Here is a 144,179-nt window from a genome sequence, read left to right as displayed (position 1 = left end):
GTCTTTTCATAGCATTTCTGGACATTTGTTTTACAAGACAAGGAGGTGAGGCAGTAGCAAATGACAGATCCATGAAGACAGATGAACCTCATTGCATCTCAACCCCATCTCGGGATGGGACTGGGATTTGGTTCACCTCTGAAAGAATCTCCAACTTACTGGCATAATGACAACACTGGTGAAATCTGACTTTAGTCCATGTTTCCTTTATCACAGGCCACTTCCTCTCTCTTTCCTCTTTTTCCTGCTCTCCTTCCCACTCCTGTGCCAGCATGCTAGAGGACCACCCATCCCCTGACTGGGCATTCTGTCCATCCTAGGCCAGCGATGTTCTCTCTCTCTCTCTCTCTCTCTCTCTCTCTCTCTCTCTCTCTCTCTCTCTCTCTCTCTCACACACACACACACACACACACACACACACACACACACACACCATTCCCATCATCCATGCCTTCTCCACCCCCTGTAGTTGGCTCTTGCTTTGGAACCATTGGCTGATATGACAAAATAAGAGTCTGTATGTGTGACCATGGGGTCAGATGTTGCTGTCGTGACTCTGGTCAGAGGTATGAGTCTAGCAGCAGCCCAGTGGGAGAGGTTCCTATCATTCCAACAAAAAAGAGGGCAGGTGTTGGGACACGCCACCTGCTCCTACGCAGGCTTCCCCTCTGGATCTTATCTGCTTCCTGAATGCCTTCATAGCTTTTCTTGGCAGTACAGGGCAATTCCCCTTATTCCAAAAAATCCTGCTTCTCAGGAACATGTCATGGAATGAACACATATAATTCATTGCAGAAAAGTCAGCTGGTGCTTCTCACGTGGAGCACAGTAAGTGTCCGGACCCCAAAGCAGATGTGGCCTGTCCTCTTGATACCCTGGCATGTCCAGGAAGCGAGGCCTAAGATAACGGCAGCCCTGAACTCTTCAGTGACATTTCCTGGAAATTCTGGAGATGAAGAGAAAACAAGAAACCGACTCTATGTTGCAGCACTTGGTCAGATGTCACTCTTCAGAATGGAACTAAATGTTAGGTTTGGAGTCCAGGTCTCTGGGTCTGTGTAAAAGTTCCAGTGTATGCACCAAGGATTGCAATCAGGCTACCTTGATTGGACAATGACAAGAGTCCTCAAAACAGGATTTTCCAAGACCCAATTCAAATGCTCCCCACAAGCAAATGTGACACCTGCACCTCCACCATGACCCCCTCCATCTGCAAGTCCCCTGAGCTTTGGATCTCCCTCTGCCTGCTGCCACTGTCATTCACTACTTCTTTAATTCCACCATCCAGATGATAAGCTCTGTAAGGGCATAAAACTTTGCACAGGGCTGTGTCACGTAGGTTGTTCTTGAGTGCTTATTCTCCTCGCTGCAGGTAGTACTGCCAGCTGTCTCCAGAATTGCCCTCAGCCACAGAGATCTACCTTCCTGAATGCCACACCCTCTTCCCAGGGCATCTGCATCCAATGAGTGGCCAATGAGGGAACATAAGTCTTGGGCCCCTGGCCCCAACCTGGAGCAGTTCTGATGGGCCACCCAACTTCAGAACCCCCCACAGGGTCAGCTGAGCTGTCATGCCTGCACGGCAGCCCAACGGCTTCTTCTGCCCGCTCCTGCTCCCACCCCTCATCCTTTCCAATTGTTAAACCCAAGCGCACTCTCTGATAAGTTTCCTGCCTGCTAAAATCCTTCTCAGAGTCCACTTCCCAGGGAACCCAATCTGCAGCAGACAAAGAGGAGCTGCTCAATAAATGCTGCTTGGCATAGTTGCACAGCCAATTGCTCAGTGATAACTCCAATCAGAGGATGGCCTCATGGAGACTAGTTAGTTGACCACACAAATAGGAGCAGTGGCCTTGCCAGAAAATAAATGCCACGTGGCACCAGACCCTACTTGGCAGGCGACTTTGAATTACTGAGAGAAGCTGGAGCCATGGAACACATGGGAAAAGCCAAAAATGCTTCCAGAGTTAAACCTCAGGCAGCTCCAGCAGGAGGGCTGTTTATTAGTGAATGATGAGAAGGACCATAGAACACTTATTCTGTGCAGAATTAGACCATTATCAAATCACTCTCAATCTGTAATTTCTTCTTTTCTTACCAAAAGCAAATCCCTCCCATTCTGGAACTAGCCACAACTCTGAGACAGACAGAGACCAGATGAGGGAGAAAGCATCCTTTCCTGGGTTGCAGCTCCAGCCACAGCTTTTCAAAAATTAAGCACTAGTGGGAAGGACTCTTCCTTAGGAATGAAATAGATGATGAAGGTGCTGTCCCCCAGCCGCAGTCTAGAACCACTGCATATAGAGACTGGGACTTTTCTACATATGCTATAAAGCCCTGGAGATCAGGATGAGATTTTCGTTAAATTGCAGACTTGTAGGATATAAAACATCAGTGGATGAGGAAGAACTGGGGCACCAAAAGATCTGGTGGGGATCAAGATAGCCACAGCTGCTTTCCACGTCCAAGGGGCCATGGACAGGTAGCAGCTGCCTGGAGAAGGAGCCTGAGACCCAGTGTGTCTTCCATGACCAGTCAGCTATGACTTTGCTGGCACCCAAATAGGGAACTGTGGCACATTCATCTTAGGCTCAAGTGCCAACGGTTCCTCGGTGAATAAGAATCAACTTTAACATCAGAGCCCTATTGTATATTACAGATGGTTTATTGTATAAGTACCTAATGTTATACATAGTTAATAGTTTAATAAACCATGCCTTTAATAAACCATCTTATTCCATATTCTCAATTGTTTTATTATCTTTGAAAAGTCTGGAGAAAAACATTTCTCTTCAGATAGTACTATTCAACAAATACAAGCCTAGACATAGTGAACCCCATTGGTCACTGTGGTAATGACCCTGTTGGTCAGAGTGGGCAGAATGGGTCAGTAGCACCCCTTATGGAGGTGCCTTTGGAAGACCTGTTCTTGATTCTGTTTGGCTGAGGTTATAGAACCACAGATCTTGGAACTGAATGGGACCTTGGAAACCATCATGTCCACCCAGCTTCAGATATCCACCAATGGAGTTCTGTCTCCTCATGACTGTCCCTGGCTGCCCACACGTCCAGACCAATTTCTTCTGGATGCAATACCTTCTAACAGTCACTATCTAGCTATTATACTGCTTTGCCTTATAAACATGCACATGGAACTGCATGGAACATCTGAAAAGAAAGTAAGTAGGGTCCACATACATTGGTCCACACCCATAGAATGTACACCACCAAGAGTGAACCCTAATGTAAACTGTGGGCTTTGGGTGATAATCACGTGTCAATGTAAAGTTATTGATTGTAATAAATGTACCACTGTGGGGCCGGATGTTGGTAGTGAGGGGACACTACCCTCACTACAACATCACCGGATGTTGCACGTGTGGGGACAGGACGTAGAGGGGAACTCTCTGTACTTTCTGCCCAGTTTCATTATGAACCTAGAACTACTCTAAAAATGAAGTTTATTACATAAATAGGTAAATGAATAAATAAATAAATATATACATAAAAAATACATAAATAAATCAGGGCCCTCTCTGTACATGCTGAGCTCAGTATTTGTGTGCAGTTGTAAAGGAAGTGCTCCCTGGCATAACCTCTATGCTCAGCGGGTTGGGTCCTTTGACTCCTTTCCCTTCTCACTTAGACAAAATAAAACCAATGACTGCTATGTATGGGGAGGAGGTATTTGAGCTTTAAGTTGCGGGGATTAAGGTCTAGAAAAGAAAGAAGGTTTAAAAAGAGGATCATTTAATTATCGTCAATGCCCTCATCTTTATAACTGCAGCTATCTTGGGAGCACTTGTCCCTGTATCCCCTTCTTGGGGACCCATTTCAGTTCTGTTATTGAAGCCCTGCCTTCTACCATGGCCAAGCTTTGAGATCATTTTGTCCCATCGTTTCCCTTTGTTGTTGGTCTCATTTGATTCATGCATGGACAGAAATAACCCAAGATGACTTATTATTGAAAGAAAAGGAGATAAGTCACGAGAAGGAAAAGAATTTCTTTTGTCTTTGCAGCTTAGGAAATGCAACTCTCTAGATAAATTTTTTTTAAATGAACTCTTGAATTTTCTTCCAATGCAAAAATAAAATTTCCCTTGAAAACCAAATGTATCATTCATGTGTCCCAAACCACAATTTTTAGTTTTTTTTTTTAATAAAAAAGGCTGATTTGGGATGGGGGCAGAAATGATCAATTTCAGTCCACTCCCTTGCTCTGTGAGGGTTAATTAAACAAGGATGAAAAGTAAGATAATCTTTCTAATGCCCTTCCCCTGACTCTTCCCACTGCCCACAGAGGTTTCATACAAAGTCATTCCAGGTATTGTAGTTTCTGGCCCTAATCCAATATTTTTGTGAAAGGTAGGTATTCGGAGCACTGCAGTGTCCACAGGGCTTCATCATCCATGTATGCATGCGCATGTGTGTATTTGCTATTTGTGTGTATGTGCTTGTGTTTGTGTTCATAATTGCTTTTATCCTGATTCTCTAACAGTGTCACAGTTTTAGAGAGTATCTGAGAAACACTTCCCTCTCTTTTTGGCCCTGGTCATAAGTCCACAGTGCCTTCTTCTTTTCCTGAACTTGATTGCACCCGTAAATTCAGAACCTAATAACATAAGCCTCAGCTGCTTATTAAAGGTTTCAAGCATTATTATTTAGTCTGTCAACCAGACTGCAAGCTACCAGAGAGCAAGCTTGAGTTTCCTATTGCTGCTGTTTCCTCCCAAAATGCCTAGACTAACCATCGATGCTCTGTTGACATATGGTGATGGACAAATTGGCACAGGCCCAGTGAATTAAGTCCCTCGAGGGCCATAGTCAGAGAGCATCCACGCAGCCCTGCATGGATGTTGGGTTACACACCAGCGCTGCATAGGTTGAGGGTCAGCCTGGACATTAGAGAAGAGTTTTGCCGCCATCTCATACCCAAAGCATCTGCTCCTTCTGTCCTCTGAAATTGAGTCAGGTAAATGGTGACAAAGACGAATCTTAGAGGGCAAGTATTGAACCTTCAGTCAATAGTTCATCTTCAAGCCCTTTTCCCCATCAGGGGTGCCCCTGTGCCCACTAGACACCCAGAGGCCTCATGTAACCTCAACTTCAATAACCATCACTTACCTTCAGACTACTTGTGAAATTCACCTGCCTGAGTACTGAAGCCTTTTATTTTGCTTTCCAGAAGTTCTTGGTATTATGGGGACAATATGGCCCTGTGTGGGGGAGGTGAAATTGTCCAGCAGAACGTGTTTATTTTAGAGGGTCAGCAGACCCAAGCTGGAAGCCCAAATCTTTCATGTATAAGCCCTAGGTGACTAAATACCAGTATTCTCCACCTGTAATAAAGGTAAAAATGTTTCTATCACCAGAACTTTTGTAAGAATTAAAATTATTAATGATCGCTAACATTTGTTAAGTATTTACTATATACAGGTGACGCTGCTTACATGCATTACATTTGGACCCCAGAACAACCATGTAAGGTAAGTGCTGTTATTATGATCCCATTTGGGAGATGAGAAACTTAAGTAAGACTTAGATGAGACTTGAAAAGTAAAGTTACTTGCCAAGGTAGACATCCATTAAGTGGCAGGGCTACAAATAGCAACAGAAGTCTTTTCAAGGGTTGTGGTTCTGGTCTTCCCATCTCTAATTGGAGACTTTTCAAGGACAGAGATACACCTTCTACTTGTTTTATATCCAACCATACATCCTTTAAAAACACCAAAATATGCTTCATAAAGGGATGAAGTATTGTTTTCTGTTTGTTTGTTTGTTTTTAACCAGAGGTCATAAACTCTTTAGGAAAATAATAAGAATGAGAATATAGAAAATCTGAGATTACCATGTTTCCCAGAAAATAAGACCTAGCCAGACAATTAGCTCTATTCCATCTTTTGGAGCAAAAATTAATATAAGACCTGGACTTATAGTAAAATAAGACCGGGTCTGATATTAATTTTTGCTCCAAAAGATGCATTAGAGTTCATTGTCCAGCTAGGTCTTATTTTCAGGAAAACATGGTATTTATATACAACTACTAGAAACCAGAAGAATAGACCAATTATTTTTCAAAGTCCTTTCCAGACTTGTGACACTGGATACTAAAAATAGCTTAAGATTCGAGCTGTTGACCTTGTTCATATCTAAAATTTCTTGTGAGCTATCTGTTCAGTAGTTGCTGACCATCTTGCGCTCACTATATTGCTACACTCTGCCCCTTAATTTCGATGGAAAGATGAATGAGCCCGTGATGAGTGAAAAAACTTTTATCAGCTGGGAGAATTTTTTCATTAATAATGCTCCCAGGACTTGACTAGCTGGTTCTCACCTGTTCTTACCAAGGTCCTGACTGTACTGTGAGAGCCTTGTGATTAGGAACTCGTTGAGAACCTGCTTGGGAGGAAAGAGGGTGCAAAGTCAGGTGAGGAGAGAGCCTTCTCATCCCAATGTAAGGCCAAGAACTCTTCTCCCAAGTCAAGGATGGGATATTTTCAAAAACTCTGAGAAGTGAAGTTTTGCCTAAGGTATATCCAGTCTTTACCTCTATGCCTTTGGGTGAAAATATTCCATTTCCAGGTTGGATCCTGCAACCTACTGCAAATTGACTTCACGTAACAGCTGGACTCCGAAAGCTGTGCATGCAAACCAAGGGCCAGCTATTTTGAAACCTGCTAAAGTGAAAACCTCTCTAGATGGAGCACATACACTTTGGTTCTCCCTGTCTCTACTCAGTCTGCCTAGTGAATTGTATTACCTTCCTGACTCTTATGGGCATTTGTGCAGATGAGTGAGAGCACAGCATGGAAACCTGAGCTTTAAGTGGTGTCCCAAATAGGGAGAAAAAGCAGAGCGACCACTCTGTCTCCTAAACCCAAGACAGAAAAGCAGCAGCTTCTGAGCTAGAAGGAGAAAATGTGATCCCAGAACCCAGTGGTTATCAAGAAAACGGCTGGTGAAGTTTGATAGGAGAAGGTTCCAGAGTCCTCTGGAAGTTATGGGGAAGTATAGTGACATGAAGGACTACATGTGGAAAAAATTTAGCAATCCACAGATGGAATATAATGGAATAGGAGCTCAAGGGGAAGCAGAGTTGCTTAACAAAGAGAAGTCATGGACATGTCCGCAAGTTAGGAAGAACTTGGTAGAGTAAAAGATCTTCAGGGTGACCTATTGTCCTGTTTTGCCTAGAGCTGAGAAATTTCCTGGGATGTGGCACTTTCACTGCTAAAACTGGTAAAGTCCCAGGCAAACAAGGAGGAGTTGGTCATCCTACAAAATGCAGAGGGTAAGGATGGAGTGAGATAATAATGGGATCCTGGAAGAGGCTAACCTGGAAAAGGAGGGTGGCCATTTTCTAGACGCCAATTTTATTGCATTGAAAAGCATATTAGTGCACAGTAACATTTGGGTTTATGTAGTATAGAGACACATTCTCAGTTGCGCTGTTAGCTTGTGCAGGGATGAAGTCTAGGTCGCTTCCTGCTACTCCTTATGTCATACTCTTGGTTAGTTCACTCCAGCTATCTAGAGCCTTCTGGTCACTGACCTTCCAGCTCTCTGCACCCCCGTCAAGGTCAAGCTTTCACTCTGTTAATCCTCAGCCCCTAACAAAGAAACCTCCTTAAAGCCAAAGCCCTAGGCCAGGCCTCTGCTTTGAATCAAAATATTCTCCCAAAAGCTGCCTGGGGAGGAAGTGCTCAGAACCACAGCATGTACACGGGCTTTCTGCAATGTCCCCCAACCTTTTCTCGCTCCCATCTGGCCACATCCTTGAGGAGCTCACATCCTCAAATACCTCTTTGACGCTTCGTCTTACCCAGCCTCCCCATCTTGGGTCCACTTCTTTTAACAGTTTCAAAGGAGCAGGGTTTAGGCACACAATATCTTTTTAGTACATCTTAAAGTTTAGAAAATTCTCCAAAGCTGCAAACTTCTCCCCTTTATGTCTATCAGGAGTTAGAAGCAGAGTGTCTTGAAAAAACAGAACCAGAAGATAGCTGTTTGCTCTGATGTTACTAGCCATGTGACTCCAGGTAAGCAATTTAAGATCTCTAAGCCTCCTTTCCCTCATCTATGGGTATATGATACCTACCTCTCAGTATCAGCCTAATTAAATTAGAAGGGATAAAGAAAAACAGTTTGTAAATTCTTAGACACACTACAAATAAGCTAGCAGCAGCAGAAGTCATGAGTTAAAAAGACATACTACAAAGCCAGCAATAAATATTTGTTAGATGAATGAATAAATGAATGGGTGAATATGGAATTGCTAAATTTAGTCAAACCTATGAAGAACCTAAAAACCAGTCAGTGCCAGCCAACCCAGGCATAAAATCAAGGGTGAGCAGTCCAATTTCATTGAGGTGGAAGTTGGAAGTACATTGGAGGCATGAAGACAAACAAGCTGGCAGGACACCAAGTACAAAGCACTAGCCACAGACAAGGCTTCCCAGTTGAAGGAACTACCCTTGCTGGGAGAAGGCTCGTAATTACAAGGCCAAGCGCAGGATAAACCTCATAATAAACTGTCCTAGAATCACCTACACAGAGGCTGTTAGAGTCAGAAGAGGTGCAAACGAGAATGTAAACGAGTAAAGCAGACAGGTATAGGACAATAGGTGTTCTGGCTCCTGTTGAACTGGAGAACACATGTCCTTTTAAATGAAGGCATTTAAAAATCAGTTAAAAACAAAACCTTTGCCAGCCAAAAAGAAAAAACCACAAAAACAAAAAACAAAACCCACAGATGAAGAACCCAGCTCAGAGAGTAGAAGAGCTTGCCAGTCTGTGACAGTACCATTATTGGATTCTAGATCTTCTGACTGCAAGCACTACACCAAGACTTTGGGAGAAAGGAGGGTCTGTTCCAATACAGGTCTTCTGCTTATGGTCTGAAGCTCATCACTTTCATCACCATCTTTGTCCTGATGCCAATTCAGAGAAAAAAGTGGAACGTGCAAGGAGACAGCATGAGGAGGTAACACCCAATAGGTAAGGATTATCTATTGTTACAATGTGTTAGTTTGCTAGCACTGCCATAATCAAGTCCCCTAGACTGGGTAACCTAAACAACAGCAATTTATTTCCTCACAATCCTGGAGAAAAGCTCAAGGGGGGTCAGCAGGGTTAGTTTCTCCTGCGGCCTTTCTCCTTGGCTTGTTTGTACCTTCACATGGTTTTGCTTTGTGTGTGTCGGTGTCCTGGTTGGCTCTTCTCACAAGGACCCCAGTCATGTTGAATAAGGCTCACCCTCATTAGACCTCATGTAACCTCAATTGACTCTTTAAAACCCTATTTTCAGATAATCACATTGTGAGGTACTGGGGGTTAGGGCTTCAACATATCAATCTCAGGAGGACATAATTCAGCCCATAACACTAGCTCTTGGTAAAAAAATCAACAATCCTGCAACATATTGATGAGATTTGTCCTTTGTGACACTGTATATACTAGAAATAACTGAAAGGCCTTATGGGAACAAAACAAGAGGGCCTAGTCATGTGAGTTTGCAGCAAACCTCAGATAATGAGCCTCCCCACTCCCGAACATACCTTCATTCTTTCATTTAAGAACTACTTCTTTGGATTGAACCTACTATATTCTAGGTACTCTGCCAGGTGCTGCGGTCACAGTGGTGAGCAAAGCCGACCCGGCCTGGGCTCTCAGGTAACTCAGACTCCATTGAAAGCATTATTTCTTCTGGTTCCACCCTTTACTACTTATGTGACTTAGACCAGGTTGCCTAATCTCAACGAGGCTCTGTTTTCATATCTGTGAGCTGGAGAAAGTGATATCCATAATTAGAAAAAATAGCATGACACACATAAAGGGTCTATCACAATACGTGAAACTCATGAATCATCAATAAATATAAATCTTCTCCCTTAAGTCTTATTACCTAAGATTCCACATAAAATAATACATACTACCATGTTTCCCCGAAAATAAGACCTAACTGGACAATCAGGTCTAATGCGCCTTTCGGAGCAAACATATAATATAATATAATATAATATAATATAATATAATATAATATAATATAATATAATACTGGGCCTTATATTAATTTTTGCTCCCAAAGACGCATTAGAGTTGATTGTCCAGCTAGGTCTTATTTTCAGGGAAACATGGTAAATAATTAAACTTCAAACTTGAAATGGAACATCTTTACTTGCCTAAATTTGATACTTCCCATTCCAGATCAGGACAAAAACAGGACCATAACTTATTAGTGGAGACAATGAATATGTTATCAACAGAAATACACATTCCAAGATAATTCAGGTCTTGTTTCCCAGGGTCCAGCTTATTCCTTCCTGTTTTAATGCAGTGGGTCGAGGAAGGACTGGCGCCATCTTGGGCCATAAGTCACTTCTAAACAGTTCCTGGAGGGCACAGACCTTCAGAGGAGTACCTTCCACGCAGCTAAAGAATTTCCTGCCAAAACGGATAAGAATTTCCTGTTTTGCTTTTCATTACTACTTTAAATAATCATATTCAGAGTCTTGGAGGATCGTAAGCAGCACAGGCAGAGAGGGTGTGCCACCATCTTTTCTAGATTAATTCAGGACGATTGAGGCAGCTTTACAAATGGCAAGTTGAGATCTGGACAAAATGCACAAAATGACCATTCAGAAATGAGAGAGGACAACTGACACATGGGGCCTCTCCTTGGTCAGGCACTAGACTTTGTCCATGCCTATGCCCATGACTCCAGGCCAGGCAAGGGTGTCCTCCCTGTAACTCAGTCTGATTCTCACCTGAGAGTTCAGGAAAGAGCCCTCATAAGCCCTCAAGGTTACCATGTTTTCCTCCTGAGAAAGCACCAGTTGCCCTTAGAAGCATGAGCCTCAGGGGCAGCTCCAGACAACTCACAAACAAATCACCCCTGCCCTTGTGGGGCATCTGCATATACTCAGAGAACACAGGCTGGACAACTCAACAATCCTCTCTGTGGGTGCTGGGGACACTGGCTTGAAATCTCACACTCAGGAGGACTGCTTTAGCCCAATTGCACTCCACAACCATTCTCCTGCTTTCCACACATTCCCTCACCCAGAGACAAGAGCAGAGACTCCCTCCTTTCTGTAGAACTGAGCACACTGCCCACCTCCCTCACTCCAGACCAGCTTGCCATCCTAACTCGTTCTTTCTGTAGATGCCATCCCTTGCTTTGAGTCATCTGAACTCAAACTTCCTGCTTATTTTTATTCCTCCCTCTTCCTCCTCATACACCATCAATCATCACCAAATGTAAGCCATTTGACTAGGGTACCAAGACCTGTGCTAGGTCCTTTCACATGTAGTCTCACTTGCATTTGTCCTATTTTCCCTGCTGCTCCCATCTCAGAATAAAGCCTCAGGGCCTTAAGGCCTCATCGCCTCCAGCCCCAGGGTAACAGTGGCCTCCTGGCCTCCCCCATTCCCATGCTATTCTCATCACCCCTTCTCTAGAGCTGCTAATACCATCCACACACTGCTTAATAAGACACAAACCTGCTCAGAAATTTCAGGGTCTATCAAATAAGACACAAGCCCCCTCTCCTGGCACTCAAAGCCCTGGAGGATCTGTTCTCGTATTTCTCTTATTATTCCTCATTATGTTCACCACACTTCAGCCAAACGAGGCAGTTCCTCATTGTTAGACATTCCCTGTCCTTTGCCACACCCTTGCTTCTGCTCCTGCCACGCCTTCTAGATCCAGCTCTCTTGAATCTCTGCCTTTCAGGAGTGCAACCTCCTCCATGAAGTCTTCCCATAAAGTTCACTTGGGCCAGGTGCTCCTGGCCCCACTGCCCCACGTAGCTCTGTACTGTTTTGTCACAATGTAAGCACCGTATGGTGGTAGGACTGTTGTCAAATGTTTCTGGTCTCCTCTCCTCTGACCATATGGTGGAACACTTTGTTACTAGCTTTGGCTAACAAAATGTTAAGTGACATGTGTTGCTTTTTGGCCAGAAGCTTTAAAAGCCAGAGTCTACCTTGACACATTTTCCTCCGCAGGAAACACATTTCGAGGTGGAGCCTCCATCATCCTGAGTCCCTGCTGACCTGTCATGAACATACAGTGTGAGTGAGAAATAAAACTTTGCTTCTTCAGTCACTGAACTGTGGGGGTTGCTCTTTATTACAGCAAAGTCTAGCTTATTCTGACCTTAGGACCTAAGAGACCATCTAGTCTAACCCCCTGCTTTACAGATGAGGAAACAAAGGCTTAGGGAAGTGAAATGACTTGCCCAAGTTCCCATCATTAGCAGTGTCTCAAGTCTAGAACCAAGATCCCCTAACGTCCAGTCCAATATTTCTTCCATGATACCATCCTGTAGGGTCCTTGAACAAGGACCTAACAAGAGGAGTCTGAGATCTCAGCCCCTGCCTTCTACGACTTAGTTGTGTGATACTGGGTAAGTTACTCCTGCTTACTTTGCTGCTTCTAGAGTGAGACTATGGAACAAACATCTTCTCTAGGCTTTCTTTCTCTGTACCCTCTGTGTACGTTATCTTCCTCACAGTGTTTGTTATGGTACCTTGCACAGAGAGGGCACTAAAGATGTATTGATCATCAACTACAAGGGTTATAGGCATATTCTATCCACACAGCCTTCTCCAGGTGGGCAAAAGTCATACTAAGTGCAGGGACCTGCTCTAGAATCACCCTACCTATGGCCCAGTTCCTCATATGGTTGCCCAACAGGTATAAGTTTCTGTTTGACTCTCATTTACCAGGCCCTGCCTTTAGCTGTTACTCATTGAACTTACATTCACAGTCCTGAACTGACTCCCCAAAAGTTCCTGGCCTTTGGCAATCGAGTGTACCTCTACCATGAAAGGTGTCAGCTTGTTTGTTTGGTGTATGTTTGTTTCTTTTGTTTTTTCTTATCACACCCCAATTCTTGAGTATTCTAAGAGCTGTCAGCCTTTTAACCAGGTCATTGGGTTTCTATCCAGGACATGCTCTAATTCCTTTTTCTTCTTTCCTTAGGCTGCCTCTGCATGAATAGAACCAATTCTTTGCAAGTAAGACAGCTTATCAAAGTTTTAAAATGTGGCAGACCATGTATTACTCCTGGACACAGTGTCAAAAGTTAAGGCTGCCCCCTCAGCCGTTAGCTACATGCCTGGTATCCATAAGGGGGTGACAAAGTGCAGAGCAAGAAGGATCTTGAAATCTGGGTGACCTTGTCCTCATACTGGTGTCAGAGAGGGCAGGCCATGACCTGGGGCAGCGCCTTTCAGAGCAAATATTTTGCCACAGACACTAGTTCACAAAAACACTGACAGTTGTGAACTTCCCCTTTCTACTTCGGGCCAGTTCTCTGAGGAACATTCGAGCAAATGACTGAGGAGCAGCCAGAGGCAGGGGTGTCTGCAGCCACCGAGAGCCTTCCATTAAGCACCTCTTTCACCTAACCCTGAACAAGTTAACTAACCAGATGAAAAATGGAAAGGAACCTAGAATGTCTAGTCCAACCTGTCCATGAGAAACATAACACGAGTCACAGATATATTTTAAATACTCTAATAGCCATATTAGTAAAAAGAAACAGGTAGTGAAATTAATTTTACCAGTTTATTTTATTTAACCCAATATACCCAAAATATGATCATTTCAACATGTAATCAAATCGTTATTATTAATGAGAAAGTTTACGACCTATTTTTTGATGTGTCTTCGAAATCCAGTGTGTATTTTATATTTACAGTACATCCCAACGTGGACTAGTCACATTGCAAGTGCTCAATAGCCACTTGAGACTAGTGGCTTCTGTACTGGGAGCACAGATCTAGTTAAGCCTCTTATTGCTACAGATGAGGAAACCGAGGCCCTGGGATGAGAAGTGAATTATATCAAGATCCCAGGTTCAGAAGTAGGATTAAAGCCCAGGTGCTTTGCAACACTCTTTTAGTTGTACCACAAAATAAAAAGAGAGAGAGAGAGGGAGAGAGAGAGAGAGAACAAAACTACCACTCAGCAAGCAAATAAAGTATTGATTTATACAAACTTAAGACAAAAGGCTAAGGGTACATTAGCAGGGTTACCTGTGACTTTCAAGTTCAAGCCAGCTGGGCATTGTAGTGTTTGAATGATGTGGTTACTTGTGAGGTAGTTACAGTTAAAGCCAAGCAAAGGCAGCTGCCCTGCTAAACAGACAGACGTTCCTTCCAGGAGAAAGGAGTCCTGGAGGGCTGCCACTTATACAGCTGGCAGCACCCACACTAGTGGTCACTGGGTTCCTTAGCTTTGCTTCTGACCTGCAGCAAGCTGCTGAACAAAATAGTGAGGATAAAGAGAAAAGAGCATGAGTTCTGGAATCAAGGGGATCTGGATTCTGTTCCCCGACCTCTCTGAGCCTCTGCTCTCTCCTCTGTAAAGTGGGGCAGATGCTCATGAGGCTGTGACACTTTCCACCGATGGCTGCTGGAACAGTCCAACAGCCTTGCTAGGAAGTACTTGGTGCATAGTCAGGATTCAGTAAACTTTGGCTTTCCTTCCCTGATGTTCCCGAGGCTGGTTTATCACAGCAAATCGGTACCATCCTCCTACCTGCTTTTTGAGAAAGGGGTCCTCTGGCTTGAGGGCCACTCTTGGCCAGGGCCATTTAGTTAACTTTAGAGTATTGCTGACTGGAGCTGCCTCCATGTTTTGAGGAATGTCTGTGGAGCAGCCTTCTAGGCCCACCCATGACTTGCATGGAACATCATCCTCATGGCAACACTGCTGGGTGGGGCTAGGAAGAAAACCAAGTTGGGAGGCCTCCGCGCTTGGTCTCGCCATGACATTTGGCGCCAGTCTCAGAGAGCACAAACCCTGGGAGCAGCAGTTTAGGAGGAGAGTGCCTCAGTGAGGGGATAAATTTAGTGCCCGGCTTGGGTATGGAAATGCCTCTCTCCCTGTGGTATTTTTAATTCTAACATCAAGTAAAAATAGAATTTCCTGTTGATCTGATAAGAAATTCCTGTTTTTCCAGGGAGCAGGGCAGCCTATGTTGGAGGTATGGACAGCGGGAGTTACCAACCACTTCCGAGATGGATGATTAAAGAGAGGAGGGGCTGAGTGGGCCTCAGTTCACATTCACTTATTTTTAAAGTGTAAAGACAGCTCATACCCAGAAAATTCACAGTGCATGATGAACAATTTCCTACATACATTGAGGACCTTGGCTGGCTTTGGAAAAGCTCCTTCTGCTGCTTCCCTGGAACCTGGATATGTTTACTCACCAGTCTAGTCTAGACTTCTCAGGCTGCGCTGTTGCTCCTCACACATGAAACATAGCATATAAGGGCAGCACCTTGAAGCGGGTGTACAGGTGCCAGGCCCCAACCTTCACCCCAAATCCCTAGTCACCCCAACTTGTGTTCTCCTTCTAGGGTAGCCCCAGAGCCTGTGGCTCAGCAGTGCCAGCTGTGTTCGCTTCTGCATGAACAGTTTAATGAGTGCATCTCTAGTGGACATTTGAGGCTTTGGGGCCTCCTAGTCTCCACTTCCTCTTCCTTCTTTTCACAACTCTCTCATTTCCATTTGGAGAATCACCTCTTCCCCTCAATGTGCAAGCCTGATGAAATTGTCAATCAAGGATTCTTGTCCTACCCTAGTCAAGGGGCTCATTGATCAAACCCTCTCCTGGAATTTGGAACCTTGACTGGAGTGATACAAAGGCAGAAAAATGACCATCCCTTGTTCACCCAAGCAGACAGTCTCTGCCCTGGGGACCCACAGACCTTCTCTGGTCCCTGTCCTTTGGAGCCTGATTATTCGTTTTCCCAGTTTTATGGGCTACCCAGTAGCCTTCTGAAGATCTGCATTTTCTAGTACTTGCGAGTCACACAATGTGACAAAAACAAATGGATACAGATGGTGAGTCAGAAATGTCACCTTGCGTGTCTTCTGACAAGGAAATAATAATCATAGCACTAAGTGTGCTCCATGACTACTCGAGAAGCACCCCCAATAAGGCAGCTCCTTCAGTCTTTTAACAGCTCTGTGGGGAAGGAAAGCAGTGATCATAGCACATTTTAGAAATGAGGATGCTGAGATTCAGAGACATACCCAGCTATTGCATGGCCTGGAAGCAGCAGAGCCATTACTCAAACATCAGCCGGCCTTCTGACTCCAACCTCAGATGTTCTCCAGCAGACCACACCACCTTTCCCAGGCCTCCTGAGCTGACCTGGAGTTGTTTCTCCAGGACGGGGTTTATCCCATCTGTAGCCTCTTCTGCCGACTGATGCCCATGTCCTGACTCACCAGTAACTGAAATGGGGAATCTCACCTCTGAAACATATTTCACAAAGTCTGGCTTGCTACAGCATTCAAGCAGAGGACACATAAAGACACATCTTCAAAGACATCTTTAACATGTCATCGGAACTCTATGCACCTATTCCTATTGACTAGTCAAAATAGCCCAATGTCCATTAATGAACAAATGGATAAAAAATTTTGGTATATCCATACACTGGAATATTATTCAGCCATTAGAATGAATGAAATACAGATGCATACTACAATGTGGATGAATCTTGAAAACATGCTAAGTGAAAGAAGTCAGACGAGAAAGGTCACATATTGTATGATTCTCTTCATGCGCAATATCCAGAAAAGATAAATCCATAGAGTCAGAAGACAGATTGGTGGTTACCAGTGGCTGGAGGAAGGGAGATGGAGAGAAACTGCTTACTGGGTACAGGGTTTTACTTGGGAGTGATGGAAACGTTTTGGTAACCAGATAGAGGTGGTGTTTGCACAACATTGTAAATGTATAAAATGCCATTGGATCATCCACTTAAAAATGGTTAATTTGATGTTAGTGAATTTCACCTCAATAAATTATATGAAAACTTTAAGTTGATAAGTAATAATAAAACTAATTCAAACAAAAATGTCATTAGGACCCACCCCTTTCTTTTTATTCCTATCAGTCTCCCTGACTCTTTTCCCTCCCTCATTTAAGCATTCACACTTGCCTGTCACCACTGGGTTCCCTTCCCACCATTTTTAATCAGGATGCTTGTTCTCTCAACAATGCCCAACGACACCCTAGTGACTGTACATGAAGGCTCAGTCGGTGTTCAAAATCTTCCAGTCTTTCCATCTAAACTGCCAAGCATCCCCTCTGCTTTACCTGTGCTCTTCCTGACCCCGTCTCTCCTGATCTCACAGGAGAGATGATCTTCATGAACTCTTATCCTCTATAAAGGAGGAGGATGGTGACAATGATGAGAATGGTGGCGGTGGTGGTGTTGTTACTCACCCATTGCTTCTAACTACTACTACTAAAACCTTACATGCCCCAGCTCTTCTGGGTGTTTTATGTTGGGGTGGGGATGCTTCCCATTAGAAATGAGACCGTTTTCCTGAGCTCCCTGTTTATGGGTGGGCTCTGGCATTACCTCTGCTTTGGTGACTGTTTCACCCCCTTTCCTTCTCTATTAGACCTGGTGAGGCCTTCTCTCACCCTGCATTTCTACCACGATAACTTCTACTCCCCTTTGTTTTACATTTCCCCTAACCTCTCCCCTAGTTGATATGTAGGATTTATGTGGTTGTGGTATTTGTATGACCCACTGAGGCTGGACAATGGCATTGGAGCCAAGATATCAGGACAATCGCCATCCATCAAGAACCTTCCCATGGGGTGGTGCTGCATGTTAACAGGTCAAAAGGTCTTAGAAAGAAGATAAAATGAGCTTTCCTGAGAACAAACAGGAGATCTCATTGGCAGGCTGGCTTCCTCTGTCTACTGCTGGATGGAGAGTGTGGCTTAATTAGAGAGACAGTAGGAAGAAGTGAATGGGAGAGAGCTGTCAAATGTTGTCATGGGGGTACAAGGTTATTTGTCGGGGGTTTTGGCTGGTTAGTTGGTTGATTGGTTGTTTTCTACTGATTTATATACCTTTGTCAAACATACACCTTTGAGCAAGGCTGTATGCTGCCCGGCTCATGGCCAACAGGCATCATGGAATCAGTGAGAGCTAAGATTCTGGAGCCAAATTGCAGAGACAGTGGCCACCAGAACAAGAAAGGGTGTTCTGGTAACACTTTCCATAGACTATTTATTTTTAACTTTTACAATAATTATAGCTACAGAGAGAGAGATAGATAGATAGCTATCTGCACATTAGAAATGAAGAAACTGAGGCTCAGAAATGTTTGCCAAACTGCCAAAGCCACATAGCTAGTAAATGTGGGTATGGACTGATTTCCAAAGCCCCTGCTTTCTCCTCCACTCCAACGTCAGTTTCTCTTCTCTTCTCATTTCTTATCCATTCCTTGGGGCTCTTCTCTCTAAGAATTAGCTGACCTTTGATTAGCTCCTCGACATTTGGGAGTCCCTTTTTGGGACTCTTTCAGTACATACCAAGCTCTGTTACTCACTTGAATAATGATGTCATAGTCTTCTAATACATTCTAATCTAACCTCCTCTTCTGACATAGTATTATTTGTTTCAAGCTTGCATGTCTTACTTCCTCAATAAAAGCATAGATGCCTTGAGATAGGACAACTGCTCTGCTCCCCCTTCTCTAGCTCTACCTATCAAAACTCTGAACAAGCAGGAAGTGACCACTGCCTCCTGGTATTGCTCCCATCCAGGGCCAGACCCTACAGAAACTCCCCAAGGATCACACGAGCAAATGAAGAAAGAAATATATTGTGTCAACCCACTTCATTACCTCTAGTTCTTTTAGCCCTTAAACAGCAATCTATAATTTCTTCTTGGAGAAGTGAGAGTTAATATTATTCTTCCCAGGGTTTTGGCTCTCAGAGTTTCAGAGTGACAGTCACTGCTATTGAAAGTCACTCAAGGGACATGCTGACTCTGCTCTTTTTTTGGGGGGGGGATTTAAACATGACAATTTATTGGGTGACAGTGAAGTTACAGAGATTATAGCAGGTATAACTGAAAATAAACAATAGGAGCATAGTAGAAGTAATGCACTGAAAACACCTCTATTTATACCTAAGCCAATCTCCTTGCGAAATTTTAGCACAAAAATACAGACGCATACATTCCATTCGCCAGCACAGTGACTCTGCTCTTAAAAGTAATACAGGTTCACAATTCCTTATCCTAAACTGTTGGAACTAGGTGTGTTTCGGAATTTAGATTATTTAGATTTTAGAAAGGTAATGAAGTAAACGTACATGCCCTGCTTTCCTAGTTGGACCATCAGCTTTAATGCATCTTTTGGAGCAAAACTTAATATAAGATCTGGTATTACATTACATTACATTATAAGACTCGGTCTTATTTTATGAAATATATTATATTTTATAATATATTAATATTATTAATTTTTGCTCCAAAAGACACATTAGAGCTGATGGTCCGGCTAGGTCTTATTTTTGGGGAAACAGTATATCATGTAACAACCCCAGCATGGCCCAGAGCGACACCTCATTAGTATTTCTAAATACAGCTGTATGACACGTCAGGACAGGTTATGTTTCCAAATGGGTTTTGACACCAACCATACAATTTTCAGAGATTTTTTTTACTTCAAAATTGTAGATAACACACCATGGACCCATAATAGATAATAATTACTGACTGCTGATTACATGCCAGGCTCTCTGCTAAATCCCCTAACAGCATAATTGGGGTAGGTTCTCATTTTACTTTCATTTCACAGAAGAAAAAAAGGAGGCTTAAAGAGGCTAATAAGTTGCCCAAGATCACACAGAGAGTGAACGTTGGAGTAAGATTCCATGGGTATTTATAGGCATCATCCTCCTCCACCATCTCTGTGGTCCCTCTAGGGACATCTAAGATGGTGAACTTAGGAGAAGCAAGTAACTCCCATGGGACCTCTGGGCTACAGGACTGAGCAGATTTCCCTTTGGGTGAAGAGAGGTGGAGCCCCAGGTCTTATAAGCAAGAGACAAGAGAAAATCAGACACCTTCCATAGTTAATTGAATGACAATTTCAATCAAGGATGAACCTCAGCCTTGACAATGAATAAGACAAGTGTGACAGGGCATCACCTGGTCTGGAGGGTCCACATAATAAATGGTTAGGAGCAGGAGCTCTGAGCTCTGAGTTCTGAGCTCGAACCCTGTAACTAGCTGGAGGCCACGGGCAAACTTCTTTCTTTGCTAAGCTTCAATTCCCTCTTCTGTAACATAAGGTTTCAAGATGATTCTTCACAAGACTATTTTGAAGATTAAATGAAACAATTCATATAAACTCAGTGCCTAACACAGAGTGGGCCCTCCATATTAGCTTTAAATAAAAGCATGTGACGGAAGAAAACTGGATAGTAAACTGGGATAACCAAAGAGGAAAGGAATCGGCAGTCTGATCCTTCAGTTTTCAAGCACCCAGTCTAAATCCTTTTGCTGCTAAAACTCCCCTCATTTCACAGTTTTCACTGCTCAGCCATAGATGGTTTGAGGAGATAAGAGCAATGCCATGGGGGCTGAAGTCAAGCATGTCCAGAGCAGGCCACGGGGAGACAGTGTGGCCTCTTCACGCTGGCTCAGGGTGGAAGATAGGATGGAAGAGTGTCATCCAGCCACAACAAAGGCCTTGAACTTGATCTGCAGTTTCTGAACGGCTCAAAGACAAATGGATGGGCCAGCACCCATGTCAGTTTGTTCTACCCAAATGCCCTGGGAAATGGCCTCAGTTGCCCATGATTTTTCTCCTGTACCCCTAAAAATATCTGATATAATAGCTAGTTCTTATAGGTAAAAGGTTTATCATTCCCCAACAAAACACATGGTATTAGAAATAGCCATCTAGGACAAAAAATAAATAAATCAATTGTAACTACGTATGTGAAGTGATGGATGTTAACTAGACATGTGGTAATCATTTCTCAATATATATGTTGAATCATTATCTTGTGCCCTTAAAATTAATGTAATGTTATATGTCAATTATATCTCAATAAAAAATTTTAAATGGTTAGTTATACAAACATTATAAAAAGAAAAAAAGCAAGCTTTTAAATTTGATCGGGAAAAATAAAATAATCCCAATTTAGGGAGGGGGAAATCACAAGTAGAATAAGTGAGGCACTGACCTTTAGCTTGAACACAAATGGAATTACACACACACACACACACACACACACACACACACACACACAAGAAATGGCCATCTGGAGGATCATGAGCAGCAGCCATCCAACTGTCCATCTGAGACAGCCGAGACTGGCCTGAGGGGATGCCAACAGGACCATACTACTTCTCTTGGGTCTTACATGGCCAACACTGGCGTCTCCTCAAGCCTGGGCCAAATTCTACATGATGTTCAAGGAGATTCTGTGGCTATAAAGCCTTCCTCTGCTCCATAAACCCAGCCAGGCACAGGCACCAACCAAAGGGCATCAGACAACCAAAGTTTCATTGAAGACAAGGTGTTTGACTTTTACCAGGAGATTCACCATTTACCATTGTATCCCCAGGGATGAACAGCATGTGACAAACAACAGGTGCTTAATAAATGCTTGTTGCGAGAACAAATGAAAAGGATGAGCGTCTTTTGGACATTACAGTATTGAGCTCAGCTTTACCTGAGGGGGTGTCCCTGCCTCATCCTACCCCATCCTGGCTGTAGGCTCCTTCTGACCAGCACTGGAGCTCATCTAAGCACAACACCCAGGCCTGAGGCAAGACAGAAAAGAGACCCGGAGCCAGAGGAGACACCTCAACGGGTTGGTCTGACATTTCAGTCAGCGGTGGCCTGTCAAACCCCTATTTAAAGCTCACAATGTCTGCTCTTGTTCCACAGACAAGCCTGCTATTAGGAGCTTTCCAGACTCAAATTCGGCGGCTCTGAAAAGCAGTAATTAAATCAGCAGACCATGATGTCTGCTTTCTGTTCTTTTCACACCTGTCTGCCAACAGCAGGATTACTAAGTAAAAGAAGCTCTTGGCTGTGCCCAGACTGGTAAGCACCCTACAAAAATATCCAGAATGCCTGAAGCGGGCAAGGAAGGAGGTAGTGGTCAGTCATGTGCCGGCCGGCGTACATAACAATTCATTGACATTTCTTGGGGGGGCTGCTCTGAGGCCTAGGGGAGTTGTGAGAGGGGCTGGAATGAAAGAAGCTCACGTTCAGAGTCAGAAATAGGCTTTGATTTCAGCCAGGAGTAACTGTTCACTTCATGAGTAATTATTGGGGTCCTCTATGCGTCAGGGGCTATGCTAGCGCCTCTGTCTCTCAGTGCTCTCCTTAAGTGTGTACGAGTTTGAGCAAGTTCCCCAGGTTGAGGAAAGCGCAGTGTGCTCAAAGGGACATTCTGGAAATACTTGCAAATTGAGGAGGGGCAGAGGTGGGTGACAGCCCAGATTAAAGCTAGGGCTATGACAGTCTCCGCTGCTGAGTTCCCCTCTTGTCCATACACAGTTCAGCAACCCACCCTGGACAGCGTCCTGGGTTTGGGGCAACAGGCTCATGGGGATAGAAAGGAGATATCTCTAGGCTCCCAAGGAATTGTCAGAATACAGGTCAGCGTGTCACTGTCCTCTCCCAAGACCCCCTATGGTCTTCCATAAACACACACAGCCTGGCATTCCTGGCAATCCCAGCTGATTGTCCAGGAAAAAGAAAAAATAACCACGGAGCCCCCACTGAGCCCTGCCACATTCCAGGTCCTATAAACACTTGACGATTAAAAATAGCTGGAGCCCTTGAAGGGACACCTTACTCACCAGAGCCGGAATGTGGGGCCATGGGCCTGAGACAGCAAGAGCAGCAGCTCGCAGGGAAAGCACAGCTGCAGCTGGCTCCTGCAGGGGCCTGGACGCCTCTGCTCTGAGGGGTTTTGCTAAAGAAAGCCAAAAGTAGAAGTGCCCTGGAGTCAGGAAGGTCCTGGAAGAAAATGCTACAAGAGTCCTGTTTCTTACTTAGAAAGAAACCTGACTGAAGTCTGTGTGTTTTCCCTTGTGGCTGAAAAGCTTAATGAAATAAAAAGCAGAAAATGCTATTGTTAGCACCAAGTGGGGAAGATACTGCACTTTCCTCTCCAGTGGCTCAAGATTCTAAATGCCGGGCCCATTCTTGTCTTTTCAGCACCCCAAGGAAAGGTCTGGGGGTGTGGAGTGTGGAGCTGCCCCTGGAGAGGGGCTGAGGTTCCAAGGACAGTTTCCACCCTAGGGAGGAGGCTGTGGTCCAAGTCTGCACCCCACTACTGGTATGTGTGTGTGCATGTGTGTACATGTAAGATAGAGAGAGAGAGTATGAATGAATTATGGAGGGAGATGGGGGAACACACAGACATAGGAAGGCAGCCATGGAAGCAGGCAAAAAAAGGTGTAAGCCATGAAGAAGTTTACAGCTAAATGTTCCCTGAGCAGGGAGGACACGCTGTAACCTCTCTGAGCACAAGATGCCATCAGAGTCCTACTTGGGGACGGTCTATTGTGCTCACAGAGCAGCTTTCCCTAAACATTGGGGCCAACATTAGGTGCACTGGTGGAAGTATTGCTGATTCTAGCTCTGTGAATATGCCCAAGTTGTGTCCACGCTCCTCATCTGGTCATCCAGGCTCCCCTTTCAGAGGCTGTGTCCCCAGTGGGTAGAATACATGGGCCTGGGAAGCAAGGAGCAGAGGCCATACTTAACCATCACTCTTAGGTGCCTTCTTGGGAAATTGTTCCCTCCCATGCCTGCAGCTCTGGGCTCTGATGGTTTACGTCCTAGGTATCTAAAGGGGAGCTTGTACCAGAGATCATGGAAAGAGTTCCACTGAACCATAAACTGTAACTGCCACCCAAACACTTCGGGTTTCTTGTGCCAAGAGGCCAGAAATCTAGAAGTGGACTCCACCTGGGCAGAGATAACTGAGCTTGATAGCAGGAAGTGAGGGGAGGGGTGGCTGCTGTCGCTCAGTGGGGACAGGGAGCAGTAAGGACACCAAGTAATTCACTTGGGTGTTTCTAGGTACTCTGTTTCCCAATCCCAACAGTAAATAAAAAATAAAGCAGTCATGGGCTTAGAAGAGCCTCGAAGAGGTTCAAACGTCTCAGGGACGAGGGTCACTGAGACCAGTGCAAGGGCTAAAGATGAGACAACTAGATTGGATAGTGCAGGAGGGATGTGAGGGTTAGATGTGGTCCTGAGACCAGCTGCAGGAGCAGGCTGAGGTGTGTCTCGTTTCTTCTGATAAGCTTCCCCAGGAAACGTGACCACCTGAATTCTGGAGGAGCTGCTTCCAGGACTTCTCCTAAGAAGTGTGGATCTGAGTGGCACAAAAGATGGACCGTTGTAGTTGCTGTGCTGAGCAGCCAGATGACCCTTTAGGACTGCAGAACGTATTCCCTCAGCTTCTGGAAGTGCTGCCAGCTGACCACCCCCTTCAGTACTGCCAGGTAGAAGGGAGTCACCTCAGCCAGTCACACCCTCTTCCAAGGACAACCTGCCTCCAGTGACTGATTGACAGGGGGGTATAAAATACATGTACCCTTACCACAACACAAAACCACTCTGAAGGTCCACCCCAGCTTCCAGGCTCCCCACAGGGTTCACTGAGGTTTTTGTTGCCATTGTACCACACCCCAACTTTTCCATCACTCCAACCCGGCATCCTCTTTCCCTTCCTCCCACAGATATTGATCCCAACAGCACTCCCTAATATACCTGGTGCACTGCACGCTGAGCTCGCCTCTGTCTGGCATACTGGCATAGGGCAAGACCCCGAGATGTGTTCTGTCAAATACATACGCCCTTTGAAGTTTGTGTGCTGTGCATGCATCACTCACTAAAAAATTAAATAATATTATTAGGGCAAGTTAAAAGTGTCTCTTCTCGACCAACCCCCCACACCTTCACACACACACACAAACTTCACGCAGAAGCCCTGGAGTCACCTCCAGGAAGCCCTCCAGAGTTCTGAAAGCCATTAAGTTCGATCATCCCTGAAGGCAGAAAGGAGTCCTGGGAAGGGCACTGGTTTCGCATTAGAAGGCCCGAGCTGGAGCTGCACTTCTGCCCCTTCACCTGGATGAGCTTAGCAAGTCAGCTCCCTCCCCTTCACCACCTCCCTCATCTGTAAGACAGCTGCTACCTCAACTGCCCCACCTCCTCCCTGAGTTGTGGACATCAAATGAGATCTTCAAATAGTATATTTGGAAGTGCACTGTAAACCTCAAAGGGCTATGCAAAAATAAGGGTGCATCATTTAGTGTGGCCATTGAATTGAGTTCACTGTGTTCACGGCTAATTCTAGAAACTCATCCCCCTGGTATTGGATCAACAAGACATCAATCAGTAGGACCCACCCTAAAGACATCCACTGTCTTTTTCATCTGGTTCATTTTGAGACTCAAATAAAATAAGGAATGTGAGAATGCTTTGAAAACCATACCTATTTCCATAGGTGTGATACACTGGGTGTGTGCATGGGGCTGGAACCAAAAGAGAAGAGCCAGAGTTCTAGTATTATTCACCACTTACTAACGTCATGACCATGGACAAATTGCTTAACTTTTTGTCTGTTAAATGGGAATGGGAACCCAGGATTTGCTTTCCTTACAGAGTTGGGGGTGTTTGGTTTGGTCTAGCATTTGTAGGTAGATAAATAGAGGCTAAGAGACTTGTGAAGTTCTGACCTTTTATAAGTGGAGAAGTTAGATTGAACCCAGGGCCTTGACTCCCAAGCTCAGATCTTCCCACGCTGTGTCAAGTAGCACCTAGGAATAAAAATAACAACAGTAATGATGGTTACTAACAGTAATCACCATTGCCTTTCAAATAGCTTGGGCCACTTGGCACTTCTGTGTTCATTAGAGATGTCCCTTTGGGTTGAGGAGACATAGCTTGGTGAGGATAGCAAGGTCTCTATTTCAGACCCCATCACCACCTTCCCCCTCCGCCAGGCACCCTTGGGCAGTGCACAACCTGCACAGCTCCATGTTGGCAGCCCCCACAGTTATCATCTTAAGGTTTGAGTGTTTTTCTGCAGGAGGGTGGTTAGGTATTCAACATTTGACCAAGTCCCAGGCTGGCTCCTCATAACAATGAAATCAGTGAACCAGACTGTAGACTTTGGCCAAGAAAGAGAGATGCCAATCTGACAGACAGACAGACAGACATGCGCAGCACCTTCTATCTCTGCCTTTCCTAGGAGAGATGAGGGAAGGAAGTGTGGCCTAGAAGCAAAGGGAAGAGAGAGTACCAGAAGGAGATGAGCATGTGGTCAGGATTTCAGTCAGGCAAGTTCTCAGCTTATAGAGAGGACAGGATTGTTATTGCCTTTAGAAAGGGGACACAGAGACAAGGGAGTTTCCAATGGTCCCAGTGTTCCCAAGGAGCCTTCTCCATTGCTGTTCCAACCCTCCACAACCAGGAGGCCTGGCTGCCCAGGTGGCGGCCATGACTCCCATGACTGAAGTGGAAAGAAGAGTTGAGGCTCAAGGTGAGAGTGAGGTCGTGGGCTTGCATCTTAATTTCCCAGCACACTAGCACAGTTTCCTCCCTTGCCCCTTCTCTCTCTATTTACCGCACACCCCTTTATTCTGGATGTGCACAAATGGCAAAGCTGTTTTTTTCTCACCTTGCCTTCGTGGAGACATGACCGAAGACCTGGTATACAAAGTTCCAGCTGATGCAATAACTCAAGTCGTGAGAGTCATGTAGTAGCTAGAATGTGCCTCAGCCTGCACACCACTTTGTGTGTGTTTCTAGGTCAGATGACTTTCTGGATCAGCGAGGTCAATGGGTTATCTGATAAGAGCACAGTGTCAAGTCAACTGACCTAATTCAAGTTCTGACTCAGCGGCTCACCCACCCAATTCGTGACTTGAGTGAATTAGCTAACCTTTCTGGGGCTATTTCCTTATCTGGAAAACAGGATTAATGCCCACGTCATGTTTTCACTGTGAATTAAAGCGTGAATGAAAAACAAAATGTGTGTGAATTATGAAAGACTACTGTGAGGTGGGATAGTGTGAAGGTGAAGAACACGGTATTTGGGAATAAAGAGCCCTGCATGTGGGTCCTAGTTCAACCATTCACTAAGCCAGGGCCTTGGACAGGTATTCAAACATTTTATTTATATATATATATATATATATATATATATATATATATATAGAGAGAGAGAGAGAGAGAGAGAGAGAGAGAGAGAGAGAGAGAACTACTTTTTTAGAGCAGTCTTAAGTTCACAGCAATTTCAGAAGATATTACAGAGACTTCCATATCCCCCATCTCTCCATCGCCACGACCTCCCCCATCACCAACATCCTGTACGAGATTGGTACACTTGTAATGACCGCTGAACCTACATTCTCACCCAAAGTCATTTATCACCCAAAGTCTATAGTTTACATTAGGGTCCACTCTTGGTGGAGTACATTCTGTGGGTGTTCACAAATGTATAATGGTATGTATCCAAAATTATGGTATCACAAAGAGTGATTTCACTGCCCTAAAGACCCCCCATGCTCCACCTTTCCATCCCTCCCTCCTCCTTAACCCCTGGAAAACACTGATCTTTTTACTGTCTCCATAGTTTTGCCTTTTCCAGAATGTCACATAGTTGGAATCACACAGCGTGTAGCCTTTTCAGATTAGCCTCTTTTACTTAATAATATGCATTTTAGTTTCCTGCATGTCTTTTAATGGCTTGATAATGCATTTCCTTTTAGTACTAAATAATATTCCATTGTCTGGATGTACCAGTTTTCTTATCCATTCACCTGCTGAAGGGCTTCTTGGTTGCTTCCAAGTTTGGGCAATTATCAATACAGCTGCTCTCAATATCCACATGCAGGTCTTTGCATGGATATGTTTTCGATTCTGTGAATAAATACCAAAGAGCACGGCTCCTAGATCACATGGCCATTGTATTGTAGTTCTTCTGACCCTCATCTTCTTTGCAGGTAAGTGGAGACAACCTAATCCCACTGATTGTGACGTTTCACTGAGCTAATGCACATCAAGCACTCAGCTCCATGTCTAGCACACAGGCAGTGGTAGGTGTGCTTTCATCCTACTCAAGTGTTAATGACAACACTGATGTGAGAGATGTGAGTCCATGTGCTGGCTGAGGGAGGTGACACAGAGGTATATCCTGGTTATGGACCATTTGCCCACAGTCCTAGAAGGCACAAGGCAACAAGAGCTTTGGAAGGCTACCAGGACACCTCTGCCTCCATCAAGAGAAATGTGGTGGTCCCCCAAGTAGCCTAAGCTGTAGGAGAGGAGGTAGACATAAACACACAATCTCACAGTGAAGTTTATCCCACGTTGAGCAAGCCAGGGTCTTGGGGGATCACGTGCCCTTCGACAGTTGCTGTCCTCCACTCTGTGTTCCACTTCCCGTGCAAGCCTGCTCCTCAGGCAGCTTTTTTCAAGCCCCTTCCTCCACTTGACTCATTTTAAGCTGAGCCCTGCCCATAACCAGAAGCTCAGAGGTAACAATAAAAAATAAATATAAAAACAAGGCTTTTTTCTCTTTTAACCTACTTCCTGTGAACTGACTTCATTGTTCCCAGAATTACCAGGTCATCGAGAAGCTTTGCCAGCTCAGAGGTTTTTTGTTTGTTTATTTTTCTGTTTGCTTGGAATCAAGGCCTACTTAGGCTCTAGACCCAAGTAAAGAGTGAGCCAGTGTTCTTTCTTTGGAACCGACTTCTTGAGCATGTCTTTCGAGAGACTGAGTGTAGGGATGAGACTGAAGGACAAAATGAGGTGCCCTGCATGGCATGTGGTTTTCAGAAGGCAATGCATTCTTTTCTACAGAAGACGTGTTCTCTGAACTTCCAGCTCTAGGCCATGTGAGCTGGAAACAATAATGGTGGTTGGGTTTTGTTTGTATCCCACACTTCCTTCTCTAGGCTGCGATGTCATTATTAAGTTGTCTGAGTCAGAATCAGACCTGAATCTTCCGGAAGCCTTTTCTTGCTCAGTCACTGCCGGTAGTTCCTTAGTTTGGCTTCTGTCGAATGGGGTCATCATGTCATCTGTGTGCCCTTCACCTCTGCTCCCATCCCTTTCCTCATGGACAAAAGCTTGGGGATAAGTGAGAACACCACTGCCCTTTCCTTCTGGAAGCAAACTCCTTTGGAAAGTTGGTGTTTCTGCCAATGAAGCTCATAAAGCTTGTGTGTGGAGGAGGCTGCCCGCTGAGAGCCTGGCGTCGGTACCACTCTAGTGACATTACTTGACCGTCCTTCAGCACGTCACCTCTAAAGTGAGGATGTTGGACTTTTGACCTCTTTGAACTCTCTTTGAACTTTTTAAATACTTTTCCACGTGACCTTAGCACTATCCAGTACAAGTATCTGTGATGATGGAAATGTTCACTAAAGCCAGGCTGCCCAATAAAAGCAGCGAGTAGCCCCACGTGGCCATCGAGCCCTTGGAATGTGCCTAGTGCAGACTAGCAACATTTTCTGTTTTATTTCATTTTAATTAATTTATATTTAAGTAGCCAGAAAAGGCTCGTGGCAACCATATCAGACAACACAGGCCTAGGGAGCAGGATTCGGTCTCTTTAAAACTGTATGTTTTGTTGATTCTACTTGAAAATGCTATCATACATCTGTCCACTTCTCATTTCCATAGTGTCCACCCTTAGGCTAAACCATCTCCATCTTCTCCTCCCTGGTTTCCCTTCTCCCACGTTCACCCACTATGTCCTGTTTTCCACAACTCAGAGTGACCTTAAAGCATAAAACTGACCAAGTCACTCTTCTTCTCGAAACCCTTCAATAATGTCCTCATGGCCATAAAATGAAAACCTTTCATGAGGCCAGCAAGTGCCTGCACATGCTGAACCCTGCTTCCTCAGGCCTCAACCTGCTCCCACATCCCCCTTGAACCCCAACACTTTAGGCTCTTGAAAGCCACCAAATCCTTTTACAGCTCAGTTCCTTTGCATAAACTTTCCATTTGTTCTAGAGCTGTTCTTTCAAATACAATAGCCACTGGCCACATGTGGCTTTTAAATACATACATTTAAATTAATTGAAATGAAAATTAAAAGTTGAGTTCCTCAGTCACACTAGACACATTTCAAATGCTCAGTAGTCACGTGTGGCTTGTGGCTACCATATTAGACAGATATGAAATATTTTGATCAACACAGAAAGTTCCTTTGGGCAGTACAGCTCTGGAACATTCTTCCCCACACTCAAGCTTGGCTAATTCCTACCCATCCTTCAAGTCTTAGCTTAACTATCACATTCCCGCAGAGGCCATTTCTAATCCTCCAGTCTAAATTGAGAGACCTTGCTTTCTTTCTCATAGAGCCTGGAAATTTTCTTCTTAGTTCTTAAAACTGTTTGCAAAGTTATAGTTATGTGTGTGGTAGTCTAATGTATGTGTCATCTATTAAAGTCTAGGAGAGTGTCAGTTTTGTTTACCAATCAATCCCTGGCCCCTATCTCAGTGCCTGGCACTTAGTAGGAGCTCATACATGTGGGGCAAATAAATGAAATAATGAAACCTCATTTACTGGCCTTAGAAAGCACTAGGTAAAGAGCAAGAGCTCAGGAACCATACGCTCCTGGAATGAAATCCTGACTTCCACACTTATTTTAGCCAGTTTCATCTTTCCGAGCCCCTATCTCCCCACATGTAAGAGGGTGTGCGATTGTGGAGCTCAGAGCATGGTGGTAAGCAGTGAATGAGATTGTTAAAGCCAGTAGCCCACAGTCATGCTGCATGTATGTGCATTTCTTTCCCTTTATTACTTCCTCATATTTTTCCATCCTTGTCTGTGGTCCTCTCCCCTCACACTGCATCTCTGGCTTTACCCTCTGAATCTCTTATCCCTCAGTCCCAGCCCCCACCTATTTGCCTTTAGTTCCCTTTAAGCTGCCACGACTGAAGGATCAGATCACAAATTTCCCCAATATAAACATCCCACCTTTTTTGGGCTCCTCCTCACTGCTTACCCCAACTCCGGACGTTCAATTGGCCTGACTCACCTAACACCACACCCCTAAACTCATAAAGGCACGCTCTAATCTTAGAAATGCACTCAGAATAGCAGGTGTGCACAGTACGTGGCCTAGAATAGTCCCAGTCTTTCTTGGACATTCTCAATCAATTCACATGTATGGACCACCTATATCAGTATTCCCTTCAGTGCTTATCTAAAATGCAGATTCCTGGGTCCCCACCTGACCCATTTAATTTCTGTGAAGGGGCACTGGAAACTGCATTTTCAATAACCAGCCCAAGTGATTCTATTGCTATAGCTCAAGCCTTCTCAGTATATAATATTTAGCCCCACTGACGCCTAGAAGTGTTCTTATGATAAGTCACTCACTGGTCCTCCCTTACATTTGTATAAAATTTCATTTTTACATCAAAAGATTACTTACCAATATCAATACCAATTACAATACCAATGAATTACTATTATTTGGGACTCATAAACTCACATTTAAAATTCACTGAGGCTTAGGTGGACCCCCAACTCACTGTTCTTCCAGGAAGGAAGGCATCCTTGCAATACGAACCATCCCATGGACTTCCGTGGGGCATGTAGCCACAGGAGTCACTGTAAGTCCCCACAGACATTCAGAAGGACTCACTGTGATCAGTGGATCATCATTGTTATTATGATTTTAAATTGGTCATGATTTTAAATTGCTGCCCATTTTGGTCTTTAATGAAAGCATATGGTTGGTCCATCATTGTCAATGATCTTATTATGGGTGCACCCTTAGAGCATATGGGGGTGGAGACAAGCATCAACTTAGATAGGTCTATATGTTCCCAGTAACTAGACCTTAAGACATATGGCTTGCTATCCAAACATGAATAATCTTAAAGCTAATACTTTAGCTTTATATATAAAAATCCCTCCAAAATTTGTCCTGGAATGATATTTTATTGTTGTAATCAGGTTCGTTTTCTATGTGATGGTACAAAGGGTGGGGTTGGTGGGCTGCAGGAAGATTCATTTAACCATCCCTGCTATTACTCTTCCATTTTATCACCGCAGGAAGAAAAACCAAATCTTCCCTTTGCACACAGGTCCTCTTCCCTCTGTGAGAACTGCCAAGTTATCAGCTACCTGTCTCGCCCCCTTGCAGACTTTTTCTCCACTTACCACTTTCCCCGTTGCCCACCCTGGAAAGGCTCAGCACCGCAGTCCTGTGTTGGGGTTTTTGTGGCCCTCCGAAATAGCACTTCAGAAGCATCCCCACCCCCTATTTTCTTTCTCCTCTTCCTAGGGGCCCCTTGATTCTTCAGCACCTTACACAGGAAATCACAGAGCAACGCAGCAGCCTGGAGCCAGCTGCAGATCTTCCAGGAAAAGTTCCCCTAGATTCAAGAATGGTTCCCACATGTTGTCTCCCTATCCTGTATCAGGCACCATACTGGGCTCTGATACAAAGGATCTTAAACAATTACCAGGCCACAAGCCTGCAAGGTCGGGCTAATGTCTGTGTGTTTTGTGCAGATGAAGTATCTGGGGTGGGAGCTGAGCCTCCCAACAGGGACCCCTCCCTCAGGATCCCTCCAGGGAGGTCAGCACCTAGACAGCCCCTCCTGATCCTTTCTTCCTGTTTTTATTCCACCATATCCCATTTATGTTAACTTACACAAAAAATAGCAAGTTTCTCCTGGTTTGCAAATGGAGAACATATTTAATTTTTTAAAAATATGGAGGATTGTTTACCGATAGTGAAACGCATAGTTCTTAAGTGCACCATTCAGTGAGTTTGGATAGACACTTAACCCACACCCCATTCAACCAACAGAATGTTACCAGTGCCCCGGAAAGACCTTCCTGTACTTTCCTAGTCAGTCCCCACCCTCCAGAGGAAACCACTGAGAAACACGTTTAGTTTTTAAGATCTTCCAGTTTGTTCAAGCAGCTACAAGTGCAGAAGGAACACTGGAGAGAAAGCGGAGAAGCAGGAGTTGGATAAAGTAAAAGAAGCACAAATATTGTCACTGTTCTAGCTGCAGCCTGTGGGAATAGATGGTCCATTCTCCCTTCAATTGATTCAAGGACCATGACGTTTGCTGCTGCCTTCCCTTTGCTTCCAAAGGAAACAACTTCTGAGAGAGGGTCCCAGGAAGCTGCAGCCTTGTCCCTGGTGGCTGCTCTCACCGAGACTGGGACCTATTCAGCCCCCCACCCTTGGGCCTTATTCCCAGCTGAGCTCCCACTCTCCTCCACAGCCCTTAACCACTGTTCTGACATCCTTTCCTCATGCTGCAGCTTTAGGGGCCCAACTGGATCCTGTGGGTACAGTTGAATCAAGTTAACAAAGCAAACACACAGGGACAGCTGAGAGGCCCAGATGAAGAAACTGGGCAAGGGGTCCTCACCCTAATAACTGTGACTGCACCCAGGCCCCCTTCTATATTCCTGCTGAGAGTCAGATGACATCCTGTTCAGCATGTCTGGAAAAACAACCCTTGTTATGTTCATTGAGCGTTGTTTATGATAGTAAAACAGTTTGAGAACAACCCAGATGTCAGCATTGGCGGATTCATTAAATAAACCATGGTGCCATCCATACAATAGAAAACTACATAGCCATTAAAAATAACATCTAGGAAGACTATTAATAGACAAAGAAAGCTGGGTGGAGATATTACGAAGTTGGTTTGCTTGGTTTTTCCCCTACTTCCGCCTCCCTCCCCCACTCTGGTTCAAGCCGATGTTTCTAGTTGTGTAGGACACAGCTCCCTGGCCCATGCTGGTGTTATGAGCCTTGTGCTCCCCCCGCTGAAGCAGTCCGTTGCCAGTCTTTGGTTGGCCACTCACAGCAGCTCTTACCAGCTGCTGGCCCCTCACGCTGGCCACCAGCTGCTCCTGGCAGCATACAGCAGAGCTGTTATTCATAATCTTAGCTGTAGAGGGCGCAGCTCACTGGCCCATGTGCATGTGGGAATCCAACCTGAACCCTCAGCATTAGGAGCTCAGCGCCCCAACCACCTGAGCCACCAGGCCGGCCTGATATTGCTAAGTTTTAAAGACATCTCACAAAACAACAAACCTTCACAGTTGTTCTGTCTATAGGGGTTAGAGATGATTATTACATTCTTCTACTGATTTGTCAATATTGTGTAGAACAAATACATTACATTAAATAAAAGTTATCTGTTGGAGGTGCCCAGCATCACACTGTCAAATCTTAAGGAACAAAGCATTTACAGGAAATGTACAAATGCTACCATAGGAAGTTCCACTACAGAACTGAGGAGAGTGGTACTGCACTCCCCACACCCCTCAGGTCAGGAGTCTATGGCTGCCTCACTCTCCTCCAGAAGGTCTTACTCTGTCCAGCAGCTTGCACACGTCTCATCATTTGGAAGAAACTTGTCAGTTTCTACCCCGAGAAAGGCTGGCTGTTCTCATTGCTCCTTGCATGTGGTCTCCTGCCTCCATGGTTTTTTGTTTTCATTCCCTCTGCCTGAAGAGCCCTCTGGCATGGCTCAGCATGTATAAATTCTACCCATCTGTGATAGCAGGATAATGGCTCTCCAAAGATGTCCACACCCTAATCCTGGAATCCTATAAATATGTTAGCATGCACTGGCAAAAGAGGCTTTTCAGACGTAATTTAGGCTACAGACCTGAAAATAGGGAGAGTATCCTGGCTTATCCAGGTGGGCCCAATCTAATCACTTGAGCCCTTGAAAACACAATTTTCTCTAGCCGGGGTCAGAAGAGATGTGGCAGAAGGAGAAGTCAGAGACATTCAAAACATACTTGGACTCAACCACCAGTGCTGGAGAGGGCCACATGGAAAGTGTGAGCTGGAATGTAGGTGTGGCCTCTGGGTGCAAAGACAGGTCTCCAGCTGACAGCCAGCAAGGAATGGGACCTCAGCCCCGACCACCATAGGAACTGAATCCAGCCCCCAACTTGAATGACCTTGAAAGCAGATCATCCCCAGAGCCTCCATAAGAAAATGCAGCCCTGACAATCCTTTGATTTTGACCTTGTGAAACTCTAAGCAGAGGACCTAGCAGAGGCACACTAACCTACAGAACTGTGGGGAAATAACTCTCTTAAAGACTTTCAAATAGACAATCCAGTATTATTAACTACAGTCACCGTCGTGTACATTAAAGGTGTTGTTTTAATGCACTAATTTGTGGTGATCTGTTATGCCAGCAATAGAAGACTAACACAGCATCCTTCATCACCAGTGCAAAGGCCACTTCCATGAGCGTTTTTTATTTCCTCCATCTATAGGTGAGTGTCCCCTCTGAATTCGCAAAGCCTTCTGCCCTAGAGTCTCTTCAGCCATTACCAGGGTCCATATGGCATTAGGGTCATTTGTGTACATGTCATATTTCTCCTATAAATCTGTGGCAGACTTGGGGCAGTGTATCTGAGGCTTATTCATCTCTCTTTTCCTTCCAGGCCACAGCACGTACCTCATGTGTAGTGTTATGTTTTTGTTAGAAGGATGACTCATGACATGTATGGATGGTTATTATTAAATAAAATGAATTTTTGTGACAATTAGGAACTGACAAATGGACCCTAGAAATACTTGCAAATATAGAAAGGAATGAAAAAAAAAAAAGGAATTGCTGATTGATGATGGATACTGAACAGCATAAGAAAAAGTAGGATGTACAAAAGTAGAATACACTGATTTTTGGATGCTTGGAATCTGAGTGCTTCAGCAATTGGCTCTGAGATGTAAATTCACTCAAATTCACACAAAATAAACAAGATTGAAATTTGGGATCTAAAATGTTTTGGAACACAGCCTCTTAAAAGGCTCAACTTCCGGCAACATGAAGTTTGAATTAAATGAATGTTCTTCTGTTTCAAATGGATATAAATGTTGTAGAAAATGTAATATAACTTTTTAACACTGAGCTGAGATCAAAAGAAAGTAAGGAAAATCCCCAAGGTCTAGAAAAGAAGAGAGAACTCAAAGTCAGAATGTCAAGAGCAAGAGCTCCAGAAAGGCCTCACATTCTAGATGGTACAACTGCTAGATGATGGAGCCTCTGCTATCCTTGGTCTCTGGGTGACTGTGTAGAGTAGATCCTCATCAGCATCCTTTATTGTTGACATAGGAATGAAGAAGCAGAGTGAATCCCCAGCATAATGAATAAAAAGTTAATCCATACCTAGATAATGGAATACCTGAAAATAAAATACCTTAATAGGAAAAAAAATAAGCCAGTGAGAGAGATATATTACATGCAAAGGAATGACAATTAGATAGACATCAAAAGAATATACTCTAAGAACTGTGAGAAATAGCAACTACCCACAATTCAATACCCAACTAAATCATCATGTGAGGGATGAAGGCCAAATAAAGGCATTTTTACAAAAAGATTGAATTTACCATTCAGAAACTCTGACTGAAAAACTACTAAAGGATGTGTTTGTAAATGAAGGAAATTGAATCCAGAAGGAAGGAGTTGGATATAAAAGCAAAACAAAGGTGAGCATCTGAGTAGAAGTAAATATTCTAAGGTTGTTATACTGTTTGGTGACATCAAAGAAATATTAATTAAACACAGGCTTTGCTCAACCCAGTGTTCATGTTTAAAATTTAAAGATTACCTTTAAAGGAGTAGAAATACAATGAAGAACTTCCAAACTATTAGAGCGAACAAGGTGGGAATGGAAAGAAAAACTTGATTAAGCCAATGCAAGACAGTGAGAGGAAGAGAAATAGAGAATACAGTCAGTAGAATAACACCAAATGAGATAGAAATAAATCAAAATATGTTATTATTCAAAATTGCTGTAAACACATTATTTTCCCAGTTAAAAGAGATTCTCAAATTGCATTTAAATACACACACACACACACACACACACACACACACCCCAATCATATATACTATTTATAAGCGACTGAACTAAAACATGACATGAACAGTTGAAAATAAAAGAGCAGAGAAGACATGCCCAGAAATGCCAGTTTGGGGTACGGGCCTTTGACAAAAATGTTCACACATTGTAGAAGGAGGGCTGTTCATGGATGTTTTTTATAAGAAAAGAGTGGAAAAAGCATACACATCCATTAGTATGGGGATTAAAAATAATGTTGGCATGTACATATAAAAAAACACAGTATAACGACAGATAAGTGACTGAATTAGACCAAATGGGCCAAGATGGATATATATTAAAAGCATAATCTTAAACAGAAAAAGAAGTTGCAGAAGGATATCACCATAGGATATCATGCGTGTAGATTTATTTTGGCAAAGGAAAAAGATACATACACAAAAACTTAAAAACCATAATAAACAGTGCAATAAATTTTCACAAAGTGACAATGCCTTTGTAACCAGCATCGTGATTAAGAAATGGAACATTACCTGCCATCCCAGAAGACCCCTCCTCACTCTCCTCCTGGTACTACATCCCTCCAGAGGTAACTATTATCGTAATCTCTACCCTCAAGATTAGTTTTGCCTATTTCTGATATTTACGTACATGGGATGATACACACAAAAGGTGAAAGTGTGCACTCCTTTGTGTCTGGCTCGTTTGATTCCACATTATGTTTGGGGGTACATCTTATTGAAACATGTAGCGATGTTGATGCATTCTCTTTGCTGTGCCAGGCTTCTAGAGTATGAATATGCCATGATTCATTTACGCACTCTACTGGTGATCTACATTTGGCACTTGTTTTACTTTGGGGCTATTACATATTATACATGCATGCATTTCTCTTGGAAATACGCTCAGCTATTGCTGGGCTGGAGGTATGCATACGTGCAGCGTTAGTAGAGACTCCCAAATAGTTCACCAAATTGGTTTTACCAACTTCCTTAGCAGTGTAGGAGAGTGCCATGAACTCTGCATGTTATTCACACTGGATTTTTCAGTCTTTTTAATTTTAGCCATTCTGGTAGCTGATGGGTGTGAATTTTAGAACACATTCAGACACAAGTGTTGTACGTTACCTATGGATATAGGTATACACAGTAAAACTATTAAAAAACAGGAATGGGGAGGATAGACCCCAACTTTGGAATATTGATTACTTCAAGACAAACAGGAAAATCTGAGGATGGAGGAATAAAATGGAAGGCTTCAACTGTCCTTATAACATTAACTTTTTTTTTTTCAAAGATTTTATGGGGAAGGAGAACAGGACTTTATTGGGGAACAGTGTGTACTTCCAGGACTTTTTTCCAAGTCAAGTTGTCCTTTCAGTCTTAGTTGTGGAGGGCACAGTTCAGCTCCAGGTCCGGTTGCCGTTTTTTCTAGTTGCAGGGGGCACAGCCCACCTTGTGGTTGAGAGCCCACTGGCCCAGGTGGGAATTGAACTGGCAGCCTTCAGTGTTAGAAGCATGGAGCTTTAACCACCTGAGCCACTGGGCTGCCATAACATTAACTTTTAAACGTGGGACACATATATGGGCAAGCAAACATTTTTAGAACTGGGTGGGAAGTATATATGTGTCTTTCATTTTTCTCCATATGACTTCTGTTTATACACACTATGATTAACTTTTTTATGTAAGAAAAGGTTCTTAAAGGAAAAACTAGTTCCCTCCACAGGGAAGCAAAAGAATCCACAGTATATCTAGTTATAAACACAATAGACAACACATGACTAAACCAGACATCCTACTTCTGAGTACAATTGTCTTGATACATAAAAATGTTTTAAGAAACTATAGTACAAAATGAATAATTATGTGGGTCCGATAAAGGACTAGAAACAAATATCAAAGTTGAGTGTCACCATTTCTAACATTTTTGCAGGGAGGATAATTCACTATGCTGAGGTGGCTGTTTCATTAGTGTCCATTTAGAAATAAGAATTTTTAGATATGACTTGAGATTTCTATTCCATACAGAGATTGCTATCACACACTTGCTACATAGGACTGAGACTATGACGATATAATGAAACAGCAAGATCAGTAGTAAAAACAAGTCAGGTTTAATTCTGCCTCTGCCACCAACCGAGTCCTCAGTCGTTTCCCTGATATCAAGATTGTAGGATAGATCAAGGTTTCTCAAACTCAGCACTGTTGACTTTTGGGATGAATCATTCTTTGCTTTATGTTAACGTTACAACACTGACAAGAAGTCTCACTATCCTCCTTTTACAAATGAGGAAGGCCTGGGAGGCCTGTGGTAAAGGCTGGGAGGACAGCTGGGTGAGCCGGATGAGCCTTTTCCCCAGGCTCATCTGTGCCACTTCACCAGCCGTGGGGAGCTGAGAGCCAGCCTTCCTCCCTAGCCCAGTGTGCTGGGAAAATCACATTTGTGTGAGAAGCTGAGACATGCTAATCAATCATTTTTGTCATTTGTGTCAAAATATAATAATATGAGCTAGTCTTACCTGTTTAAGACCACAGCTTTCTGCGTGCTGCCAGTTCCACATCACTCCGAATCTCATTATAGTCCGTCAAAGTTTGATTCATTCTTGCATCTTCCTTCCCACCTGTGTTTTGGAAAGCTTTTCATGATGTCTTCGTTGTCTGTCCCCTTTGAGGCACGGTCATAGGCCTGGAAAATGACAGCTCTGCACTCTTCAAAGTGCTTTTTTTAAAACCCGTTCTCCCTTTCAATCCTCACAACAGTCTAGCAGGTAGGTATAATTATTCATGCCTATTTTGCAGATGGGAAGACTGAGGTTCAGAGGAGCTGAGTGACTTGTCTGAAAAAAGAGGGGAAGCAGAGGGGCTTGGCCAGTCCCACACTGTTATACACAGTTCCTAAATAATCAGGTGTACGCTGAGGGGGGTTGTCTGCCACTGCCCCAGAGCAGGAAGTCAGGCCAACCTCAGTGGGAAGAGGGAAAAGCAGCGCCCCTCTAGGATGTCATGCAGCCAAGAGGACCACTGGAAATACGCCACCTCGTGGGAGGAAGAACACAGGGCAAATACACAGGCCAATTTAATATTCATTGAAGTTCCAAGGTTAGGACAATTGGCTGCACCGGGGACGGGACCTGGTCTCCACCCCCACTAGAATGCGCTGAAGGTGGGGAGGTGAGTGGGATGAGGGGGGAGCAAGCCACATTCTGCTTAGACTCTCAGAAATGTGCTCGGTGCTCCCAAGGTGGATGCAGGAGCACGTCAGAACAATGGGAGCAGTCTGGGCACCACTATTCTCATACCCTTCCTCCCAACAATCAGGGCTCCATCTCAGGAAAGGGATCCTTGGTCTCACTCTCAGGCTGTCACAAAAGCACATCACAGAGCTCTGCTACATTCTTCCCTGCTGAAAGGTGTGTGGGGGTGGGGAGGGGCGATGTCAGGGTGGCACAGAGGAGGCAGGGCAAGGATGTGTGAGTATTTCTCCTGGGCCACGGGAGCAAGCTGACCTGAACCTATTTTGGTCACTAGGCATAAGATTGTCCCTTCCTCTGTTGAGGTTACATCACCCCCTCCAGGCAGTCCTCTGGAGTGTCTCCCTCCAGTGTGGCCACACAGGGATCCTTGCCCTGACACTGGGGGAAGTGCAGCTCATTCTTGTTCCCTTCCTGTCATTGCCCTGCTGCCTCGGGCTGATCCAACCAGTTTCACAAGCAGCTCTCATGGGTTTCTAAGAGATACATTGTTAGTAGTACGTTTATTTCCCATTGTGTGTACTACTGGGTTCAAGGAGCCGATATTCCCCAATTTCCTGACCAACTTTTCTCGGGTTTCAGGAAAGGGAAAAGCAAAAAAATATTCCTGAGAAAGGGTGGGAATTCCAGCATGGAAACCCTACTTTGGGTTTCTGAGTGGTCCGCTTGAAGGTCTCCCTCCAATGGCCTGGTGGGAGAGAACTCTCCCCCACAACACACACACAATCTCTTCTCTCTGTCTCTCTGTCTCTGTCTGTCTGTCTGTCTGTCTGTCTGTCTGTCTGTCTGTCTCTCTCTCTCTCTCTCACTCTCACTTGCTCGCTCGCTCTCCCTCCCCTTTGGCAGGGAGGAGGCACAGCTTACTAGCTTCACAGAAACCCTCTCTCCAATCTCTCAAACTCTATATTTCAACCATTGATTCCCTTGAGGTAGGTGACAAAATCAGTTTCTAGCCACGCCCTCCACAAATCTTGCACAGACTTAGCTCCTCACTTTGCAATGGGGGAATGTTTTGCGCTTACTGTATAGCACTCACCTGTGAGGCTGAAGAAAGGATCCCACTTTAGACCCCTGTGCTAGGAGCTCAGGCAAGAGTCAGGCCATGCGCCTCCTTTCCACAGTGTTCCTCTTGGGCCCCAAGCTCTCCATATCATCTTCCCAACCAGCATAACTAGATTTCTGTCATATCTTCTAGCAATCTGACCCAATTGCATGCGAGAAGTTTCACTTGAGGAATGGATGTATGATTTAAAGAGTCCAGTTTAAAGAGTCTAGACCTGGAGTCACGCAGCCTTGTCATAGCCTCTCTCTCTCACTAAAGGGCTGCGGGACCATAAAGCATTCAGTTACCCTACCTGTGCTTATGTTAATCAGTTCCTAAACAAAGAACTTGAACTTGATGGTCCCCAAAGGTCCTTCCAGCTCTGGGATGCTGAGTTGGTCTGGGGGACTGTGCAAGGTCAGGGCTGGGCCAGTTCCAGGGCAGAGATGATGCCAAAAACCCTTTGTGTGGAGCCTAACATCTCCACTCCCATCAGTGGGCTGCTTGGTTTCGGGTGACAAAGTTGTCGTAGGATCTGTCTGCTGCCTTAGGGACAAGTACTTCCCCAGTTCAGGACATAGACAAATCAAAAGGGGACCCCAGAGTGACGTCAAACCTTAGCAGGTCCAGGAAGTTGCATGTTCCGATAGCCTTATCCCAGGACCTAAAGCAGGCAGCCAATGGAATCATTTGCAGACTCTCTGTCAGCTAAAGATAAAAATGTCATGGGCCCAGGGATGTTCCCAGTCATAAATCAATCAGCTAGGACTATTTCTGTCCTTATCCTAGGCTCGGGGCTCCTCCTGTGACTTCCATCCATCCTGTCCTCCCCACCCTGGACTCCCAGGCACCTCAGTTCTGAACTAGGAGGCGGTTCATCTTCCCCCTTTGGACAAAAGTTCAGCAGCTTGGCCACGCCGACGTCAGAATACTAGAACCCCTGCCTACAGGTGAACAGATAGGCATTCTGGAGCCTCCACCAGCCTCCGGGAGCCTGCTTAGCAGGAGTCTGCTATGACAGGCTGATCAACTCCGGGTGCTCGCAGGTAACCTGGCCCGCATGGCCAAGCTACAGCCCATGGACTGTAGGGTTTTTCCAGGCATAAACGCCCCTGAGTAAGCCTCCTGCCTGGCGGTGGGTAGTGCTTCTCCTTCATGTTGTTCCAGAGATTCAAGTCCTAGCTCTTCAGCCTACTGGGAGGAGTAAATGAGACCCTGGAAGCCACGCACTAAATTTGGCACCTGGCAAGTTGCAGACACTCAATTAGACTTGCCCCCTCCTCCCCCACTAGCCATTGTCAGGGTCTCAGACTCCCACAGCTGCCGCATATCTTCAGAAATCTCCCTTGAGGAGATTTTTGTCAGTCTGATAACCTAGGTCAGCTTCAAATCCAGTTCCTGGAGAGACCTATGAAGACATTTTGTTTACTCTGAGATCCTAAATTTGTTCCCCAGCAACTAACCACTGATGATACCCCTGGGCCAGCAGACTGTGGTCTCATAGTCAGTCTCCCACCGCCCTCTGCAGGTTCCCCTGGGATCTGCAGGCCGTGTTGGCTGCGTTCTTGTGACCAGCACACTCCATAAACTGAGAGTGTACAGGTAAAGACAGTAGGGCAAGGCCAGGTGTCTGAAGAGGACAGCGCCTCAGCAGAACACGGTGATTTCCAGTCCATAGAACACTTACCCGTTTGATTTTTCACGACCACTCCACTCTGCCTTGCCTCTGTCCCTAAGTTGAGAAGGGTATTCAGTCACTGTCCAGCCCTTATAATGTCACTCACTAACAACAGCTGACATGTCTCAGTCTCAGGGTATGTCCTAGAACATTCCAGAAAACCATTGGAAACAGTCGTGTGTGGATATCAATGTAATACTGGTTTTATTTCTAAAGCTCTTCAATTTTAATCGTGCTGTGTAAAATACTCTGAGGAAGGGAAGTTTGTAACAAAATGTGTGCATTAGGTGTGTGCATTATCTAGAAATGAAGGCTGGATAGAAACGGCAGATTTTAATAGTTCGTGTGGTTATGATGATTAATAAGCATTTCTCATGTGCCGACCAGCTATTAGAGACATCAAACCCCAGGCTCAGCTTCATGGTTTCCACTACCCTCCACGACTCCGTCTGGCAGAAGGTGGGGGTTTTATACTATGAAGGCACATGACAATGTCCCATAGTCCACCGAGTACCGCAATATGATGACATCACTTTGGGGCAACTACAGGGGATGTTTGCCTTTCTCCTGTTCTCTTTACCCAGCTCAGGAGCTTGGAGGAATCTTAGCAGAGTTCTTAGGACCAGAAATTACATCACAGGAAGGGAGCCAAGTTGTTAATAGCTGTAAATCCCTTATATAACTGGAGTTTTCAGCTCATATGTTTATAGACTTTGAGAGTTGGAGAAAACCTAAGAGATTATTCCAGTCCAACCCTTTTATTTTGCTGTAAAATGAAGCACAGAAAAGAGAAGTGGCAGTCCTAGGACACACAGCTAGGGACACAGCTGGGATGAGAACCCAGGTTCCTTGATTCTTTTTCCTGTTTGATCTTGATTTGGTGGTATCATTTTTAGATGGAAATTACTCTGGCTTCAAATAAAGATTTTTAAACCTGATCTTTTCTCCTTCTTCTCCTTCTCCTTCTCCTTCTTTTTTGAAATGCACATAGAGGAAGAAGAAGAAAACTAGCACATTGTAGGTGCCCAATAATTGGGTTGGTTGGCTTTTGGTTATGGAATAATCTTACTATATGTCGCTTAACAAGACTGGATCCAACTAACCTTGAATTTGTTTCATTCTTTATTCTCTCCAATGACCCAAAGGTGGTTGGAGGTTTGAATCTCACCCCAGTGTCCCATTGCAAACTTCAGTGTAGATCTGAAGTAATCATATGACATTCATTGGTTTGAAGGAATGGCTTTCTGCAGAAGGCACATGGATTTAAAGTAACTTTGGTTGAAGCTTACGGAGGTCTGTGGGAGTCCTCTCTGAAGTACAGACAGTATCAGCATTTGAGATTCTACAGGCTGCCCACTGAGTTAGGACACAGCACAAACACTTCCTAAACCTATTTCAGATACATGATTAAAACAGACATGAAATGACCCTAATTGATCATTAGTCACTTGGAAGTGGCTGACGCTTCTGAATCTGCTTATTGTTATGTTTGCAAATCACAATTTTGATCAAAATCTTCCAATGCATTTAGTTTTCTTCCAATCACCACCAATCACCACAATTTTGATCAAAATCTTCCAATGCATTTAGTTTTCTTCCAATCACCACCAATCACCACAATTTTGATCAAAATCTTCCAATACATTTAGTTTTCTTCCAATCACCATCCTGATGAATCAGTGTTCTCATCACACAACTTTTGTAGATTCGTGTTCTGCAAGGCATGTTCCATAATTCATGGAAATGTAGCATGAGAAGACTCCGCTGGGGGCTTTCTCTTCAGACCCTCACAGACCAAGGTTTACAGTTTTCTGGTACATCAGTGACACACTGGGAAGGAACAACAGAGAACTCACTGCCAGGGTGTTCCCATAATGTGGAACACAGTGCCCCCTCCCACCCTCTCACGTACATGCCACCTCCCACCACTGCCATCCACCATTCCAACACTAAACACCACTCTGCCGTCCCAGCTATTGGGAATGCCCCCAGGGCAAGACCCCTAATTTCCTAGTCATTCATTTATTTTTATTGAGCACTTTCCATACGGCAGGCACTCTAGTAGGCTCTGAGGATACAGGGATGACAAAATGCAGAAGTGGTCCCTACTCATATGGCACTCAGTCCTTCAAAGGCACGATTGGTTCATAGAATCAGCTCCTCGGTCAAACTCACCCCAGGGATTTTAAGTCACTGCTGTGCTGTCATAGCAAAGTGGCTTGGATTACAATCGCTGAATTAGTTCTGGAGCCTCAGAAGGGCTCATTAAATCATTGAGTTGTGCATCAGATAGTTTGCAAGGAGCCAACTCTGCAACATGTGCAAGCTTCTTGAGAGCCATGCAGCACCTCTCATCTCAGAGAATGGAGTCTGGGTACATGTCAGCACTGAGGCCATGGAGAGAAGCTTCTGGGCTGTTGGAGGTGGCTGCACAGCTGTGGGCACCCTCCCTGCCTGGGAGCTCCACACCTGGTCTGTGTGGCTCTCACGCCATAGCTCAGCTATTGGCAACCTGAAGGCTGGCTTGACTGGAGACCCATTCTCCTCCCTCATTGTCAGTGCTGAGGTCTGGATGGTAGATTTGCCTACCCTGGGGGCTCTCCTGTACCCTCCCCATCCCTGGAACACTTTAGGTCTATGAGTACCCACTTCACCTCCAAACCCAAAAGGCCTACCAAATTTCCCACCAAACACTCAGAAGAAATCCAACCTGGGTATCAGGAAGCACCTGGTTTCGCTACCTCAACAGAGGCTGCTGCTGCAAAGGCGACTGGAGAGTCCTGTGTGTGCAGGGCCCTTTCAGCACAACTCAGAGGCTGGGCTGGTTGTGAGGTGCCAGCAGTGGAAGAAACTATCCTAGCATGGTCTGCTTTTGCCAGGCATTGCCCACCTGAAGTATCCCGTAAGGCATTCCCAGAATGAGTCCAACCACCATGCTATTGCTGTTACATTCTGCCTCATACACCTCCAAAGTAGTAACCAGTCACCATGTAATGTGATCATCTGGTCTCCCAAAAGGCTGCAAAGTCTTCAAAGGCACCTGTGAGACCCCAGTATCAGCACAGCACATGGCAATCACATGACAAATGTGGGCTATTTAATTAATTAATTAGTTCCTTTCCTTCTCCATAGGAGCTCACACGTTGTCTTTAACAAAGAGAGGTCTCAAAATAACATGCTAGTGATGGACACTAATGATTAGGCTCTTCTGGATGTTTACCCACCCTCCTCATCTTTATGGAAAACAATAAAATCCGTGGGTGATTGCCCTCTTTCCTCTAAGGGAGCCCAGCTCTCAGCTGCAGCATGAAGGGGGTTTCTTGTTATTTTCCTGCATGTTCAAGGGGTGTGTCTCAAGCAGAGTGGAGGCCGGCATTGACCCAAGGCTGCCTAGTTGAAAGAGAGCCTAACATCTCACTCTCCACTCTGTAGAAGCTTCTCCTACATTCGCAGGCTCACTCCCCTGCCTGACTGAGTGGACACTCGAGGGACATCATACCAGGGTGGTGAACTTGTCTATGCAGGCATTGCGGATCTTCTCCGGGGTGGCGGGGCTGTCTAGCCGGAAAAGCTCCTTCATACCATGATCTGTGTGCTGAGCTCGAGCTGCACGGATGGCATCTTTGATGGCAAAGAAGATGGAGGCAGCCAGGAAGAGGGGCGGCTCCCCAACAGCCTGAGTGGACAGAGCAGGGGACAGGGAATCAGAGAGAGGGCCCCAACCTCCACAGCAGGAGGGCTGGTGATGCCAGGGAACCCCAGCTACCAACACTAATGGGCCAGAGCTCATCAGGGGCCAAGAACGGTAAATCTAGTAGATGACTCAACCTCATGGGCATATTTCTTTTAATTCTTATTATGTGATTTTTTTCTGATGACACTGTACAAATATAATGTGCCATTAATAGTTATACAAATAATATTTTATAGATTAAAAAACATCTGACATGAATTTTAACTCTTTCCTCACAGTTATAAGCCTAGGGAATAATCTTCTTGCATATCTGACACCACAATTTACAGGCACCATAACTAATTATACTCGTAGTAGCTGCTGGGATATAGGTATCATGAAAGACAGGAATTGAAACATTTTCTAAAAGAGGTGGTTTTGTCCCCCAAAGCATAGATTAGATGCTTCCTGTGTCAGAATCACTAGGGACACTTGTGAAACATGCATGTTCCAGGGCCCTGGCCCGACCCCAGATCTACTGAATCAAAATTTCTAGGGGTGGGCCCACAGCACTGCATCATTTTCATGAGCCCCAGTGAATCCGATGCATATAAAAAGGTGAGAGCCAATGGCAGGGATCAAAATGGGTCCCAGGCCCTCCCACACTAATGTAACCCGTGAAATGAGCACATGGGTGGGTTTCATTGCTTACAGGTGCTTATCTGTCTTCTTCATTAGACACAGGACTTTATCAATCAGCTTAATTGATTTTCAACCGTTTTTCATACTTATTGTGGACAGGGAGGAAAGAGGATGGTTAGCATCCTTCAGGCATGCTGATGAGGTCTTATGGTCAGGAGGCAGCACTGAAGGAGGTGAAAGGGGGTGCGTGCAGGTGTTACCCCATCAGCAGTGAATATGCTGGTTCTAGTGGATGACAGGGATGCTGTGATCATCTCTAGGACCAAGCACCAGGGACACACGCCTGAGACATGGGTGTAGGTCACCATGTGACCAACAGGATTGAATTCACAACTTCTGAGAGCACCCAAATGAGCTGCTTTCAACCACACAGAGGTGGTGTCATCCTCAACCCAGGTCCCCGGTTGTCAGGCAGAACTGCGCCCCTCTCGTCCGCCGTCGCCAAACTAGCATCAAGCCCTCTTCTCTCTTCCAGATGAGCCCCCCCAGACCCACATGGTGGTGGCTGAAGCCCCTGTCACCACCCGTGGCCTCCTAAGTGCAGACCAGAGGCAGCTCAGACCCAGGACGACAGTACCTTGGATGCATAGATGGCCTTCTTGTTGGGGCTGTCACGGAGCAAGGACACTCTGAACTCGATGGGGATGCTCCCAAACGCAGGGATCTTATAGGTGCTGGGGCCGCGGGTGAGCAGGCTCCCCTCGGGGGAGTAGTGCAGCTCCTCCATGGTGAAGAGGCCCATGCCCTGCACAAACGCCCCTTCCACCTGCAAGGCAGAGGGAGACAGTGACGAGCCTGCCTCCTCCTCCCCGGGGACAGGTACTACTTCCCCCAGTGGGCACCACGCCCCACCTTGAGTGGGGCCTGGAAAGAAGCTGAAAGCAGCCCTACACCGCTTACCTGGCTCCTGCCCCCCCTGGGAAAACCTCTCTAGACCTTCGCCAGGCATTAGCATAGGCCGAGCACAGGCATCAACACGGAAGGTCAGTTTCAGAACTCATCCGAGACTCCAGGAGGCATAATGTGCCATTAGGACCTGCCACAGGGCATGTGGGGATGCTCCTTCCATGTTGTCACTGGAGAAATGGCAGCCCCAAGCTGAGATGTCAGCTCACAGGCTAATGCGTTCAGAGTGTTCCTCGGGGCCCCACACTCCCCCTGTGTGCTAAGTAGGACCATGTACTCTTGAGCAGCCTCAAAAGACAGGAGGAATTTCTTGGAGAGCAGATTCCAGGCTTCTTGAACTCCAGCCTAGCCAGCCCTTTGGGAGACAATGCGCCTGCTGCAGCTTACAGGTCTGTTTTGGAGTACCTGCCACTCTCTGCTGCCCTCATGTCTGCTCTCCCGGCCTCCCTGCTCAGAACCAGACAGCGGGTGCCAGGCAGCCAAACAAGAGTGTTCGCGAGAGACCAGGTACTAACCATCTTTGTGTCTGCGGTGCCCAGCTCAGAGCCTGCCCATAGGAGGGGCTCCCCCGATGGTTGTTCAATGCACTCATGAACTGATTGACTCATGATAAGGTTTCTGTGTACTCAGTAATTGTCCACTTTGGAAAAGTACAATTTACATTTTCTACCAGATGCTTGGTACTTCAGTCCTAGATTCCTCCCGCTGTCTCCTCCTGTTCCACCTGCTCTACCCAATACTCCTTTATTTTCCTAAAGAGATTTTCCTTGGGCCATCATCCTTTACTCCTCTTGCTCAAATCTGTGTCTTTTGCCCCCAAGTGCCTTCCACTGCGCCATGCTTGAGTACACTGCTGTCCTGGTGGAAGAGGAATGAGGAAGGAGAAAACTCCTCTGACCTCAGACCCCACTGCCTGCACATCGATCCCGAACTCAATCTCCATACAGACTGTGCTGCTTCCCGACTGTGCACTCATGTGTGTGTGTGTGTGTGTGTGTGTGTGTGTGTGTGTGGTTGTGTGTGTGTTTGTGCACCCAGTATTTTCTCCATTGATCTCATTCTCCGAGGTGTGAGTGCTCTCTCCAAGTCAATTCACATTCATTTGTCCCCTGCCTCGAGTGTTGGGTGGGCTCTCAACCATCTAAATCCCACTATGAGGAAGACTCGGTTGGTACCATGTTCAGACCCACTTACAAATGACATTGGACAAGACACTGTGGCTGGTGACCTGAGAAGGGGGATGGGGCCCATCAGTGGCCAAGTCCATCATCACCCAAGTTCCCCATGGGCCTCACCTGTCCAATATCGATGGCAGGGTTTAGACTGGAGCCGACATCCATGACAATGTCTGTGCGAATGTTCTACAGAGGACAAGAAATTAAAAGCAGTTTGAGAAGAAAGGGATGCGTGGACTGACAGATGGGTCTCGTGATCCTCTAACAATGAAGTAATAAGCCACATAGGACTTTCACACGTGGGATGCCCCGGGCACACTCAGGCGGGAGTGCTCATGCCACAGCTGTCTCACTGCTGTCTCACTGCTGAAGTTTGAGTCCGTAGCAGCTGGGGAGGGGACAGGAGTGGCAAAGCTCTCTCCTTAATCCGAAATAACTGTGCACACTTGTAACACCCACATCTGGGTAGAGCTCGAAGGAAGCGGTCGGCTAACTACATTCCATGGGAGGAATCCAGCCCATCCACTTTTTAAGGCCTGTGAGCTACTAATGGTTTTTATGTTACTAAACGTCCAATAAAAATAAAAAGAGGAATATGTGGACATGTGGAAACTACATGAAATTCACACTCAGTGTGCATCACTAACTATTTTATGGCAACACAACCACACACATTTGTTTCCATATGTCTATGGCTGTTTCTACGCTGCAGCGATAGAGCTGAGGCAGTGTCTTTGTGGCCCAGAAAGCCTAAAGATTTCACTCTGTGGTCCTTTATGGGAAGTTTGCCAAGCTATGATACATGGCATTATTTTCCACACAGAAAGTTTGTCTCTATCAGCTCTTGATATTGCAATTCAACTGTTTCTGTTTTCTTTCCCCCTCATCATTAAAGTTTTGCAAACTTCTTACCTTATGATCCCCTGTTAAGCAGTCAATTTCCACTTCAGAACAAGCCACCCCGTAGCTGAAGTAGTGGAAAGGATTTCCTGAGTTGGTCTCAAAGCTGTAGCCCAGATTGGGTGTTCTGGGGGAGAAAAGAGAAAATACTGCACATGTATTAAGATGAACATGACCACACACACACACACACACACACACACACACACACACACACACACTTGTCCTTCACAGTCTTAAGACCCCAATCTTTTTCATCAGCCATTCTTCAAAAAAGTCCATGTTTTTAATATTTAGTCCTGTTAATGAAACCCAGGCATTCCAGAGCACTGTATGTCTTATCTCTGTTCTGTTTGGCCAGTGGCCCTCCCTGACTCATTGTGTACTGCCAAGAAATGTTTAGTGTCTGCGTGCTGGTTTCTAGTGATAGAAACAGAGGTGACAGAGTTTTTTGAGTGCACGAAGCACATGAAAGTCACGACCCCAAAGGATCGACTGAACTAAAATTCAAGATCTCATAACCACAATTTCTCTTGTGCAGACTCCTGAACTGTTCACACAGGTTCACCTGCCCATGGGTTTCCTCACATTTCTCAAGGTGAAGGTTAACAAGATCAGTAAATCATGCCAGCCCACAGGCATCTTTAGGCAGCCTCTTGCCTCATTACTCCTTCTACTGGCCCCTTGGAAATTTGAATAAATGCTTTGAGGAAAGTGTTACTAATAAAAGCAGATGTTCTCGTATACATTTTTTCTTTTTCAATCCTAAGTATTATATATAATTCCAACTTTGCATGAGTCATATATACACGTGTGCATGTGTGTGTGTGAGTATATTCACATCCAGCGTTTATAGTATTCTGTGCCTCTGTTATTCTATACATTACAAACAACTCATTTGAGCTGATGTTATCCGAATCTGCAAGAAAACAAAACCAATACAGGGATGAGGGAGAAGGCTTCTCCTAGAAGAAACCACCACCTTTTTGACCTCTGACTTCACCATCTTCAGCTGGATGTTCCCTTATATAACTCCCAGTTTTATGAACTCCAAAAATGAAATGGGAACTTATGAGAAAATCTACACTAGTTTGTGTTTGTGTAGGTCAGATAATATATAACCAAGAGAGCAGTGCAAAACATCACTTTGCTTAACATGTGCATGTGTGTGTATGTGTGTGTGCATATATTCACACAAGACCTTTTAAAGCACACATTGAACTATTTTCCAAATCTATGGATATGCGGAATAAAAGGCTGTAGTTAAATTTCCCAGAAAAAGCTAAAACATATTGCTGACAGTAAATATGGTCATATTTTTTTACAGCTTCTAAATCAGATAAGCAGGGTCTCTAGCTCTTCATATCACTAATGAACTTAAAAGTTGCAGAAGATGTGGGCTCTTTTCTAAATCTCCCTTGAAGTTCTGATGAATTCTGCATTTTATAACAAGACCACATGCTCTAAATCTTTCTCTCTCTCTTTTGAAGGAAAGCCTCCGTAAAGAAGTGCAACACATTGTACAAAGTAACTCTCATGGGTAACTCAGCACACTGGACACCCTGGTTCTAACAGGAGAGCACGGACGGAGGAATCATTGGTAATTGTCTCACTCTGTCATAAATGAGGAAACAGGTGCAGAGGAAATCACTGATTTCCCCAGGGGTAATAGTACACTAAGACCAGAGCTAGAACACAGGTCTTCTGATATGGCAGCTCATGCTTTTGTCTCCCTGGCACATAGTTTTGTAATCCCATGTATTTTAGAACTTCTTTAAATTGAAATTAGTAGCAGTCCATTGAAGACATAAGAGTTTGGGTTCCATGGCTCTCTCCTGACCACAGGATGACAGAATTCAGTGCTGGAGGGGACCTGGGAGGTTAGGAAGACAGCACACTGTGAGATGGGTGAGATCAGCAGCAGACTTACTTGTAAAACCCAGTAGCGGACAAGCTCACTGCACCTTCATAGGCAGCTGTAACCTGAGGAGAAGCAATGGCCATTAAGAAGTGTTAAGCACGGTTTCTAGAAACGCTGACCTGGCATTAAGCTTTCGTCAGCTCATCCTCCTCATCTGGAAGTTGATCAACACTTTCCTAGTGACTGTCACTTCTGTACCTTACGTCCCACGCTCCCTGCCAGCCCTTGCACCAGGCCCTTGACATCCGAAGCGCGGGGTGCTACTGGAGCCTCTAACTGGTCTTACCACCTCGATTTGCCTCCCCCAACTGCTGTGTAGCCCAGACCAGCCAGAGTGGTCACCTTGACATACCATACTGTCCAGGTCACTCTTACTTTAGAGCTTTGAATGACTCGCCATTGCGATAGAGCAAATGCCTGACATTAAGGACCCAATCTTCTCTGGCCTTATGTAACACACACATCACTGCTACGCTAGCCAAACTTAAGCGTTACCTCTCATCCAACCCTTTCAAGTCCCCATACCTCTGTACCTTTGCTTATGTGGGTCCTCTGCCATATCTGTCCAAATCCTTTTCGTCCCTCACTAACCAGCTGAAGCTTGCCTCTCAGTCCACCTCCCCTTGGTGATTATTCCCTACTCTGGACAATATAGTAGAAACTCTCTGTATTGCTCATTTGATACTTGTGTTCTAATTGATAATTTCCTGTTAATAAAGCTATCCATCTATATCCATTCATCCATCCTCAGGTACGAGCCCATCTCCTGGGACATATGCCCAATCTCACTGTGGACATTTTACAACTACAACAAAAAGTTGATCAGATGTCTAATGCCACGCTTCAACTCCTCCTTGGAGAAGAGACACTTTCTGTGCCGCAGAAGGACTTTCTACTTTAAACCCTGTCAATTGGATAAAGACTTTTGGGTGGAGAGTTTGTTGGTTCTATTGCTATTCTGTTTATTATTTTATGTTTACTTTGTTTAGTCCTCAGAAGCCTTCCGATGGGCAATGAATGAAAAAATCTGCAGGGTCTGCGTTTTTCATATTTCAAAAACAAAAAGGGGGAGATGTTGTCATGCAGCAGCCTACCCATCTGTCCCCTCATACCTACCCCTAGAGAAAGGAGAGTCTGTGAGACTAATCCTTTCAGGGACTTTGCTTCACCTTTGTGCTTACACCTTATGTCTCCCTGTTTGGCCCCAGAGGATGGCTGGTTAGCCAATGACGAGTAAGATTCCCCACTGGGGGGGGGGACAACTCAAGCCAGGCACAGTCAAGTGGGGACCAACAGGAGAACCCACGGGGTTGACAGAGGTGGGCATAGACTCGCCCCTTCCCCCAGTTAAGGAGAGCTTCCGCCTTTGTGGCTGCATTCCTTCCCACAACCTGCTTGGGAAGAGATTCAATGGTGTAATAAAATCAGTTCTCCATCTATCCATTTCAGTAAGGTTCAGCATAAAGGTTTTGTCTCTTGGGGAGGTACATCCTGAAACTGATGGTTCAGCTGCTTGCAAGCAAGGGTAATTAGTTCAAATCAGTTTCTTAGTATAATGTGTGAAAATCACAGAACTTGGAGAAAACAACGTTGCTTTCTTTCACGTGCATCAATACAAGCCACAAGGTAGCCCATCCGGTGCTCACTCCTTTGAGGGTGTGAGACTCTTGGCCCCTGTTTCATAACTCTCTTGATATTTGTTTCTTACTTTCTTAACTCTTTGCCGCCCCTTCTTGTTTGCTCACTGCCTGTGTTGCACTGAACATGACATCTGGCGCCCAACGTGGGGCACGATTTTGGGGTTCGATTATGGGGCCTCTGATTTTGAGACTCACTTGTGGGGCACGAGGAGGGAAGGACGACTATGAGTCGAAATTAACCGGTGGAGCAACGGCAAGGGCTATGGGTAACCGTCGCACGACAACTACCTGGTAAGGAGGTAGGGAAGGTCCTGGAGAATTTAACCAAGAAAAACGGGAATTGGATAACATCTTACTAAACACTTTTGTATGTGAAAGTGTGATTGTGTGAGTGATTGATCTTAGATCCACAGCCTCAGCTACAGAGCTTGTATGGGCTCTAATCTGCGGTTCCATGGTCTGGGTCATATGGCAAAACGGTGAATTAGCCCCTGATGGCGTTAACCAGGACCGGGATTTATATGGGTGCAACTTAGCCAAGACTGACTTTAAGTCTTGAGAGGGACACGGCCAGACGAGCATCAAAATGAACTTGAAGTGAAAGCTGTTTTCTTTTCTTTTTTTCTTTTTTTTTGTTACTTGTTTGAAATTTTTTTGGTAGTTTACCTGTGCTCTGTTGTACAAAATGATTCCCATAAGAGAAAGGGTTACACAATAGGTAGATATATTCCAGTCATATTTTAAACTTATCATTGCATGGAGATTTTCCAATTGATCACCAAGAAATACAACACCATCCTAACTCCTTAACTACATAAAAAGTTTTGGGGGGTATCCCTAGAATCAGCACAGCACTAAGATTTAATTGATTGTTGATACAGTTTGCATCATGATTACTGTCAATTACCAAGCACTTTACTATGTGCCAGATGCTAGTAAGTACTTTGCAGATATCATCTTACTTAATATTCAGTACAATCCTATAAGATCAGTATGTTATCATCATTTTACAGATGAGGAAACTGTGGTTTAGAGAAAATTTCTCTAGGATCCTCACCATGGTGTTTAGGGGATAAAATATACATATACACACATAGTGGTGGTGGTGGTAGCAATGGCTTGTTTTTCAATACGGTACAGACACTGGTCAGATTTGATGCCTGTCATCTCCTGACCACACCCTTTTGATCATGGCCTTTTTTGAGGTTATCTGCTTATAAGGAACACTGGACTATATGGATAATAGTTGAAGACAAAGCTCAGATCAACAGACTATAAATTCTGTTGTTGAAAACATCGATATTGCCTTCCAATGTATGCTAAAATCCAAGCTCCCAAAATCAATCTCCACTCATGTGGTGTTTGCGGGTGTGGTGCCTGTGAGTGTAAAATGGGAAGTAGACGTTTCAGGAGGCAGAATAAGATGAGTGGGTCTGAGCGAAAAAAAAGCTTATTTTCTTTGAATCTATTGAGGGAGACTTGTACTCTCTTAGCTGGTTCATGTGCAGTCACTTTTAATGAATTACCACTATGCCCAGTTCTCCCATTCCAACACCGGGGGATGGTGAAGCAGGGCTGCCATTGATATTTCCATTTCTTGGAGAAGCTGAAGTCTCCCACCTGAGAGAGACTTCCTTGTAGCTTCTCTCTGAGGTTTCTCACTTGCAGGCTTCTGATTCAGAACTCAGAGAACTGGGCTTAATTTCATTAGGAAAGCTTGTTCTATCACTACTAAAATCACAGGAATGATATAAACTCTTGAGGAATATCTTTTTCCCTGTGCCCTCACAGATGGAATCTCAGTAGAACCAGATTTCAGAGCTGGGTAAGAAAAGAAGAAACTTCTGAGAGATGGAGATTGAAGAAAACCAGGTCCTTCAAGACTATGGATGAATGGGGCACAGGACGAGGCCCGAGTGAGCCAAGAATTCACAGTGAAGCCTGTTCAACAGTCACCCTTGTCGTTTTAGGTTCAGGGCAGCCAAATCCCCAATTCGGGCTGTCAAAATCCTGGATCAAAAATTATCCTCAAGTGACTTCCCTCAACTATGACAACTACAGAGAAAGGGGTCCAACATTTACTTGTCCTATGAAAGCACACAGTCCCCTCAACTTGACTCTGCCTGTGTGACTAGATCACGATCTCCTCTTCTCACTCAGGGTGGGGACAGACACCCTGCTTTTCATTTTCCTCACATTTGCAAAAGCCACTTGGATCAGCTCAGACTTACCCAGTCTTCCCAGGAGCCACTGGGATTCTTTTTCTTGAAGGGTTCCAGCCTTTTCAGGATGGTCTGACAAGCTTCCTAGAGAATACAACCGGCACACAGCAGATACATCAAACTTCTACGTTTCCCAGTCTAGGCAAAACCCTCAGAGCCTCGAAAAGGCCATCTCAAATAATGCTGTGCCCAGGGAGCCACTCAAACAGCCTTGCCACCCCCTGAGGAATGACTGAGGCCGGGGTAGAGCCACAGGATCCTGCTAAAGGGACAGCCACTGGCCTTTGCATGGAGAGTACTTCCCGACCCAGTTCTTAGGCTGACAGAAGGTGAATGTTTGAGGGATGCCTAAGGAGGTGCCTTCTCCCATCAAACTCTGTCATTTGATTAATCCCCTTGTAGGAGGAGAAGCAAGGGGGTCTGACCCGGCTGACCGCACAATCAATTTTTAATTTCAGTCCATTGTCTTCTGGCCAATTCTCACACTGGGGAGTGCACCTTCCCAGAACCCCCTGTGTTTTCACCAACTCTCCACCCCCTCCTACACTCATTCTTCCTGATATTGATGGAATGATCATGGTTCTTGGCCCTGTCTTCTAGCACCACATTTGTAGGAGCAGTGTTCTCCTGGACACGAGCTAAAGAGCTGTAGCATGGCCACAGCTAAAGAGTCCCCAAGGACCATTCCAGCTCCTATCCTGGGGACTCTGGGCCCAAAGCCCTGGGCTGGCCCTCAGCTCTGCCGCTTCCCAAGGCTCCTTACATAGACGGCCTGTCCGTTGATGTCACTGCTGACAGAGGCGGCTGTGGGAGAGGTGTTGGGCACCGTATTAGTGCTTGTCTCACTGATGTAAATCTTAGAGACAGGGATTTTCAGAGCTTTGCTCGCCACCTGCAAAGAGATATGACATCATTCTCTAGGGAAGGGGTGAGCATGAGGCTTGGCTGCCTTATTTCCCAAGACAGGATTCAGGTTCACTGTTACAGGCAAGAAAATAATGTTGTAAACTATACTTCTACCGAGACTGGAATGTTCTCACGTCTGTCTAAATTTAAAATAGCACATTATGGAATGGTTTGGTTGGATAAAAACTCATAAACCTCATGATGATTAAAAGTGCTTTTTACCTTTTAACGTTAACCTCATTTTGAAACTGCAGTATGGCCTGTCTTCACGAGCCAAGCAGGTGTGCCAACGCTAATCCAGCTGCACCATCCTAGCCCCACTGTGAGGAGTCTCACATGTGTGTGGAAATAGCTACCTTTATACACACAGCACACCCACTTTACATACAGTCAAGAGCCTGGGAATATTGTAACAAAAGTGACCTCAGAGATCACCTGTTCGATCCATTTGCATAGATCAGGAAACTAAGGTCAAGTAGGGAGAAAACTTGCCCAAGGTCACATGTAAATGAGCAGCAGAGCCAGGGCCACAGCCTAGGCCTGCTTCTTCTTTTGGTATGTCCAATCATTCAGTTTCCCACAGCATCTTCTCTCACACATGCCACAGTGCCCAAGAGGATTCCCACAGTCCCCTGGCTGCTCACCTGGACCATCTTGGTGTGAAGGCCTTGGCCCATCTCAGTGCCGCCATGAGTCAGCAGTACAGAGCCATCTGTGTACACATGAATCAGGGCTCCTGCCTAAGAGAAGAGAAGGATGCCAGACACAAAATTCAGTAAATCCTAGCTCAGCTCAAGGCTTGAGACCAAAAATACTGGAGCCCAGGAAAAAGAGAACCAGCAGAAACATTTTGGATACCATCCCAAGACAAAAATTAAAGCAGTATCTATCTCATGATTTCATTAGATAGCTGTCCAGGAGGTTTGCAAAATTTTTTCATCTCTCTCTGCCTCCCATCATCAGAGAGAGGTAGGTCACATATCTTTGTCCTCACTCTGTAGGAAAGAATGAAGATCAGAAAGGCACAGTAACTGTCCATGGTCCTGCAATCAGGAAGAATAAAAACAAGAATTTGACCCCAGATCTCTGAGCCTCATGCTGTTCTCACTGTCCCAAAACATACTGGACAAATAAGGATGTGCAAATCCTACTTTCATTTAAACAGCAAAGAGCTTCTCCACTCAGCTCTGTTACCAGTGACAGTGGGATTTCCCTTGCAAAGGGGGAAATGGGGCCCCAATCTAGTGGAGATGGACAGAATTATACAAAGCAATTACCTGATTCAGAAAAGCAAGTGTGAAGCTTATTCCAAACTTGGTAGGAATTATGCACAATCCTCTCTTTTTCCAACAATTCTCCCTGGAGAAAAAGGAACATTCTCATAAAACATTCTCTATCATATTTATGTCAGATTGGCCATATTTTCAGTCAACATCTTTGTAAGATTGGAACAAAGCATTCTAGAAGCTGCCCAAATAGTCATTGTCATAACTGAGTTGTGCCCCAATTGTGTAAACAAAATGAGAAAGGTAGGAATTTGGGTTCTGGGTCCCACATACCAGCTGGAGCAAGGCCTACCCCTGAGCATCTTGACTTTAAAGTATCACCATTCTTCTTCCGCAAGTGGAATTCAGATTGGGTCAGCGTGCCCTGGTGACCTTGGACTGTGATTGTCCCAGGGAGGAACTGTGGCTTGCTGATGATAATAACACATACTCTGTGCTCTATATTGCTTTTCCAAGTAACTCAATGAGGAACACAAAGCCAGCATAATTATCCCTACTTTGTAAATGATGACATTAGGCCCAAGAAGATGGAATGACTGCCAAGGTGACATGTACAGATTAGTGTCAGAAGCAGGAGCATAACTGGCATTCTAGTCCTTGGCTGGTGTTCTCTAGGACACAACATGCCCAGAAAGCAATGTGTAAAGAAAAACCACACAGATACGCTTGATGCTGAGTGCAGGCTGTAAGCCCACTTAACCCCGTGCTAAGATCATTTATGATCTTAAAGAGATGGCTATGAACAAGTTGGCAAACTCAGCAGCCTCATAAGTTATTTACCAAATTATTAACTTTGTATTCTGAATTCAGCAAAAGGCTGGAGATTTCAAAACCCAAGAGAGCACCAAAACGTCAGACGCTTCCCCGCCCAATGCTTACCTGTTGAATTTGTCAACCGCACTCCTCCGGTCTTGATACTGAGAGCTTGTTAGGCATTCATCCCAGCACCTGGGCAAGGTGAATCCCTCAAGCTTCTGGTTGAAGTGTGTCAGGTCCCCTTCATTGTACAGGTTCTTCCTCCGCACCTTTGCAAGGGGAGGGACACTGAGGTTTTGTTGTTGGCAAGATGAGGGGGCACAGCCTAAAGTTAAGCTTCTGCTTCCCTCAACAACACCTGCCTGCCCTCTACCCCCATAGGAGATACCCAAGATACAAAACCACTGTCCCCTCAAAGTAGGTTAATGCACTCTGGCTTGTGCCACCAAATTCCCAGCTTACTTCCTCTGCAGGCAGCCCACAGGTCACTGCGACTTCACTCATCCAATATTCGGCAATGAGCATCCCCTGTGGCCCCCCGAAACCCCGGAAGGCCGTATTGGAGGGCAGGTTGGTCTTGCACAGCCGCCCAGTGCCCCGGATGTTGGGGATTTTGTAGCAGTTGTCCATGTGGAATAGAGCTCGTTCCATTATCTGAAATAGAGAAAATCAAAATGGGAGAGAACAGAGTGTTGGTTTCATTGGTTCCTCAAAATAGAGATTTCAAGGGCTGCACCTGGTCCTCCCTTTCCCAGGCCTGCTGTCAATCGTTCTTCCTCAGGCCAAATGATTTCTTCCCTGGGATATTGCAACAGCCTCCTTACTGCACTTCTGGCCTTCCATATGCACTCCCCCTGATCTTTGCCTCATGCTAAAATATTAGGTCACATCAGGTCAAGCACTTGCTTAAAATAGGCACTTTTTATCTCCAGAGTAAAGTCTATATATCTTTCAACATGAAATTCAAGACACTTTATGACCTTTCCCCAACATATTTTTATTCTCTTTTCTGACTACATGTTACTCTCACCTGTCATACCCCTCCTCACCTATCCACCTGCTAAAACCCCCATTTCTCCGTGGAGAAGTCCTTCTCAGACCCTCTACGTGACATTGATCATTTGCCTCTTTTAAAAAATTGGTTATTTTGTTAATTAATTTTAAAGTAGTTTTTATTCCCATTAAATTTGTACTGCAAATATTTGAAAGAGTCAAATACTTCCATAAGTCACGTTATGCAGAACAGTAGCCCCTCCACTTTCCTTCCTCCCATCCCCAGAAACAACCATTTACAATTCTCATCGCTTATTTTTTATCAGCTAATTACATTCACTTCTGGGCTCCAAATAAATTTGCATATACTGCCGCTTTATGACTTTTTCAGTTTTAGACTTTTAGAATTTATTTCCCACCTAACCCCTTTCCCTGAATACATACCAGCTTTCTATCATTCATCCTTCCCCTAAGGTTATATTTTGATCTGATCAATAGTCAGTTTAATGTTATTATCTATAAACATTACTCACAGCTGAATCATGTAGTCATACTATGATTATTTCTCTCTTGCTTGATAACATTTTCCCCCTGGAGTTAATAATTGTCTTTATTTTTTCATTGGCTCAGTTTTCTATGCAGTTATTACTAAGTCAACTTAAAAATGTATGCCATCGGGCCGGCCCAGTGGCTCAGGCAGTTAGAACTCCATCTTCCTAACTCCAAAGGCTGCCGGTTCGGTTCCCACAGGGGCCAGTGGGCTCTCAACCACAAGGTTGTCAGTTCAATTCCTTGAGTCCCGCAAGGGATGGTGGGCCCCGCCCCCTGCAACTAAGATTGAACACGGCACCTGGAGCTGAGCTGCCTCCCGGATGGCTCAGTTCGTTGGAGCACAGGCTCTCAACCACAAGGTTGCCAGTTGGATTCCTCAAGTCCCGCAAGGGATGGTGGGCTGCGCCCCCTGCAACTAGCAACTGGCAACTGGACCTAGAACTGAGCTGCGCCCTCCACAACTAAGACTGAAAGGACAACAACTTGACTTGGAAAAAAAAGTCCTGGAAGAACACACCGTACCCCCAATAAAAGTCCTGTTCCTCTTCCCCAATAAAATCTTTTTTTAAAAATGTATGCCATCATTTTGGGAAATTTTTATGAATGAGTTCTTTGTTTTTAATTAGTTTCAGGTGTACAAAACAATGTAATAGTTAGACATTTATCATTTATACTCCTCACAAAGTGATAACTCTCCTCCCCCAATCTACTGCCCCTCTGACATCGTATATAGCTGCTACAGTTCCACTGACTCTATTCCTTATGCTGTACTCCACATCCTGTGACTATATATATATGTGTGTGTATATATATATATATATATATATATATATATATATATATATGTATATAAAATATATAAAATTATAGTTGACATTCATTATTCATGGACGGTGTAGGTGCCTGAACACTGCAGTGTCCACCTGAAGCTGAATAATAATAAACTACTTCTTGAGTTGCCTTCCTTTCCCTTTTTTCCATTCTTTCTTTGAAACTTTTATCGTATGGATCTTCCAGACTTCTAGACTGGACCTCAATTATTTTATTTTATTTTTTTATTTCATTTTTTTTTTTTTTGTAATTTCTTCTTTTTGGAAGAGCTCCTCAAGTTTCTTTCAAACCTTTTGTTTTCAGTTTTAATTCACTTTAGTTCGTTTCTATTCTCTGTTCCATTTTTATAGCATACTGTTCTTTCTTTAAGGTGTAATAACTCATCCCTCTGGTGTAATAGATGGTAGTTTTTATTTTGTTGTTTCACTTTGGTTTTATCTTACTTCTGCAAGTACAGTTTGTCTTTTCCACAGGCTGCTTTTGTGTCTTCAATTATTTCAGTCTTAGTCAACCTAGACGATTTTTATAAGTCTCAATTAATTCCCTTTTTGCTTTCCCTTAGTACTATGTCAATTTTTAGTTCTATTTCCTTTTGACTTTTACTAACTGTCTCCTCTACCATTCTGTGAACTTCCATGTTCTTCCTTCTGTTGCCACAGTAGGCATTCAATAAATATTTGTTGGATTGAATTTAAAACCGTGTAAGATCTTTGAGGACAAACACTATAACTTTTTCAACCTGGTTTTTCCTACAACACTAAGAAGCAAGTATAAATGGTGAGAACACCAAAAGTGTTTCCTTTTTTGAACAGTTTTTACACTATATCTGAAGTGTGAAGTTCCCTAACTGAGCCAATTAGAGAGCCCTTAGCAGAGAGAGGGTGGAGGTAGGGGTATGGGGAACTTCTGCTTTTCCCTATATGGTTGACTTTTTTTTTTAACCTCAAGAATTTATGCATATGAAACTAGTATGGTTATAAACTTATGATTTAAAAACTTTAAAAGTATAATAGTACCACCAAGGTAACTTTGGTAATTCTCAAAATTGACAAAAATATATGTCTACACAAGACTCATATGAGAATATTCAAAACAGTATTATCTATAATAGCTAAAAACTGTAAATAACCCAAGTGTCCATCAAGTGGTGAACAGAAACAATATGGTCTATCTATACTATGAACTATTATTCATCAATAAAAAAATAAAGGAATGACTCATGCTATAACACGAATGAAACTCAAAAATATTATTCTGAGAGAAAAAAAGCCAGACACACGAGACTTTATAGTATATGATTTTAATTATATGAAAAGGAAAATCTATAAAGACTGAAAGTAGATGAGTGTCTGAGCCTGGTGGATGGGAACAAGAGTGACTACATATGGGAATAACAGATCATTTGGGGGTGACGGAAATGTCCAAACACTAGATTGTGATAATGGTTGCGTGACTTTAAATTTACAAAACAGCATTAAATTATATAATTCAAATGGGTGAACTTTATGGTATGTAAACTACACTTCAATAAAATTGTTTTTAAAAAGTAATTCAACTCATTATTTAAAACACAAACATCACAGAAATGTGTAATGTAGAAAACAATAATGTGTGTCTCCCTTCACACATCCATCGTTGTTTGGTGTATGTTCTTTCAGACTTTCTCCATGTATAGCGTTATACACACGTGCACACACACATGCAAATTAATATTACATACGTCACCATACTGTACATAAAGATTTGTATGAACTTGGCTTTCTTATTAAAATATCTTGCACAAGAAGGATGAGTTTATAAACAGAAATGCCGTATGATCATCTCTGTGCTTTAGAGATGAACCAAGGACGGAGAACTTGAAGGTGGAGACTAATTAGGAGGCTTGTACCTGCCAGTGTGAACAAGCTGTGGGGCATGCCCTTGACCTCTCTGTCACCCCAGAGGCAGAGGGTGGGTCTACTTACACTCCCAGAGAGATCCATTGTATTCCCAGCATTGCTGTAGTGATTCACCTCCAGAGCCACAATCATCCCCGTCTTCATGAAGCCAACCTGGCGAGAAGGAGAGTGATTTCTCAACAGTCCCCTACCTCTGTCTATCTCTAACTCTTCCTCCCACTTAAACTACTTGGAGGAAACAGAAAGAGCAAGACATCACACCATGAAAACAAAAAAGTGAACGTAAGAGATCACCAGCACTAAATGGGTGAAGGAGAAAGGAACTAACATCTCTCCCGTGACATACGTTTAGCTCTTCAACCCTGGACACACCTTCCCCCACTCTCCTCATTCTTTCTACCTACTCCTGGCTTCTCGTTCTACCAGAGAGACTAAGGAAGTAGAAAAGAGAATATTGGTCATGATAGGGCATGAAGGGAGAGTGAGAAGAGAAACTAGGAAAAAGACTAGAGTCTCCTCTCACAGCTTTTAACCAGCTTGTGGAAAGAGAACCTCGCAGCTGTATAGAACTAGACTGAGACCTGCAAGGTTATACTGGTGTGTAGGGGAATGGGATACGTGGTCAGAACAAAAACTGGCCATCCATAGGAGCCCAGATGAGGGCCTGTCTTACAGGGAAAGGGAGCAGTACCCAGCCACATGTGGTCTGGCAGAGCAGGTGCCTAACCTACTTGTACCTATCCAGGCCCTTGGAAGTTTTATTTCTCATTAAGAATTACTAAGCAGCCATTCTGAATTTTACACCAGGCCATGAACATGTTAACATTTGGCCACCCTGCATTCAGGCTTTACCCTAGGTAAGCTGACAAATGTTTCTGAGCCTCAGTGGATAAAGACCAGATTTGGAAACCGCAAATTCACAAAACATGTGAACACCAGCCTGTGACATTGCTTGGGATGTGGCCTGCCAGCCTCCCCCAACATAACCTCTCTATGTTGCTGTTGGCCAATTTGAATTACTCCCCTTGCTATTTCTCCTTTGAACTTCTACAGATAGTCATGAGAAAAGTCACAGTACATCCCAGGATTTCCTATGAGATGGCACCGCCCGCCCAGTCACAGCCCCCGACATCTGGAACCTTGTATCTGGCCAAGAAGGGATGTCTGCCACCAGTTATCAGCATGTCCTCGTCACGATCCAGCATGCAGCGAACAGGGCGGCCAGTCCTGAGGGAGGCACCAGAGGGTCAGAAACCTGGGGGTCTCCACAGCAGCCCTGCCCTGTGAGTCTCAGAGATGAAAACAGCAGGAAAACTTTCTTTTGCTCACTGGGGCACTGAGCAGACCTGCACTGGGCTGGACAAGGTGGGGAATACAGGAAATGAGACGTGTCCTTGTCCTCGGGGCCCTCACAGCCAGGTAAGGGAGATAAGATGTGGATGCATGTATCAGAACACAAAGAACCACGCGCTGTTACCCTCACCCCAATACCCAAAAGTTCTAAAAACAGAAAGCTGTGAAAATGCAAAGCAAAGGGAATCTAACTGCTAAACGGGGGAATCCAGAAAGACTCCCTAGCAGAGGTAGCCATATTCTTCCCATTCTTCCTCCCAGAGCCCACTGGGAGGACTCACTTGTATGCAGCCAAGGCCACAGCCGTAGACACCACGGTGCTCCGGGTCTCCTTCCCTCCAAAGCCGCCTCCCATTCTCTTCACTCGGACCACAATCCGGTTTGCTGGAACCCCCAACATGTTTGCAACAAAGCTCTGTGTGAAAAAACAAACAAACAAGAAAACATTTACCCTGAATGTATCATTTGGACAGACTTTAGGTCTGACCCAGAGCCTACCTAATATGTACAGGCCTGATTACCACGTGAATTCTGAGATTTCAGAATCCCCCTGTCCTCCCAGTGCAGCTCTCGGATAGGAGTGCTGGGGTCCAGCTCTCATCAGTCACCACAGACTAAAATCAGACACTTGTTTTTAAACAGAGGGGCAAGCAGCTGGTCCCAGCATACTTTCAGAGCCAAAACTCATTCTACTTGGCCAGGAACTGGTGGGTCATGAGGGTAGGACCAGCTGCCAAAAGTGCTGTCACACTGTCACATTATAGGAAGCAGAGAAATGGGGAATATTTGAGGTACTGTGGATAATTCAGTGGTCCATATGGCTATCACTTACCCAAGCCCTTCATGCTACAGATGAGGAGACTGAAGCTGGATATGTTTTGATCAAGGCTATATAGCCCTAGAAGCATAATAGCTAACACTTACTAGTCTCTTTCCAAGTATTAAAACTCATCCAATCATTACAAAAATCCTACCAGGCCCAATTTTATAGAAGAGAAAGATTACGTAACAAGCTCTGGGTCCAGGACCACTACCATCAAATCCCCTTCTGGACCAGCCCAGCTCTTCCTCGTCCCATTTCCCATACTCCCACTCTCAGTCTACCAGTTCCACCCTGGTGCCTTCCCCAGGCTCCTGAGCTGACCCACAAGACACCTACTTGGGTCTTCATGGTGTTCTGTGTGGACACAAAAAGCTCCATCTCCCCTGCCTCGCCTTTTGGGACAGCGATGGTGCAGTGAGTCTCTAGGTAGAAGTGCTCTTGACCGCCAATGTACAACTCACCTGGGAAGCAAGAAGACCCCCAACAGTGAGCCTGCTGCTGCAGAAGGGGTGAGGTGGCTTAAGGAGAGCGTGTACTCTCTCAGTGCCCTGGGCAGGAACCAACTGCTCACAGGTCGCCTCTAGATTCCCCAATGGGGGTAAAAGAGGGTCTCAATGTCTTAGCCATCTGGGAGCTGAGCCTCCCACCCCTACAAAGAAACTAGAATGACACTGAAATGCACTGGGCACGGAGCTCTCTTCTCACTGCAGCCAGTGGAAATCAAAGATATTCAAAGTAGTACTGTAAAATGTTGGAAAAGGTAAAAAGAATTAACAAATGCGACTGAAAAGCTAACACAATCGGTCAGAGCTAAAGCTATCAGGCGTGTGGCAAGTGAGCTTCCTAGTGACTTAGTGATGCACAACAGTCAGGGTAGGAAACTATTCCACACGGGGTCTCATCAGCAGCCTTGCCCTGGGCTAAGAGCTAAGCACCCAGTTTCACAATGCGGGGGGTGGGGGACAAGGGGCTGGTAGGGGGCGCATTAGCTGACGGTGCATGAGGACTACCTTCAGGCGGGCAGGAAGGGCCAGCAGTCCAAGTGGTTAGAGGCCTAGAAGAGCCACGGCTGACCAGGCCGCAGTGGCCGTTATCTTCCCTGGACAGTCTTCCAAATCTGACACACTATAATCTGTCTAGACTCATTCAGGCTTATCCAGCCTAGAGTTAGGAGAGTGGAGATGAAGATGACGAAATTCCTGCCCAGACAACTGTCTACTATTTTGTTATAAATGCCAGAGGAACGCTTCTGTAGGAAATTATCGGAAATCATGGCTGCCCCAGGCCTCAAGGTACAGCTCTTAAATTTCATTCATAAACCAGGGCTGGCCCATCCCCATTACTGTGTGGTGTAGCTATACCTAGCTATACCTGAAACAACGTTATCTGCTTCCGAAAACCCCTTCTTGAGGTCTCCTTTCTCAATCTTCATCTCATGTCCATAAAAGGAGTTGTTTTTTATAGCATCCTAAGGATCAAAAAGAAGCTTCAGTAACTTGAGTTCCACAGGGAAGAAAGTGGTTTCCAATTGAGGGAAGAGAAGCTCCATGAATTGTTGCCTCTCCTCACTCAGGCATCTCTACAAGCTTCTTGTACAGACTTAAAATAAGCTCAAGTGCAGCCCAGAAAGTCATATTCCTCCATTTGCTCAGACCAAGGTGGACAACCTTAGATGTCCAGGAAAAGCAACGAATCCCTCAAGGACCCAAGTGGAGCTGAACCTGGGAAGGAGGGACTCGGTGTGGCCGTCAGTGGACATAACGGGAAAGGTTTCATAGAACCACACTATCCCAGGAAGAGAATTTGAAACTATCTAGTAAAATCCCACCTGTGGCTCAAATCTCTCTAGAGGATGCTAATCATGCTGCCTCTACAGACAGGGAGCTCACTCATCTCTACATGCGGTACACTCATTCCAGTTACCTCAATGGTGATAATGGCCGGAAGGTCTTCATAGGTGATTTTCACCCCTTGAGCAGCTCTCTGTGCGTGTTCTGGGGTGTCGGTGACCACAGCACCAATGATGTGCCCAACACAAGTTACCTAGGAGCAGAGCCAAACTGTTGAAGAACATGGCCAAGTTCTTCATGAAGCCAGTTATTTTGGGCTGTTAAAAAAGGCAAAGGAAATCCCTGCCCCCACAATTTCCTGTTAAGGCACACTTTAGGGATGCCCTGGAGCCTTTTCATTTCCTTATCCTCCTATTTGGGGATAAGTGCTTCTTCATAAGTGTTTAGAATCAGTAGAACTGGAATGGGACTTAGAGATGACTAGTATCAGGATGCCGACTCGCTTTAATCTCAAGGGCCAATTCTGATAATTTAGTACTGACATCCTGTTGAGCAGCAGCCCAGGTTAGAATGTAGTGATTGATTAGTACTGTCTGCCATGAGCAGCAGAATGGGAGGTATGGCAGTATGAAGTGTATCTGTCAAGTGGATCTACTCCAACACGCTTGTTCTTCATTTGAAAAGATGGAGACACAGACATCAAGATCACAAATGGCTTGTTACTAGACTCTGATTAAAACTTAGGTTCTGACTCTCAGTTTCATTTTCTTTCTACCATTCCACTTTCTTTTATCTTCTGTTTCCCAGTTTTATACCAAAAGATTCTCAAAGGCAGCAATCACATCTTATATTCATCTAGATGCCCAGAAGCTGTAGTTTCTAAATGCTGGTTCTTAGACTTGATGATGACCCATAAACTAGTTTTTTGGTTAGATTTATAGAATGATTACTGTTTACTTTTCATTTAATAATTCAGTTCTTATCAATCTTAATGAATCTCCTTCAGAGATAATTTTCTTCCAATATCCCCCCAAAATAAACAACAAAATATTTATCCAACTTATTATTTTGGAATATGAGGTTTCTGAAAATAGGAACCAATACTTAACATGGCTGTCTGTGATCATTTTTTCTTGAGGACCAGTTTAGTTATTGACTTAATTCATTGGTTAGTGTGGTGGTTGTTGAACTTCGATGATTCTCACTAACCATAATGCTAGCAAACCTCCCAGGGGCTCTTGAAGTTTGTAAAGCAATTTGTTTTCTATCAAATGATCTCCTTTTGGAGTTCTTGTATCACGAGGCTGTAGTTTTTCATTCTCTCCTTTATTTTTTCATCAGTAATAAGGTAAATTTGCCCTTCAGTAACACCGACCCACTTATAATTTGCAACATTTGATCAGCATTGGAATTATAAAGTGACTGTCTGAGAACTATCCTATAAGTATAGGGATTTTTGTAGCAGCTGTCTTGAATGTTATGAAGTTTTTTTTGGTGAGGGTGGGAGAAGAACTCCACGTATAGTTGAAATCAATAAATGAACTTTCATAAAAGTGAATTATCAGTATATACATGGTGGTGCTGTGATTTCTATTCTGGTTAGCTTGTTTAATGAATTTTTATTTTAACAAAGGAGCCTAAATTCTACCCTTTAGAACCAGATTGTTTGTACTGATACAATCACCATCATTTTCTTAATGCCACTTTGGCATGGAGTCATTCTTCTATGTACAAACAGTAGCCATCAATTAAATAAACAGGTAAACATTAGGTTAAAACTAAAAGTGCTACCAGACATATTGCACCACTTTCCTGATTGTCTTGAACTGGCCAATCGGATAATGGCCACAGTATGTGCAAATGTATAAGTTTTCAAGATTAGGGATTTGGAGGAATGAGCACAAATTAAAACTTAAATGCTCATTCCACTAACGTCACATGTTAAAAATCCAAGAAATACCTTATCCTTTGCAAAGACGGTTTCATCATTAAAAATTCCAGTTTTGTTACTCCCGGGAACATCATCAGCGGAGATAAAGCAAACAAATCCTGGTACCTTCTGAGCTTCTGAAATATCAATGGACCTGCGAGAACAAGCAGTGTGAGGGACCAGGCAGGAAAACTGAAGTGGAAGATCTTTTCTAACTGGATAACCTTGTTCTCATTTTGACAGTTTTTCCTCCATCCTAAATTCCTACCTTCTCTACATTCTATTCTACTCTATTCTACTCTACTCTGCTCTGCTCTGCTCTGCTCTGCTCTGCTCTGCTCTACTCTACTCTATTCTATTCTATTCTAGTGTTGATTAAATGCTTACCATGTGAAGGCCACTGTGCTGAGTCCTGCTGGAGATATAAGATGAATAGGACAGGCCTGGCCTCATTGACCTAATACTATTCCCTGTGTCCAAGTACCAAGGAACCAAATCATAGTGAATAGCAATTCTAAATGCTGGCTAACCCACATCACAGCTAATACCCATCCGGAATAAGCACATTAGGGCCCTTGACGTACCACTGATCCAAGGGCCCTGAACATCATCACACAGTCAAATTTCTCTCCCCACATCCATGGAGCTACCTCAGAGGGCGAGGCACACTGGCCAGAATCAGGCAATTCGGACCTCAAAGAGAGAATGCCTGGAGAGTTTAATTGTAAGAGTCTATACTATGCACCGCTCACTCTGGCCCAGGCTCCCGTGGGGAAATCGAACAGTGGCACCTCAGAGAAAGGTATGCAAACCACTTTGAAGTACCAGCCAACTTCCAAACAGTTAATCCTCACCAGTGCCACCAGAAAGTCATTGTCATTATCCCCACTTGGGGAAACTCAAGCTCAGGGGATTCAAATAGCTTGTCCAACGTCATCCAGCCAGAGAGCAGCAGAGCTGGGGTTAGGACTGAGGTTAGGTACGAAGACTGCCAAAGTCAGGTCCTTCAGCTGTCCCACACTCCCTCCAAGTACGTGCAGCAGGGAAAGCCCTGATCCTCACAGTTGCTACCAAGTCCCGCCTGCGCCCCACCTCCATGCATTCAGACATCTCAGACATTTCAGACATTGCTTAGATGGAGCAAAGTTGTTGGAGTGCAGACAATGCAGGGCAGGGTGCTGCCCACAAGGGCTCCAGACAAGGACAAAGGGAAACGAATGTGCCCCACACTTGAAACCATATCATCTTAAACATTTTTTGTGCAGGGACCTGGAAGAGTTTCACGATTCCTGGAGACTTTCTCCAGGCTGGGAGTGGCCACCAGGAAAGACCAATGATAAGGAAACCTGATCCCTAATCCACGCAGAAGCAGGGCCTAAGGGAGGGTGCTCTTAGCCATTCTATTCAGCGGGTATGTGTCTAGTGCCCACCAGGAAACGAAGTCCACAGTCTCCGGCCTGAACATCCAGAAGCAGCATAGCCCTGTTGCTAATGCTGTCTGGCTTCAACCTCCAGCTCTGCCACTTACTAATTGTGTGACTGGGGAAGTAACTTAACCTATTTGTGTCTCAGTTCCCTCATCTGGAACATGGGAAGAACAATAAGACCTGCCTATAGGGTTGTTGTGAGAAATAAATGAGCCAATATGTGTAAGATACCTTAAACCAGACTGTGGCAAATATTAAGTGCCATATAAGCGTTAGGTCATTGTTATTGTCGTTACTAGTATTATTAATATTATATTAATATTATTATTAATAATAATATTAACATTATTATTATAGCAGTGGTATTCCTGCTGTTCAGGCTCCTGAAGTTCAACAAGCAGGTACGAGTGGCTATTCTCTGATAGGTCCTTTGTGGACACTATCACTAACCCTCACAAAAACATCCTACTACATACGGGAAAACCGGGAGCATAAACACGCAGGCCAAGGTCACAGTTGCTATCACAGGAGCAGGGATTCAATGCCAGGTCCGTCAGACTCCAAGACCACATGCTTTCCTTCAATGCTGCCTCAAACTTTGCAATAAAGTTTAGCCCAATATCCAAAACGCAGACCTAAGCTAGTCCCACTAAAGGCTTTCAGCAACTCCTCATTGCTTTTCGGGCCAGGTATAATCTCCCTGCTCAGCACTCCGAGGCTTTGCTAATCTGAGCCCTGCCTACCTCTACCAGGCATCCCTTCACCCTCCCAGGTACCCCTGAGCCTTCACCTCTCCTGCTTCTCTCCAAACTGAGGTTTTAAGATGATCCCCAACCTCGCCTCCAGACTGGGAGCGATGCCCCTCCAGTGCCTGGCAGGGTCCTCCTAGAGCCACCCCCTGGGAGGATATTTCCTACACTCACTTGATCTTGGCATGGGCCCGGGTGCTGGTGACCAGCCGGAGTGACAGTTCATTATCGTAGCGAGGTATGTCATCACAGTACACGGCCTCTCCAGAGGCCTGCATGGTCGCAGCCAAGTGGGGTAGGGGCCGGCCCACCATGTCATCCTCAGACTGACCCTTGGGCACCTCCTGGAACAACATGGTTATCAGTCAGGCTGAGCTGTGGAGGACTCTGTTCTCCTACAGGCCCAGGGAAACCGTGGAGAGTTTCATGCCTGATGGCAAAGTAAACCTGAGGAGTGAGACTAGAGGAGGCAGGAGTGGAACAGGCAAACGCAACAGAAAAGCACATAAGAAGTAATTGAGAAGGATATTTGTAGTGTCACCATATACAGGAATAGCAACAACAACAACAAACGAGTAAACTAAATGTTCACTCACAGGAGATCAGGTAAATAAATATGCTACGCTCATACAGAAGAATGAATACTATACAATATAAACACTAATTTTAGTAAAATTTTAATTAGAGGAAAGCAAGCTCGTGTTAATGTAAACACAGGACATAAAACGTGTGTGTATAAAATGATTTGAATTTCTTCGGGAAAAGAATATATGTCCATATAGGCACATATGTCCTTCTGTCTATATAGGCATACAAATGGAAAGAAAACAAAAATAAAATAATTTTTCTCTTAGATTTATAGGGATTTGGGGTGATTTTCATTTTCTTTACACTTTTCTGTATTTTCCAAAATGTCTAACATGTACTCATTTTATAATAAAAATTGGTTATGTGTTTTTCAAAGTAATAATAATAATAATAGCTAATATTTACTATATACCAGAAACTGTCTATCCCATTAACTTTTATTAACACATTTCATCCTCACAACCATCCAATGATACAGGTGCCACCATTATCCACATTATAGACATAATTAACATGCCCAAGAGGCACAGAGAAGGTAAGGAAGTTGTCTAAGCTTACACAGTTATGAAATAGCAATGTTTGGTTTCAAGTCTTGGCAGTCAGGGCCAGAGTTTATGCATTGGACCACTACTCTCTAAGGCAGAGATTAATGAATTGTAACCCACAGGTCAAATCTGACCCACTGCCTGTTTTTATAGATAAAGTGTTATTGGAAGACAACATATTTATTTCCGTATTACCTCTGGCTGCTTTTGTGCTACAAAGACAGAACTGAGTTCTTGCTACAAGACTATATGGCCCACAAAATCCAAAATATTATTAGGAAAAGCTGTCCTTTTATCTAGTGCCTCTCAAAAAGTTCCTGTTGATAGAAAGTTGTTTTTGTTTTGTTTTGTTTATATGCTCAAGAGAACTCCTGACATTAGTCCCACCGAGGAGGGAAAAAATGGGGGGGGAGGATTTTTTTCGTTAAGGAAAGGTGAAGATGAGAGTAATCCCAAGAGAGAAATTTTGATGAATAAGGGGATAAATAGCTTCATTAATATTAACATAATCCCCATTTTCTTCACTGGATACTTCTGCACAACAGTAAGGAGCATTAAGTACCTACAAAGAATTCAATAAGGTCATTCGCCAATGGTCAGCATCATCTGATGATGTCCGCCAGGGTTCCTGATATTTGCCATGTACCGTCGATACTCACTTGATAGACCTGGACGTTAGCAGGAGGGTCCTTCTGAAAGAGTAAGGTGGCGCTGGCGAAGGTGGGGTCCAGTCTACCACACTCCTGTGGAAGCAAAATAACAGAGGTGATCATGACTATTTCTATCATTGATCCCATCCTTGGTTGTCGCCAACTGGTAAAAACAACTGCTTCCCTCATCTCCCCATTTTACACTCTTTCTAGCATACTGGTTGGATCTATCTCAACATCTCAACATGGGCTCTGAGAGTTCAGTATTTAACCTCAGCCTCTATTTCTCTCCCACCAGCCCTGCACTATGCATAATGAATGGTACATAGTTCCTCCAATACACCAAATGCTTCCCTCCTTCCTGAATGTATGCATACTGTTCTGTCTTTCCTGCCAGCCTTCCTGGAAAAGTCTTCCTTTTCCTCCTCAATTCTGTGGGAAATATTTAAGAATATAGGAAATGTTCACAATATAATACAATGGAATCAAGGGGGAGATAAAACTCTACATGCAGTATGACCCCAAATCTATTCAGAAAACGATATATCAGATCAAAAGGAAGGAAGATGATAGATATATCAATGAATGGGAGGATGGACACAGAGAGATAGATAGAGATAAACAGCAAACAGAATTATAGGCAGATGGGCAGCTAAATGTAAGAAAAAGATAAGAGGAATAAGCAAAAATATTAGCTGTGGTTTTCTCTCAGACATGAGAGTAGAATAATTTAAATATTTTCTTTATGCAATTCTGTTTTTTAGGTTTTCCACATAAGTTCTATTACCTTATATTCAGAAAATAAGAAGAATTGTGAATGTTTTCAAAAGAGGGATTTTGCCCTGCTGTCCCCCACACCTGTGAAGCCTTCTCTCCTTTTGCTCTCCAATGCTCCAGCTCCTCTGTTGTCACACTGGACTGGCCTTTTTGACTGTTTTCTCCTGCACTAGGCTGCCCCCTAGTGCCTAGTGTGATCTTTACCACATAAAGGCGCAAAATAAAAAGCTTGTTGGTGAGCCAGTCTCAGGAGCTGGGGTTCACCGCAGCCAGCACCTTCTCCTGAATATACACCTTTGTAGTGAGCACATTCCCCCTGGCTGTAGCAGCAACACCTTATGTTTCCATCACACTCGACGTCCCCATTCTAACTATAAAACCATGGTCGTGTCAGCTATACCGCTGAAGGATCCTCCTGTCTACCCTCCTCCCCCTTTTGCAGATTTTAGAGCTGAGACTTACAGTCATGACTATTCAAGTTCTCACGTGAGGTAATGACACAACGAAGACAAGAACCCACATCCTGACTCCCAGCCCAGTGCTCTGCCTCTCAGCCCCCCAGCCGGCTCCCATCTGCGTGTGGCTCCCTGGGCTGTGACCCTGGTCCTTGTTCCTCTTCTCTTGGATGCCCAGAGGAGAGAAGCAAGTTTACCACCTGGTCCACAGCACTCGCTCCCCCAGACCACATCCCCACACAGAAGGGCTGCAGAGCCTGGGCCTTGCCCAGACGCCTACACTTACACCTTCAGAATCCTGCCTGCCCAGCTTCTGCAGCACCGTCAGGTAGAACTTGAAGAAGAAGCTGAGGGTGAGTGTGCGTCGGAACTCCACCATGCCACCAGGGGCGTCGGGGGACAGTTGCAATTCCTCTGCCAGGCCTGCAGACACCTCCTGCAGCAGCTTCTCATTCCAGAAACTGCCAGAGAGCAGGTTGTGGGAGAGCGCTCCTCTCCAGCCCTCAGAATCATTTGTGTGGAGTGGTGTGCACAGGGCCTCAGAGTCGTATGAACCTCGGTTCCAAATGTGGCTCAGATACTTGTGGTTTTGTCACTATAGGCAAATTACTTAACCTTCTTGGACCTCGGTTTCCTCATATTTAAAAATAGATACAATTTTAAAGGACCACAAAAAATAACAGTTAAATCTACGGAGTCCTTACAATATCCTAAGTACTTTATATGAAACATCGTTTTTAAATCAAATTAAAATTCAGAAAAAATTATTTTAGACTCATTTTACCAGTGAGAAAACTGAGGCATGGTTGACTTGTATTATCTATCTGGTAAATGATGGAGCCAGGAATTGGAACCAAGGAGCCGAACTCTGAAGTTAAGCGTTATTTGATGAATATGGTTATTGTAAGAATTACGCAGGATCGTGCCAGTGAACTATTTGGTACCGTTGCTGCTGTATAGTGGCCATAGTAGTAGTAGTAGTAGCCATAGTAATAATGTAGCAGTACTAATAGCAGTACTAGCAAGAGCAATAGTAGTAAGAGCAGCAACAATACTACTAGTAGTAATCTAGCAGTGGCAGATGCAGTACTACTAGTTGTGGTAGAAACACAAGTAGTAGTAGTGGTGGCAGTAGTAGTGGGTGAAGCCGTGGTAGTAATAGCATAAGCACCGGTAATACTCCAAGTAGTAGTAGCAGAGCAGCAGCAGTAGCAGCGATACTACTATTCGTAGTAATGGTAGTAGTAGGAGCAGCACTATTAGTAACAATAGTAATAACAGTTTTGGCTGCATATTAGTCATCATAGCAGTAGGAACCATAGCAGCAATAGTAGCAATGATAATGGTGTAACAGCAGGAATACTATTAGTTGCAATACTACTAGCAGCAGCAGTAGTTGTAGTAATAGCAGTGACCATGATAATAGCAGTAGCAATAGTGGTAGTAGTAGCAATAGTAAATACTACCAGTAGTCACAGTAGTAGTAGCAGCACCAATAATATGGTAGTTGGAGCAGCAGCAATTTTATTTTGCAGTGAGCTCTTACTGTGACAGCTGCTTCCGAGTGGTCTTGAAGGCGGAGATGGTTCTGTCAGCCATTCCGCCATAGCAAAGGGCCAGCTCCTTTACGTGTGTGGTTCCTGGCTCGAATAGGACTCTCATGCCACAGGTCACCTTGGCTATGTCATCTTCTCTCCGAGAGGCCTGCTTAAATGCTGAGAAAAACTCGCCCTGAAAAAGAAAGGTACCTGTTTGCCTCCCTGTTTTGCAAGGACTGCAAACGGTGAGCCAGAATCACAAAGATGTGAGGTGAGGTAAGAAGATAACACCAGAGCAAGTGAGCAAGGAGCTGGTGGGAGGAATCAAAGATCAGGGCATAAGAGACTATCACCTTTTCAGGAGAAGTTCAACATAACATTCCCAGCAGCTGGGAATACCAAGATTTCCCCCGTTAGTTAGGAAAACTGAAACTCAGGGATAAAAGAGAATCAGGTGCTCTCCACCAAAGAAACAGCTGGGAGGAGGAAGGGTGCTTTTAGAAAGTCTCCTCCAAGACCCCCCTCGGTCCTGCCTCAGAGCCCACCCAGCCCCTCAGGGGCTGTGCCCAAACCTCTGTTGGCCTGGCTGCCTCTTAAGCAGAAAAACTGAGATGCCAAAGTGTGCTTGAAACACATCTGCAGCTTGTGGCCTAGAAGAAACTGACTTGTCTCTCCCACTAGTCGATCACCTACAGTTAGAAATCTTGCCTCCTGACAGAAAGAATCGCACTAGTGTGAGACCATAACTGCCTTTATGCTTTGACCACACATTCCCCCTGGGTCCAAGCCAGACTAGACTGTCTTTGGGGAGAGGAAGAGAGCATGAGTTACTTTCCAGGTAAGAACCATCTGACATCAAGCTCTTTCTGTGTCAGGTTCCACTTGAGGTTTGCATACACCCTGGCACCACAAATTCTGATTCACACCAAAGGTAGGACGTTTAAGGAAATGACAGCACAATGAGGCCTGCCGCTGAGGTCCAAAATGACCACAGGCTTTTGTTTGAAGAAGCTATAGAGAGCCTCCTGATGATAAAGCTACTTCAGATTCCTGGTGTCAAATAAGGCCGTGGGGCAATGAGCCCAGAATTTGAACTTGGTTCTGCAGCAGAAGTTCCGGCTGCTCACTTCCAGGACTGCTCCAGGCCACAGTCATGTTTCACTGGGCGGCCATCAAATGTCAGTGTCAGGTCGTCAACTGTTCTTTCTTGAAAAATCCTTCCTAGTTCGGGGTATTGAAATCTTTCTTTTAGGAATTTTTTGTTGTTGTTAATGTCCCTGCCTGGCAAAATAAAAACTAGGCAGTAAGCAGTACTGTGCCTGTTGCTACTGCCTTTCCCAACCTCATAATTTAAATTATTTTTTCTTAACTGACCTGTGAAATACAATACTCTGGGAATCACTGCTCACAATGGTCTATAAGGACAAGCTAGAAAATCATGAAGAAATCACGTCAGGGATGTAATTGCTCTAATTTAATTAGCATTCTCATTAATGAGGTCAAAATTAGCAAGGGCAAAACATGCCTTCAAACACTCATTCAAGCATTAGTTCTGGCAAACCACCCTTATAGCTGGTTCCCCAGCCTCTCATTGACCACTTTTCTAAAAGGGTCATCATGAAATGTGTAGCTGCTGAGAGAGGAGAGAACCATGCCAGGTGAAGCTACCACAGGCCCCAAGGAACAAAAGCAAAGCAGCCAGAGTCACTAAGATCTGCCTGAACAAGCCAGAAAACCTGCTCATGAAGCAAAAGTCTTCATCCATGCCAACCCAGGGCAAGGTCAGTGTATAAAGGCCTCATCAAGCTTAAGGTCAGCGTGTGAGGATCTGACTTACAGGCACCTTCTCCACTCAGCATGCAAACCCCACACTTCACCAGATGAAACCAAGTCTCCACTGACCTGGTCAGAAATACTCGAGAGCTATGTGTGTTCTTGACACTGTGTTGCTGGCTACCAGCTGGTGATCTCCTCTGGCTTCCTGACATCTGCCAGGAACCTGATGAATTTTTTTTTTTAGTCCTCACAATAACCTGCCCAGTAGGCAACACTGCTGATTTTACAGATGAAGAAATTAGGGCTCAGAAAGGTGAAATGACTCAGGATCACACATCTAGCTGTCTAGCTTCTTGAAACCATGCCCTGTGTCCCTTACCCTGAAACTCCTCATTGTCCAGGGAAGAATATGGTTGGTCAAAGACAAAGTTCAGAGACGAGACCATCAATGTTTAAGTTGAGAGATGCTAAGGTTGTCAACCTGAAGTCAACTCTGGTTTCCATGTCTGGAGCCTGGCAGGAGTAGGAGTGACTCAAGGATAGCATTTACCTCCCTGCTGTAAGGGATCTCGATGGAAAGGAGTATCTCCTCTGGACCGACCAGGGTCTTTCTATAGCCAGGGAAAAAGGTGTGATCCATCTGAATCGTTCTCCTGGTACCTGTACAGAAGCAAGATGAAGAGGGACCAATGTGAGAGAGCATAAGACAACCCACCAGGGGGCTTCTCCATCCTGGTCTCTGATGCTCACAGTCAGAAGGAATGGATGGCACAGCTGGGGCCACAATCCTCCATCTGAAATCCTTACACAGTGGTTTCTGGTGAATATTTAACAATCAGTTCTTTGAGGGGGAAAAACCCTGATTTACCAGTTTCTGTGATATAAATACTGCCACGATAGCCAGTTGCAAGCAACCAGAGTGACATCACTAAATGTGAAGTTGGAAAGAGGATAGCAGAGTAGACACAGCAGGTCTGCTATCTTCTGAAAGCCCTGTTTACAAGGTTGGCCATTGGCTGTCCTCTGGGAACTTGGCTCTCAGAAGGGTTCACACCATTCCCTGATAAGAATAGCTTACTGGGCCTAAACTGTTTTTACAAACAACATTGTTCGTATAGAGCACCTGCTTTCCTCCTGGGCATTTGTATGTGCAAAGAAGAGCTATGTGACCAGCCTCCAATCAAAGTTCTAGGTGCTGAGTCTCTAAAGAGCCTCCCTGGTAGACTGAAACTTCTTATGTGTGGTCAAGGTCACTGTTACTAGGAGAATCAAGTGCATCCTGTGTGAGTCCACTAGGAGAAGACTCTGGAAGCTTGTGTCCCCCTCTGGACTTTGCCCCATATGCCTTTTCCCTTTGCTGATTTTCCTTTGTATATTCCAGCATAAGTCGCAACCATGAGTATGACTGTCTGCTGAGTCCCGTGAATTCTCCTAACAAGTCATTAAACATAGGGGAGGTGACAGACATATGAAAAAATGCTCAACATCACTAATCATTAGAGAAATGCAAATGAAAACCACAATGAGATATCACCTCACCCCAGTCAGAATGGCTTTCATCAACAAGACAAATAGTAACAAGTGTTGGAGAGGCTGTGGAGAAAAAGGAACCCTCATACACTGTTGGTGGGAATGCAGACTGGTGCAGCCGCTATGGAAGGCAGTGTGGAGGTTCCTCAAAAAAATTATGAATAGAGTTACCATATGACCCAGCAATTGCTCTCCTGGGTACCTACCCAAACATCTGAAAACATTTATACATAAAGATACGTGTGCTCCAATGTTCATTGCAGCTTTGTTTACGGTGGCCAAGACATGGAAACAACCAAAATGTCCTTCGATAGATGAATGGATAAAGAAGTTGTGGTACATATACACAATGGAATACTATTTGGAGTTAAGGAAAGATGATATAGGAACATTTGTGACAACATGGATGGATCTTGAGAATATAATGCTAAGTGAAATAAGTCAGACAGAAAAAGCAGAGAACCATATGATTTCACTGATATGTGGTATATAAACGAAAAACAACAAAAGAACAAGACAAATAAATGAGAAACAAAAACTCATAGACACAGACAATAATTTAGTGGTTACCAGAGGGTAAGGGGGTTGGAGGGTGGGAGATGAGGGTAAGGGGGATCAAATATATGGTGACGGAAGGAGAACTGACTCTGGGTGGTGAACACACAATGGGATTTATAGATGATGTAATACAGAATTGTACACCTGAAATCTATGTAATTTTACCAACAATTGTCACCCCAATAAATTTAATTTTAAAAAAAGAAAGGATAAAAATATTGGAGACACAACTAAAGCCTCAACTTCTTCTCTTTCCTGAGGGTAATCTCTGTCTTGGAGTGGGTCTACAGCATCTCCACTTATGCTTTGTATTTCGATATATGCTATTAATATCAATAAAGTACCAATAAGAGACATATTTTATATTGGTTTAACATAAATGTTACCCTACCTATGTTTACTTTGCCAACTAGTTGTACCACCTAATACTATTTTTAAAAATTCGTCCATGTGGATTTTCTTCTCATCTCATTTTTAATATGTCCATACTATTTCATTTAATAAATCAATTTATTCATATAATTTCCTCTTGAAAAAAAACATAGGGGAGGTGTTGTGGACCCTCTGACAAGGAAAACTGCACCGCAGCACACCACATTATATAGCATTTCCACTCTATAGATACAATAGATGGAAGTAATCTCAAGACCTTAGACAATAGTAAAATGAAGTGATGTAGTTTGGAAGTGGTAAATTTTGAGTGTTTATTATCTTTGTTTTTAATGTACCTTATTGCATTGTAAGTTTATATAATTTAATTTTTAATAATGTCCCTGTCTAACAAATGCTCACAGGCTCCCTGAAAAATCCAGCAATCAGCTGTGGTGAGCTGGTGCATTCTGGCTCGAACTAGGTAAGGCATCTGGAGAATTCTTAAGACTTATTGTGAATCTTAGTAGAGAAATGACCCACCTTTCCTGCTCCCAACCTGGGTGCACCTCCCTCATAGCTTCCAAGAACCCTAACCTCAGGACAGCTGGTTATTGAACGTTGCACTCTGTTTCTCCAGAACATGACATATCTCATGAGACTTTTCTGCCCCCAGGCCCTCTTTCCTGACCTCTGCATGAGACAGCTCACCTCTGGATATGATGGTCAGCTTGGCTCTGCAGGCCATGAACACCGGGTTGAGGTCCGAGATGGGGCTGGCGGTGATGATGTTTCCTCCAATGGACTAAAGAAGCAGACAGTGTGTGAGAGCCCACCCAGGAAACCCTGGCTCACCCACCTGCCTCCTGAACACAGGACAGGAGGACGACACCCGCTTGAGGGAGACCTGAGGAACTCCAGCCCCAGTAGACGCAAGACTGCACAGAGAGAACTCAGAACAATGTGCAAAACTTGAGACCTGAATGCTTGGAAATGGGTTCCAGCTCTGAAATTCACTGGTCGGTAAATTGGGGTCAGCCCCTTTAAATTTGTTTAATTTCACCCAACCTTATTCTGAAAGGGTTAAGGTGGTTTATCCCAGAGGCCAAACAGAGTTAGTCAAACAGAACTAGAAGATAAAGATCAAGGAAAAAGAGAAGGAAGCTTTCAGAATGGACAATTTGCTCTAATTGGATCTGAGCTTCCTGGCAGCTTGGTAAAGAATGTAAGGAGAAACAGACACAGGGTTCTAATTATTAGAAAAGAAGAACAAAACCAGTTGCACAATGAGAACAAATTCTTCCTGGAAGTAGGTTCCAGCTGAGCTTGGAACTCAGTAGAGATTTCTGAGTTGCTATCTCCTCATCTACAATCGGAGGTGGCAGGTGACTAGGGTAGGGTGTGGAGAATGGGAGTAGGCTGTTTTGCTATATTTTGGGTTTTGTTTTAATTTTTAAAAACAATTACCAAAAATCAAATGGAAGGGATAGCTATCCTCCAATGCTATCAACTCTTGTAAGCCTCAAATGGCACAAGGTGTGTGAATGCCATCTGCCAGCTGGGAATTTGGGGGCTAGTCTGAAGGCTGATTGTGACAATCAACAGGTGGATTGATTGTCAATCAGGGAGTCTACTTCTGGGAGTAGACTCTGGGAGTCTACCCAGGGAGTCTACTTCTGGTTCTCCCCCAGCTCTGAAAGGCGGTCCCCCTCCCTTTTTGGCTTCTCCCTAACTTATCTCCCATCCATCATCTGATAGCCTCAGCAAAGTTCAGGAAGGCGGTGCTGGAGGCTCCATCTCTCCAACCTCAGGGGGGAAGACTGAGTCACAGAGCGAGTGTTTCTTGGAGTGGCCTACAGACCATCTCCATCACAAGCACCAGCTGCGCTCACCCCAGCCCTACCAAACAAGAATCTCTGAGGGTGGGGCCCAGGAATCTACATTTTAACAAACGCCCCACACAATCTGAAGCACAATGTCTGAAGCCCACAGGGTCTGCAGCAGAGGCCAGATTATCCCCCTGATGTGTGAGGAAAAGCCCTGTCCCCAGGACCTTGAGGGTCCCTGAACAGGGACTCACCGCAACAGACTTGACCTGCTTCCCAGCGAACCAGCGGAGCTGCTCCAGGACACCTTTGAACACCTCTGTTTTGTGCGCAGGAAGCTTGGCAATGGCTTCTTGCAGGGTCTTTTCCACAGAGCTCAGGGTGCAAGCAGCTCCAAAAGTGATACCTAGAAACACGCGTTCAGAATAACAGCAACTCCTTCATAGCTCAGAAAACACTTTCATATACAGCTCCTCTGAAGCTTTGCAGCACCTGAGTGAGGCTTACCAGGGCTGACGGGGATGAGGAAAGTAAGGCCCAGAAAGGTTAAGTGACTTTTCCAACACCACACAGCTAACAAAAGAGCTAGGACTCAACCCCAGGCCTCTTGTCCTACAACCAGCGTGCTCTCTCCTCTAAACCAGTGGATTTCAACCCAATAAAATCCGATCTCTGACAATGAAGTCCTGGCTTGTATTTAAAAATAGTAATAAAAAGCACCCAAGCACTTCCTTCACTTGTCCCCTACACCCAGGAGCAATCCTATTGTGTAGACGGCATTGAGAACAACTGTGAAAAATCTCACAGCCCTTGCCCACTGGCAACCCTCCACGAGTGCTCCATGGAGGAAGGCAATGGAGCGTGCCCCTTCCTCTGTGCTCGGCGTCTTCAGGACAAGCAGCTGGCAGTGACAGCCAAAGAGGCTGTCCAGGCACCCGCCATCCCCCTGGGACCCATCCTCAGCGTCCCAGCCCCTTTGTGGGCTCAGGTGAACCTCCCCTTACCCTCTGGGCCATGCTCCACTGAATTCAGCTCGGGGATCCAGGCGGGGCAGACGATCACAGGAAACAGCTTGTTCTTAAACTTCATCTCAATGCCTCGAGAGAATCGGGAAGCCTGACGTTAGAGACCTGTTGTCCTATCACCATGGCAGGACCCAGCACCTTTTCCCACCTCCATGCACAGGGTGTATGACATATTCACAATCGTAACATGCTCTGTGCGTGTCTCGGGACAAAAAGTGCAGTGGGCCAAAGGCAGGATTAAGTGTGGTCCGCACACTATCAGCCCAAAAGCTGGTGTGTGTGTGTGTGTGTGTGTGTGTGTGTGTAATAATATTAGAAAACACATGACAGTAAAATATGTCAGTAACCCTCCTAAGCACTTCATATATTTTAACTCACTTAATTCTCACAACAACCCTATGAGATACTGCAGGGTTTTCTGTTTACAGATTAAGAAACTGAGACACAGGGAGGTTAAATTTCTTGCCCAAATTACACACATAAGAGTGAGCACATTTCAGCACTTAAGCTATTATTCAACTCAGGGTGTAACAGTAATAATAACACAAAAGCTTAACATTCAGACAGAAAAAAGAAAATTGACGAAAAGAGGAAACTTCAAATCTGCTAATCAAGGTAGAAAGCTCTGTGAACAGATTTGCCCCTGATCCTCAGACCCAGTTATACAGCTCCTCTCCCAGCCCTGCCCACAGGGCAATAGATGGAAAAGCTTAAAAGAAAAGCAAATGCCTCATCACACATCATGTCACATGCTGTTTAGGATTTCTGAAGGGTGGCCCAGGCTTTGGAGAGTCTGGCTTGTCTGGATATCAGCTCCCAGGACAAAGAACACAGATGGAGGCAGTATTTCCATCTTGATAAGGCCCTCTCCAGGCCCAGCTTCCCATAACACCCTGCCCCGGCTGTGAGTGGTTACACTGCTGGGTGGGTGGATAAGGGAGGAGGAAGTGGAGCAGATGGAGGAGTAATAAGAAAATATTTCTAACTTGGAGCTTATAAAATCTTTGTGAATTCCTTTCTCTGAGAATCTCACTAGGCCCAGGGTGTTATGTGACTCACGGCAAGGAACGTGTCATATGTCAAAGGACCTCAAATACTTTTTTGGCCAGTCATTCTTCACTTTAACTCATGCTACCCTGGACCCATGAACCAAGGCTACATGGGCCATCAGGATCCCATCAATTGAGGCAGACCATCCCTGTGTCACAACACTGTGGCTAGGGACCCGTGCTCACAAGGGCATGGTTGGCTCTGAACTCCCCCAGCATGGAACTGAGCCAGGCTCTCCTCTCTGTGCCTACAGATCTAACAGAACCCGGGCATCAGGAGCTCCTTCCATAACCAGAGCCAGGAATCTCCCATAGGCTGCACTTGGCTGCTTAAAAGCATGTCAAGTCCCCCACAGAGCAGAGGTCCTCTAGCTGTATCACAATCTTGTCCTTCAGTTCTCACTGGGCTTGGGACCCAGCAAAGTGGAAACTGGCCAAGCAAGGTTTAGAAATGGATAGATATTAGCAGCGACCTGAGCACCTCTGCCACCTTCTGTCTCTTCGAACACCAGGACCAACAGCTACACAACTCTAGTCTCCCTGACCTGTTTGCATAACAATATGCATGTCTCAGATGGTAGCACCAACAGGGCAGGTGGCCTTGGTCACAGCAACACAGTCACATTGGACATCTCCTCTCCTTTGCCTTACCGCATCACCCCCAGAAAAGGGTGGTGGGAAGGAGAGTAGCATTTATTGAACCCCTCATGTCCATCAGGCACCAGCCTAGACTTTACTTACATTGCTCCCTCCTCACTTACATAGACAGGGACATTAGTGAGGGAAGAATTATGTCCAGTTGACCTTGGCACCCCAGCCCCCCCAGAGTACCTGGCACAGAGCTGGCACTCTGTAAATGTGATGGAGAACAGCCAGCAAGGATCTCAGTTAATACTCAGAACAACCCTTGGAGGAGGAGGTATAGTTACCCATATGTGAAATGGGAACGTGGGGGTAGGGGAGGAGAAATAATGTTTCTGAAGACACACAGCCAGCAAGGAGTTGAACAAGGTCTGTGTGACTCCAAACCCGGGGGTTGTGCAGGAATTCAAGTGTCCAGGACTCCGTGTGGGTCCCAGGCACCCAGGCAGCCCCCAGTGCTTCCCAGGCCTTACCGATCTCCGTGTTCCCCACCACCAGCTTGGCCTCGGGGTGCTGGGCTTTGAGGTCCAGGAGCTCCTTCAGGGTTGCTGCTTGGATCCAGGTCACACGCTCCCCTTCAAAACGCAGCTGCTTCTGAGGAGCATCTTTCAGCCTCTGGAAAATGCAGTTTTCTTACTGTGCTGTCTCCCTCCTCCCAATGCCATTACCATTGCCCTTGCTCTAAGTCCACAGTGGGACCAAGTCTTCTACTGACTTGTTTAATCCTGAATTCAGAATGAAAATACACGTTGGCTAGAAGTGAGAGGAACTACTACAGATTGAAGCAGGAACTAGGTTGCAACTCTTACATACATTATTTCTCTGAGTCTTTAGAAGACCTCAGGGAAAAGTGAGCCCCACCTGTTACAGGTAAAGGAGGAAACTGGGTGTCAGAGAAGTTATGTGACCTGCCAAAGGTCACAAGGCAACCTAAACTGTGCCACACTCTTTCCAGGAGGTGCAGTGGACAAGGTGTAGGAGGAAACAGGGGCTGCAAAGAAAGAGGGATCAAAGAGAATGCAACAGAGAGCTGGTCCTAGGGCAAGTGGGGTGATGCTGGGCTGGGAGAGAAAATTCCAAAATCAAGCTGACAGTGTTTCAAGGTTGCACAATCCAGAGAAAGACATTCTGGCAGCCTGCCACAAAGCCCTTCTGTCTGGCCTCTGAATTCATAAGGCAATCTTCATGTGCTTATCACATGAAGGATGAAATCTGTACTTGAGAAGCTCTAAGAGTGGCTTGATTCTTTACTCACCATAAATGTTGGAGGAAAGGAAAAGAATCATCTAGGTAAGAAAGTAGTTGTGAGAGGTGTCCTTAAAACAGAGCTCCATGGATTGTGGCCTTGGAGTAAAGCTCTCTTTTTCTGTGTGTTTATGTGTTTTTTAAATAAGTGGACCGCTTACAGAAGAATGGGTTACTTGGGTTGGGTACAGGGTAGCAGATGTATTAGATGTAGCCAGGAGGTCAGCAAATACTTCTAGAGCACCTGTCATTGCAAGAGAGATTCATTTCCTGTCCTCAGAGTGACATATGTGAGAAGGAGAGAAATGTGGGTCACTGTGGGAATATGTGACAGAGGGACTTGACCCCTGGGTGTCAGAAAAAGGAAGGCAAATTCCGGCTGAAACGTAAAGGACAAGGAGAATACAAAGTTCCCAGTGCGTATGAAATAAAGCGAGTCTCCAGGAGCTCATAGTAATATAGGGAAGGAACATGAGGACTATTTTTACAAGAGAAGGAACTAGGAGGTGGGATTCCAAGCCAGCTGCCTGTGTCCTCCAAGACACAGAACTCAGGCAGATGTCAATCAATCACACAGAACAGACCACCCAAAGCCTATTCAGCAAAGAGGTTGCATTATGGCCACTCCTGTAATTAAACCTATTACAAACTAGTCACAGGCTGTACCTTCCAAAAGTTAAAGGTAAACCTGACCCATTCTTCTTCTGCCTTGCAGAAGTTCCCTGTAACAAGGAATTTTCCATGGAAACAAGATATACATATAAACCCCGACGGGAGGAGGGCGTCTCTCTTCCCCTAGTGATTAGAGACCACCGCTCTGTCAGTGGGGTGGCTTTTCTTTTCTTACTCTGCTAAATAAGCTTACTTTCATTTTAAACTCTGTAGTATCCCTCGTGTTTGAATTCTTTCCCATGTGAATCCAAGAATGTTCCTAACCCAGGGCTTGAGTCCCCACCCCAGGGAATTGGTGTCATCAGCATCATGGCACGGAGTCTTAGCTGGGCCTTTCACTGGGGTGTCACCTACCAGCAGTTCTGGGGGGAAGATGGGCTCTTGCGTGGGATCCAAGGGCATAAAATCCTCCGGGTTGAATAAAGATGGTGAGAGAATGACCTGCTGAGAAAGGGAACAGATGTGTTGGTACACCATCTCTTCCTTTAAAATGCCCCATAGGGCTGATCCAGCACTATGTTCATGCGAGCTCATTCATATGTTCATGCGAGCTCATTCATCTGGAGAGACAGATGCCTCCTCCTAAGGCAGGAACAAAGAGGTCTTCTTGTCAGGGGCCCCAGGGTTAATGTGCATATTGACCACCCTCTTAGTCTGGGCATAACTGCTTTCTGTTCCAACCACCACTGTCAAAAGCATTGGGAGAGTTCACCAGCTCCCTTTGATCTGACATTGGCCCCCAGACTTCCAGGGAGAGGAGGACCCACTTACCGTGTGGTCTTTCTTCTGGTTCATACAGCAGTTAGGGTTGTCTTTATTTCCTCCACAGCATCCACCATCCTAGAGTGATGACCAACATTCACACAAAAATATTTGCAAAGAGTTTTTACAGAAGCTAAAGAACCTACATTATTAATGTCCAATGAAATCTAGCTGACACCTATGCCGACATCAATAGAAATAGCAGACACTTAACCCATTCCACTTCACTTTGCCTAGAGGTAAGACCTCTGCTTTAACTTCTTTTCTTGCATGGTTAATGTGGACTAAATAACTCATGAATAAACAAATAGGATCTCTCCTGGAAGCAGCAGGGGAATTTAAGAAAATTGCTCCATAAAGATAGGTCCTACTTTATCAAAACATAACTTTATGCCCTTTTTCCCTCTTTAGTGCTCCTTCGTTAGGAAGCCTCTGTGACAGAAATTCCCATTTGGTTTTGTCAGCATTCAAGAGCCTTTATTTCTAGATCAATGAGTTCTGTGGAGCTCAGCTGGGTACCCTCCATGCTGGGGTTTTTGTGGGGCTCCTCACAAGGATGCCCAAGACCAGAGCTGGGTCCAGGGTTGTGTCCAACCAGTGTGCTTGGTGGCCTCACCAATGCTGATAGACACTTCTGGCCAGAATGCCAAGCATTCTTTATTCCTCACTGTGGGCCAGTTCTGGAGGAAGGGTACAGGTCTGATGACCCATCCCTATGAGGAAAGGACGTGCTCAGGACCTCTCAGGATGCCAATGGCAGAGCACAGAGTAGAGGCCAGATTGCTGCCTCCAAGGACCAATGCCTCAGGGAAGAGGTGTGTTCACCTGACTGATCTGCCCCACGAAGGCAGGAATGTCAGCTGAGGACCTCAGGACACACTCCAGAATCAGAGTTGTGCTGACAAGCAAAAGTGGGGAACATCCCCAGGCACACCCCAGACACATTTCTATAGTGGCCAATTAATTCCTGGAGGAACAGGCCAGGGCAGACCTTCTGCATATGAATTACACCATTTCATGCTGACATTTCCCAAAGGATGAGTCACAACCCACTAGTGTTCCCAAGAAAGCACTCAGAGGACCATGGGGCCAAAGATGTGGTCTTTGCGAACCTGAAAGGACTGTCAGACTTGGCACTGGGAGAGAAACCCCCCAGCCTCTACCCCCTGCACACGCTGCCCTGCGGGCAGACCTCTCCTGCATTCACAGCTTTGCCACTGGGATCTCAGAGCTGCTCGATTTTGGACCTCCCCGCCACCACCTTGCCTTTCTTCTTTCTATTTAGACAGAAAAGGAGAGAGAAAAGAAGGTTCCTCTAGTGCCTCTTTTCATCTTTCTTCTTGGAGAAGGAGTGATGCAGGGGAATCAGCAGGTCCTAAGTATGAGCGGAAACTGCATAGGGTAATGCAGCAGCCTCACTGACCCAGTCTTTGCGGTGGGGGAGGGGCACATGTATTTCACGGAAGTACATTATCCAGGTAATTAAAATGCCAGCACACTCTTACTTAGATCTTTTCTCTTGAGAATTCATTGATGTGTCCATGACATAAGTTATTGTGATGGACAATATGTCACTGGCCTCAAGGTCTACTGAGCTTGGAGATGGCAGTTTTCCCCCTGGAGAGACTTCCACTGTTCTCAGTAGGCTAAGACTGCTGAGCTCATGCTTATTTTTAGGATTCCTCCATTTCCTTCCTTGCTGCTGGATGGACGCTGTCATTTCTTGCTGTGGACCATGAACCTCCCTCTAGGAGATTCTCCTCACCCTTTTCTAGTATGTGCTCTGGGCATGAAAACGTGATAATCAGGTTTCTAAGAACTGGGTAAAATGAGAATCAATAGGCCGTGAATAGAGGCTCAGAGGTCTCTAATGAGCAATGTAGTGAGCTTCTCCGCACACTCTGTGCAGGTCATTTCGGATGCTCAGAGCACTCTGCTGTGCTCTGCTCTGTGAGCCGCGGCCAGGCAGCTGGCCTGAGGGAAGCACTGCTGTTCAACGGAATCAGGAACCAGCTCACCCCAGCGAAAGAGCACAGCTGTACACTCAAAAGTCTTTCTCTTTTGAGAAACTAGAAAGGACTGGTGAGATTATATATCTGTGAGAAGCCTCCTATGAAATAAGTTTGTGGGCAAAATTAAGAATTCCTGGTTCTCAGGGAAGCTGAACCATTTATAAGGGTCAAATACTGTTCATGGAAGAAATGTACCAGCATCATAATTTAGTTGCCATTTACTGAATACTTAAGATATGCCCAGTATTGTTCTAAGGGTTTGCAATAAGTGCTTTCAATGAACACTACAAGGTAGGTATTATTATAATCCCCATTTTGAAACAAGGAAATTCGCCCAAGGTCATGCATTAGTTAAGTGATGAATTGGGATTTGAACCCAGGTCTGCAGACTCTGAAGCTGAGTTTTCAGTCCTTTTCAATTAAATCCACACCTTTTATTTTATTACCAGGGTGTGATGCTTTCCATCCTTAAAATTCTCATTTCCTTCTCCACCCCTTTGGAGTTACTTGGATGAGACACTCCATTTCGTAATGCATCAACCCTACACATCAGTGAAAAGCACAGGAGTCTGTGATTCTATTCTCAATCTTAAATCAAATTGAGATGACACAGTGTGACTGGAGTCAGAATCAAGCTCGGCCAGTTGGTGCATCAGGTAAAAATCTAGACAGACTAAGCCAAGAAAGTAGAGGCCAGCCTCTGTCTTCCTCACAAGATGGCAGGTGTGTGTCTGTGCTTATATAGGCAATGCCCACACACCCTGCCTGTAGCTTCTCACTCAGAGCTCTACGAACACTGCCAGAGTTCACAAGCTGTCTGGAGACTGAGGAGCAGTTCCATTGCCCAGCAGAGTGCCAACTGCAAAGGCAGCGGGAGAGGAAAGGAGGAGGGGCGTGGGTGTTGAGTCAGGTTGGGTTATTACACGCCACATTCAGCACCTGTACCATGGGCTGAGTGTGCCAGTCTCCAGCTGCCAAGCACGAATGCCCTGGGGGAAGTTAGGCCTTGGGCAGCATGCCTCTTCCAGGAACTGGTTTTCCAGGCTTTCCCTGAAGGAAAGTTCTCAAGCTATTGATGAGAAACCCTGTCTAAGAATGGCAGAGTACACTGCCCACGCCACGTATTTGCAGCTTGAGAACCTGCTAGCTGGCCATGTTATCTTTCTTCTCTGTAATCCAGAAGCTCTGGCATCCCTCTCAGCTGTGATTTCCTGAGTGTTGCTACGTTAGGAGCCGGGCCACTGCTGTCCTGGGGCCCCCACTTACCCTGGCGAAGGTCCGGAAGCCCTGGAGGATGGGTCTATAGCCGGTGCAGCGACACAGGTTTCCTGTGGGCCAAGAAGAAAGTTTCAATGTCTGCACTGGCTCCAAGGGCAGGTGAGGGGTTTGTGGCTTTGCTCCTGGCTCGGTTAGATGCTCTCTTTGCATACTCTGTTTTCTCTGCCTAGAATGCCCTTTTCCTCCTTCTACTACTGACTTGAAAACACCTATCACTTCTTCCAGGAAGTCTTCCTAGAATGCCCACACAGATTCAGGTGCCCCTCCTAAGACCTCCTACAGTACCTAGTCAGTTTTATGAGTGAGATTCTCAAACTATATCATAAACTCTCTTCTTGGGAGTGGGAACTCCTTGAGAGTAGGTATTGTATCTTTTATCCCTGTGTCCCTTGTGCCCTAGATAGTGCATGACATATAATACAACTCAGTATAACTGAATAAATGATGCATTGAAATGGTGAATGGATGAGGAGCCTTCTCTATTCAATTCAGAGGAACAGACAGCTGGCCCGGGCTCCTGGGACCATTCACAGAGGCAAAGTGGGAAGCCTTGAGGCCCGTACCTTGGAAAGCATCCTCGATCTCCTCCATGGAGGGCTCGGGCTGGTTCCGAAGCAGCGTGTACATGCTCATGACAATGCCAGGGGTGCAGAATCCACACTGGGAACCATGGCTTTTGGCAATTCTCTCCTAAAAGGGACAGATGGCATGAACCCCTCTCAAACTCCCCACATGCCTCAGCTGGAGCCAGGCCATGTCAACAGGCAGTGTGGAGGAGCAGTCACCGCACAGCCAAAGCCTAGTGCCACCACTTACCAACCATGACCTTGGCTATGCTACCAAACCTCTCTGAGCCAATAATCCTTCACCTGTATGATGTGGACCATCCTAGTACTTACCTCCAGAGCTATGATGAGGAGTCAATGAGATAATTCACACTAAACTCTTAACATTATACCCGGCACATAGTGGGCCGTCAAGCAGTGTTAGTTATTAGTGGGAAAGTCCCTTCAAAGAATGGCAAATATTAGAGCTAGAAGGGCCTTCTTACCCTTCATTCCTTTCATTGAACAGAGGAGGAAGCAAGTCCAGAGTTTAAGAGATTCATCCAAAGTTATGCATGGTGAATGTAAGAGATGTGTCATGTTCTTCTAACTACACTACCCCACAATCCAACTCAACCAGCATTTATTAAGAAAAAAACAAGTGCCTCTTATTCCAAACTAGAATACCACTGTCTTCTTAAATGAAGGAAACTCTTAAAGTCTAGCCGGGACATAAGAATTGGGAAATGTGTCATATAGCATTTGCTAAATGCATTGAATGTCAGAGAAGTTTTCACTTAAATTTGCAAGATTTTTATTACAAGGATATTCTCCACATCGTTTTTTTCTCTTGGGAGTCCTTCTTAGTACTTACATTAAGTAAAAGTGTTAGAATATTGTATGTCCAATACCTAGCATATAGATATTCATTCATTTTCATTCATTTTATAAATATTCACTCAGTAAATAGCGATATATATGTAAATAATTCCTGAGAACCTATTGTGTTCCAGGCATGGTTAAAGCACTGGGGACAGGGCACTGAAGAAAGGAGATGAGGTCCCTGGTTTCATAAAACTCATGTAATAATGGGGGAAATATTGACACACAAAAAAATAACTAAAAGATCGAGAAAGTTGCAGGTGGAAGTCAGTGTTAGGTAGAGAATTAGTACAGGATGACAGGACCCAGAGAGACTACTGGCTACACAAGTGGTCAGAAATGATGGCTCTGAAAAGGTGACCTTTCAGTTGAATTTAATAACACAATTTGGATCAGGGAAGAGTGTATTCCAGACGGAGGGAACAGCAAGGACAAAAGCCCTGAGCAGAGCAAGTGCACCGCCAGGTGTGCCAGACTCACGGAGAGGCAAGTGCAGGTTGAACTCGCCGGGATGAGAGAAATCCTGGGGGAATAGGCAGCAGCCGGATCATGCGGCTCCTCATAAGCCATGACCGGGATCAGAACTTGTATTCTGGGTGTGATGGAAAGTCATTAGGAAATTTTCAGCAGGGTGTGATAAGATCTAACTTACGTCTTTAAAGAATCACTCAAGGTTTTGGGTGGGGAATGGATTGTAGGGGGCAAGAGTAGAAACAGGGGACAAGGACATCGTGTGGTCCAGGCAATGGTTGCTCAGACTAAGCAGTAATAGGGCAACTGAGAGAAAATGAAGGTTTCACTATAGGATTTGGAAGTAGCGTAGACACTACTTCAGATGGATTGGGGGTGGTATATGAGACAAAGAAGCAAAGGTGACTCCTAGATGTTTCTCTTGAGCAATTGGGTGGATGCTTTTGCCATTGACTCAGATGGTGGAAGACTAGGGAAGAAAGAAGTCTGGAAAGAATAGGGTTTTGTTAAGTTTGAGATTAGACTTCATATATTGATGTCACGTAGGCAGTTGGAAATATGAGGAGCGGTCAAAGCTGAAAATATAAATGTGAGTGCCATTCGCATCCCGATGGTATTAAGCTCACCTAAGGAGAGTGTGAAGATGGGGAAGGGGAGGGGCCCCTGGGTGCTGCAGCCACGAGGGACTGAGCAGACAAAAAACCAAGAAACCAGCACATGGTGCAAACATGAAGATAGGAGGAGAATGGGGAAAACGGATTGCCATAGAGAGCAAAGAAAAAAATCTAAGTGGACAAGGAATAGTGGAATCTGGCTCTACAGCTTATCTGGAGCCAAAATAAGGATCTGTACCATTGGAAAGGGAGGGTTTTAGCCTAATAATATGATTGTGATGCCAGTGTTTAAACTGTTCATTCTTACTTTCATCTATTTGCCTCAAGGAAAATTACAAACCCTAATTACTCACATCTCCTGCAGGTTGGACGAGTTTAGTAATTTTCCCTTTTCCTTCCTGAGAAACAAAGCCACAGAGGTGATGCAATACCACCACAGCCCTGCTCTGACCTGACGTAGCTGGTCCAAGATGCCCCTCTCAAGGAGTGTAATCAGCTTGCTCAACTAGAGGCTCTAGCTCCCACATTCTTCTAAGGTGCCCAAGGAAACCTTGGAAGAACTTTCCTTGGAAGAACCAATGAAAACTTAGAAGGTGTGCTCTCAATGACAGGTCTCTCCAAATGGTCAAGGGAGGATTAAGACCTGGGCCTAGCTCTGGAACCTTCTGGGATTGTAATCTCCCAAAGACCCCCTGTCTGTTTCCCCAAACAAAAAGCACTGGGAACAACAGCCTTTCCTTCCCACAGTGCTCTGCTCCCATGTGGGCTCCATTCCACTGTGCCTGAGAGCATCCTGATTCTCTCCACAGAAACTCCCAGATTACCACCCACTCTTCCCAAAAGCTTTCCTAATTTCAATCCACTCCCAGCTGGCCTGATACCGTCATGGAGAAAGCCTTGGTCAGACATTCACATGTCTCTATTCTCTCACTCAGCCCTTGCCAATCTCCACTGGAATGAGGATGGAAGCCTAGCAGTGCACATTTTGTTTATCTGCAGGTGAGAGCTGAGAGGTACAATGGAATTACCGTTCAAGGGAACAGGGAGTAGGTGGGCTTCTTATCAAGGGGCACGGAGCGTTTGGAATCATGACTCTGGGGAGACACGGGGCTTCCTAAGCACACTTGGGCACAAGGTGAGGAAGTTCACCCAGCACTCCTCCCTCCAGCTCTGGTGCAGCTGGACAGCCCAGCCATCAGATCCAATGGACCTCTTGGTTCTCTAGGGGTCATGAAATGTTACATCCACCCTAGACACAGGAGGAAGCGTGAGGCTTGGGCGCCTCCTCTTTCTGCCTCACAGCCCCTCCCCTGGAGGTGATGAGGAAGTGGCCACGCCAAAGGTCTCCTTTGCCCAGACACACACACTCAGCCCCCAACCCAGTGTAAGTCTGCTACCTTGTCATGAGCTCTCTTTGCTCTGGTTACCTGCACAGGATGCAGCCTCGACTTGGTGCTTCCTATTCCTTCCACAGTCGTCACGGCAACGTGGTGCAAAGAACAGATGGGGGCCAGGCAGGCATTGACAGAAAAGTGGCTGCAACCTCAGATTAAGGTCATTCCATTGTCCACTCAGGTCATCAGAGGTCGTGAGACACTTTGTGATGCTATATATCATTTCTCTTCACTCTACATTATGTTCTTGTCTCTTCTACAGGTGTCCTCGCCCCTCCACTCAAGACTCTGGGCTAGGGACAGAAGAAGCTCTCCCTACAGGGGAGGCCTGAGCCCCTCCAGAGCCCCGGGGGGTCAGGAACCATCAGTGCACCCTAGGCCTCCGAGCTGGAGCGAGGGATACAGGGTCACTTTCAGCTACCTCTCACTTAGCTTGACCTGGGAGGCTGAGTCAAGAGGAAGTTTCTAGCAGGTTCCAGGCCCAACGTGTGCTCCTCCATCTGCAGGCCCTTCCTTAGCCTCTTCAATTTCAGAACCTCCTGGCACTTTTGATTCCCTGCTTTTACCCACCTCTATTTCTGCCAAACCCCTGGGAGGGCAAAATCCCCAGGGAACGAGACATCACCTCCTCAGCTAGAGCTTGCTCACGTCCATTCTGTTATTCACCACTCATTCACTTATACAACGAACATCAGTGACTGAGTGCCAACCATATGCCAGGCACTCTTGGGAGGGCTGAGAAGTAAATGTGAATAAGATAAAAATCTCTGTTCTTTAATAGCTTGTGATCAACCCAGAAAAACAGACGCCACCCTGAAGATGCAATTTAAATATTTTATGGTAAGTGTGTCAGGAGAGCAATGCACAGGACATTATGGGATTAAAGACACCTAACCCAATTGTGGTAGATTAAGGAAGGCTTCCTGGAGGAGGTGATATTTTGCCCAATCTTAAAGAGCTAGTAACAGTTAGCCATGTACCGTGTTTCCCCAAAAATAAGATCTAGCTGGACCATCAGCTCTAATGCATCTTTTGGAGCAAAAATTAATATAAGACCCAGTTTTATTTTCATATATATAAGACTGGGTATAATATAATATAATATAATACAATATAATATAATATCAGACTGGGTCTTAGATTAATTTTTACTCTAAAAAACGCTTTAGAGCTGATGGTCCAGCTATGTCTTATTTTCAAGGAAACACGGTAGGCAATTCCTGGAAGAAAGGATAATCAAGAAGACTTGGGAAACAGCTTATGCAAAGACCTAGAAATGAGTGGGCATGTGTGTTAGTTGTTCATAATTGTGTCTGCATGAATAGAGTGCTGGGCCCATAAAGAGAAACTGGAGAGGAAGGTGGGGCATACTGTGAAGGGCTTCCTGTGCTAAGCAAAGACACTGGACTTTATCCTGGGAGAAACTGAGACCTGTTGAAGGATTTCATGGGATGTGAAAAGAATGTGGATTTTAGAAAGGTCATGTGTGCGCACGCGTGCACATGCATGCTTGTACACACTCACACACACACATTCACTTACTCACTCACAAGCTGACCCCCACATCACAGTTCTCACATGAGCAGCCGGCCAGCAGACAAAGGATACACGATCTTGTTCTGGAGATGATCATACTTGGAAAGCATCACGGTGCAAGCCCCACAGCCCCCTTCTCCACAGCCCAGCTTGGTCCCGCTGAGCCCCACTGTATAGCCAAGGGTTAAGGAACATCAACTGAGAAAAAGAGCCTTTGCTGGGCTGCTAGGAAGTGTGTGGGTAGAGCTATGAGTGTAGAGCCATCTATGGCCACACATAGGCTCAGGGAGGCAGCAGACCCACATGGCTTCCTCATTCAGAGAGACTGCAGTGCTCCCTGAGGAGACAGGGAATGAACCCATCTCCACTCCGCTGAAGGAGAAAGGCATCCGAGTACCATCGGACAGTCCCCAAGTATCACCCCTGCGACTTGAGGTCTAGGACTGGAACATTAGTCCTGGAGACTTTCCTTGGATCTTCTCTGCATGATAGGTCCCCAACCCCATGATCTCCATGGGCAGGTGAATCGGGCCCCTCAAAGTCTGAGCATGTGGGACAGGCCTCACAGCCCCCCAGCTGGCCTGCAATGAAGCCAGTTGGGCCAGCGTAAAACATCCATCTGTTCTGGGATTTGCTGGGTCCAGGCTTTTTACCTTGAACCTTTGGGGCCGATGATATCTGGGGACCCAAATTAGGGCTGAACCAGGGCTTTTGAACATCCAGCTCATAGGATGTGTAAATGGAAATTAAACTGAAGATTTTTCAAGGTTTAGAGCCAAATTAGAGTCCTGTCTTACACATACTTGCAGAAATAAATAATATGAGACTTTACATTCGTAAAAGTACTCAAGTAGTAGGTTGTTCTAAAGAACAGCTATCATGGTTGCCCCTTTTTCTGAAACACTCAGGTCCCATCGTTGCTTTTCCCTCAGATCCACAGGCCTCTAAGCCATCTAGCTACCTACTGAGGATAAAGGGAGCTGAGGTTATTGTCTCCTACTCGCTTCCCTCAATCTGAGGTGAAATTAATAACTAACAATGATATAGGATTTTGTACATGAAAGCACTTATATCCACGGACTCTTCACAGTGATTTGGTTAGCAGTTGGGACAGGAACTACCATTTCCCCACAGATTAAAAACAAACAACAAAAACAGCTCCCGACACCCCCGAGTTAACATGAGCCCTGCAAGCTAACGCTCACCTTGAGTGTTAGGGGCCAAACACATCCATCTGACCCCAGAGATGGGGGCTCCTCATTCGCCATGCTGCTGCCTCTTTCAAAACACAACTGGGGAGGGCTTTCTGTGCCCTGAGTTATTCTTTTCACTAGTCAGGATAAACGCCGTTATCAGCATTTCAGACAACTCTAAGGGCACGTGCAGACCAATGGTAGCCGCCTAGAAACTAGCTCGATCTTTTTCTATCCTGGCGATCTTTCTGGAAGCCAGGGTAGAAGTCAAGGCTGGAGTCTTCTATCTTACTTGGAACTCCCACAAATGAGCAGCAATAAGCCATGAGGATTTTATACCGAGGTGCCAAAAAAATGTATACACATGACTTGTTATCGGTATATATTGAGTATTACAATTTTTATACAGTTTTTTTTTCCTTTCTTAAAATGTATATACATTTTTTGGGCATTCTCTGTTTCTATGTGCCAACTTTCAGTTTGGGGTTTCATTTGAGAGTGGACCTTTAAACCAGCCAATAATATGATCAGGACTTTCTGAGGATTCAGGGCTTTCAAAACTTTATTATACAACTAAAATTGATGTCAGTCATCTAAAGAAATCACCAGGTTCATGTGCTTTGACCTTCAAACTTGCACCACCCAGGTCAAAAATCCAGTACAAAGTACACTAGGGCCAGCCACTATCTGATAAAAGCGAGTAAACCAGAGGTAAGGCCATGGATTCCAGGCTCACTTCTGCAGGTGTTCAAACAATCCTTTGTTGTCCAAAATATGTCACTGGAATGAGCCACAGGATACACAGGATATTCCTGTCTCTGGGAGCAAGAGTGCTTTGTTGACAGAGGCCAGGATGAGCACTGTCCTGACAACAGACCCACGGAAAGTTTCCAGTACAGGTGGAATGTTAAGCATGTGGCTCTAGGCTTTCACCTAAGCTCTGCCAATGTACATGCCCAAAGTACATGAGCGAGACACAGGTCCCTGTAACATATGCAGGCCTCACTTCCTCCTCTGACAAAGGGGTTGCTGTGGGATCAGTGAGATAACCTACGCAAATCACCTTGAACGCCAACTATATATAGTAAGTGCTCATTAAATGTTAGCTCCTATTACATTTTCACTATTGTTTTTCTTCCAGGGACTCAGAATATTTTCCTACTCTGAAAAAACAAAAGGTACTAGGCTCTTCGCTCAGATGTCCCCTGCCCCATGCCTCCCAGTGTTGCCATTTCCACAATGGATGGCGCCTCTACACAGTTCCCCACCTCAGGCATCCCTTCCCCCAAATACTCTCCTTCCCCTGACTTTCTCTCCATTTGCACAGAGCTAGAAACATTCCCCAGGAAGCCCCCTTGTGTATTAGGCAAAGATCTGCCTAGGAAGACCCAGCTTCTGCTGAGGGGGAATGACCATGAAGCTTGAGATCTCATGAGGGCCTTTTGGAGCCGCTTGCTTTTCAGGCCCAGGGTGAACTCTTGGCTTTACTACAGCCTTAGCTGGAAGAGATCTTAAGGGATATCAAGAAAAATCTTCTTATTTGACAGCTGAGAATTTAAGAACAGAAAGCTCAAATGGCTTCCTAGGATCACATAGCTGCCATGTGAGAGAGCTGCAACTAAAACACAGGTGTCCAGAACCCTAATCCATTGTGCTTTCTTCCACACTTCACCGCCTCCCCACAGGTCACTAGAAAATGATGTTCGACCCAGAGAATGAGTCCCATTGCCCCTTCTCCCTTCCTCTCACTCCAAAGTCAGGATACACTTCCTTCTCAGGTAGGCCAAAAGAGTTGTTTCCGGATCTGCATTTTTCTCCACCACCTATAAAAACAAAAACAAAAGAAAGACATATCACAGGTATACTTAGCCATTGTCTTACCCTAGAATTTGTAAAATTAATGGGATGGACTAAATTATCTTATGAAAACAAAAGTGTTTTTCTTAATAATTCCCTAAGAATGAACACATTAACTATTAACAAACTCTATTATGTAATGACATCCTTCGATTCTAAAATTCTGCATTAGTGCTCAGCTCAGGACCCACCAGAGTGCTTCGGTGTGGTACCTGCCATACTGACCAAGGCAAATCCCCCTTCAGATCAAACATGACATCTCATTTCCAGATGCTGGATCACAGCTGTAAGCTTCAGGGACAGTGAGAGGGACAGCACGCTGACCGTCAGAGAGCAGAGGGCCACTTGTGGGTCCGGCTCTATTGTGTGCATGGACTAGAGGACAGTCAACAGCATTAACCTAGGTAAGCAATGGAGGGGCAATCTCAAACGAAGGGCCACAAATGGAAGTTGGGCGGGGCCAGGTGTCAAATCGCCACGCTGGGGTGAACAAATGGTGGACACTCAGATACGGTGGCTGCCTGTATCCACACATGGGGAAATGGGAGGGCTCAGCAAAGAAACAATGGCCTCCACCGACTCTCCCACCCAGAAGAAAGCCGCCTCTCCAGCCCCTGTCCCAAGCCAGACAACTCAGTTTACCCCTGTATGTCCCTGCTTCCTCTCCAGCCTCTGCCCTAGTGCTGGAGCTCAGAGAGAGTGATTACATTGGTGGCTAAGTCCACACACAGGCCCTTTAAGAGGAGCGTGCACTCAGTCTCACTCATTCACAATCTCCGCTGGTTTTCGCAACCAACAATTATGGTGACTTCTCTCCCCAGCACTGCAATCTTGTCCTGGGATGGGTTTGGGACATCTTGCTCTTCTGCGGGGTACGGGTGGGGATCCCTCCCAATCTTTAATGGTCACATACAGGTGTGGGACCAGCCCATCCCATGTCTCTGCCCAGTCTGGATGTGGCTTCTTCTGCATGTCCTTAGTTGAAAGGCTTCAGTTCAGCTTGATTTTAGGCAATTCTTGGTAAAGCGTGTTTTGAAGATCAGTTGTAATTTTAATGTGGTTGTGAGAGAAAGTAGGCATAGCATTTATGTACTGTGCCGTCTTGCTTGTCTCGACCATAATCTTTTTTATGGACCAAAAGTAATCAAACAAGTCATAAAACTGCCAGACTATACCCCTTGAATAAAGTTCAAATGTAAGTGGAAGATAAAATGAATTTCCTTTCTTGATTACACCCTACAGGTCCAGCTTATTCAAAGTCCTGGTTAGAAAGTTTACACAAGGAGCTGTTCTTTTTTCTCTTGGAGAAGAAATCATAAATCCACAAAATAAAGACCTCATCACCTTTCTTGTAGTTAGCAGTTAGAGCCTCTTGGCTTGCTACCTTCCCCACAAATTGTTCCTTCCTCCTGTCCTGCATCACATCACATAAGTTCCCTGCTCAGCACCCTCAGTGACCTTCCACATATTCAAGGTTACATCTAAGTTCCTTTGACTGTCTTTCAAGGCCCATTTCTATATGTTCCTAATGCTCCAGCACATACATGTCCCACAGGCTTAGGACTAGGAGCAGCTCGCTCAATGTCGCCGGTGTGCATGAAGGAGCGAGTGTTGACTCACTGACACCACTTCTTGGGGGGATCACTGCTGGACACCTTCAGCTGTACCCTACATGCTGAATCTTTCCAGAATCCTCCAGATGCCACAATCTCCACTAAACAGTGGAGTGACTGCTCAGAAAAGCAAGAATCCTACCCTCCGTATTCGATGGACACTTGTCTCATTAGGGAGACCACCTCAGGGATGATGTAGATGCCTGTTCACTGCATTGTACAGCTGAAGCTGAAGCTGAACAATAATGAAGGTCAACTACAATTTTATATTTATATATACTTACAAGAAGCGGAGTACAGCATTAGGAATGGAGACAGTGGAAATGTAATGGCTGTGTGCGATGTCAGAGGGGTAGTAGATGGAGGGAGGGGAGCTATCACTGTGTGAGGGATATAAATGATAAATGTTTAACTATTACATTGTTTTGTACACCTGAAATTAATAAAAAAATGTTTAAAAAAGAAATCCTACCCTCCCAAAGGACCCTCCCTACAATGATAACAAAATACTGGGTAGCTCTTTCACTTCAACTCTGACTCTAGATCAGAAGAAGACACAAAAAACAAGAGTTACCAAGGCCCATGACAATCACAGAAGGCCTTGGGGATATTAGATCGTTGGCATCCTACACCCTCTCCAGGACCCCAGCTAGTGAAGACAGAGTCCAAGTAGCAGTCTGAAACAAGAAGACTAGAAGGCTCACATTTAAGAATCAATACCCATCTGACACCCTACATAGTCTTTATAACACCAAGTTCTGACAGCTTCTTTGATAGCTTCTTGGCATAATATCCTGTAACAAAAAGTCTAGAACATCTTGGGAATAGAAATAGGAAAACACTGACTCACAGCTGCCTTAATTTGACTTGGAATTTCCTTCCTAGGTCTTGTTTTTATAGTACTTCTCATGTCTCCTTGCATCGCCTCTCCACTTCCCAGCAGTTTCTCAAGAGGCTACATGTTTCTAAATTACAAACATGAATATTTATCACAGAAACTGGCAGTAGTAAAAGCTTCCAGAGGTAGTAGGGTTTGATGTAATGACACCAACTAAAAAATTGAAATTGTTTTCCTAAAGTAAAAATTAAAAAACATGGAAAATTTTCACCAAGGCGGATTTACTTTGAAATGTTCCTTTCTAGATCCAACAGTCTTTGGAGCACTGATGTTGCAATGGCTCATGAAATTTTCCTGCCAGTCGCCCAAACACACCCCGACAATATAAGCACTAGACATCCAATGAACCACATTTCAGTTGTTGAAAATTACCTGTAAAGTCATCCTGTTTCTCATTTAAAATGGCCAATAGAACAAAATAAATAAACTTGCTCTCTGAGAACATTCATCACTCACAGGGTCCACATGTCCATTTACAACACACAACTATGGCTACTCTTTTACCCTCCCTTTCATTCCCAACTGGAGAGCTGAAGCAGATGTGAGCATGTCGGCACTGGTGTAGGGAAGGCAAGTGGAGGATGGAGACAATGTCATGTATTTGCACCCTCTCTCCCTGCACCTGCATTAGAATTTCCAGAGCTCTTCATCCTTCCGGTACTGCAAAGACTGGTACCCATGTCATAAGTCCCCCACTGGCCCAACCCACCTCCCCTCCCCTAGGTCCCTAGGCACTAATGAAGTTAATCCAAACGGTCAGGTTTTATCAAAGTAAGAGATTTGCAATATTTATATGTAGAGTTAAGGAAAGGGAGTATCAGGCCTTCAAGAAAAAAAAATATATATGGTTTGCCACAAGATGTCAGTATATGTCTTCAAACAAGTCAGCTGTTATATTTACATACGTGAAATATCAGAAGAAAAGGCTGTGTACACTTTATATTTTGATATTAGCAAGAAAACACATTCCTTCTCTCAGTAAACGGAACAACAAAAGCCTTGGAATGTATTTAAGGAAACACAGAAGTGTGGTGGGTGACCTCTGTCTCACCTAGTACCCTGTCCCTCTTTCTCAGCTTCCTGCCAGTGTCTGTACTTCTACAGGGAGTTGGCAGGGAAGGGGGAGCTCACAGCCACCTCTCTTCTCTCTTCCCTCCCACCCTCACTCCTTTGCCCCTTGAGTATCTTGATTACGTTCTAGCCCTGAGAAGTTCTTCTTTCCTTAATGTCACCCCAAAGACAGCCACACCTTTGCAGAGAGAGAGAGAAAGAAAGCCAGGAAAACAAGTGGGGGAAAAAAGCACAAAAAGAAAGAGAGAAAGAACAGGCTTCTTCCAGAGGACACACATCCCTTCCCAGAGAACAGGGCCGCCAGAGCAAAGAAAAGGTCAGCCCCTGCTTACCTTTCTGCCATTCACAAAGAAAACCAACTCGTCTGCTGTCATTGTCACCAGTTGGAGTCCCTGAACTCCAGGTACCTCACTCTCAACTGGCAGTTATAACTGTTGTGCAACTTGAAAACTACGTCTCCTCCAAAAATGAAACTAAGTTGGCCAATGGGCGGCAACCAGCTTAGAGCTTCAGGAAGTGGAGAGTTCCTGTAAAAAAAAAAACACCACTGGTTTGCAAAATCAAGGAAAATGCAAGCAATCATTCGCAACAAATCACACCCCCAACATCTGTGTCTGTCAGAGAGCACAGAGGATCAGAGGAAGGCACTGGATCAGGGAGGATATCAACCTTGGCGTCAGGTACTGCCCTCGGGGAACCTGCTTCATCCTCCCACTGGCTGAAGACAAGAAGGAGGAAGGGTGATCATCAGAGTCAGGGCAGACAGCTGATTCACACCCTCCATTTCTACACTTGTCATTTTACAATTTACATTTACAGCAACACAGACTCAGCACTTGCACACAGGACTCATTCTGCTGCAGACTGGAGGAATATGGAGGTCACACGATGTGGTGCCCAGTGATCCAGACGCAAAACCTGCCATTGGACCTCAGCCAGTCACTTAGCACCTGCAGAACTCACTTGTTTCCATCCTGTAAACGGGCACACGAATGACCCCAAGCGCAGAAGGCTGAGGGACACATGGTACATTTTGGAAGTGCATTGTAAATTTGGGAAGAACCAAAGTGTTCATTGCTATTGTTAATACATTGTCAATAACACTACAACAATAATCCTCATTACAAACCATTTTTGAGGCTTTGCTTTTGCTCGTGTCTCACACCACCTACACATAGGCCAAGTTGACGTGGAACTGAAAACCTTCCCCCATTCAGTATTGATTACCTGCTGGTGTAAACACACATGCTCACTGCCCACCAGGGCAGCATCAGTGGGCTCTCTACAGTCCAGAACCCAACTGCCCCTCCCAACACACACACACACACACACACACACACACACACACACACACACACACACACCAGCATTCCCTCTGGTCTACTTCAGTCTAAAAGGACCCACGCAGTTACTCAAACAACCGCTCTGAAGCAGGTAAGTTTCCCTACACCCCTGACAGGCTATGTGGGGGCATAAGGGGTATGGATTGGGGTGGAGAGAAAGGAATATTAGGCAGATGTGCTTGGTACAACAGCTTAGAGAAACCCAAGGTGCCAGGACAAACATGTTATCAGCACAACGCCTCTCTCCCACCACAGGCTTCATTGAAGCAGGAGATGAAATTTCATTTGTAGGATGACCCAACATCCCACTTTGCCGGACTATCCTGGTTTTAGCACTGAATCCCTGGCAAATCCTTCAGTGCAGGGCAAACTGGGTTTGCTGGTCACCAGAAACGAATGGTTCTTAACTGGGGCAGGGGAGGATTTCCAACTCCAGAAGCCACGTGGCAAGATCTCAGGATCTGTTTTAAGGTTAAGAGTGATAAGGGTTGCTACTGGTATCTAGAGGATAGGGGCCAGGGGTGCTACTCAACACCCTACAATGCACGGGACAGCCCCCACAACAAAGAATTATCTAATCTAAAGTCTCAATAGAGCCAAGATTGAGAAATCCTGCCCTGAAAGAAGGAAGGATGGAAAGAGAGAGGGGATGAGCCTGAGAAGTGTTTTGTAATCGGTGAATTCTCCCTGACCCTTACACATCTGTGATGAAGAGGCTTTTCCTCTTTTCACTCATCCACACAGCTTTACAAGGCCTCCATTCCCTACCCAGTTTCTAGTCAAAGTCACAAGAAAGTCTCAAGAAAGACCTCAGGTTTGAGGTTAGGTAGACGGGCTTGAATATTAGCTCCACTACATCTGTGTGACCTTTGGCAAAAATCACTTTCTTGGCCTCAGTATTCTCATCTATGATATGGGGTGACTTTACCTGCTTTGTGAGAATACATTCTGGTGAGAATAAAACAAGACTTAGGTTAAGAGTGTGTCCCATAGCAGATGCTCAATATATACCGGGGGTACCAAAAAAAAAAAATCTATACACATGCCTTGTATGTATCTTTCGTTATCGGTATATACTGAGTATTACAATTTTAATACAGTTTTGTCCTTTCTTAAAATGTGTATGCATTGTTTTGGCTCTTGCTGTGTGTATCTATTTACTTCTCCCCACACAGCCAGCCTCCTTCTCTCATCTTCTCTGTTACTGTGGAGCACTGAAAAATAAGAGTGAAATAAATTTTCAGTAAGGGCTCATGTTGTCATTCAGATTTTATTTCCGTAATAACTGTAATAACTAGTTTATTTCCATAATGCTGAGATTTGATAAAAACTTTAACTTAGTATGATTACTTCTTACTCAGCAAAATATTTGTGACCACTTCTTTCCCTGTGATTCTTCAAGGTGCTAGAAATTAGGGGAAAACAGTTTAAAATAAGCCTTTTTTCAAAGCTGATGACCTCCAATATATGCTTTCAATGTTGCATGAATTCTCAAACTTGGACTGAATTAATGAAATTTCATGGTCTTGGAATAGGCTGATTATAACTTATATTAACTCACCCCATTTTCCTAAGGAATGCCTTGCCTTATAATATGCACTGCATTGGCAGATGAGGTCTCAAAGTCCATGGAAAAACCAGATAAGTCCTAAGGCCTCCGGAACACAAGTCTTCCTCTTGGAACAACATGTGAAGGAAATCACAAGGCCTAATAATTATGCTGCAAAGAGCCAAGTCGTTATTTCTGGAATAATGAGCTCCCTCAGGGCCAAGTGTTCCCTAGAAGAATGATTCAGGAAAGCTTTGGTGTGCTCTCTGAAGGCCTGGTCAGGGCTGGTGCTGCCTGCAGAAGTCTTCCTGCCAGCCATTCACCTGCTTCTGGTGCAATGCCTGTTGTCTGCTCACTCCTTCTCATTGCATCCAGATGGACATTTTTGTCTGTACCCTATGAGCACCCCTAGTTCATTTTCTTCACTTACAACAAACTTTACTTGAAAAGAAAAAAAAATACTTTGCTTTCAAAATATTCTATCATTCAGATTTTTGTTGGTAATTTTTTTTTTCAAAGACCCATATTTCTTTCAACATATACCCATTCTGGATGAAAGACTTTGCTACATTCTCAGAGAATCACTGCCCAGCAACCAAGTCCTCCCTCGTTCTCCAAACATCCCGATTTCTAACCAGTCCTAACAATAGTTCCTGACACCTGAATAGCATTTCTTTCATGTAACTTGATTTCATTTGATCCTTATAAAAGCCCTGCAAGTATTATTCACAGTGGCCAAGACAAGGAAACAATCAGTGTTCTTTGATAGATGATTGGATAAAGAAGATGTGGTATATATACTGCCATTTGTGACAACACTTAGCATGAGAATATCATGCCAAGTGAAATAAATCAGATGGAAAAAATCAAGAACCATGTGGTTTCACTCATATTTGGGACATAAAACAGAAAGCAACAAACAAACAAAATAAACAGAAGAAAAAGCTCATAGACACAGACAACAGTATGATGTCTACCAGAGAAAGGGGTGGGGAGATGGTAGAAGAGGGTAAAGGAAGGTCAAATATATGGTGACAGAAGACTTGACTTTGGGAGGTGAATACACAATGCAATACACAGATGATGTATTGTAGAACTGTATGCTTGAAATCTATATAATTTTATTAACCAATATCTCCCCAATAAATTTAATTTTTTAAAAAAAGCTCTGTGAGATAGGCAGGGAAGTTATCATTATCTGCCTTTTCCAAACAAAGAAAATGACAGTCAAAGGTGGATTTGCCGATTGTCTCACAGTAAGTGAGTACTAGTTTCTGCATCTGTCACTCACTCCCCAGCAGAGAAATTGTCTCTTTGATAGTTCTTCACTCACTAAAGAGCATAAACCCCAGGACTGTCAGCATGGCACTCATGGCCCTTCTCGGTGTGGCTGAAATCCAGCCTTCTGGTTTGTGAGCCTCTGAGATCAGGAGCAGAGCTGTATTTATTGCTATAAATGCTGGTGCCTAGCGTAGGGCCAGGTCTATAAGAAGGATTAATAAATGCTGTTGAACTGAGCCCACGATGCATGGAATGAGTGGAGTGTCCAGAAATGTCTAAGCCTTTGCCTTTGACCAAATACGGAACTTTCTCCCCTCATTCCATGTATTCCTACACCATTCAACTTTTCCCACCAGCTCCTCTGCAACTAATCTTGTGCCACTGATATTAGGTAACCAGTTAGTATTCCTGACCGTATAGATCGCACTGCTCTGCTACTACTGAGGACATTAACCCTTGATTTTCTACACAATCCGAGAAGTAGTTCCTTTTAGACTCAAGAAAGTGGGATTACCCAAAAGTTGACACAGAGTCAAAACTAAAAGGATGTGAACTTCAGTCTGCTTTGGTACTGCAGCCACATAAAAGCTCCAGGAATGGAAAAGGCCCAGAAAAAATTTAAACCCACTTTATCTGTCCACATCTATTATGTTTTCTGATAATGTCTTTTGCATTTAATGAGCTCTGTAACTCCAGGGTTATTTGTGGTGGTGACAATGTGGGCTTGTCTGGACACGAAACAAAGTCTCTCTTTCCAGTCTGAGCTGCTCTAGCACAATTCAGGAAGGAGTGCCCTGACTTCTTCACTCACCCAGAGGATCAACTCCCATGGGCTCTGTAGACAATATGGCTCCATGAGTAACCATTGGGGAAAATTAATTTCACAATTTTTCATTACCCTTATTCTCCTCTTCTGTCTTAATTTTCTTATTAATCATCTGAAATGCTTTACTTGCACTGAATAGAATGTAAGTGTGGCAGACATATCTACCTGCCCCCCCAAATATTCGTGCCCTCTTTCCCTATTGAAGAGGTTCTGCTGGGAAGTCACTGACTAGCCAGGAACCATATTTCCCAGCCCTTCTATGGGGAGGAAGCCATACAATTGAGTACTGATGGATGTAATAGGGGTGGAAGTGATGTTCACAATATCCCAGCTCCCATTCTCTCTCTCCTACTGTCTGATGGTTAATGTCAATTTCAGGGTGACCTTGGAAGCCCCACACTGAAGACAGCAAAGCTTCTAGTCAGCCAAAAATCTTTAAATAAATACAGTGATCTGAGCAGTCCCATCTCCCTCCCTTATCACATATTTTACTTTATTGGGGCAAGAAATAAACCTGTACTGTGCTTGCCCATTGATATTTCTGGATTTGCTTGTTACAGAATCTAGTATTCCATTTATAAATATATTAAGTTCCCCAAGGGCAGAGGTGCTTATTTATTTTCTTCAGGGGAAAACACTGCATGGACATGGTAGACATATATTTATGCAAGAAGTACTTATTAAAACTGAATACATGAATGAATGAACAAACAAATGAATGATAGCAATGACAGAATCTGGTTTCAGTGAAAGACAAGGACACATGGCTCAGATGCCTGGCTTGGCCCACATACAAAGCTCCACGTGCAAATGACATCACCGGGGATCGTGGGCTCCTGCTGCTCAGGGCATAAGACAACTTTGGTCTTATGCCCAAGTCCTCAGCCTTAAATGTCCCCATCCCGACACTCTGTTTTAAAGTGAACTTTAGAACAACTTCTACCCTAAGCAATATTCACATATCCATTCATCTATCTACTTTATGAGACTCTGCATGTCTCAGGCACTGTGCTGGGCATTGATTAACTCTAGGGTCAGAGAGGCTTAGAGCACCCTCATTGTGCCTTAGAGATCATTCATGATCCCCGAGCCAACACTGCAGATATGGAGCGCAGAATATTACCTTCCCTCATAATTATCACCACTCCCAGAGCAAAGACACAGAGTCAGGCCTACATATTGACATCTTTCAAACAGTTGTCACATGAAAATTTGAGAGCTTCTTTCAATCCTCCCAGGGATGCATGTGTAGCTTTATGACAGTGGCCTCTGAGAACGCAATTCCCGATGCAAAAGTCTACAGGAAGATCACTTGCTGTTCCCATTCTAAATGTGTCCTTGAATCAGAACACTCTCCACAGGAACTTAGTGTTACTAACGCTGTTGTTTGCTTTATTTTTCTTTTAAAGGAATCCTTTCTGTCCTATGTAAAAAAAAAAAAAAAAGTACATTAAACCACTGTTCACAATCCAAGGCATACAGCCCAAAAAAAGCACAGTCCCCAAAACAATCAGGGACAGAGGGCAAGCTGACCACCTGAGACCATTCTCTAGAGTCTGTTCAGTTTTCCCAACTCTCAAGGAGAGGAAAAAGAAAATGGAATGACCTTCAGCATAGTCTTCCCTACTGCGTGAGTCGCCTGCTGGTGGCCTGGCGCATGCTATCTACTGTGGATGAGACCTTCTCATCCATCCTTGGTTGCATTTTTGGAAGAGGTTTACCCTTCTCTCCAAAGCTTTGAAGGCCAGTTCATCCTTGATCTATGTGGATTAATATATGAGATTTTAGATACTTAAGAGTAATCCCAAAGTTGCATGACATGATAATTGCCATTTTTCTGAAGCATGAATTTTAATCTCAGGAGCTACAATGCTGCATCCACATTACAGCACACTGAGCAATTCTCAGTGAGTGACTTAAGGGGATTGCTTATACTATTAGCTTTATGTTAGTGCCTTTTATAATGACTGAGTAAATTCAAATAGTCACATTGTCTCACTGATCTAGCAAGTAACTTGAAGCTCTCTTAGGAGAATATATAGTTCTATAAATGCTGCAATGGGAGGCCTCCAGTCCTTAGGCTCATCTATTGGTCAAGGCTAAACCATCTCTCCAGTGGGAGACATTTTGAAGAGGACATAGATTTATGGAGCTGCTAATATGTGCCAGATTCCAAGGTTAGACATTCTATGTGGATCTCCTTTACTTTCCACAACAGCCTTGTAATATAGGTATAATTTTCTGTTTCACATATATGGAAGCTGTCTAGGCTCAGAGAGGTTAAGTAACTCACATGGCTGATAAGAGGGAACCAGAACGTGAACCCAAGTCCCTCTGATTCTAGAATCTTCTGACAGCAATAGAGAGCCTTTCGTAGGCTTTCCCTAGCTAGATGTCACCCAGAATGGTCCCTTCGCACATTACAGGGGTCAGAAGCAGAGAAGAAAACACTCTACTGACAAAGTCTCTCTTAACACTGAAGAGATATCAGCAGTGAGAAACTTTGGCCTTGCGATCATCAGGGTGAGGGGAGTCAAGGATAAAACACCAAGGAGACCGGTAGAAGCAGGCTTGGGGCCCTTCAGGTCTGTCTCCTGAAAAATACAGAGAGATGATTTATATCTCCGTCTTCACTTTTACCGTCCTTATAAAGTGCTTTCAGGACAGAGGTCATCCAGTTAACATACATTGTGAATGTTACTATAAGGATTGTGTGACTTACTGGGGAATGCTGTGATCCCAAATATAATATAGAGCGTAAAAGTAGTTATAGGGAGAGAGAAGAACCAGGTGATGGAAAGTCAATACAATCTTAGCTGTCACCCATCAGACAATTTGGCTCCTTGGGGAGCTAGAAAATGGCCCAGGTCTCAGCCTCATTCTACCAGGAGAAGCAGATGAAATAGAACTTGTGACTCCTGCCACCTCTCTCCCAGGATCCCAGACCCAGGATATGCAGACAAGGGCCAAGGCAGGAGTATTCTTGCAGGGTCTACCCAGCACTTGAACTTGGGCCTTTCTCTCTCAGGAAAACCAGGAGGCTTCTGGAAAGCAGTGGCTTGGTCGCTTTGTGGGACATTGAGAGAACATGAACCGGAACAGGGAAGGTTTTAACACCCCATGATAACATCCATGGGCCTGAGCAGAGGTATTGACAGACTTAGACATAAGCAGGCGAGAAGGAAGGCAGAAGACTCCAAGGAAGGAATAGCAGGAGTGGATCCCAAGGGTGATGGACCCACCTCAGGGACAATGCCATGGCCTTTTAGTCAAGTTCCCATTCCCTGTGGTTCTTGGCTGTCTTCTGTCTCCAGGTGAATAGCCAGACAGGAAGAGTTAATAGCCGTTAGTGACTTGGCAACTATAATTTTTTAGTCTTGATCACTATCAGTGTTCTCACTCTATTAAATGTCCCCTACTCATTATCTCTATATTATTATCACCATTATTCCGAGAATCTCATATGGAAATAGGAACTGGGGTGACAAGAAACTTGTGAATGAATCACAAGTAGACTTGTGTGGGTGCCAGTGAAGTAGCAGCTAGAAGCTCCTGGAAAATGCATGAAGCACCTTGCCTGTGGCTAAATGGGAGTGCTTTAATGATGGGTCTATGAACAGAACTGGTGAATTTGTTAAAAAAAAACAAACAAAAACTTTTTCCTACACGAGAATCTTGCCAGCTATGCCTTTGTTACGAATAGACAGAAGCCCCATTCACTTGGTCTAGAGAATCTGGGCAACCAAACAATGGGTTCAGATGAAGCCACAGAAAGAGTCCTATCTAGTCTATGAGACAAAAACCCAGGTGACAGCCAAAGATCTGATCCTCTCTCTGATCCTTTCAGCAAGACTACTCTCTATATCTGTAAAACACTCTGGACCCTTCCAGCTTTGACATTCTAGGGTATAATGGTGTGGGACAATACTTGGACTTTTTTCCCCCTCACCTTTCTTTCCAAAAGCAAAGCCTGCCCAAGTGTGCAGTGGCCCTTTTATTCATGTCCTCCGAGCCTCACCTACATCTGAACAAGCTGTGACTTACCACAGGACACTCACTTTTTGTCCAGCATCAGTGTAATCACAGTGTTAAAGAAAAGAAAATAATGTCTAAAAATGAAAGTGCTCTAGTTTATTTTATGCTTATCGTGTTCATGTAAATATTTGGATCAGTATTTCCTAAGATATAAATAAAGGGTATGAGTAATCTCCTCTTTAGTAAGCCTCCTTTCAAAATGTTTATAACGTTTTACGGTATTACAAAATATGTTGTCAGCCTGAGACTATTGTCCACCCATGTGTAGAGTGGACTCCTTTAAAAGATCCACTGGGGGATGGAGACAACAAAAAGTCTTTCTGCTGGCAAGTCTGGTACTCTTACAAAGTCAGCCCAGTAACCCTGAAGGTAATACCCACCAAGGAACGATAAGAGATGGCTCTTCACAGCCCTACCTGAGGCCCAGACAAGAGGTGGCCCTGCCCTGGGTTACTAAATATACACATTCCCAGCCACATAATTAGATAAACAGCCAGGTGCCTCTCCCTACCTAAGGCATCACTTTTGTTTTAGGTCTTGATTGATTTCAATAACTGACCACATGGGCTGCTCTACTAGGGTGTTTTCTCTTCCCATGCTTTAGATTTCTGCTTTTATGTTTCAAATTCACCAATAAAGAATACGCCCATGAAACCCAAAGCCCCCACCTTCAACCCTAATAAAAGCAGAACCCCAGGCTGAAGGTCTCATTCTTCCTCTCTTTCAATCTCTCTCAGTTTGACCTCACTGTGTAGCCCCAGGTGTGTTATGTAACTTCCAGGTCCTGTAAGTAATAAGCCTTTTTTTTTTTAAAGATTCCTGTTAGTTATGCTGAAGGGTGTCTTGCAATCATAATAAAAATCACAAAGACTGGTCCAACCACAAAATTGATTATTAATAGGCTGGGACCCACACACAACACACACCCAGGAAAACTCACCGCTCCGTTGTCTATTTCCATTGTAATTTATGCCTACTTCTATTATGGCATATAACACAGAGACCAGATCTTACTTATTTTTGTACCCCCAGTAACACAGAGTAGTGGTCAATTAATATTTGCTCAATGACCTCTGTTTAGCTGTAGAGGGCTGAAGGAAAGGCATCACTTTTTCTCACAGGTTTTGCCTAAGTCTGCTTCCCTCCCACCCAGAAGAGAAAGTCATCTTACCCTCATGCTTATTCTTATCATTACTCTTCTTTTTCCTTCCTCTTTCATCATTGTCATCATGAATATGGTTTGTACAGTATTACAGTATTTTTATATACATGAATTTGTGGTAGCCTCATAAATACATATCATAAGCCCCATTTTCATCTGAAGAAATATGTTCTGAGACTGAGTGAGGAGCAGAGTTTGAACTTGAATCCTAGGTTTTAATTCCAGAGTCAGTGCTCCTTTCACTCTACTGGATCCCCAAGATTATTACTTGAGCACCCGTGTGGTTTTCATGGCTGAGAAGCTCATGTAGACCCTGGTAACTGACCAGTGCAGACATCAAACAGCAAAAACCAACAATGAAAACCCAGAAATCAGGAAGGGAGTTCTCCTTAAGTAAACCGCAGCTACCAGAAATGCTGGCTTAAGTAAAGTAGAACTTTTCAGAAAACAGCAGATCACATGAGAGTCACTCATGGTTTGGGACTCTGCTGTGAGCCATGATTGCAGACTGCTCTCTCATGGGGAATATTTTGGAAGGGGCTTGAAAACAATGTTTACTTAAGGGATGGAAGTGGTCCAGAAATGGGTTAGTAAAGACTGTAAAGAAGGGTGAGAAAGGGACAAGTGGGAAAACTGGTCTGTGTAGAGGAAGAGGAAGGAATCCAGGAAGTAGCGCAAAGAAAGCCAACCCCAGGCAGAGGGAGGGTGAACCAGGTACATCTATCCACCTCTGTGGCTTCATGGCTTCCAGTGGCATTGTGCCAGTCTGACTGCACCACCCCAGGTGGATGGGCTCTGACAGAAAGGGGGTCATACCCTAGGGTTGTCTGCCCTTCATGAAAAGCCATGGAAAACTAAGACAATCTCCTCTCACTTCCCTGCTGGAAAGGAGCAGCTGCCTTTCTGGGCTACTGGAGTGGAGGTTCTTTTCCTCTAGAAGGTCCCAGAGGTTCCCTTGGTAACACTTTACATTGTGTGGGAAGCAGTAGGGTGCTATACAGACCTTTGTAGAATGAGAAAAGGAATGCACCCAACTCCTATTGGTAAAATCCAGTTTTCCAGAGTACAAGGATGAGGTCTGCGAAGCAGATATCAACTCCAAGAAGCAGTAATTGACAAAGCATGAATTAAAGAGCCCAAATTGTTTCCATTTTCACATGCCTATCACCTGCCTTATCTCTTAATAAGGGCCTAGATATCCAGGCCTTTCCTATCAGCATCCACGGAAAAGAAGGGAAACGTGGAAGAGGAGGGCAGGAACACACTGTTTCTATACAAAACTTAACATAACACAAATATGCCATTCAAATTCCCACCAAGAACTTCCTAAATGCCCAAAGGAACATAGGCCCTAAAACACCTGACAGAGACATCACCTAACGATTAGTCACCTTGAAGAGCTGGTAGATCAGCTTGGGGACAGTCATGGCAACTGCAGGCAAAATCAGAGGGTAGCATTGTCTGAGATGTGGGTGCTGTGGCTGCCTCAGCAAGTTCTCCTAATTATGGTGTGCTCTCTGGCTTGGGAAGGCCACAGTTACTTCTGGGAAGCGTTCTGAGGAGAGGGACCCTGCAGCTGGCTTCTTCTCTGGAGCATTTCACTGTATTCCGATGGACACTAGGGGATACCTCAGGTGTCTGAAGCTTTCCTGGGAGGACTGTCTCAGGCCTATGGCTCCAATCTAGTGATCCCTCGTCTCACATAGGGAGCATGGACTCCTCCTGGGAGCTTGTTCTGGAGTGACTGAAGGGAGTCGAAAGAAGGTTTTGCTCATTTGCTTCTCAAAGTTTGCCCCTCTGTACACTTTCATCATACTTCTAAGAACTAGTTTTTTTCTTTAAAATCATCCTGCTGTCCTAATATGTTACACTATCACCATTTGAAAAAATAAAAGGTTTGGATCATAAAAAAAAAAAAAAGAACTAGTTTTTTTCTTACAAAGGAACTTTTTCCAAAAGGTTGAAAAAATGTCATTTAACACCAGGCCAGTAGGAAGAGCTTCTAAAGAAAATGATCCTAGGGATGAGATTTAGAGAAGGGAATACTAAGAGATTAGTAGTGGTATATGCAATATCATTAATACAGAGAGAGAGAGAGAGAGAGAGAGAGAGAGAGAGAGAGAGAGAGAGAGAGAGAGAGAGAGAGAGAGAGAAGGAATCAAATTCTAACATTTGTGTTCAAATTTCAGATTCTCCACTCACCACCTCTGCACCCATGGACAAGATACCTGTGCTCTCTGAACTGATGTCTCCATCTGTCTAATGGAGATAATATTTATATTTTCCTTACCTGGTGGTTGTAAGGAGACAATGTGTGTTCATTTCTAGGAATGGAGCAGGTCCTGACATCCAGGACTTCAAGACCCTTGCAGATTAGGTCCTACCCAAGAAACAGCTGAGCAGTCCAAAGATTTAGATGACAGAGTTAAGGCCCCTTTGTGTTAGGTACAATAGAGCTCCCAGGCAATCTCATTCTCTCTCTGTGATTTACCAAGTCATTGATGTCTAATCTTCTCTACATTTTGTTCCTGATTCTTTACTGCTCCACTGCCTTTGGACCCAGAGGCATGACTTCTGAAGGGTAGAGAGATATGATCAAGCAGAACCCATCTAGAAGTGATACACGTGACTTGAGCTGACATTTTGCTGGCAAAAACAGTCACATTGGCCACATCTAACTTCAAGGAAGTGAGTCTATATTTCATCTTCAGTTGGGCTAAACTCTGACAACAATTTATTTCTCGCTCATGTGACATGCTGCCTGAAGATCATCTAAGGCCCTGGGATCCAGGCTGAAGGAGCAGCCCCTATATGAGACATCACCCGTCTCATGATAGATGGAAAAGAAAGTTTGTGGACTGATGCAATGGCTCTAATGTTTCTGCTAAGAAGTCGCATACCTCACTTACACTCTTAGGCCAAGATGAGTCACATGGCCTATATCTGATATCAGAGAAATATAATCCTCCTATAGGAAGAGGCACCACAGGTCACATGAGCAAGGCTGATAGTAAAGGGTCAGAAGTATAATGATCTGATCACATAGAGGGGTAACAGACATTGGAAACAATAACTTAATCTAACACAGTAGAAGAACATAATCCCACCTGTAACTTTAAGTGCAGGAGAATGGAATATTAGTGAGCATATGTAATGTCTACCATTAGTAGCCTTGTAAATATAAAGATAGAGGGCTATAAAATAGAACTTTGTAGGAAATGATACATCCTGCCTTTATTAGGAATTAGGGGATTAGAGACAGCTACATAGAAAAATAGACAATTGATCCCAGCCTGAGTTTGGGGAATTTATCATTATCTACATTATACTCAACAATAAATATTTATTGAGTTCCTACTGTAGGCCAGGAACTGTAATCACTGACATGCAGTGGTAGACACTGGTCTTACCTCCATGGAAATTAAATATCTTTAGAGAGAACTGGCATTAAAACAAATACACACAGAAATAAATACAAATTTACAAAGTGGGCTCTTATAGAAAAAGAGAGAGAAAGCCATACTAAGGAAGTGATGTTGGAACTGAGGTATCCAGGCAAAGTGGTGGAAAAAATGTTCCGAGCAGAGAGAACATGTTGTACAAGTTCCCTGAGATAGAAAATTTGGTAGTTGAGATACTAATGGGAATAGGAAAACCAGTGTAGTGAGTGAGTGGAAAAGCAGTTCTGGGCTGGGTGGGCGGGGGAGGTTGGTGAGGAAAGCTATGTCATAGAGGGCCTTCTGACCATGCAAAGGTTTTAGATTGTGTTTTAAGTGAAATAAGCCATTGACAGTTTTCAATGATGGAATGGGCAGTTTATATGTGAGTGTGAGACATTATCCTTTGCTCATTTATTTAATCATTCTGGCTGCTACATGAAGAGGGGATTGAAGTGGGACAAGAGCTGAAACAGAAAGGCCAATTTGGAGATTAGGCAGGAGTCAAACAAGAGATGATGGTGGCTTGGATTAGATGGATATGGCCATATCCACAATAATTTCAAGACATATTTTGGAGATAGAATCAATACCAATCTATCAATTGGTATTGATAGAATCAATACCAATCTGTGGTAAATTAGAATGTGTGTTGGGGGAGGGGGAGCAAGGAATGAGAAGAAGGTAGCAGGAAAGATAGAGCTGGTTCTGACTGAGAGCAATTTTCCCAGAAGAGGAAGAATGATGCAGGAATGAGAATGGGGGAATCAAATGTTGACTTCGGGACATTTCAATTTTGAGAGTTCTGTGAGCCATCCAAGTCAGAAATATCAAATAAGTCATTGAATATAAGAGTCTGGGGACCAAAAGAAACTTGAAGCTATAATCATTTAAGGGTCATAGTATTATAAAGTAATATCAAAAGTCATGAGAATGGATGGGATGAGGATTAAAAGGAAGAAGAGAAGAGGGCCGTGGACTGAGAAATTCAAATATTAGAGTTCAGAAAGGTTGGTAAAGGGGGTACAGAGGAAGTGTTGGGGGGAGCTGGCAAAGGAGTCTGAGGAGACCAGGGAGTTGGGAGAAAAACCAGGAGACTATGGTATTAAATCCAAGAGAACAAACGGTATTTCAAGAAAGAAGACATGGTTAACAGCCTAGAAGCCACAGAAAGATTCAGTAAAAGGACAGAACTCACCTCTGGCTTTGGCAGCATGAAGTAACATAGCAAAATTGTTTTCTATGGAGTAGAGGGGCAGAAGCCAAAATTGAATACCCTGAAGAATGAATAAGAGGTGAGGAAGTGATGCAGACAGCTCTTAGTAGAAGTGCTGCTAAGTAGGGAAGCAAAGAATTGGGGCAATAGCTGGAGGAGATACAAATAACAAGGGTGGTATACAAATGTATGAATATTTATTCCATGGATCCAATAGAGAGCTAAAGATTAAAGAGAGTGAAAGCAAAAACCCTAACAAAGGAACTAACATCTTGACAAGGCAAAGAGGGTGTGGCCCAGAGCACAAATGGGAAGCTGGCTTTGTAGAGAAGGGACACCTCTTCCCAGACACAGAAGAGGATGGAAATTAGGTGGAAATGCCACCAGGTGTTTGGATTTGGTATTGGGGAGAAATGGATAGTGTTTCTATGTTAGATACTGTTTAGGGTTTTCTTTTTTAAATTAATACAAAGCAAGGTCATCAGCTGAGAGGAACACAGAATGGAATGCGTGGGGCTAGAAAATGAGAATGTACAAAATATTTTTTTGAGGACAGTAGAAGAATGAGCTTATCTCGGCAGTGTGTTTGGACATAATGAGCTTTGAGTAAGATTGGTCATCATCACAAAACTGAGAAGTCGTATCAATCTAATACAGGCAAGGGGCATGAGGACTATTTTTACAGAATAAGGAACTAGGAGATTGGATTCCAAGTCCGCTACCTGTATGCTGCCAGACACAGAAGGCAGATGTTAATTGCACAGGACCATTCAAAGCCTATTGAGCAAAAAGATTCCATTATGGTCATTCCGTAATTAAACTGATTATATAAATTAACCACAGGCTGTGCCTTCCAAAAGTTAAAGGTAAACCTACCCCATTCTTCTTGTACCTTGCAGAAGTTCCCCCACACCAAGAAGTTTTCCATGGAAACAAGAAATACATATAAACCTTAGCCCAGAGAATGGAGGAGGTCTCTCTTCCACCAGCAATTAGAGACTGCCACTTTGTCTGCAGGGTGGCTTTTTTTTCTTACTTACTCTCTGCTAAATAAACTTACTTGCACTTTAAACTCTATATTAGCTCATGTTTGAATTTTTTCCTATGTGAAGCCAAGAACCTTGTTAGCCCAGGGCTTGAGTCCTCACTCTGGGGATGTGCCTCTCTACAACATCGAATATACCCAATTGTGCGATTTTTGCCCTAAAATACTCAGCTGCAGACAGGTAGGCACAGAACAGGTAGTGGCTTGGTTTATGTAGGTTGAGTTGCAATAAGCAAATGGAAATGAAGGACAAGAGGCAAAAAAGTTGAGGGTATCTACAAGGGGGGAATAATAACAATGGACTATGGACTTCACCCTGGCTAGAGAGGAACTGAAGAACAAGAGCTAGGAGAAAGAAAAAAATGGTAGGGCCATCAAAGTGGAAGGCTTCATGACGTCAAGAAGAATGTAGTCCAAAAGTAGGATGTTTGAGTTTGTGATTTAGGAGTAGGTATAATTTCTGGTGGTAACAGAATTGTATTTTTTAATTCATATACCATAAAATGCATAGAGCTTAAGTTTGTAAGTCAATGAGTTTTGACAAATGAATACATTCATTTTACCCCCACCATTTCTATCATTCTAAAAGATTCTTTAGTGGCCTTTTCCAGTCAATGTCCACCCTCCACCCTCCAACAGTGGAAACCACAGTTCTGATTTCTATCACTATAGCTTACTTTTGTCTGTTTTAGAATTTCATATAAATGGAATTATACAGTATGAAATTTTTGTGTATGATTTCTTTCACTCAGCATACTGTTTTTGAGATCCATCCGTGCTTTTCTGTTCTCTAGTTGGTCGTTGTTTTTTTTATTGCTGAATGGTATTGTAAAAATACCTTGCAATTTATTTATCCATTTATCTATTGATAATATTAGTTTTCCTGGGTTTTAGCTATGATGAATACAATTACTCTGAACATTCATGTAAAATCTTTATTGTAGACCTGTTTTCATTTTTTTTTTTTTTAAAGATTTTATTGGGGAAGGGAAACAGGATTTTATTGGGGAACAGTGTGTACTTCCAGGACTTTTTTTCCAAGTCAAGTTGTTGTCCTTTCAATCTTAGTTGTGGAGGGTGCAGCTCAGCTCCAGGTCCAGTTGCCATTTTTTCTAGTTGCAGGGGGCACAGTCCACCTTGTGGTTGAGAGCCCACTGGCCCAGGTGGGAATCGAACCAGCAGCCTTCGGAGTTAGGAGCATGGAGCTCTAACCGCCTGAGCCACCGGGCTGGCCCCTGTTTTCATTTTTTAGTAAATAACCAGTGGTAGAAATTCTGGATAGAATTCTAGAATAGATGCATGCTTAACTTCAAAAAAACAAACAAAAAAAACTGCTAGGTAGTTTTTCAAAGTGGGTACAACAGTTTACATGCATATTGTCAATGTATAAAAATTGTAGCTACTCCATATCTTATCCAAAACTTGGTGTGACAGTCTCTTTAATGTTAACCATTTGAGTAGGTATAAAGTGGTATCTTATTGTAGTTTTAATTCTCACTTCTATTATGACTAATGATGTTGAGCATCTTTTCATGTGCTTATTGGCCATTTGTATATCTTCTTTTGTAAAGGGTCTATTTAATTGAGGTTTTTGTCTTTGTATTATTGAACTGTGGAAATTCTGTATATATTTGAGTTTAACTATATATACATGCATCTCAAATATATTTTCCCAGTCTGTGGCTTGCCTGTTTATTTTCTTAATGGTGTCTTTTGATAAAAAGTTCTTAATTTGTTTCAGTCCAATTTATTATTTTATGGTTAACAAATTTTGTTCTACTTAAGAAAATTTTGCCTACTCCAAGGTAACAAAAATACTTTGACTTCTTTTTTTTTAATTTTATTGGGGAATGTTGGGGAACAGTGTGTTTCTTCAGGGCCCATCAGCTCCAAGTTGTCTTCTTTCAATTGTTGTGGAGGGCACAGCTCAGCTCCAAGTCCAGTTGCCATTTTTGATCTCTAGTTGCAGGGGGCGCAGCCCACCATCCCATGTGGAAATTGAACTGGCCACCTTGTTTTTGAGAGCTTGCGCTCTAACCAACTGAGCCATCCAGCCACCCTTCCGGCAGCTCAGCGGCAGCTCATTGTCTTCAGTCTAATGGTGGAGGGCGCAGCTCACTGGCCCATGTGGGAATTGAACCGGCAACCTTGTGGTTCAGAGCTTGTGCTCTAACCAACTGAGCCATCCAGCCACCCCATATGATTTCTTATAGAAGCTTTATGCTTTTAGCGTTTATGTTTCTGTATGTGATCCATATCAAATTAATTTTTGTGTATCATATGAGGTAGGGCTGCAGTTCATTTTTTTCCATACAGTAATTTAGTTATTTCAGCATCATTTGTAACATAACTTTCATATACCACTGAATTCCTTTGGAAACTTGTTAAAAATCAATTGACCCTATATGTATGGGTCTATTTCTGGACTCTCAACTCCATTTGTCTATTTGTCTATTCTTATGCCCATGTCACATTTCTTAATTATTAGAGCTTTATGAATCTTAAAGTTAAGCAAAAACTATTCATTTTTAAGATGATTTTGGCTATTCTAGGTTTCTCCAATTTTTGTGTAAGTGTTAAAATCAGCTTGTCAATTTCTACTTTAAAAATGGCTACTGGGATTTTGTTTGGGACTATATATTTATAGAAAATTTGGGTAAAATTAACATCCTAACAATATTGAGCTTTCTAATCCATGAACATGGTATATCTCCCTATTCATTTAGACTAATTTTTCTCCACAATGCTATGTAATTTTCAGTGTAGAAAACTTAAACATCTTTAGTTATGTTTATTTGTAAGTATTCCACATTTTTTATGTTATTTTAAGTGGTACTGCTTTTAAATTTTCATTTTCCAATGCTTCATTGTTAATATGTAGAAATACAGTTGATTTTTGTATAATGACCTGTATCCTATGACATTGGTAAATTCACTTGTTCTAGTATTTTTATTTGTCTGAGATAAAGTATTTTAATTATTCATCTCCAATACTTAGGCTTCTTTCTCTTTTTAAAATTTTTACCTTATTACTTGGTTATTATCTCCAGAACAATGTTGAATAGAGGTGGTGAGAGTAGACATCTTAACTTGTTCCTGTTCTTAGGGAAATTAGGGTTATTTTTTATATTTGTCTTATTTCTCCACAAAACAGTCAGAACTTCTAGGGTAGGAATCATGACTTATTCATATTTGTATTTTCCCCCATGCCTGACACAGAAAAGTTTCTGATATTTAAGAAGAATTTAGTAAATATTTATTAATGTATTAAATGAATGACAGAGGGTAGAAATGCCCTGATACCTCTGTTTTGAATACTGGCTACATTTGGTGCTTAGATTTTAAAAGTGAAGTCACAGTTCATAAACAGGCAGCCACTGATAAAATAATTATTTTCAAGAAACGGTTAATAGTTTTGGATTCTGAGTTTTATACAAATATGTTGTTAGAATGTCTAGATGTGTCCATTAGAAAAGTGATGATTTTGACCAGAATTCTAAGTAAGACCCATTGCATTACCCTGCCTCTGAAATTCTAAGCACACAATGAACTGTTAAAAGTAGCCATAGCATTTAGGCTCACTAACTGTGAGCCTCAAATATGCAAAACTATAAACTTGGTTAAAAAGAATTTAAACTAGGATTCATGGGAAAATAGATTCATCAATCTGATACTCATCTACATAATACCATTATTTATCAGATTGTTATTAAAATTTTATCAGGTTCAGCAGCAACTATTGAACCAAAACTCTTTGTGAAATAAATAATAAGTGCTACCAATTTTTCAGAACTTATGCCAAGCATTGTGCTAAGAGCTTCAGATACATTATATCATGTCAACCACCTATACCCTGAGATGGGCATGACACCCTATTTTATAGATGAGTAGACTGAGATTAAATGACTGTGCCAAATTATGCAGTTCCTAAGTGCTAGAGACAAGACTCAAACAAGGCCTAAGTCCAAAGTACATGACCTATACCCCCAAATTCCATGACATGGTGAGGGCATGTCCTTATTACCCTTCTGCACACTGCACTAGGACCTGGACTGTGATTCATGATATTAGGGACCATATGTGTGTGTCACCATTTTAACCCAAAATCAAGAATAGTGCCTAACACTAAAGAGGCACTCAGCCAAATTTTGTAAGTGAAATAACATACTTTAACAGTTAATTCTAACCACAGTCCTAATATTGATCTGTTCCATTTCTCATGAATTACAAATTTTTTAATTGAAACATTCCATTCTGATGCTAAATTCACCCATTTCTCCTGGTAATTCTAGGTATCTCATCAATATTTTCTTTATGTTTTTTAAACTATGTTGAAAGTTCTCTGTAATGACTTAAGCTTTTCAAATAATATGTAGAGATCATTTTACTCCCAAAGATGTTTTTATGTCTTTACATCTATTTTATCTGAAATTAATATCTTGTCACCAGCTTTCTGTGTAGAATTTGTGTTTTATCTTTTTCTATCTTTTTTTACTTTTAACCTTTGCATATCTTTTAAAAAAAAAAGATTTTATTGAGGAAGGGGAACAGGACTTTATTGGGGAACAATGTGTACTTCCAGGACTTTTTTCCAAGTCAAGTTGCTGTCCCCTCAATCTTAGTTGTGGAGGGTGCTGTTCAGCTTCAAGTTGTCCTTTCAGTCTTAGTTATGGAGGGCGCAGCTCAGTTCCAGGTCCAGTTGCCGTTGCTAGTTGCAGGGGGTGGAGCCCACCATCCCTTGTGGGACTAGAGGAGTTGAACCGGCAACCTTGTGGTTGAGAGCCCACTGGCCCATGTGGGAATTGAACCGGCAGCCTTTGGAGTTAGGAGTATGGAGCTCTAACCGCCTGAGCCACTGGGCTGGCCCAACCTTCGTGTATCTTTTATAAAAGCACATGGTTGAATTTTGTGTTACTGTTTTTAAAACCATTCTAAAACTATTTTTTATGAGTTTTAGGTGTACAAAACAATGTAATAGTTAGACATTTACACCCCTCACAAAGTGATAACCCCCTTCCTGGGTTAAAGTGGTGACACACAGATGTGCTCCCCCAATCTACTGAATGTTGGGAAAATAAGACCTGGTCTTATTTTCGGGGAAACACGGTATATGCGATGTCAGATGGAATCCACTACCCATCTGACATCGTATATACCATGTTTTCCCAAAAATAAGACCAGATCTTGTATTAATTTTTGCTCCAAAAGACGCATTAGGGCTTATGTTCAGGGGATGTCATCCTGAAAACTCATGCTAGGGCTTATTTTCCAGTTAGATCTTATTTTCAGGGCAACACGGTAGCTGTTATAATTCCATTGACTCTATTCCCTATGCTGTACTCCACATCCTGTGACCATATGTGTGTGTGTGTGTGTGCGCGCGCGCGTGTGTGTGTATATATATGTGTGTATATATATGTGTGTATATATATATATATATATATATATATAAATATATATATATATTTGATTATAGTTGGCATTCGATATTATTCAGTTTCAGGTGTGTAACACAGTGGTCAGGCATCTATCTACACCATCCATGAAGTGGTCTCCCTAATAAGATAGTGACCATCTGACACCCTACAAAATCTTTACATTATTGATTATATTCCCCAAATTGTCTTATCCCCATGGCAACATTGTGACTACTAATTTGTACTTTCTAATCCCTTTACCTTCTCCCCCATCCCCACCCTCCTCCCATCTAGTAGCTGTGTTTTATCTCTATATCTCTGAGACTATTTCTGTTTAGTTTGCTCATTTATTCTGTTCTTCAGATTCCACATATAAATGAGAAAAGACTATTTTAACTAGCATATTCAAGTCATTTACATTTGATTAATTATTTAAATATTAGGCCTTATTCCTACTGTGTGCTTTCTTTTCTATGATTTTTTTTTCCTTTTTTTTTAAATATTGGGTTACTTTACTATTTTTGTTTTGTTTTGTTTTGTTATTCCATCTCTTCCTCTTTTCTTTCTTTTTACAATAATTGGAAATTTTATTAGGAAACTGTACCCTCCCCATAATTTAAAAAATTTTTTTAATTAAAATTTACTGAGGTGACAATGGTTAGTAAAATACATAGGTTTCAAGTGTACAAATCTGTAACACATCATCTATATATCACATAGTGTGTTCACCACCCAAAGTCAGTTCTCCTTCCATCACCTTATATTTGACCCTGTTTGCCCTCTTCTACCATCCCCCTCCCACTTACCCTCTGGTAACCACTAAACTATTGTCTGTGTCTATGAGTTTTTGTTTCTTCATTTGTTTGTCTTGTTCCTTTGTTGTTTTCAGTTTTATATCCCACATATCAGTAAAGTCATGTGGTTCTCGACTTTTTCTGTCTGACTTACTTCGCTTAGCATAATAATCTCAAGATCCATCCATGTTGTCGCAAATGGCACTATTGAAAGTTTTACACTCCATTTCAATTCTTTTAATGGTTGTCCTCGAACGTTGCCATTTATAGGTGTTTTTAAAGCTTTGCTTTATTTCACTTTTAAAAGTTCTATTCTCTTCTAAAATAGCGAAAGTTTTAAAACTTCCACCTTTTCTAAGAACACTGTCAAAAACTTGGCAATAAAAGTGGCAGAAGAACAACAGAACTGTTAAGAAAAGTGTTTTGTAAGTATAAAATGTATGCAAATTGCAAATACTTATAAACAGGAAAGTCTAGACCTCAAAATCTTCATAAGGTAGAGACAGAAATGTTGACTTGTCAAGAAAAAGGAAAATTACTCTTCTTATCTGGAAAAAAAGAAAAGTAGTTTTTTTTCAAGCTGGAGGGAACTATTGCAATCTCGTCTAAGCTATTTATTTTAGAGATGGGGAATATGAAATTCAGTTGGTGAACATAATTTGCCCAAAATGTTGATTTGTGGGAATAAGATACACTGTGAGATCATTTTTTTTTCTGCAACTATTCCCAGATGGAGATGCAGGGAAATTCCAAGCATGAAATAAATGCTATGAAAGCAAGACTATTTCTTACATTAGCTTCTCTATCCAAGCTGGATTAATACACTATTTACATCAGCCAGGGTAAAGAGAAGGCCCTGGCAGATAAAAAAGCCAGTTGTATGCCAGTTATTGTTACCTGACTGATTTTTATTTGCAAGTCACAAACCTGAAGTCCAGGTGACTGGACTTCCCCACCCCACTCCCATCCCCCCACTCGACCCCCACTCCAGGTGACAGTGGTTGCCTCCATTATCAGCAAAATCTGAAGCAACTAGTTTATCAAATAGGTAGGTCAGAGAACCTATCTACACACTGAGAGCTTTTTATTTATGGTCTCTTTCTTGAACTAATGAAGCATAACAAGTTAATTAATATCTAATTGCTAATTATAAAGTTCACTAAGTATATCTACAAAGAACTGAGCTTCCAAAGTCCATGAAGAAAACTACCCATTACTTTCCAGACACATCTCCTATACACATTCGAGGAAGATATAAATAGTGCTTTTCAAATTGATAGTTTGCAGAATAGCAGTTCTAACAGTGTTTAAGGGCTCTCTGAAAAAATGTGTTCTGGGGTCAAATACACATGTGAAATGCTGAATTAAACAAAGCTTAATAATTTTCAATGCAGGCCTTGTCAGAGACTTTTCTGTGCTTACTGTCCTTTGTATATATGATGTTCCCTAGCTGATTTGAACAACAGAATCTTTTTCTCAAGAGTGCTTTCATGGAACATATATTGAAAAACATACCATGTTTCCCCAAAAATAGACCTAACCTGACAATCAGCTTTAATGTATCTTTTGGAGCAAAAATTAATATAAGACCAGGTATTATATTATATTATATTACCCGGTCTTATAGAAAATAAGACCAGGTCTTATATTAATGTTTGCTCCAAAAGATGCATTAGAGCTGACTGTCTGGCCATGTCTTATTTTCGGGGAAACACGGTAATTTTAAGAAATGCAAATCTTCACAAATAACACAATATCTTTCTCATTAAGATTTTTTTGGTGGTAAATACACGTAACATAAAATTTACCACTTAACTTTTTTGTTGGTTTTTTTTTTTGTTTGTTTTTTGCCATCACCGTCGAACAACTGTCAAGGAACAAGGAGAATTCACACCTCAAATCAGGAGTTGTTTGCTAATTATGAGAGACTCTAACACAGTGAGATAAATTTTGCATGTGAGTCTGCAGACTCTCTCATTGCTTTATGGTCAAACCCCATGTTTTTTGGGGGTAGAAACATTATTGGAATTATATAATATCTAATTTTCTTCCGGTATGTCTAATATTTGAGCATTGTAACAAGCCAGCAATTATGATCATTTTAATGGGAGATTTTTGTTCCATTTTGCATAACCATTTAACCATTTTTAACTGTACAGTTCAGTAGCATTAAATATGTCCACATAGTTGTACAGCCATTGCCAGCACCCATCTCCAGAACTTTTTCAACTTTCCATGATGAAACTGCATCCATTTGTGGACCATAAACAAAAAGTCAGCCAGATATTCATCCAGCAAAATGGGTTTATTCAGAAAGAACAAGGAATTGAAAACTCCAACATGCAATCATAGTAGGCCATCTGCAAGTTCACTAAAATCGTGAAGAGGAAGTTTTATAGAGAGGAACAGGGAGTTTGGAATAGCTATTACAGTTTCCCCTACAATGCTTCAAAATCAACATGGAGCATGGGAGCTCCCCCTTCTGGCTTCTCTACTTCACTTCAAGTGAGGTTTCTGTTTATTAATTTTTCACACATTAAACAATAACTTCCATTCTCCTGTCTCCCAGCCCCTGGCAACTACCATTCTACTTTCTGTCTCTATAAATTTGAGTACTCTAGGGACTGCATATAAGTGGAATCATGCAGCATGTTTGTGATTAGATTATTTCACTTTGTTTTATGTCTTCAAGGTTCATCAATGCTGGAGCATGTGTCAAACTTTCCTTCCTTTTTAAGGCTGAATGATATTCCATTGTATGTGTATACTACATGTTGTTTATCCATTCATCTTCTGATGGACACTTGGGTTGCTTCTTCCATTTGGCTATTGTGAATAAGGCTGCTATAATTTACTAAGCTTCATTTACTATAAACTTTACTCAGGTTCTACTCATGAAGTTGAACTTAGTTCAAAACTTTCATTTCACCCACAAAATCTTATCTGATGAATAAGGATTTCTGATTCTGACTAAGACTCTTAAAATCCTTTGATGACCTGGTGTCAAAACTCTCACAGGTACTCTGTTCCATTCTTTCAGGAGAAGCATTTTGCAGCCACATCAAACCTTCCAGAGAGCACACATAGCTATCTGATTGTTCGTACTGTGTTTCCCTGAAAATAAGACCTAGCCAGACAATCAGCTCTAACACGTCTTTTGGAACAAACATTAATATAAGTGAGGTCCTTATATAATACAATATAAGACCGGGTCTTATATTAATATTTGCTCCAAAAGACGCGTTAGAGCTGATTGTCCGGCTAGGTCTTATTTTCAGGGAAGCACGGTACCACCTGTTCAGCTTTGTCCTCTTTCATATCAAGACCTCGTTTATACCACATGGCTCAAACCCAGTTAGGGAATCTTTAGAAGCCTCATGTGGGCACAAAGCACCTAGCTGCATGACTTCATCTTGAGGATACTTTTTTTTTCTAATTAGAAGATATCCTCCTCTCAAGGGACAGGGTTTTCATCAAGTATTTTAAACCCTGCAATTAGCTTCTTTACTGGGATGGAATTTCATTGCTCTCCATCAAAAATCTTTTAAGACCTAAAGAACAAAAAGGAGCTACCATGTGTTTTTTTAAAGTTGGAGAAGGATGAATTGAAATCACCTTTTGTTGTGTACAATGGGAAGGAAGAGCAAGAATGCTTTTAGGAATTAGCAGGAAACCACACCGGCCAGTCAGACAACATAGAGTGGGAGGGAAAGAGTTTAGGGAATACTAGAAGAGAAGCTTCTCTTTCTGGCTTCTGGAAAGTTATTAGCACCTTCAAGAGGACAAGGGGAATGTGAACAAGTTGAAATATTTGCTCCAAGTGCAGGACACAAGGGTCTCCGTTACACTGCCTTGCACGTGACTTCTTCCTCTTCTTTAAGCCAAACCTTGCAGGCCCTGGGTGCACTGACCCTGGGTGCCTCACGCTCTCCAGCCCTCTCAGCTCGTCTGTCCTTTGATATTTAATTACAACTGGGTTGAACTTGACCCTGGATATAATGAGCACTCTGCACTATCACTCCACGACTATCACTGGGAATTTGTAGAGGCTTATATGTGTCCTGGTTGTCATTTGATCCAACTTCTTTCACAGAATTCTTATATTCTGCAACATCTTCTCTCCTGCAGCTTTTTTTTTTCTCCACCTTGCCACAACCCAAACCTGAAACTCAGTCCCTTGACCTGGTTTTTCCAAAGCACCACCATACAGGCAATTGTGATGGAAATTTCTATTGAAGATCTTGGGACACTGGCAGGAAGGTACAGCCCCCACAAATTTGAACTTCTCACCTGCCTCTGCTTTTCAGATGTGTGCATCTTGCTAGGTCCTGTGCCAACGCACCCTCTCTCTTTTCCTCAGATTATTCCTTGTGTCTTTGGTGTGAGAAGGGAGATGGAGTGGGTAGGGGCTGTCCTCACCTTGTTTCCTCTTAGGTTGCTCTTGGACACTCAACACTCTGTTTTCACTATTTGTGCAGAATGGTTTACTCTTCTCTGATTGATGCCAGCCAATCCAGAAAATTCTCCGAGGGTGACTCTTTCGTGTTAAAAAATAACATATCGAGATATTTTGCTAAATACAGTCCTTTTTGTAAGAGTCAGAGTTTACTCTTTATTATCAATATTAAGCTTCTGCTTCCTGATGAAAGCTGAACTTTACTCAGATTTTGCATACTTTTCTAAAGGCAGTGAAGATTAGACAGAAACTAAGGCAAGGTTCTGTTGTAGGAGTAAATCCAGATTGAGTCTCTGGTTGGAAGATTTCCTAAGGAGGTACAATCTATGAGTATGTGTGCTTACACGGTGGAAAGTTTGCGAACTTAATTGCGCAACCTCGTATGTTCACATTGCAATATCCCCCTGGCCTACCTGCACCTCCACATCTTGTCTTTGTGATACTTTCCAGCCCTCTCTTGGAAGCCCAGTTACATTTTCCCATCCAGCATAAGCTTGTAAGGACTGCTGACTCAGGGCCTTCACCTCTGTACCTAAGGCAAGGTTAAGACGCCAGGAGAAGTGCTAATGTTCATATCTTGATAACACACAGGATTGGCTTGAAAAAGAATAGGTGTAGTGCCAAAAACCAAGAGAAATTCTGCTCTTTTGGTGTAGGCTATAGGATTAAAATCCCACATGGTAATTTCCAAAAGAATTGTCTTATTGATTTATCTGAGCTCCTCTCCCTGCTCCCTACATTGCTTCACATTGTTATGGCAAATATTCCCCTGGATTGGCAGGCAGTCTGTATTCCTGCCAAGAGAAAATAGTTTTTGGTCCAGGAGGACTTGTTAGCACTGACCCCCGGGTATTAGGATCCTTCGGGCCAGACTTATGACACCTGCTCATCCTTGTTGGTTGGCCTCCCTGTCTTCACCTTGTCAGGCTCTCTCCAAGTTGCTGCTTCTTCTCCACCTTTAGCCACTCTCCCTGGAATTTCTCTCATCCACCAGGAGCCCACAGGCAACGCTGTTAGCTGCTTACTCAGAGCTTTAGCAGTGCTTCGTTTATATACGGTTCTGACAATGTTTCACACCTGATTGTGTAATGCTACAGTAGATTAGTATTATTAAAACAGTTGGTGCTTTGATAAAGACATGTGGATTGGCAGTGCCCAGAAGTAACAAAGTACAAGCTGACTTTAAAGGAAGAGACTATAAATCTTAAGTAGGAGATATGGAACCAGAAAAACAAAGATATGGACAGGCCAGTTTGGTTCAGAAACAAGTTAATATATATCCAAATGAACCACAGAGAGTATCATTATAGTAAAGCACCACTGTATAATAATGGCTATTTATATTGATGACCAAAAGTCAACAAGAAAAAGCCAAATTTAGTTTGGTATTCTCTCTTTAAGAAGGCAGGTGAGTAAACAAGTTACTTTAGAAAAATTTCTGTTAAAATATTTAATATTATTAAAGTTTTTCTCAAATCTGGGTGAAGAAGGAAAAAGAATAAAAGGAAAATGAATGTTTACTGTGTATGCAGCTGTGTGCCAGATATTATAGTATGTATTTTGAATATATACATTGGTTTTCCTTAATTAATCCTTACAACAACCCTGACAAGTACATACTTTGGGAATTTGTTCTCTAAGAACTTAGAAATTGGTGAAAGAAGTTTACTCTTTGAGATCCAAAACCAAGAACCCACTATTAATGGAATAGCATAGAGATATACAGCATCACCTAAGAAGCAGAATTCCTGCCAGGTCTTCAGAAATTTGGCTGAAACCTGGTGGGGATGTTTAAGGTCAGAAGGGAGGTTGATCTGCCTTGAAAGCACAGAAAAGGAGGAGCTCAGGGACACAGTTTTTTGGACAGTCCACTCAAGCGCTATCCAGCGGAGAAGGTGCCCAGGACCCTTGGTCAGTCTGGCTCAAGAGGCAAGTCCACCCCTGAGTGGCTCTTCCTTTGCTCCTGCTGCCTGATCACTGAGCAGCCTTTGATCGTTTGAATTCTGATGTGGCTTGACCATAATTGGCAGAGGCGCTTGTCAGGTATCTGGTCTTCTTGGAGACTTCCTTATTATAAATTATTAAATCAGCATTCTGATTTCATAAATCCTCATCTTGAGAGCTCTGTTAGTATGAGTCAGCCTCCAAGGCTCATCAATCCTGGTATCTTGGGTCCTAAGATGGTAAGCCAAGGGCCCATCCTGGACCTCGGTGTATTCATCAAGGTAAATGCCGTATTCTATTGTGAGGCTTATTCATGCCAGCCTTGCCCAGGCAACACCCCTCATGCCTTTCTATCGGTCCCATTCTTCGGTTCAGGAAATAGAAACTACTCTGAGTATTGGAAGCAAGAAAGGATGTGACTCAGAGAATTAGGTCTTTTCAAATCAGGGAAGAGCTTAAGGATCAGGTTCCAGACTGGTCTTTCTGGAGTCACCCACAGAAATACAGAACTGATCCACCATGGGAACTACTTCTCTGAGACTGTCACTGTAGCTATAGAACAAAAAGCCACTATGCAACCGACGGCCTCTAATGCTTCTAAAATTGGAGAAGGACACCCCACACTGGAATCGGAATTCGAAGTCAGATCAAGAGTGTACACATACTACCACACTTTCTCTAACCCTAGAAATGTGGAGACTGGACCCTGGAACCATCTATAGGAGTGCCATATGTTTTTACAACTTTCTTTCCAGGAAAATGGCCTCCATTTCACCTCAAACTTTCTAAAAATCACACAAGTGTATCTAATTGGTAAAATCAAATTGACATCCTGAACTCTAGATACAGAGAAGCCTGTGAAATGTAGTTTTTAGTCTTCCAGCCTCTCCAGTGAGAACAATGCTGTCATGGAGACTGGGTGACCCAATCCAGAGCACCCAGCACAGATGCTTTTATCCTCATTTTACAGATGTATTTTCCAAAGAGGGCAAGTAATTCAGCAAGTCCATACCTAGTGAGTGGAAGGACTGGAACTTAAAAACGGGTGTCAAACTCATATTCTTTTTACTCTACCATTCTGATATTCAGGTTACTGGACAATTCACTTTTGCAAAGGACTTATTTCCCTGAACATGAGGTAACTGCCACAGTTCAGTTACAATCCTGTCTGGGGTCTTGAGTCTTCCTGGTACCACTACATGTGTGCTGGACCCAGGAATGCAGAGGAGGGATGAAAGCACTGATGTCACTGGCAGTCACCGTGCTGTGCTTCTTCCATGGACTCGCCCATCTATGCTAAACCCCACAAGAGTGTCTCTGCCTTTGCCCGCTGGTGTCTGCTCTGTACCCCCCTTCTGAGCCTCAACCCCCAAAAGTGTTCCCAGCCATTCCATTCCCTGCCTGTTCCCTCCAGACTCTGTGAAACTTGCATATTGATTTCAGCTTAAGCCTCTTGTGCGTATTATTCACATACTCTTCCTTGAAATGACTGGCCTCCCAGCCTCATGAGAACCTACTTCCCTATTCTTTCCTATCTGAGGGCCCCTGCACCCCTGGATAACATCGGCAGTGCCTGACAAGTCAGGTCAGAATAAGCAGAAGCCAGATCTACCTACTCTGTTAGGAAGTTTGCATTTTATTCTAAAGTAAATTGTGTGTGTGAGTGTGTGTGTGTGTGTGTGTGTAAGAGTCTTGAACCCTGGCTCCCTTTCCTTCATTTTTCCTATCTGTCTCACGAGCTTGGAATGCTTCCTCCCCAGAAGCTTCCCTGTCTCCACCTTACCAACCCCCCTATGCTGGGATCAGCATATGTCCCATGTTATAAATGGACATCCCAGTAGCCATTAATTATACGTAGCCCCAAACATTAAGGAATGCTATGGGTTGGTCCATTGTTAAACATTTATGGTATAGGTTCCAGCAAGAATCTTTGTCCACACTTATTTTTTAAAGATTTTTCTTAAAATATAGCTAACATAAAATATTATATTAGTTTCAGGTGTACATCATGGTTATTCAACATTTATATGCCTAAAGAAGTGATCGCCATGATAAGTGCAGCAACCATGACACCATACCACGCTATCACAACATTATTGACTATATCTTCTATGCCGTCTACTACATCCCCATGATTTATTTGTTTTATATATGAAAACCTGCACCTCTTATTCCCCTACACTTTTTCTCCCCTTTTAAAAATTTTCAATAACAGTTGACATTCACTATTATTTTATATTAATTTCAGGTGCACAGCCTAGTGGTTAGACATTTATATAATTTAAGAAGTGATCCCCTGACTATTCTGGTACCCACCTGGCACTATACATAGTTATTACCATATTACTGACTATGTTCCCCATGCTTTATTTTACATCCCCATTACTATTTTGTAACTACCAATTTGTAGTTCTTAATCCCTTCACCTTTTTACCCTGCCCCCAACCCCCTTCACATCTATCACCCAGATAAATCTAGTACCTATCTGATACCATACATAGTTATTACAATATTATTGACTATACTCTTTATACTATAACCTACATCCCTATGACTACTGTGTACCAACTAATTTCTATTTCTTAATCCCTTTCCCTTTTTCACCCACCCCCAACTTCCCTCCACCTGACAATTATCAAGATGTTCTCTGTATCTATGAGTTTGTTTCTGTTCTGTTTGTTCATTTTGTTCCTTAGATTTCACGTATAAGCAAAATCACATTGCATCTGTCTTTCTCTGTCTGACATACTCACTCAGCACAATACTCTCCAAGTCCATCCATGCCACTACAGATAGCAAGAAACGATTCCCTTCCTGGCTGAGCAATATTCCACTGTACATATGTACCACGTACTCTTTATCCATTCATCCATCGATAGATACCCAGGCTGCCCCCACATCTTGGCCATTATAAACAATGCTGCAATGAACATATAGATACACACATCACCTCGAAGTAGTGTTTTGGTTTTCTTTGGATAAATACCCAGACATGGGATTGCTGAGTCCTTCTTTGTCTCTTGTTATTGCCTTTGGTTAAAGTCTATTTTGTCTAATATAAGTATTGCTACCCCAGATTTTTTTATTTCTTTTATTTTTTTCATTTCCATTTTCATAAAATATCCTTTTCCATTCCTTTTACTTTCAGTCTGGGTGTGTCTTTCTATCTGAAGTGAGTCTCTTATAGGCAGCATATGTAAAAGTCTTGTTTTCTTATTCATTCAGCCACCCTATCTTTTGACTAGAGTATTTAATCCATTTACATTTAAAGTAATTGTTGATAGATCTGTAGTTATTGTAGTTATTGTTGCTATGCTTGATGTTGTCCCAGAGGCCCCTTAATCTATCCTCTTTTTTGGATTCTTTTTTCTTTTTGTTGTTCTGATTGGGTGTTTTCTGCTACCTTATCTTCTAAGTAGTTGATTAGATCCTTTCTTTCATGTAATCTACTGTGGATTCCCTCTAATGTATTCTTTATTTCAGTGATTGTATTCTTCATTTCTGTCTGGTTTTTTTTATGTTTTCTATCTCCATTTTTATGTTTTCTCTCTCTTAACTGAAGTTCTCACTGAGGTCACTGAGCATCCTTATAACCAGTGTTTGGAGCTCTGCATCTGACAGATTGCTTATCTCTAATTTGTTTAGTTCTTTCTCTGGAGCTTTGTTCTATTGTTTCATTTGGGACATGTTTCATTGTATCCCCATTTTGGCTGCCTCCCTATAGTTGTTTCTATGTATTAGGTAGGGCTGCCATGTCTCTTGGTCTTAGTAGAGTGGCCTTAAGTAATAGGTGTCCTGTGAGGCCGTGACCCAGTCTCTGTAGTAACCAGAACTACGCGCTCCAAGTGAGTCTCTTGGGTGGGTTGTGTGGCTCCTCTTGTAGTTGAGCCTTGGCTGCTGTTTGCATGTCAATGGGAGGGACTGACCCTCAGGCTCATTGGTTGTAAGTATTGGCTGTTACTCTAGTGGAGGAGCTGTTGTGCAGGGACTTATCCTATGGAGCAGGATTCACTTTAACAGGGCTCTGGTGTCTGGCCAGTGTGCCCTTTGGGTATGTCATCCTTGGAAGTGGCCAGGTGATGCTCTGGCTTGGTCTGAAGCTGGTCTCCCAGTGTGCTATTTCCCAGGGCTTCCTGGGTGGTACCTCACCACAGACCAAGTTCAGCCACAGCCTGTGCGCTGCCCCACCTGACATGAGCCACAAAGCAATCCGCAGATGGCTGCCATAATGCTGGGCTTGGAGGTGCCTCAAGAGGCCCAACCATGAACGGAGACCAACTGTGGTAGTGCCAGTCTTAGGGCTGCTCAGCCAGAGGTACATGGCATGCTGAAGCCAGATGCTGCTTGTTTCAGTTTTGTGAACTTTTGAGAGGTTTTAGGAAACTCTGCAGCATCAGCCAAGGTAGGCTGTTTGCAAAAAGCCACTAGAAGTGGCTTGGGTGTGCTGGAAAGTTGTGTGGGGCCATTTCTGGAAATCAACCAGAACAGCTGCCCACACTGTGAATCAAGCAGAATCCATGTGTACCTGTAAGATTTTCTGGCAACAGAAGTTTGTTTTCAGAATAAAGGTATCCCCTGGGTCTAAAGCTTCCCTAAGGGAACAGAGAGTCAGGAAGACAACTTTTGACCCAGTAAGAAAAGTACCAGGGCCAATTCACAATCCCCAGAGAACCATCCTCCAAAAACAGATTTTGTTGCCAAATCACTGAAGAAATCCAAACCACAGGGACATTTTCACTGAGAACTCGTAACACTTTGCAGTATTGACTTTGGCATGGCCGGGCCAGGCAAACTGTTAGAGCCCCGAGTGCTGAAAAGATGATGGGGTTGTCCCTGCCTGCTCACCTTCTTTTCAAAATGCTGTTATGTATGCCTGCTGAATCTTTAAAACACTAATTTCTATGGATGTTATAACTGCTAGGTTAATGTTTGATCAGGAGTAAGATAATTACATGGTCTTAAAATATCTTCCTACAAATTATGTATTAATTACAAAGGAGAAAATAATAACTACAATGGAGAAACCTGGCAGACACCACCTTAACCCAATGAACAATTCAAACATCAGTGATAATGGACAAACTCACACCCTGTGTTTCCTGATATGATGCACTGAGGAGGACACATCACATTGGGGGTGTTCTCAGCAAAAACACATCATCTATCATCTGCATATAATGATAAAGAAACATCAGACAAACCCAAACTGAGAGATGTCCTTCAAAACCACTTGTCTCTACTCTTCAAAACTGTCAAGGTCATGCAAGACAAAGAAAGGGCAAGGAGCAGTTCTAGATTAAAGCGCACTAAAGAGATATGACAAGTGCATGCAATGTGAGAGCCCAGATTGGATACTGGATTGGGGGGTGGGGAAGGGATAGCTATCATCTATATTATCAGGACAACTAGTACAAATTAATATGGATTGTGGCTTATATCAATGTTAAGTTTCCTAATTTTGATCATTGTACATTGATGATGTAAGAGAGCGTCCTTGTTCTTAGGAAATTCGCACTGAAGTATTTAAGAGGAAAAGTGCATGATATGGACATCATACTCTCAACCGGTACAGAAAAAAAAATTAAAATATGTGTGGGGAGGGGAGGGGAGAAAGCAAACAGAGCAAATGTTAAAAAAAAAAAAAGCTTGTTCCCATTGCAATCATTTGTTCAGTGTGGGTTTGTTTTGGGGTTTTGTTGTGCCTACTTTGCAGGTGCCTAGAGCACAAGTTCAATCTGCCTGTTTGAGCGATCCATCCAGATATCTGCTAACAACAGTAGACAAACTTTCTGACCCCTCTGACCTAGAATACAGTGTAGCTTTATCAGCGCCAGGATAAAGGTGAAGCAAATGAGGCACTAGCCTTGGGCGCCACATTTAATAGGGTACCAAAAGAACTTAGCAATGAACATTTAAAAGTATGTTAATGCAATATTTTTAAAAATCAAAATAAATGCAAAAAATCCATGATGAACAAATACCAAATTTTTAATAAAGATGGAATCCAATGTCGCCATGATGAGCTATAGTTGTTGTTTTTTTGTTTTGTTTGCTCATTGATTCTGTTCTTTAGATTCCACATGTAAGTAAGATCATATGGTATTTGTCCTTCTCAGTCGGACTTATTTTACTTAGCATAATGTTTTCCACCCATGTTTTGCAAATGGTAAAATTTCATTCTTTTTTATGGCCAAGTAATATTCCATTGTATAAATGTACCACAGTTTCTTTATCCAATCGTCTATCAGTGGGCGTTTTGGTTGTTTCCGTACTTGGCAATTGTGAATTGTGCTGCAATAAACATAGGGGTGCATATATTTTTTTCAAATTAGTGTTTTGGATCTCTTTGGGTAGATACCCAGAAGTGGAATTGCTGGGTCATAAGGTAGTTCCATTTTCAATTTTTTGAGGAACCTCCATACTGTTTTCCATAATGGTTGCACCAGTCTGCAATTCCACCAACAGTACACAAGCATTCCCTTTTCTCCACATCCTCACCAGCACTTTTTGTTTATTGATTTATTGATGACAGCCTTTCTGACTGGGGTGAGGTGGTATCTCATTGTGGTTTTTATTTACACTTCTCTAATGATTAGTGACGTTGAAAATTTTTTTATATGTCAGTTGGCCATCTGTATGTCCTCTTTAGAGAAAGGTCTCTTCATGTCCTCTGCCCTTTTTTCAATTGGGTTTTTTGTTATTTTGGTGTTAAGCTGTGTGAATTTTTTTATAAATTTTGGAAATTAACCCTTTATCAGATGTATCATTGGCAAATATCTTCTCCCATTCAGTAGGATGTCTTTTTTTTTTATTGATGGTTTCCTTTGTTGTGAAAAAACTTTTTAGTTTGATGTAATCCCACGTTTATTTTTCTTTTGCTTCCCTTGCCTGAGGGGATATATCAGTAAAAATATTACTAAGGGCAATGCCTGCCAATTTACTTCCTATATTTTCTTCTAGGAGTTTTTATGGTTTCAGTCTTTGATCCATTTTGAATTTATTCTTGTATATGGTGTAAGAAGGTGGTCCAGTTTCATTCTTTTTTGCGTGTATCTGTCCAGTTTTCCCAGCACCACTAATTAAATAGACTGTCTTTATCCTAATGTAAATTCTTGCTTCCATTGTCATAGTTTAAATTACTATATAAGCATGGAGCCATAGTTTTTAATGATTAGTTTTCCCCCATCCCTGGAGGAGATTTTTGGAGATACTATTGATGACTTTGCTTCCATCAAAGCCAGGAAAGTAAAATTATAATAAATTATTTTGGGAAGCATATATAAATAATGTGAGTTTTAATGCACCTGCTTATCCATTTTCAATATTCAAGTTCTTTCATGTTCTGGGTGGGTAGACATCAAAAGATAGGTAAAACCATGGTCATAGGGGTGTACATGTGTCCTCTGGCCCCAGGCACCCATACGGCTCAGTGTGGTGCTGGCTTTGATTGATGAGTAGGAATGTAACTCAGCTTGGGCCGCCACAGCCCAGGGGTGGCAGAGAAGCAGAGAGACAGCTCAGAAGCCCTCAGAAGCTATGGCTACGCCTCTTCATACAGCACTGAGTGGAACCAGAAGAAAAGAGGAAGAGAGAATTATGGAGTAACTGAATGGACAAGTAAAATACCTGCAGAGGTGGAGTGGGTGCTTTTCAGGAGGTTGAGGGTTCAGTGTTGGAAAGTGAGAACAAGAGCCAGAACAATTAGTTTTTACACTGACAGGACAGTCAGTTTACCATAGTAGAATAGCAAGTAGAACAGACCACCTACCCTGGGTCTGGTTTCCTGCTGAGGTGGTACGTTACCTTCCAAACAAATCATTTTTGTCTTGAATGCCCTGCTCTGTGGGTAGAAAAGCAGAAGAATGGTATAACCTCACTGGCTTTTTCTCCCCATGCTTTCTCAATCACTTTCCCTTCCTACAGATTGCCACCACTCCCAGCTTCCTGCTCTTCTTTTTTTTAATTCTTTTATTAGTTTCAGGTGTACAAAGTAACATACTAATTAGACATTTACACCCCTCACAAAGTGATAACCCCACCAAGTCTATTACCCCTGACATCATACATAGCTATTATAACGCAATTGACTGTATTCCCTACACTGTACTTTACATCCGATAACTATTTCCTTCTCTTCTTTCGTTGTAACCCTTCTCTAGCCTCCACATGTACACCCTTTATTAGTTCCATGGGGAAAATGACAATAGATTGGGGGCCAATGTTTTCCTTCCAGTGTGTGACTTTTGTAAAAATGCCCCAAAATTGGACCCTTAAATTTATTTCCTTAACCAAGACTTTCCATGCCCTAGGCTTAGAAAAGCATGTGCATGAGAATGGTACATAGTTGGAGGCTGTTAGCGAAATATAAGACCACAGACTTGGAGGGTTTTTTTTTTTAAAAAAAAAGACTCCTATTTGCAAAAACTGCTTTGTAGGGAGGAAGATGGTCAGTGATTACCAACTTACACTGACTACCATCAATGTTTCCTTCCTACATAAAGAATCCTCTAACAATTTCCTAGAAGTCATTAGGGAAGGAGGCCCCAGCGGGGAGATGAGACCTTATAATATCTCCAAAAAAATAATAATGGTGGGATTAGACTTCACCATCATAAACTAAATACTTTCCAAATAGGCCATTTGAAATGGGTGCAGCCATAATGATTTCCGATGAAACAGACTTCAGGGTGAAAAAGATAACAAGAGACAAAGATGGACATTTCATAATGGTAAAAAGGACTATACAACAAGAAGACATACAGTCATCAATATTTATGCCCCCAATCAGGGAGCACCGAAATATACCAAGCAACTACTAACAGAACTAAAGGGAGAAATTGACCAAAACACAATTATACTAGGGGACTTAAATACATCATTGACAGCTATGGATAGATCATCCAAACAGAAGATAAATAACGAAATCGCAGCCCTAAATGACACATTAGATGAATTGGACATAATTGACATATATAGAGCACTTCATCCTAAAACATCAGACTATACATTCTTTTCTAGTGTACATGGAACATTCTCAAGGATAGACCATATATTGGGACACAAAATCAGCCTCAGCAAATTTAAGAAGATTGAAATCATACCAAGCATATTCTCTGATCACAAAGCTTTGAAATTGGATATCAACTGCAAAAACAAAGCAGGAAAAAACACAAATACATGGAGATTAAACAACATACTTTTAAAGAACGACTGGGTCAAAGAAGAAATTAGAGGAGAGCTCAAAAGATACATAGAAACAAATGACAATGAAAATACATCCTACCAAAATTTTTGGGATGCCGCGAAAGCAGTTTTAAGAGGGAAATTTATATCATTACAGGCCTATCTCAAGAAACAAGAAAAATCCCAAATAAATAACCTCATGTTACACCTTAAAAAACTAGAAAAAGAAGAACAAGCGAAACCCAAGGTCAGCAGAAGAAAGGAAATAACAAAAATCAGAGCAGAACTAAATGAAATAGAGAACAAAAAGACAATAGAAAAAATTAATGTGACAAAAAGCTGGTTCTTTGAAAAGATTAACAAAATCGACAAACCCTTGGCTAGACTCACTAAGATAAAAAGAGAGAAGACACTAATTAACAAAATCAGAAATGAAAAAGGAGAAGTTATCACGGACACCACAGAAATACAAAGGATTATCCAAGAATACTATGAAGGACTATATGCCACCAAATTTAATAACTTAGAAGAAATGGACAAGTTCTTAGAAACATATAGCCTTCCAAGGCTGAATCATGAAGAACTGGAAAATCTTAACAGGCCGATCACCAGTAACGAAATTGAATCAGTCATCAAAAACCTTCCCAAAATCAAAAGTCCTGGACCAGATGGCTTCACCAGTGAATTCTACCAAACCTTCAAAGAGGATCTAATACCAATCCTGCTCAAACTCTTCCAAAAAATTGAAGAAGAGTCAGTACTCCCTAACTCATTTTATGAGGCCAACATTACCCTGATACCAAAACCTGGTAAGGACAACACAAAAAAAGAAAACTACAGACCTATATCTCTGATGAATACAGATGCTAAAATCCTAAACAAAATTCTAGCAAATCGAATACAACAATGCATTAAAAAGATTATTCATCACGACCAAGTGGGGTTCATCCCCGGGGCACAAGGATGGTTCAACATTCGCAAATCCATCAATGTGATACATCACATAAACAAAATAAAGGACAAAAATCATATGATTCTATCAATTGATGCAGAAAAAGCATTTGATAAGATACAACATCCATTTATGATTAAAACACTTACTAAAGTTGGTATAGAAGGAAAATACCTCAACATAATAAAGGCCATATACGACAAGCCCTCAGCTAACCTCATAATTAATGGTGAAAAGCTGAAGCCCTTTGCTCTACGTTCAGGAACACGACAAGGTTGTCCCCTATCACCTCTGCTTTTCAACATAGTGTTGGAAGTCCTCGCCAGAGCTATCAGGCAAGAGAAAGAAATAAAAGGCATCCAAATTGGGAATGAAGAAGTTAAATTGTCACTCTTTGCAGATGACATGATGCTATATATAGAAAACCCTAAAGACTCCACCAAAAAGCTATTAGAAATAATCAATGAATATAGTAAAGTTGCTGGCTACAAAATCAACGTACAAAAGTCCATTGCTTTCCTATATACCAACAATGAAATCTCAGAAAAAGAGATAGAAAAAACAATTCCTTTTGCAATTGCAGCAAAAAGAATAAAATACCTAGGAATAAACTTAACCAAGGATGTGAAGGATTTATATGCTGAAAACTATAAGACATTTTTGAAAGAAATTGAAGAAGACACAAAAAAATGGAAAGACATTCGGTGCTCATGGATTGGAAGAATCAACATAGTTAAAATGGCCATATTACCCAAAGCCATATACAGATTTAATGCAATCCCCATTAAAATCCCAATGGCATTTTTTAAAGAAATAGAACAAAAAATCATCAGATTTGTTTGGAACCACAAAAGACCCCGAATAGCCAAAGCAATATTAAAAAAAAAGAACAATACTGGAGGTATCACACTCCCTGATTTTTCCTTGTACTACAGGGCTACAATGATCAAAACAGCTTGGTATTGGCGGAAAAACAGACACATAGACCAATGGAATAGAATTGAGAACCCAGAAATAAAACCACATAAATATGGACAGATAATTTTTGACAAAGAAGCTAAAAACATACAATGGAGGAAAGACAGCCTCTTCAATAAATGGTGCTGGCAGAATTGGATAGCTACGTGCAAAAGAATGAAACTGGACTGCTATCTGTCACCATGTACCAATATTAATTCAAAATGGATCAAAGACTTAAGCATAAGACCTGACACAATAAACTGCATTGAAGAAAACATAGGTACTAAACTTATGGACCTTGGGTTCAAAGAGCATTTTATGAATTTCACTCCAAAGGCAATGGAAGTAAAAACTAAAATAAACGAATGGGATTATATGAAACTGAAAAGCTTCTGCACAGCAAAAGAAACTATTGACAAAATAATGAGGCAACCAACTGAATGGGAGAAGATTTTCGCAAACAGTTCCTCTGATAAGGGGCTAATATCCAAAATATACAAGGAACTCATGAAACTCAACAACAAAAAAAACAAACAACCCAACTGAAAAATAGACAGAGGACCTGAAGAGACATTTCTCCAAAGAGGATATACAAATGGCAAATAGACATATGAAAAAATGCTCAACATCGCTAATCATCAGAGAAATGCAAATGAAAACCACAATGAGATATCACCTCACCCCAGTCAGAATGGCTTTCATCAACAAGACAAATAGTAACAAGTGTTGGAGAGGCTGTGGAGAAAAAGGAACTCTCATACACTGTTGGTGGGAATGCAGACTGGTGCAGCCGCTATGGAAGGCAGTGTGGAGGTTCCTCAAGAAATTACGAATAGAATTACCATATGACCCAGCAATCGCTCTCCTGGGTATCTACCCCAAAAATATAAAAGCATTTCTCTATAGAGACACGTGTACGCCAATGTTCATTGCAGCTTTGTTTACGGTGGCCAAGACATGGAAACAACCAAAATGTCCTTCGATAGATGAATGGATAAAGAAGTTGTGGTACATATACACAATGGAATACTATTCGGCGTTAAGGAAAGATGATATAGGAGCATTTGTGACAACATGGATGGATCTCGAGAGAATAATGCTAAGTGAAACAAGTCAGACAGAAAAAGCAGAGAACCCTATGATTTCACTGATATGTGGTATATAAACCAAAAAGAACAAGACAAACAAATGAGAAACAAAAACTCATAGACACAGACAATAATTTAGTGGTTACCAGAGGGTAAGGGGGTGGGGGGTGGGTGATGAGGGTAAAGGGGATCAAATATATGGTGATGGAAGGAGAACTGACTCTGGGTGGTGAATACACAATGGGATTTATAGACGATGTAAAACAGAATTGTACACCTGAAATCTATGTAAATTTACTAACAATTGTCACCCCAATAAAATTAATTAAAAAAAAAAAAAAGAAATGGGTGCTGATAGCATACTTTCAAAAGAGGACAGGTATTTACCCAGTAAATATTAAAGATTGATAGAGTCACAACATGTGCCCAAGGGAGTAACATTGAAGCTCTATAAAAGAGTCAAAGTATTTTTCCAGGATAGTAAAATGGTGAAAATCTATATAAGAATGAAAGCGTTTGTCCAGGAGAATAAAACATTCAGGACTCTGTGTTGGTGGAGATTTTATCTTTTAAGTTCAACTGGGGCTGGCTTGGCCAAATTGGAATGTCAGGTCATGCTACATACATGCCACATTTATGTGTGTTAGTTACTCTGGCTCATTTATTGAGAAATCTACCAAGTTGCCAGATTTGAATTAGGATGAGAGCAAGAGAAGCCTCTGCAATTATTCCAATTAGTGAAAGCTGCTTGGCCACAGGGTCCTTTAACCCAGAAGATCCTGCAGCACTCACGGTGTCTGTGGCAGATAAGGATACCTTAGGAAACGTCTGGCAAGCGCCAGTAGAAGTACAGACCCCCAAGATTTTGGATCAAAGCTATGTCCTTCTCTTCAAATGTCTATTCTCCTTTGAGAAAAGCTTCTGTCTTAGTATTGAGCCCTTGTTGACGCTGAATGACTAAATGGGGCCCAAAGTACAATTCAGTCACAGCTGCTCATTATGAG

The 144,179-nt window shown here is 43.4% G+C and overlaps 1 protein-coding gene across 3 annotated transcripts; it reads right to left on the bottom strand.

Annotated features, from left to right (window-relative positions):
• Nucleotides 1-42,861: 42,861 nt before the first annotated feature.
• On the bottom strand, nt 42,862-102,962 carry XDH (xanthine dehydrogenase). 3 transcript variants are annotated; one of them, XM_081068056.1, is made up of 36 exons: nt 102,820-102,962; nt 98,814-98,871; nt 95,928-96,024; nt 94,353-94,461; nt 90,977-91,103; nt 90,402-90,463; nt 87,133-87,201; nt 86,716-86,805; nt 84,918-85,059; nt 82,733-82,825; nt 81,983-82,134; nt 80,614-80,707; nt 77,996-78,105; nt 75,678-75,862; nt 74,418-74,592; nt 72,909-72,992; nt 71,291-71,460; nt 68,971-69,094; nt 67,144-67,263; nt 66,592-66,688; nt 65,557-65,681; nt 64,679-64,812; nt 64,184-64,271; nt 63,111-63,197; nt 59,233-59,424; nt 58,894-59,039; nt 58,006-58,087; nt 57,373-57,468; nt 56,586-56,714; nt 55,832-55,906; nt 51,970-52,022; nt 50,052-50,166; nt 49,260-49,325; nt 47,636-47,824; nt 46,183-46,359; nt 42,862-44,513 (listed from the first exon to the last, which is right to left on the bottom strand). In XM_081068056.1, exons 1-36 carry the CDS (start codon nt 102,859-102,861, stop codon nt 44,463-44,465), a joined length of 4,005 nt encoding a protein of 1,334 aa, XP_080924182.1. In that variant the 5' UTR covers nt 102,862-102,962; the 3' UTR covers nt 42,862-44,462. The 3 variants fall into 3 exon arrangements, with proteins under 3 accessions (XP_080924182.1, XP_080924183.1, XP_080924184.1); XM_081068057.1 differs by having other exon boundaries at nt 86,716-86,802; nt 102,820-102,939; XM_081068058.1 differs by lacking the exon at nt 95,928-96,024 and having other exon boundaries at nt 102,820-102,927.
• Nucleotides 102,963-144,179: the final 41,217 nt, after the last annotated feature.

Source organism: Rhinolophus hipposideros, assembly GCF_964194185.1.
Source record: "Rhinolophus hipposideros genome assembly, chromosome: 12".
NCBI classification, from domain to species: domain Eukaryota; kingdom Metazoa; phylum Chordata; class Mammalia; order Chiroptera; family Rhinolophidae; genus Rhinolophus; species Rhinolophus hipposideros.
This window is presented reverse-complemented; position numbering and strand designations above follow the sequence as displayed.

Excerpts from the sequence above, each read along its gene's own strand:
- XDH (XM_081068056.1), bottom strand. The coding sequence starts at position 102,861 with ATGACAGCAGACGAGTTGGTTTTCTTTGTGAATGGCAGAAAG. Across the intron at positions 86,806-87,132 it reads ACCAGAAGAAAGACCACACG|CAGGTCATTCTCTCACCATC; the intron begins GTAAGTGGGTCC and ends TCCCTTTCTCAG. Across the intron at positions 75,863-77,995 it reads AGATCCCTTACAGCAGGGAG|GGCGAGTTTTTCTCAGCATT; the intron begins GTAAATGCTATC and ends TTTCTTTTTCAG.